The sequence below is a fragment of the Taurulus bubalis genome, assembly GCF_910589615.1.
Source record: "Taurulus bubalis genome assembly, chromosome: 4".
NCBI lineage: Eukaryota > Metazoa > Chordata > Actinopteri > Perciformes > Cottidae > Taurulus > Taurulus bubalis.
The window spans coordinates 1690741-1834919 of record NC_136592.1 but is presented as its reverse complement, the minus strand read 5'-3'; the positions used below and the strand labels follow the sequence as shown (position 1 = coordinate 1834919).

Here is a 144179-nt window from a genome sequence, read left to right as displayed (position 1 = left end):
GTGAATTATCTATATTAATCTGATGAGGATCAGATGGTACAAGAGGAAGGGGCGAATCTCAGGTTTTATTTTATTATGTGGAACGGGACATCGGCACAGTCTTTGACCTCACGCTAGAACTCAAGTTAGACTTATGATTTTGTTTGTTCCATTCAACAGAAAATAAAATTGAAAATCGGAAATGGAATCAACGTCTCCAGAGTTATTATTTGGAACATTTTAACGTGCGAGTCAAGAAACGGAGTCCCGTAACATGGCTCAGAATAAGACAAGAACAGGCCACACACACACACACAAACACACACACAGCGAATATATATTAATATCTATCTAATATTTACATCTATTAAGATATATTTTGGAGATGAAAAGTGAATCAACTTCATGTTTAGTAACAATAGGCCTGTGCATTCCAGAGAGAAGCACCATGAAGGATGATGTAACTGGGTTTACCGTGCTGAGGGCCTGGGCCGGGTCGTACTTTGGTCCCAGTACAAATACTCTCTGTCCTTTCTTCGCCACTCCGCTGAAGACCCGTGCAAACGCAATGAAGGTCTGCTGCTCCTCTTCCTCCTCTGGCTTTGAGTCTTTCAGTGTCAGACTCTCCATCTGAGCTGACAGAGAGACAACACGGTAAAGGGACTGTACTTTTATAGCCTTCCAACCACTTAACACAACATTATTCACACACTGATGGGAGGAGCTACCATGAAGGTACCACCTGTCCATCAGGACTAACTAACATTCACACTGATGGGAGGAGCTACCATGAAGGTACCACCTGTCCATCAGGACTATCTGGTGGATTTACTGACAAATCCTCTCTAACGGAGGGTTACGGGCATGTTGACGATCCTAAAATCGACTGTCACTGTCAAAGACATTTTCAGCCTAAAACGCATTGAAACTTATTCCAGAAACAACTGGGAGGCTGGACTGTCCTCACTGGTCCATAACCAGGGCCGGCGATTGCTATAGGCAAACTAGGCGACTGCCTAGGGCGACAAATGGGTTGGGGGCGCCCTCACCACGCGACCGTGGGGAGAGGGGGGGGGCGCTGGCTCCCGCGAGCAGGGACGATTCAGCTGTGAGTTTTCTCATCAAGTACCAAGAGACAAGCATATTGAGAAACGGGCGCTGTAAACATCTTAAAGCTCATTGGCCAAGACACGTCACATCTAAGATGTTCTATTACGAAGATGACAACAACTCGGCCAAAAATCACGTCACATCAAAGATCTTCTATTGCAAAGATGGCTCACTCCAAAAAAAGTTTGCGCGATCTGAAAAATAAATGTATTGCGCGGCCACTTTGACTGGCCCGTGACATTTGCAAAAATGAAGCGGTCTAAACCATCTGGAGAACAGGGACGAAAAAAGGAAGAAGGAAAAGAAATAGATATAGAGGTAAGTCTTCTGATCTCAGCCATCAAGGTGTCAAACGAAATACATTTATTATTGTGCATCACCTAATATTGGACGTTTCATTGCTGTCACTCAGGCTAGCTATAGCTAGCTAGCAACTGTTACTTTGCTAATTTTCTACGTAGGCTATTACTTCACTGATAACCTACATGGATGTACATGTCAAAAGACCAGTATGCTAGATATGAACAGTACAGTTGCTGTCTACATTCATTATAATGGCATAAGTTCTGTTTAGTGAATTCACAACTAGCAGGTGCATACACTCACAGTAACCATTTTGGGGATAGTGGTGGTGTTCACCCTTCTGTACAGTTCCTCCCCAGGAATATACTAAAATGTTTTTTTTTATTATTAAATTGGCCAGATGCACTCCCTCCCTCTGAACTTTGTAAGTAGCCTACACAACTAGTACTAGTGTTGCTGTTTTTGTTATTGTTATTACTTTCATAATCACATCACATTAATTCTACTGATTGTAATCAGTAGAATTATTTAGCCTTGTAGCAGTGGTGGAAGTAATTGTCACAGTAATTGTCGACACTGCCGCCTGCAGACACCTCACCCTCCGCAATTCCTGATATCCAGAGAGAACCTATAGATCCTGCTGACTGGCCAGCCCTCTGTGATGCGGTAAGGACAGAGTCAGTTTGCAGAGGACCACACCAGACCAGTCCAGACTTTACATTTCCAAAAATGTCAAACCTTGTTAATCATAGGCTTTCCCTATACAGCTTGTATCATGTTTTGAGGTTTGTTCAATAAACATATTTGAAAAAAAAGAGTGTTTTGCACAGTTTATGGAGTTCATTTAATCCTAACTTTGAGTGTGTAATAAATTATTAAAAATGATAAAAAAGAAAATGTTCTGAAACTATTCTGGTGTTCGTTGACCATGCACCATTTATTGTTGAACTGCAATGTAGAATAGTAGAATTATAAGTGGGTGAAAAACTGCTATGCAAAGTAAAGCAGTTTAGTTAATATATGTCTCTCCAGTGATGTAAAGCACTGTGTGTGTCTGTGGGGGGGGGTGCAAAACTCAATCTCGCCTAGGGCAACCAAAGGGCTAGAGCCGGCCCTGTCCATGACCATCGAGAAGGAGCTGTTACTGGAACTGAAGCGCATCGATAAACTGAACAACCGCGTCATTGAACTATTTGACAAAGAGAGGCGATGGACTTTGTCTTTAAGTGAACAGCATCTGGTGAGTGAACTGCTTTTGTGTTGTTACATCTGCAGGAGTGTTGTGTTGATGTGTCTATGGTGCTGTTTTATTATATAGTTCACACACAGACTTTATTCCACGGCCATTCCAGCATTAAACCTTGCATTCCATTATATAAGCCTTTTAATCTAGAGCAGTGGTGTCCAAACTTTTTTCACTGAGGGCCACAAACAGAAAGATATATGAAAGTCGGGGCCACTCACTAGAGGGGAGGTATATTGCAAAAATTAATCAAATGAGGTAAATTATGCATTTAAAAAACAAATTAATTAATTATATATATATATATATAGGAAAATTGCATCCGAGGAAACCAAGCTCCGGTAGAAGTCGGGTAGTATTCCGGCATCTTTACCTTATTCCTGCAACTTTAGTGAGGCTCTTTATTGAGGCTCTGTAGTGAGGCGCTGTAGTGAGGCGCTGTAGTGAGGCGCTGTAGTGAGGCTCTGTAGTGAGGCTCTTTATTGAGGCTCTGTAGTGAGGCTCTGTAGTGAGGCGCTGTAGTGAGGCTCTGTAGTGAGGCGCTGTAGTGAGGCTCTGTAGTGAGGCGCTGTAGTGAGGCTCTTTCTGAAGCTCTTTAGTGAGGCTCTTTAGTGAAGCTCTTTCTGAAGCTCTTTCTGAAGCTCTTTCTGAGGCTCTTTAGTGAAGCTCTTTCTGAAGCTCTTTAGTGAGGCTCTTTCTGAAGCTCTTTCTGAGGCTCTTTAGTGAAGCTCTTTCTGAAGCTCTTTAGTGAGGCTCTTTCTGAAGCTCTTTATGAGGCTCTTTAGTGAGGCTCTTTATGAAGCTCTTTATGAGGCTCTTTAGTGAGGCTCTTTCTGAAGCTCTTTCTGAGGCTCTTTAGTGAGGCTCTTTCTGAAGCTCTTTCTGAGGCTCTTTAGTGAAGCTCAGTATGAAGCTCTTTCTGAGGCTCTTTAGTGAGGCTCTTTATGAAGCTCTTTATGAGGCTCTTTATGAGGCTCTTTAGTGAGACTCTTTAGTGAGACTCTTTAGTGAGACTCTTTAGTGAGGCTCTTTATGAGGCTCTCTCTGAGGCTCTTTAGTGAGGCTCTTTATGAAGCTCTGTAGTGAGGCTCTTTAGTGAAGCTCTTTCTGAGGCTCTTTAGTGAAGCTCTTTCTGAGGCTCTTTATGAAGCTCTTTCTGAGGCTCTTTAGTGAGGCTCTTTATGAAGCTCTTTAGTGAGGCCCTTTATGAAGCTCTTTCTGAGACTCTTTAGTGAGGCTCTTTATGAAGCTCTTTCTGAGGCTCTCTCTGAGGCTCTCTCTGAGGCTCTTTAGTGAGACTCTTTCTGAGACTCTTTCTGAGGCTCTTTCTGAGGCGAGGCTCTGTAGTGAGGCTCTTTAGTGAAGCTTTTTCTGAGGCTCTTTAGTGAAGCTCTTTATGAAGCTCTTTCTGAGGCTCTGTAGTGAAGCTCTTTATGAAGCTCTTTCTGAGGCTCTTTAGTGAGGCTCTTTATGAAGCTTTTTCTGAGGCTCTATAGTGAAGCTCTTTATGAAGCTCTTTATGAGGCTCTTTAGTGAGGCTCTTTATGAAGCTCTTTCTGAGGCTCTTTAGTGAGGCTCTTTATGAAGCTTTTTCTGAGGCTCTATAGTGAAGCTCTTTATGAAGCTCTTTATGAGGCTCTTTAGTGAGGCTCTTTATGAAGCTCTTTCTGAGGCTCTTTAGTGAGGCTCTTTATGAAGCTTTTTCTGAGGCTCTTTAGTGAAGCTCTTTATGAAGCTCTTTCTGAGGCTCTGTAGTGAAGCTCTTTATGAAGCTCTTTCTGAGGCTCTTTATGAAGCTTTTTCTGAGGCTCTATAGTGAAGCTCTTTATGAAGCTCTTTCTGAGGCTCTTTAGTGAGGCTCTTTATGAAGCTCTTTCTGAGGCTCTGTAGTGAGGCTCTTTATTAAGCTCTTTAGTGAAGCTCTGAGGCTCTTTAGTGAAGCTCTTTATGAGGCTCTTTATGAAGCTCTCTATGAGGCTCTGTAGTGAGGCTCTGTAGTGAGGCTCTTTATGAAGCTCTTTCTGAGGCTCTGTAGTGAGGCTCTTTATTAAGCTCTTTAGTGAAGCTCTGAGGCTCTTTAGTGAAGCTCTTTAGTGAGGCTCTTTATGAAGCTCTCTATGAGGCTCTTTCTGAGGCTCTGTAGTGAGGCTCTGTAGTGAGGCTCTCTCTGAAGCTCTTTATGAGGCTCTTTCGTGAGACTCTTTCGTGAGACTCTGTGTAGTTGTAATACTTAACGCTGGATTGTTGACTATTAGTCTCATGTTTAATCTTAAAACATATCTTGTGTGGTTGATAATACAAAATCGTATTTATATAACACACATCTAAACTAGTAATGTATTTCACAGGCAGACATAAAAAGAACAAAGGATGCAGCTACACATACATTTCTACATAAATATATATTTACAAACACATGAATGAATCCAAACGTGATCTGTAAACTACAAGTAGACAAAAGTTCAGAACTAACAGGAAGTCATTTTTTCTGTGACTTCCTGTGTATAGTTTGAAGGCAGCTGAAAACTGTCCGACTTGATCGCAGTTTATTGTGAATGCCTCCTGCTGCGGCCACTGCTCTCTGGATTCCAGCCGAGAAGCAGCTCCTACGAACGAGCCTAAAGTTTGATTAAAAGAATAAACATGTATATACTCTAGTTGACATGCATTCAGTAGCATCCAGCTAGTGCACACATTGTGTTGCCTTTTAGTGCAAATTTTTACAAAACGTTGAGTTGGCAACTAACTCTAGGCCCTTTGCGTCAACACGTTGGACAACGTGAGACTCTTAACGTGGGAGCGAGCCCCAACGAGCAGCGATATGAACATTTGCTTTCGCCACATGCAAATTGTGCCGCTATCTGGCTATCTGGGAACATCTGGCAGAATAGCAGACTGGCATCTTAGGATGATCTAAAAGAAAAATGTGAGTTGGCAACCTTCAATGCCCACATTGCCTCCGCAGTAAGGACTTTTTTGTTACTGCGCCATCGCTTATCGCCACCTGCTTGTTAGCTGAGTAATTCGCACTGCGAGAATGCCTGCTTATATATTTCTTTAAAAAGCATATTCATTAATTCAAACTCATTGTAAATGAACAACATGAACATATGAATGCAACACATTTCCATGACTTTTCCAAAAACCTTAAGGATTTTATTTTTTTCCATGACTTTTCCAGGCCTGGAAATGACCATTTTAAAATTCCATGACTTTCTCAGGTTTTTCATGACCGTACGAACCCTGACAGTGAAATATTAAATCATGTTAGCTGCATCAAGATCAATATATTTCCTCATTAGTCAAATAATTTCATGAGAATCATGGAATAATTCAGTGAAACATGTGACTGTGTTCCCGTTAGCTGGGTTTGACTAAGACGTCTCTACGTTCTGCCAACACCTCACTCTTTTGAGCATTTCATCCAGCCTTCCCCCACAACTCTGTGAAATGATGTAACAAATATATAAACTGTAAACTATTTGCAAAGTCAGTCAGGAACTTTTCTCCTCGTCTTTTGATAAAGTATTGTGCATTTGTAGAAACAAAAAGGTGGCTGAAAAGCGATGGAATGAGTCACGCTTACCTGCGTCAGGTGGAGGAGGCGGGCCTTCCTGCGGCGTCCGCTCTGAGTGGGCGGGGCCTGTGAGACCCGCTGCCCTGCTGTCAGCATGTCTCCGTCTGGCCAGATCCCTGCGCTGGGCCATCTCCTCATGGGTCAGCGGCCTGAACACAGTGGAAACATGACGGGTGAAGCTGGCGCCGCTCAGGAACCAGTGAGACGATGGAAGCCAAGTATCGATCTTTTATTTTATCAATTATAAACTTTTTGGTCCTAGAATATTAAAATAAATTGCTTTTACAGTCCACTAGATAGTGCTGTGGTGTTTTGTGGCAAGATCAGCAGAGGTCAGCAGAGGTCAGCGTGATGGTAGGAAGTTGGTTAAAACAAAAATTGAGCCACCGGAGAAACAATTAGAAATGCGGCGTCCACGTCTTTACCACCGTTTACCACCAGCCTATTAGAAGTGTTCAGGATATTTACTACCAGCCTATTAGAAGTGTTCAGGATGTTTACCACCTGCCCATTAGAAGTGTTGGTATCACATTCCTGGTCTGGGAGCCAGTTGCAAGCAAACCATGTTTGTGGGTGAACAGCTGCAAAGAGGACGGGGACACACACACACACACACACACACACACACACACACACACACACACACACACACACCTCTGTCTGTTCTGAGGTAAGGCCTTGGCGTCCACAGCAAACATCTTGGACACAAAGACAATGAGCGGATCCTCCTCTTCACTGGAGCACTGCAGGAACGCTGGAAGCAACAAAGAGGAGGATTCACACACCTTAGACTCATTGAAGCAACAAAAAGGAGGAGTCACACACCTCAGACTCATTGAAGCAACAAAGAGGAGGAGTCACACACCTCACTCATTGAAGCAATAAAGAGGAGTCACACACCTCAGAGTCATTGAAACAACAAAGAGGAGGAGTCACACGCATCTGTGTGTGTGTGCGTGCGTCTCTGTGCGTGCCTCTGTGTGTGCGTGCGTGTGTACACCTCTCTTCAGCTCCGTGTGTGTGTGTACCTCTCTTCAGCTCCCGTGTGTGTGTGTACCTCTCTTCAGCTCCCGTGTGTGTGTACCTCTCTTCAGCTCCCGTGTGTGTGTACCTCTCTTCAGCTCCCGTGTGTGTGTACCTCTCTTCAGCTCCCGTGTGTGTGTACCTCTCTTCAGCTCCCGTGTGTGTGTGTACCTCTCTTCAGCTCCCGTGTGTGTGCGCGTGTGTGTGTACCTCTCTTCAGCTCCTGTGTGCGTGTGTGTGTACCTCTCTTCAGCTCCTGTGTGCGTGTGTGTGTGTACCTCTCTTCAGCTCCCGTGTGTGTGCGCGTGTGTGTGTACCTCTCTTCAGCTCCCGTGCGCGTGTATCTCTCTCCAGCTCCTGTGTGTGTGTGTGTGTGTGTGTGTGTGTGTGTGTGTGTGTGTGTGTGTGTGTGTGTGTGTGTGTGTGCGCGTGTACCTCTCTTCAGCTCCCGTGCGCGTGTGCGTATGTGTGTACCTCTCTTCAGCTCCTGTGTGTGTACCTCTCTTCAGCTCCTGTGTGTGTACCTCTCTTCAGCTCCCATGCGCGTGTGCGTGTATCTCTCTTCAGCTCCTGTTTGTGTGTGCGTACCTTTCTTCAGCTCCTGTCTGTGTGTGTGTGCGCGAGTGTGTACCTCTCTTCAGCTCCTGTTTGTGTGTGCGTACCTTTCTTCAGCTCCTGTCTGTGTGTGTGCGCGAGTGTGTACCTCTCTTCAGCTCCTGCGTCTCTTCAGGCAGAGTCTCAAAGCGTCGCGCTCCAACGCTCATCAGCTTCTCCACCCTCTCTGCTGTGATGTCTAAGGGACTGGGCAGCTTCTCACACGCCATCACTGCAGCCGTGTTAAAGAACAGCACACGCACACGCATCCCAACACGCGACAGACCAACAACCAGCGACCACACAAAGGATACAGAGCACCGCCTGGGACACGGGCAGCCACTGGCTGCAGATGGCGGCGAGGAGGACTTTGGGGTCGGAGTGCCGCAGGTCCCGGGCCAGAACCTTCACGCCCAGCGCCGTCAGCACCTTCTCCACCTTCTGCTGGTCTCTAGGCGACAGAGCATTCACACCGAGCACATTGCAGCCGGTTAGCAGAACTATGGAGTCCAGAGGTTCTGGTCCCATGAATGAGGCCATTGTGGCTTATGCGCCATTTACAGCCGAGACAGCTTCAGACCGGCTCATCCGGGTTGGGTCCATGAGTTTGTGTTAGAAAAGTAGCAAAACATTTCCCTACATCTAAAACCAGAGAACATACCGGTATCAGTACGGTATGAATTTTTCATTTACCGTCAAACCAACATTTAATGTTCACAGCTTGAAGCTGGAGGAGCAGCGAACCGAGCTACTTACCTCTCATGTTAACTCACTTGACTCATGGTTTGAAAGAAATGACATCGCCAAAATGCATGCTGGGTAAATGACATCCCCAAAATGTATGCTGGGTAAAGCCCACCCACACAGGAAGACTCTTCTTGTGCAGGAAGAAGTCTCTTCCTGTGCGGCTGAGTGGGCGGGCTTTACCCATCATGCATTTTGGCGATGTAATTTCTTTCAAACCATGAGTCAACTTCTATCCGTGAGACGTAAGTAGCTCAGACCGCTGTACACTCATCTGTGACTGTAAAGTGACAATAGGATGCGCATGCCCCACTAGCATGAAGGGATATAAAATAACTACATTCTCCTGGGTCCTAAATCCCTCCAGTTTAGCTTCCTAACACAACCTATGTACCAAAGTACAGTACAAACAGCTGCTGGCAGTTGTTTGTACCAGTGGTGATGGCGGTCCTTTTCGGCCTCAATAAATTAATGTGTTTATTCGGGAAAAAATACTGTGAAACCGCCAAAATCTTACAAAATACCGTGATATGAATTTTTGGCCATACCGCCCAGCCCCAGTTCTTATCTCTCACTTCGTTCTCTTTGGGTTGTTCTCCTGAAGTCACTGCTCTAAATGATGGCGTCTCCTGTCCTGGAAACAGATGCTACTGCTGCTGCTGTATCCTTCATCAACCATTTCTTACATGCCATATATGAGCATCATCATCATCACCATAGTCTACCTTCTATTGGACGTTTTACCTCCATGCTCTCTGAGAGGAGATGGATTTCTCATCAGCAGGTTTAAATAAAACCTCCACATTTAAACATCCCATTACTACAGAGAAATCATTCAGTGAAGTAAGAACTACATTGATTTCCCAAAGCACTGAAGCGTTTCAGGGTCACCTACCTCCTCGTGACAACAGCGTCATAGAGACTCCAGATGTTGTCCAGCACGAGCTGCACAAACAGCTGCTTCTTTCCTTTGGCCTGCAGAGAGACAGAGTAGAGGACTCTTAGGAAGTTCCTGTTCCTCTTCATTACGCTGATGCTTTCATCAAAAGAGGCCAACATGTTGCTCTCTACATCGTAGACACAGCAACGGAGCAACAGCTCACTTTTACAGCCGAGCAACAGAGCATCCTGACTGCAACCATTACAGAGGGACTAAACCATGACATCATGGTGCCGTCTACTGAGCACCAGTGATGTTGTGACCAGAGGAGCCTGAAGAACTAAAAGTCAGTCTGGTTCACCTAAACTCCACATATGATAGTTAGTTTTGTTTATGTTTATTTGACTACAAACTGCATTCCGTTGACAGTCAATAAGCTCGTACTGAAGGTGCTCACTGCAGGTCCATGTGTCTGTTGTTCATCACTTCATCACCAACATCCTTTTGGCCTCTAAAGTGGGCTAACGTTAGCTAGCTTTAGCAGTCATAAGCTATTGGTTATACCAGACCAAGTATTTAACGGAGCCAGTGAATTATATCCACTTTGTGTTCATGAGAGGAAGATCAACAGTAATATAGTCTCACTTCAGTAACGACAGAAACACATGTAGTATATTTTATATCTTGATTTACAGCAGCGGCGCCCTTTTGTATTATTTGTGTTTTAATCAACAGAAAATGCATGAATTATTATACATTATTAAGAAACTAACAATCCCTCCATGATAATGTGAAGGGATCAGTGAAGACATGGAACCAGTCTCAGACATGGTGGACTTAAACTGACCAGGTCTAATAACCAAGATGTGCTCATCTCTGACTGGTGATGTGTTTATTATTTGTTGTGGTCGTCTATGTATTTTTATTTTATTTTGCAAATATTTGTTTCCCTTTTTGTGTTGTATCCTTAAAGTTCTGTCTTGTAAAGTTGTAAAATCAAAATAAATATATAAAAAGAAACTAACAATGAGCCCTAAACAAACATCAGTGCTGACTTTACCGTCAGAGGTTGTGATTGATCATCATAATCTCTACTCGGCAGTAAGAGTTGCATCATAATGTTAGATCCACAGGGAGGCCTGAACACAGGCCTACCTGAGCTCCCTTCATGATCCTCTTGGCCTTGGCGTTGAGGTAGAAGTCTCCCCACAGGGTTCTGCGCAGCACCTCGGCGTTGATGCCCATCTTCTGGCTGTAGATTTGGGCAAACTGCTGGATGCTAGAAACACAAAGTCCTGTCTTTATTGACACGTTCATGCAGGTTGACGGACAACAGAGAGCTTTCACATTGAAGCGATAGGTATCGATATGGTTCTGTGATCATGTTCAGGGTCATATAATGTGTTGACCGCGCCATCTAGTGGACACTTTATAATGTAGGGAGTTGTCTTAAGATGGTGCGAGAACACAATGAAATATGTTGATTAAGAAGTGGAAAGATGCACAAAGGATTCAACAAGTCAGCAGAGAGCCTCAACCCTCTGACGGGGCCTCAGTGGACCTCAGTGGGACCTCAGTGGGACCTCAGTGGGACCTCAGTGGGACCTCAGTAGGACCTCAGTGGGACCTCAGTAGGACCTCAGTAGGACCTCAGTGGGACCTCAGTGGGACCTCAGTGGGACCTCAGTGGGCATACGTAAAGAGAGCATTGGAAATGTGAACGCACCGCTTGATCGCTTCAATTATCTGAAGAGCTTTAAATCAATCGATAACCTGAGTAAATACAAAACGTAGTTTTTAAATGATTTATTAAGGGAAAAGCTATTCCAACCTACCTGGCCCAATTGCCCTTCCCTTGATAAATCATGAATGGTGGCCAAAGTGATTAGAGTTAAATTTCCCTGATTACTGGCAGACCTGTGGAGTCCAGAACTCCTTCAAGAGAACCGGTCTGACAAAGTGAAGCAAGCTGAAGCGTCATCTTTAAAACACCCGGGTTATCTTTGTTTGATGATGGGAATAATTTAAGTGTGACAAATATAGAATAAAAAAATTAAGTTTAGAGAGGTTCAACTTGAAGAACTCGGACCGGCTGCACAAAAAAGGCGGAGCGCTAAAAAAAGCTTTGACGATGCGGCGATTACGCTGTCATGTGAACAAGCGAACATGTGAACACAGACCCGTCTGCATTTATTCAGACGTCTTAAAGCCTCACCTGCATGCTACACTGTCTTAAAGCCTCACCTGCATGCTACACTGTCTTAAAGCCTCACCTGCATGCTACACTGTCTTTAAGCCTCACCTGCATGCTACACTGTCTTTAAGCCTCACCTGCATGCTACACACTGTCTTAAAGCCTCACCTGCATGCTACACACTGTCTTAAAGCCTCACCTGCATGCTACACACTGTCTTTAAGCCTCACCTGCATGCTACACACTGTCTTTAAGCCTCACCTGCATGCTACACACTGTCTTAAAGCCTCACCTGCATGCTACACTGTCTTTAAGCCTCACCTGCATGCTACACACTGTCTTTAAGCCTCACCTGCATGCTACACACTGTCTTTAAGCCTCACCTGCATGCTACACACTGTCTTTAAGCCTCACCTGCATGCTACACACTGTCTTTAAGCCTCACCTGCATGCTACACACTGTCTTAAAGCCTCACCTGCATGCTACACTGTCTTTAAGCCTCACCTGCATGCTACACACTGTCTTTAAGCCTCACCTGCATGCTACACACTGTCTTAAAGCCTCACCTGCATGCTACACTGTCTTTAAGCCTCACCTGCATGCTACACACTGTCTTTAAGCCTCACCTGCATGCTACACACTGTCTTTAAGCCTCACCTGCATGCTACACACTGTCTTTAAGCCTCACCTGCATGCTACACACTGTCTTAAAGCCTCACCTGCATGCTACACTGTCTTAAAGCCTCACCTGCATGCTACACACTGTCTTTAAGCCTCACCTGCATGCTACACACTGTCTTTAAGCCTCACCTGCATGCTACACACTGTCTTTAAGCCTCACCTGCATGCTACACACTGTCTTCAAGCCTCACCTGCATGCTACACTGTCTTTAAGCCTCACCTGCATGCTACACACTGTCTTTAAGCCTCACCTGCATGCTACACACTGTCTTTAAGCCTCACCTGCATGCTACACACCATTTCTAAGCCTCACCTGCATGCTACACACTGTCTTTAAGCCTCACCTGCATGCTACACACCATTTCTAAGCCTCACCTGCATGCTACACACTGTCTTTAAGCCTCACCTGCATGCTACACACTGTCTTTAAGCCTCACCTGAAGCCCCATCCATCTGTGGCGCTGGCAAAGACCACGTTCCCCTGGTCAGGAGAGAAGTAGAGCAGTGAGTCATCAGCCTCCTCTAGCCTCCAGTCATAAACCTGATCTCCGCTCAACGTGTTGCTGTCTTTCTTCTTCTCCTCTTCCTCCTCCTCTTTCTCCGCTCGCTCCTCCAGCACTTTGGATGTGAACAAAGTGCCGGTCACTGCATTCACCTACAAAGAGCAACACGCACACTGAGGCTGCTTCACAGGAAATGCACCACAAATATACAACCACAAGACTCAAGAGAGCTCAACACAAACACGTGAACCATCTAGTGACCGCCTCACCTGTTCCAGGATCTTCTGCAGGTGTGTGTAAGCTTCCTGAGAAGTGAGTTTCAGCTCCACGATGAGTCGGTCTATCTTATTGATGACGAGCACCGGCCTGATGTTCTCCAGCCAGGCCTGACGCAGCACAGCCTGCGTCTGCACAACGAGTCACATGATCACGATCATCACCAGACAGTCAACAGTCATTTCAGTAATTATACAAAAACACTGTGACCATCATATAGACTATACATATAAATGATTAACAATGTTTGAAGGTTACTTCAGAAAGAAACTAGTTTTAAGTTTGCCTTCTTTCTGAGAGTAAACTAAGAAGATGGGTTGCGTCTCAGGACGCTGCTCATCCAGTGCCTCCAAAGAACTTCATGAGTATCCTACGCAGCCCTAAAATACCCACAATCCTGAGCGCACGGTGCATTTCCTTTAAACTTTCAGCCATTTCTCCCAGTACTCTGAGTAATCGGTTTCTGAACAAGTTGCCATTCCAGTTGCTGAACCTTCCCTCACATGAGGTCTAGAGGACTCGACTGAGTTCCTCTTTCAAACATCTTCCTTTCATCTTCTGGCTTGGCATCAGACTGATGATGACACCAGCAATAACCTTTAGTCCCACTAGAGCGAGGACCTTCACTGTTCATGTGAGCGTTATGCTCTATGTAGTCTCCTTCCAAATAGACTTCCCTGGTCTGAGCACTTAGAAGGAGAGCTTACCTGTGGACACACGCCCTCCACGGCGTCCACCACCACGATGGCCCCGTCACACAGCCGGACCGCCGTGGACACCTCAGAGGAGAAGTCCACGTGACCCGGGGAGTCGATCACATTCAGCAGGTACTCCTGGTCTCCTGAGGGGACAGAACCAACCACCAGGAACCAAGCGGTCATTACATGTTCTACCTCACTATGTCCATCAGGAACCAAGATGTCATTACATGTTCTACCTCACTATGTCCACCAGGAACCAAGCGGTCATTACATGTTCTACCTTACTATGTCCACCAGGAACCAAGATGTCATTACATGTTCTACCTTACTATGTCCACCAGGAACCAAGCTGTCATTACTAGGGTTGGGTACCGAGAACCGGTGCCATTATGGCACTGGTTCCAACATGTCCGGTACCTACTGGACCGAAAAGCAACTCAGATTTCAGTGCTTCCTTCCGGTGCCTGAGCCGATTTAAATACTTTTTTTTACACTACTCTGTAAAGTTGCACGGTATATAGATACTAAAAAGGTAGCGCGGTGCCCGCACGCTAAAAACGATTATTAAAATAGCGCGGATCAGAACACACTGCTGCTCTGCTCTCTGTCTGCCTGCATGCACAGCGGGGCTCGAGGGGGCGGGGCTTCCAGCGCTCACACACACACACAGAGATCGCTGGAGACACGAGCACGAGCTTTTGAACGTCCGTCCTCGGCTTGATGGAACAAATCTCTCCCGGTTGATATTAATGATGACGTGTAGTCCAGTAAAGCAGCAGTTTGTAGAATCCAACAGTTTGAGTTCTGTTGCACACGGTCCCATCAGGCCACCTGATGCTTGTGTCTGTTCTTTTATTTATTAATATTTATATATATATATATATATATATATATATATATATATATATATATATATATATATATATATATATATATATATATATTTTTTTTTTTATAGTTTGAAGTTAAAAGGTTTGAAGCTGTAGTTTGAAGTCAAGTGTTTTGTATGTACTTATTTATTTATATCTATAGTGTACTTTAAACAGTTCAACATATTGTTCAATTTGAAGAAAAAAAATTGCCTTGGCAATAAAAAAGTATCGGTTCAGGCACCGGTATCGTTTTAAAAGTATCGGTTTAGTACCGGTATCGGAAAAAACCCAAACGATACCCATCCCTAGTCATTACATGTTCTACCTCACTGTCCACCAGGAACCAAGCTGTCATTACATGTTCTACCTCTCTGTGTCCATCAGGAACCAAGCTATCATTACATGTTCTACCTCTCTGTGTCCATCAGGAACCAAGCTATCATTACATGTTCTACCTCTCTGTGTCCATCAGGAACCAAGCTATCATTACATGTTCTACCTCTCTGTGTCATCAGGAACCAAGCTGTCATTACATGTTCTACCTCTCTGTGTCCATCAGGAACCAAGCTGTCATTACATGTTCTACCTCTCTGTGTCATCAGGAACCAAGATGTCATTACATGTTCTACCTCACTGTGTCCATCAGGAACCAAGATGTCATTACATGTTCTACCTCTCTGTGTCCACCAGGAAAATCACACACACAACTCACCGTTGCTGAAGTGCAGAGAGATGGCACTGGACTTCATGGTGATTCCTCGGATCTGTTCGTCCTCCCTGCTGTCCAGATACCGCAGCTGCAGAGCAACACGGGTCAGAGCAACACGGGTCAGAGCAACACGGGTCAGAGCAACACGGGTCTGAGCAACACGGTTCAGAGCAACACGGGTCAGAGCAACACGGGTCAGAGCAACACGGGTCAGAGCAACACGGGTCAGAGCAACACGGGTCAGCAGTGCTTACCTTCCCCGCCAGGCGGCTGGAGATGATGCCGTTAGTCGCCACCAAGCAGTCGGCCAGAGTGGTTTTTCCTGCAGTCAGAAGTTCATGTGAGTCACACCGTACCTTCATTTAATCACTACTATAACCTTTCTACCTCACAGGTTAAGACTCACTGCTTCGCTTTTTTATTTCATTATGGGTGTATTGGAGTTATGCTTCCTATGGGAACATTCTGATTACACTATACATCTCTGAATTAAAGATTTGACTGAGATTAATTAACAAAACAAATCATTAGTATGAATCATAATTGGCGGCCCTAAAATGATATGAAACATACAGAGTAATGGACTCCTAGAGGGTCCTACGTGTGTGTGTGTGTGTGTGTGTGTGTGTGTGTGTGTGTGAGATACTTATATCACATAAGGCTGCTTCTGGATCTGCACATGAAGCATACGTGTTGTATGACGTGTTGTATGACAGGAGTGTGTTTACATGGATGTGTGTAACCTTCATGAGGCTGCACATGAAGCACGTGACAGACACCCGGATGCTGCTGCACGTCCACACACGTAGCAGCACCATAACATGGCCCGTCACATGGTCATGGCATGTTCTACAGCATGCTACATGCAATATGGGTCATCAGACTGTGACGTAGCTGGTGCACCACGTCATGTGCGCGTGCAGCTCACCGTGGTCCACGTGCGCCAGGATGCACAGGTTCCTGATGTTGGCGGGGTTCCTCTGCAGAGCGATGATCTTATCCAGGCTTGAGGGTCCCATGGCGACACCTGCCGTAAACTGCTGCGGTGTTGTTACCTTCACGTGCGACGTCCGGAGCGCGAGTACAATGAACACGACCTGAATGAATAAGACCCAAACGGCTTCTAGCTGAACCTAACTTGTAGCTGAAGCTAACCTACCTTCTACCGCCTCCACACAACCCCACGAGCGCGTGTCGCGCGGCTGTTTCGAGTAAAATGCGACATTACTTTGAGAATAAGCACATGTGAGGAAGACATGTGGGCATTCACAACTCACAACACGCTGTTTACCCGGAAGTTGATGGGCCACATTAACCACGCCCACTTAGTGTCATCGTGCTGCGTTCAGAGAACATGGTAAAAAATATTTTTATCTGGCGAACTCTTTTTTTGCTCTCAGTGGTTACAATTAGACACAATCATCAAGAGAACAACGTTTGAGTAGTATTCAACGCATGTTTGAGTGTAAATACTGCTAGTAAACAACAACAGCTCTTTTATTTCCTATTTGTTTATACATTTTACGTAAGGCAGTGAATGCAGCACTCAATGACGTAATGCTCAGTAGTTGCCGAGTTAACAGATGGAGGAACATATTTGAAAAGTTAAATTAAATATTACAACAGATATTTTAAAGTCTATGTGAAGTAGATGTTGGATTCTACTGCAACTGCATTGATTAGTTACATACTCAACATAATAGATAGGTGGAGTCAATGGAAGCCATGCTGTAAATAAAAAGTTACTCTTGATGGACAGGTTCAATTCAATTCAATTCAGTTTATTTTATATAGCCCAACATCACAAATACAAGTTTGCCTCGGAGGGCTTTACAATCTGTACACATGACATCCCTGTCCCGGGACCTCACATCGGATCAGGAAAAACTCCCCCAAAAAGATAGTAAAAACCCTTTCACAGGGAAAAAAAGGGGAAGAAACCTGAGGGAGAGCAACAGAGGAGGATACTCTCCCCGGATGGCCAGAATGATACATTCTGATGGGAGGAGCTACCATGAAGGTAGCTCCTCCCATCAATGTGAATGTTAGTTAGTCCTGATGGACAGGTGGTACCTTCATGGTAGCTCCTCCCATCAGTGTGTGAATGTTAGTTAGTCCTGATGCAGGTGGTACCTTCATGGTAGCTCCTCCCATCAGTATGAATGTTAGTTAGTTCTGATGGACAGGTGGTACCTTCATGGTAGCTCCTCCCATCAGTGTGAATGTTAGTTAGTCCTGATGCAGGTGGTACCTTCATGGTAGCTCCTCCCATCAGTGTGAATGTTAGTTTGTCCTGATGGACAGGTGGTACCTTCATGGTAGCTCCTCCCATCAGTATGAATGTTAGTTAGTCCTGATGGACAGGTAGTACCTTCATGGTAGCTCCTCCCATCAGTGTGAATGGGTGAATGATGCCATTAAGTGTTAAAGCGCTTTGAGTGATCTGAAGACTAGAACAGATCTCGACCATTTATCATTTTCGGTGTTGTTAAGCCAAGGTAAGAACAGTTTTTTAAGATTTGTTTTAGGTTTTCAACTTTAATCTCAAAGGATTCAAGTGATTTTCTTATTTTAGCGCATTCATGAATGATGTAACATATATGTTTAATGCTGTGTGTGTATATATATGTTTAGTGCTTTCTGGCACTGACCTCTATTCAACACATTTCTTTCTTTTTTGTGTATCAAGTTTTCCTCGATGCAAAAGCGGATTCCTTTGGGAGTTGTATTTGCTATTGTTGTGACTATCCTACAAACTGACCAATGCGATAACGTCCATCTTTAACGTGATTGGTGGTTGTCTGTGTAATGGCCCCAATAATAGAGGATGAGCCTCTGCCCCCAGACTCACTAATCCAATCACGACCAGCAGCTGGAGCCCATGGAGCCGCTCTGCGGGCTAAGAGAGGCGGGAGGCAGAACCAACACAGCTCCACATAAAGGGTTATGGAGGAGGATTCATATCGTTGTGTTGTGCTAACTGCGCTCCTACGCTCTATTATTTGCACAGCTCACAACCTGAGCACTGCACAAAGAGGGAGATTATTAGACAGTTTCAACAGACTTGTGGCAGCCCAAGTTGACAGCTTTATGCAGTTTTTTAGCTGACTGAACAGCATGCGTAGAACATTACATCCGCACATTTTTTTCAGGGACTATTGGATCCATACCAGTGCCATAACGGCCATTCAAACACCTACTGATAGACTACGTTGAGGTACATACTGATTGTTGCTGATAGATTCATTCAGCAGAACTATTGAAGCTACACCAGCTGAAAACGATGATGCTCAAACACAGACAAACAAAAATGGATTCGTTACCCTGGTGACCAAGATTATTCTGGTGAAAAGGCGATATGGGCCCACGCCCTATAGGAAGTCTCCAGGTACCTTTCCATGTGGCATGTTAGTCATTAGTTAGGAGTATCGTCAAAGGGCTCCATTGATTGAGCTTGACATTGAGTACCATTACACTGTTTGTTGTGTGAGTACACACACACCCTGAACCACACAAAGACTGCAACACGCTTAAAACCAGCATACCAACATGTGTATGTATCTATCTATATATCTATATATATGGATATATATATATTATTTGTGTTTGCCACAGAAACATTCTAGTTAATTGTTGAAGACCGTATTGCAGGAACGCTGAATATGTTTAGTTGTGCCTGAAGTTAACAGAAAGTAGATGACAGAAGCGACACAAGTTGTAGTTTCAGTTTATGTATAGGGGGCTGGATGAAGTTGAAGTGTCAGCAGTAATAGGAGTTGTATTGTCAGCTGAAGGTTAGTCTCACATAGCCAGCCCTCTCTCCACAGTGCTGTGTTTGCACCACAGAAAAGGCTGGCTCCACACATTATCATTCTGGGAGAGGGAAAAAAACACTATCACTTGTTTCTACTTCTTTAAACCAATCCCAATTGTCTTGGGTTGGCGTGAAGCACAGGATGCAGCAAGCCTTGCAAAATAAAGAGCACAGCTAGCAGAAGAGGAGGCGAATGCTGTGTGGAATAGGGGGCCACTGGCAGGCTTATACCCACAGTCCACTGGCAGGCTTATACCCATAGTCCACTGGCAGGCCTATACCCACAGTCCACTGGTCACTGGCAGGCTTATACCCACAGTCCACTGGTCACTGGCAGGCTTATACCCACAGTCCACTGGCAGGCCTATACCCATAGTCCACTGGCAGGCCTATACCCATAGTCCACTGGTCACTGGCAGGCTTATACCCACAGTCCACTGGCAGGCCTATACCCACAGTCCACTGGTCACTGGCAGGCTTATACCCACAGTCCACTGGCAGGCTTATACCCACAGTCCACTGGCAGGCCTATACCCACAGTCCACTAGCAGGCCTATACCCACAGTCCACTGGCAGGCCTATACCCACAGTCCACTGGTCACTGGCAGGCCTATACCCACAGTCCACTGGCCACTGGCAGGCCTATACCCACAGTCCACTGGCAGGCCCATACCCACAGTCCACTGGCCACTGGCAGGCCTATACCCACAGTCCACTGGCCACTGGCAGGCCTATACCCACAGTCCACTGGCAGGCCTATACCCACAGTCCACTGGCCACTGGCAGGCCTATACCCACAGTCCACTGGCCACTGGCAGGCCTATACCCACAGTCCACTGGCAGGCCTATACCCACAGTCCACTGGCCACTGGCAGGCCTATACCCACAGTCCACTGGCCACTGGCAGGCCTATACCCACAGTCCACTGGCAGGCCCATACCCACAGTCCACTGCTCACTAGCCACTGGCAGGCCTATACCCACAGTCCACTGGTCACTGGCAGGCCTATACCCACAGTCCACTGGCCACTGGCAGGCCTATACCCACAGTCCACTGGCAGGCCTATACCCACAGTCCACTGGCCACTGGCAGGCCTATACCCACAGTCCACTGGCAGGCCTATACCCACAGTCCACTGGCCACTGGCAGGCCTATACCCACAGTCCACTGGCAGGCCTATACCCACAGTCCACTGGCCACTGGCAGGCCTATACCCACAGTCCACTGGCAGGCCTATACCCACAGTCCACTGGCCACTGGCAGGCCTATACCCACAGTCCACTGGCAGGCCTATACCCACAGTCCACTGGCCACTGGCAGGCCTATACCCACAGTCCACTGGCCACTGGCAGGCCTATACCCACAGTCCACTGGCCACTGGCAGGCCTATACCCACAGTCCACTGGCAGGCCCATACCCACAGTCCACTGCTCACTAGCCACTGGCAGGCCTATACCCACAGTCCACTGGTCACTGGCAGGCCTATACCCACAGTCCACTGGCCACTGGCATGCCTATACCCACAGTCCACTGGCAGGCCTATACCCACAGTCCACTGGCCACTGGCAGGCCTATACCCACAGTCCACTGGCAGGCCTATACCCACAGTCCACTGGCCACTGGCAGGCCTATACCCACAGTCCACTGGCAGGCCTATACCCACAGTCCACTGGCCACTGGCAGGCCTATACCCACAGTCCACTGGCAGGCCTATACCCACAGTCCACTGGCCACTGGCAGGCCTATACCCACAGTCCACTGGCAGGCCTATACCCACAGTCCACTGGCCACTGGCAGGCCTATACCCACAGTCCACTGGCAGGCCTATACCCACAGTCCACTGGCCACTGGCAGGCCTATACCCACAGTCCACTGGCCACTGGCAGGCCTATACCCACAGTCCACTGGCCACTGGCAGGCCTATACCCACAGTCCACTGGCAGGCCCATACCCACAGTCCACTGCTCACTAGCCACTGGCAGGCCTATACCCACAGTCCACTGGTCACTGGCAGGCCTATACCCACAGTCCACTGGCCACTGGCATGCCTATACCCACAGTCCACTGGCAGGCCTATACCCACAGTCCACTGGCCACTGGCAGGCCTATACCCACAGTCCACTGGCAGGCCTATACCCACAGTCCACTGGCCACTGGCAGGCCTATACCCACAGTCCACTGGCCACTGGCAGGCCTATACCCACAGTCCACTGGCAGGCCTATACCCACAGTCCACTGGCCACTGGCAGGCCTATACCCACAGTCCACTGGCCACTGGCAGGCCTATACCCACAGTCCACTGGCAGGCCCATACCCACAGTCCACTGCTCACTAGCCACTGGCAGGCTTACACCCACAGTCCACTGGTCACTGGCAGGCTTATACCCACAGTTCACTGGCAGGCCCATACCCACAGTCCACTGCTCACTAGCCACTGGCAGGCTTATACCCACAGTCCACTGGTCACTGGCAGGCTTATACCCACAGTTCACTGGCAGGCTTATACCCACAGTTCACTGACCACTGGCAGGCTTATACCCACAGTTCACTGACCAATGGCAGGCCTATACCCACAGTCCACTGGTCACTGGCAGGCTTATACCAGTCTACACCCAGTGAGTCAGACTACACCTGAAGTGTAAACGCTAAAAGCAGTTCAAGGGTTACATGGTGAGTCAGTGCTTAAAGTTTAAAATGTCAAATGCAGTGTAAGAGCTGAAAGCAGTATCATTGTCAGTGTAAGACTAATCATTTGTCAAATGATGAGTCAGATGATGAGTTGAACTGCAGGACCTGTAGCGTAAGTTAATGTGTAAGTGCAGAAAAAGCCTAAATTTGATAGATATTTTCATTGGTTATGAATAAAACAATGTATATCATCGGCCAAGCTCATCAATTGGCATTTTGTGAAAGTCAACATCATTTCCTGGTTGCCTCCTCTGTCCTGTGAAGGTTTGTTTTATGGGAGTACCTGCTTTTGTACTTTATCTGCAACACAATACAAACAGTGATATTAGATCCCTTGAGGGAAGGAAGAAAAAAAAGTGTGTGTTGTGGCAATCCCCTGCTTACCTCTACTTCCTGGAGGGCAGAAAAAAACCTTCCCAGGTAATTGTGTCAGGGCTGGGTGTGACCCTAAAGAATGTCAAACAAAGAGAGAGGCGAGCTGGTAGTCGTATCGGGGCAATAGAGGATTTTACCCTCGGTGTTCCTTCTCCACAGCATCACAGCCGCCAGTCAACAACTACCTCACCTGCTCGTCTGCTAGCACGGACACTGGACAGGTGAGCCTGTGACCTTGGAGTGTGACTGCTGAGCCTCTTGCTAGTTTTAGCTTCAATGGGAGTGAAAGTTCCAGGTTTTCTCTCTGTGAGCTTTGTCATGGCTGAGTTGGGATGAAAAAAGTATTTTTTCTCAGACAGATCAACACACTGTTAAAGATGTTTGAGACCTGTTTTCTATCTCAGTTGGACCGTTTCAAGGACCTGTATTGCTGGCTCACTTTTGTAGGTCCAGCAGGTTTGTAAAGTGTGAATGAAAACTGTGTTTAATGTCACTTGAAGCACTAAACAAACAATAGCTAATGGACAAATTAACAATATTTTGTACTCTTTATAATCAACCCTGAAGCTATGAAAAGCAGATATTTTAGGGTTTTTAATGCTGATTCAGAGGTTTTAATCTTTTTTTATGGGTCATTTTCTTGTAAACTTCCACTAAGTGAGACATTTAACTTTTGTCCCTCATTTCAGAGGAACTTTTCCTACCTCTACTCCCTGTTAATGTTCTGAGTCCACCAGAGGAATAGACAACACGCAGGCTGAACATGTGTTCTGATGGGTTTCAGTAAAAGCTTTTGCTCCATTTGGATTTAACAGGAAGAGATGCAGAGCCCCTACGCAGTCTGTTGGGGTTGTGAAATTATAGGCTTGCAACTTAAATTGTAATGAATATATTGTAATTCCAGGAGACAAAAGAGATTTTAACAGAGCCAAATGAAAGTGAATGTATTGAGGGGCTAATGCTGGGCCTGACTCACACTCTCTGATAGAAATCCCAGAATCCAAAGTGTAACTAAACAAACCATCCAAACACTGTATCTATAATGACTGTCAGACTACGGCCTGCATATGGTAAGGGATCCTCCAGTGTGGGCTCTGATGACAACATGACGTAACATGACTCGACTCATGTTTGTCATGAAAACAAAACAGAACCACTGCAACTACAAGAGCCCGCCTTAACTGGAACATGAAGAGTTTACAAAGAGAAAGTCAAAAAGCGGGTCGTCCTTCCATCATAGGATCGTTGGTTCGAACCCCGGCTCTGCTAGTCCATGTCGATGTGTCCTTGGGCAACACACTTAACTCCAAATTGCTCTCGCTGTGCCTATAGTGTATGCATGTCAGATACTCCTGATGACAGGTGAACCTTTGCTCCTTCCATCAGTGTATGAATGGGTGAATGATGACAAGTAGTGTGAAAGCGCTTTGAGTGGTCTGAAGACTAGAAAAGCGCAGGACAAGTACAGGTCCATTGACCATTATTGAGCGGAGTGCCCACGCCGTGAGCAGACGTTTGAAATAACGGTTTCCAGGTTTGAGGATGACGTTGGGCACAAAACGGAGGACTTTCCTTTTCTTATTAATACTTATTTTGTTCTGCACAACTATTGTGAAGTCCATTGTGAAGAAACTGTAAAGGAACAAAAGCATAAACGCTCTCAAGTGCAACAGCACGAGTGCCAAGAGTAAGAAGACAGACCGAGAGGAAGTGAGTCAGAGGCGTGTTGACCATGTCCTAGTCCTGCCTTGAGGAATATAGCTACAGACAGCGCTGCATGTCTATTGTAGGCCGCAGCATAATCTAACCTCTTGTGTTTGTGTGACCTGGTGCTGGTAGGTTGGAGGGATGTTTGACACACTGTATGAGTGGTTCTGGTGGGACAGAATCTGGCTGCCTGTGAACCTGACCTGGGCTGACCTGGAGGACAGGGAGGACCGGGTCTATGCCAAAGCTTCACATCTCTATGTCGTTGTCCCCTACACCTTCGCCTTCCTCCTCATCAGATACCTGTTTGAAAGGTAAGATCTCCACTCTGAGCTTCTATTATGCCACACTGTACCGACAGCACACCCCTCTCTGTCAAAGGTTGCACAGTTTCAGTCTGAAGGATATCAAACCAACAGTAAACGCATCCTCAATGGAGCGTATCAAAGCCCGATACAGATACGGCTTCTTCCTCCGTGCCATGAGAGCTCAGCTGTTGTTCCTGGTCAACGAGCCAGTTGATGTTATGCAGGAAGTGTCACTGCCATTTCAGCTCAAATTGTTTTGGCAATACTCATTTGCTTGGAGGGAGGGTATTCAGTTAGATCTAATCTGCAGCATCAACAATAGATGCCCTTGTTCCTACACACTGGCAATAATGGTTATTATATGTATAAAGCACATTTCATGACAGAAAATAAAAGTGGAGACAGGAGGCAGGAGATAGGAGACAGGAGGCAGGAGGCAGGAGACAGGACGCAGGAGACAGGTGGTAGGAGGCAGGAGGCAGGAGACAGGAGGCAGGAGACAGGAGGTAGGAGGTAGGAGACAGGAGACAGGAGGTAGGAGACAGGAGATAGAAGGTTGGAGGCAGGAAACAGGAGGTAGAAGGTAGGAGACAGGAGACAGGTGGTAGGAGACAGGAGGCATGAGACAGGAGGTAGGAGGTAGGAGACAAGAGACAGGTGGTAGGAGGCAGGAGACAGGAGGCAGGAGACAGGAGGTAGAAGGTAGGAGACAGGAGGCAGGAGACAGGATGCAGGAGACAGGTGGTAGGAGACAGGAGGCAGGAGGCAGGAAACAGGAGGTAGAAGGTAGGAGACAGGAGGTAGGAGGTAGGAGACAGGAGATAGAAGGTAGGAGACAGGAGGTAGGAGACAGGAGACAGGTGGCAGGAGACAGAAGACAGGATACAGGAAACAGGAGGTAGGAGGCAGAAGACAGAAGGCAGGAGACAGGAGACAGGAGGTAAGAGGTAGGAGGCAGGAGGCAGGAGGCAGGAGGCAGGAGACAGGAGGCAGGAGGCAGGATGCAGGAGACAGGAGGCAGGAGGCAGGAGACAGGAGGTAGGAAACACGAGGCAGGATGCAGGAGACAGGAGACAGGAGACAGGAGGCAGGAGGTAAGAGGTAGGAGGCAGGAGGCAGGAGGCAGGAGACAGGAGGCAGGAGGCAGGATGCAGGAGACAGGAGGCAGGAGGCAGGAGACAGGAGGTAGGAGACAGGAGGCAGGATGCAGGAGACAGGAGGCAGGAGGTAGGAGGCAGGAGGCAGGAGGCAAGAGACAGGAGACAGGAGGCAGGATGCAGGAGACAGGAGACAGGAGTCTTTTTTGTCTGCTTTTAGATCAGTGATCATGAATGTCTCTCTACAGCTACTGAGTTTGCCGATAGAGAGATATCGCTGAACAAGCTCTTCTTTCTGGAGAAACTGGCCTTCTGGGAACGGCATTCCTGCTTTGGCGATTACTCACTCTCCACATAACTTGTCCTCATGGAAACGACTTTCTCTTATAATGTTAATTTCTCTTATACTTGGAAGAAGTCTTAAGAACATCTGTGAAGAAGTACCATAATACACAGTTTTAATTAGATCCTTTACTCTTGAGACAGGTAAGTAAGTACCTGTGAGACGAGAGGGAAGGACTGGCGTGTTTAGTCAAGGAATGGCGCTTGAGATAATAGTCCTTTTAAAATAGCTAAAAGAATGAACATTTCTATTAAACTCCATAAAAAATGCTGCAATCAAACTTGAAACTGTCTGTGTTCATCATCCACTTTCCTTTCCGTTTGGAAAGAGACATCTTTGTTATTCTCAGCCAAACAACTAACACACTTTCACCTTTGCCATTGTTTTGTGCCCAACTAAATACTTGTAGAATTTAGTTTTGACTTAAATTGTGTAGTGTTGTTTGAATTGATATAACGCAAAAATAATAATATTGAAATACAATTTTGCAGACTGGATAATATATATTTGGCATTATGTAGGGAGTGAATGGCCTGGGGGCCGGCAGTTTGAGACCCCAGGTTAAAAGTTACTGTGAGGAACTTTTACCTGGTTATGAAACAGTCTCAGTTTAATCCTGGTCCTCTATGTGACCATCAGTAAACGAAACCATCAGAGACAAGATTGTCCATTTTTATACTTCTTCTCAGTGCTTGTCATCGGTTTGGGTAAAATCTACATCTCACCAATAACGTTTCTTTGTTAGGTAAATGTAGCACTACAATGTTTTCCTCTGAAGTAGTTTGAGGTTAAGTTTCTTGCCCAAGGACACATGGACATGGACTAGCAGAGCCAGGGATCAAACCACCGATCAACCCTGTCATACCACTGAGCCACAGTTGCTCCCTTATTAGTATAGAGCTGAATTGCATATTTTTGAAGTGCTTTGTAAGTTATTTTGGGGTACAGTGATTCTGAACAGGACGTTGATTCTATAGCTGTTAGGGGCCCTTTTAGTTGGAGGCCCCAGGCAGTTTCCTACCTTACCTAATGGTAAAGTCGGCCCCAGGTGTTTCTTCTCGTGAATGAGAGCGTATTTCACCAGTGATTCTGACTGAGATAACTGTAACTTGGGTGTATATTTATGGTTTTGGGCACAGAGTTCAGTTTGCTGATGTAAACCTCGGGAGGCAGTTGGCTTTTCAATACACTGATAGATTGCCTGAAGCGTGGATGTATTAGCTGATGGTGTAATATAGACAGCAGGTAGAACAGGTGATGGAGATGGAGCTGCTCCCCTGGGTTCCTTCTGGATAAACAGCAGTACATTTTGCAGTTCATTAGAACCTTTCTTACTTCTTTGAATCCTTAACATTTAGTGAACAAACAAGCAAACAAACAAAAAGACTGAGCAACACTCCGGCCTCATGCAAAAGTCATCATGCCAGATTATTAATAAGAGTCATATAAATAACCATGGTGACTGTTACTGCATCTGTAGAACTGAACCTGTGTGTGCTGCTTGTGTTGCAGGTGGATAGCAGCACCACTCGCAGTCTGCGCTGGGATCAAGCAGCGAGTCCGTCTGAAGGCAGAGGACAACCCCGTCCTGGAACGTTACTACATGACTCAGAGTAGAAACCCTGCTCAGGTAAACTATCCCCACTCAGCTGAGAGCTCTACACTTTGCAAAAGAAAAAAACACATGCAAATCAAGACAATATCTTAACCAGTTTGGCAACGTGTACAGCATTTAGATACAGAAACATGCTGAAACAGAAACTGTGACCAGGGGATGCGCTGAATAATGTTAGCCTTCCAATCCAAATAGTCTCAAGAAACACACACACAGTTGATTGTAACGTTAGGTTACGTTAGCTGGCAATAGTTTGGGGCGGCTGTAGCTCATGGAGAGTGTTCGTCGTCCTGAATCCACAAGGTCGCCGGTTCCATCCCTGGTGTCCCCATAGTTTCATGTCTCAGAGTCCTTGAGCAAGACCCTGAACCGGTCGCTGCCCGGAGGCTTCACAGCAGCACACTGCTCCTTGATTCTAAGGATGGGTGAAATGCAGAGAATAATTTCCCCAAGGGGATTATTTTAATAATAAAGGGTAATTTCTTCTTCTTTTAGTTACTCCCTGGCTCCTGTTTTGTGGGATTTTAAATGATCCCTGATCCCTGATAGAAGGCCTTAATCACTTGCTGGTTAGTTTTCTGGCCACCGGAGTATTGAACGTTTTTAGAAGTCCTGGTGAAATGTGTTATTATAAGGGACTAATCACGAACGAACATAATGATGTTGCACATCAAATTAAACAGCAGAATCATCTGTGATACAATAATATATTATTAGCATTATGCTAGCGTGTTAGCATTAGCATAGGAAAGAGGGCGAAGAGGGTAAAGAGAGTAAAGAGGGTGAAGAGGGTGAAGAGGGTGAAGAGGGTAAAGAGAGTGAAGAGGGTAAAGAGGGTGAAGAGGGTGAAGAGGGTGAAGAGGGTAAAGAGAGTGAAGAGGGTGAAGAGGGTAAAGAGGGTGAAGAGGGTAAAGAGGGTAAAGAGAGTGAAGAGGGTGAAGAGGGTAATGAGGGTGAAGAGGGTGAAGAGAGTGAAGAGGGTGAAGAGGGTAAAGAGGGTGAAGAGGGTGAAGAGGGTAAAGAGGGTAAAGAGAGTGAAGAGGGTGAAGAGGGTAATGAGAGTGAAGAGGGTGAAGAGGGTGAAGAGGGTAAAGAGGGTGAAGAGGGTGAAGAGGGTGAAGAGGGTAAAGAGGGTGAAGAGGGTGAAGAGGGTAAAGAGAGTGAAGAGGGTGAAGAGGATTATGAGAGTGAAGAGGGTGAAGAGGGTGAAGAGGGTGAAGAGGGTAAAGAGGGTGAAGAGGGTGAAGAGGGTAAAGAGGGTGAAGAGGGTGAAGAGGGTGAAGAGGGTAAAGAGGGTGAAGAGAGTGAAGAGGGTGAAGAGGGTAATGAGAGTGAAGAGGGTGAAGAGGGTAAAGAGGGTGAAGAGGGTGAAGAGGGTAAAGAGGGTGAAGAGAGTGAAGAGGGTGAAGAGGGTAATGAGAGTGAAGAGGGTGAAGAGGGTGAAGAGAGTGAAGAGGGTGAAGAGGGTAAAGAGGGTGAAGAGAGTGAAGAGGGTAAAGAGTGTAAAGAGGGTGAAGAGGGTGAAGAGGGTAAAGAGGGTGAAGAGGGTAAAGAGAGTGAAGAGGGTGAAGAGGGTGAAGAGGGTAAAGAGGGTGAAGAGGGTAAAGAGGGTAAAGAGGGTGAAGAGGGTGAAGAGGGTAAAGAGGGTGAAGAGGGTAAAGAGGGTAAAGAGGGTGAAGAGGGTGAAGAGGGTAAAGAGGGTGAAGAGAGTGAAGAGGGTAAAGAGGGTGAAGAGGGTAAAGAGTGTAAAGAGGGTGAAGAGGGTAAAGAGGGTGAAGAGGGTGAAGAGGGTAAAGAGAGTGAAGAGGGTGAAGAGGGTGAAGAGGGTAAAGAGGGTGAAGAGGGTAAAGAGAGTGAAGAGGGTGAAGAGGGTAAAGAGAGTGAAGAGGGTGAAGAGGGTAAAGAGGGTGAAGAGGGTAAAGAGAGTGAAGAGGGTGAAGAGGGTAATGAGGGTGAAGAGGGTAAAGAGGGTAAAGAGGGTGAAGAGGGTGAAGAGGGTAAAGAGGGTAAAGAGAGTGAAGAGGGTGAAGAGGGTGATGAGGGTAAAGAGGGTAATGAGAGTGAAGAGGGTGAAGAGGGTGAAGAGGGTGAAGAGGGTGAAGAGGGTAAAGAGAGTGAAGAGGGTGAAGAGGGTAATGAGGGTAAAGAGGGTAATGAGAGTGAAGAGGGTGAAGAGGGTGAAGAGGGTGAAGAGGGTGAAGAGGGTAAAGAGAGTGAAGAGGGTGAAGAGGGTGAAGAGGGTAATGAGAGTGAAGAGAGTGAAGAGGGTGAAGAGAGTGAAGAGGGTACTTTATCTGCTTTCTCCATGATGAACCTCTAGGCAAATTTATTTCCTTAGATAGAGAAATGAAGGATTCAGATTCACTCACACATGCACGGTGTGTGTGTGTGTGTGTGTGTGTGTGTGTGTGTGTGTGTGTGTGTGTGTGTGTGTGTGTGTGTGTGTGTGTGTGTGTGTGTGTGGACTCCTTTCCAGGGAGACGTTGATGGGCTGTCTAAGAAAAGCAGTTTGTCAGTGAGACAAGTGTCACGCTGGTTCAGAAGAAGACGCAGTCAGGACCTTCCTGGAATACTGAAAAAATTCAGAGAGGCTAGGTCCCTACTTGAGTGTTTGATGATACAATAGCTATAATAATAATAATGCATTACCTCCAACAGCCACCATGTCTCTGCTTCTACAGCTGGAGGTTTGTCTTCTACCTGTCGGCTTTCATCGGAGGAACAGTAGCGCTGTACGATGTGAGTAGCATCTTACTTTGAAGTTTAAGTTATAGCAGCTTGTGGGTGGCCATCTTTGTCGTTCATAAAAGCTATACCCTTCTACATTTCAAATAAAATGCACAAATATAACATTTCCCTCCATGTGTTTGTAGAAAAAATGGTTTTATGACACTCGAGAAATATGGACGGGTTTTCCAAAGCAGGTTTGTATAGTCTACCTTTTAATCATCATATTACACAATCATCATCATACTAGCATCAGTATTATTTCATTTGACTTCATCATTTAGGCATTTATGTTTTAATGTTCTATACTTTGAAAAATAAGAGAACAAATGTAATGAGCCTCAGTTGCCCTGACTTGACTTGATGATAACTACGATCAGAGAAGATCTTTCAGCATAAATATGCACAAACACACCAAAACCTGAAAGTACGTTCATTCACTCTGCCCCGTGTCAGACAGACCACGGCTTGAGGGTTCTGTCCTGCAGCCGTCTTTTAAATGCTTGCTCATTGGTCTCTAAAACACCATTAACATACTAATTCATCTTATCAAAAATACAAAACATAGCTATCAAACCAATGGTCGTACAAGTACAAACCAGCCGTGGTTACGTCGTTGTTGCACTTCTTATCTCCTGAGAGATTTGCCCCAGTAGCAGGAGGCCCTGTGGGGGTCAACCAGAGGGTGAGCGGCTCAGGACCATCACAGTGGAAAGATTACTTATACCAAGACTAAACAACAGGTGTTCTATGGACACGGTGGGTATTAGGCTCCATGACATAAATAAGCTATGACATTAAATAAAGCATAACCAACACAGGGGTGCATCCACAACATTAAAGCAATACGAGATCTGCACAGTTTTTAGAGGCCGACATCTCCGTGTTCAGGCCGGCAATTCTGTCTCTGTGGGTTGTAGCTACAATGTAGCAGAACGTTCCAGAGAAACATGTGATGGTCAGAAAATGTAAAGAATAAAAACGTATGGCAGGTGGATGACTGAAATAATCACAGGAGTTATGGATGAGTGTCCGTCATTGGTTCAGAACCCGGATGGCGTGTGAAGGTGGTTGAGGTCTGTTAGCATCCTCTTTTCCCCAACCAGGACGCTGGCTAACGTCAATCATTGGCAATGCAGAATATAAGCAGACACTCAGCCTTGGATGATAGTTGAAGGTGGAATTGTGTGTGTGTGTGTGTGTGTGTGTGTGTGCATGTGTGTGTGTGTGTGTGTGTGTGTGTGTGTGTGTGTGTGTATGTATATATATATATATATATATATATATATATATATATATATATATATATACATAGATAGAGAGTGTGTGTGTTTATGTATATATATATATATATCTAAAGATATATATCTATAGATATCTATATATATATATATATATATATATATATATATATATATCTTTATCTATAGATATATATATACTTATATATATATAATATATATATATAAATATATATATATATAGATATATATATATCTATATATATATATATAGATATATATATATCTATATATATATACATACATACACACAGTATATAAATATACATTTTAAATGGAAGGAAGTCCTACTTCCCACCAGGTCATTGGAGTTCTGTGGTCACTTCCCAGACCAATAGACCAACAGCAGAGCTCCACCACTCAGAATCACAACCCATAACATCCAACACCAAAACCAAGCTCAGAAAAGTGCAAAGAAAACTATGGATCCCAAAAGTAAGAGATGCAAACCAAAAGATTTGTGCTTAATCTGTGATTTTAGATCCAAATCACATTTCCTAAATTTCCCATTGTAGCTCATTTGTCATATAATTCAATGGAAATTTGCGAAACTTCATATTTAGATACAGTGTGTCCTTTTCGATTAAACTATGATAAACACAGAAAGACACAATGTGTTTCTCAGGATGACTTATCAAGTCTTGGTTACCAATAGCATGTGTATGCTAGCAGTGGTCCTCTCAGTAAAGGCCATTTTACAGCCTCTCTACACTTTGAGTGTCTTTATTAAGATTCTATTTGTTTTCATGACTGGGAAGAATTTAAATCTGGCTTTACTGTTGAATGTAAAAGGCCCCTTCATTACCAATACTAGGGCGTAGTTCAGCGTAACACACTGTGATATATGATCCCATAGCTTAGATATCGGCCTGTACTAGCGGAAGGTTCTTCCTTCCAGCTGAAGGACGAAGAGCACCAACGTGTTGTCAGTGCCTGAGATCCATCTGTCATGTTCCATCTGTCATGTGTTCCTGACTCGGTGTCTCTGTCTGTAGTCCATGCTGCAGTCTCAGTACTGGTATTACATCTTGGAGATGAGCTTCTATGGTTCTCTTCTCTTGAGCGTTGCCTTTGATGTCAAGAGAAAGGTGAGTAGCAGTTGTGAGAAGAGAATGTTGTTTCTTTGTGGAATCTCCTGCACTCCTGGGGTCTCATTGAGATCGATAGATGTATACTTCACCTAGAAGCGTTAGCTAGATGTATACTTCATTGAGAAGCGTTAGCTAGATGTATACTTCATTTAGAAGCGTTATTGTGCTATGATTTGGGAGAGCTTTAGACCTTAGTGAGGCGATTTCAAAGAGATAGTCATCCTGAAAGTGATTTTTTTTTTTGGCGGACCTGAAACTTCTATTTTTGCTGCGTTTCAATCTTTATTTACTCTTAACCAGTACCATATATACTAATATTTACACATCTGAACTAAAGCTCACATGGTTTGCCTTTTATTATAACACCAACATTATTCAAATAGCCCTTGTGGTTGCAGAGATACACCCTTTTTAGTTTGGGTATGTTATTTCGAGCAGAATCCTAAAAAATGCCATGTGGCTTAAAATGAATGGTATACTACTATGTGCCATGCATTTACTGGGAAAACGCTTGGTCATTGGAGGACTGTTTAAGGAAGCTTTACTGAAAAGTCTTTCAGAACTGACTGATGGATAGTCATCTATTTTTGCTCTGGTTTGAGAAGCCCATTGAAAAAACATTGCTTTAGTAGTATGGTAAAGACTGTATTTGTTCTCCATGTTAATTTACTAATCTTTTTATATATTTTTCTTCCCATAGGACTTTAAGGAACAAATCATCCACCACTTGGCCACACTGGTCCTCTTATCATTTTCCTGGTGTGTCAACTACATTAGAATAGGAACACTGGTTATGATTGTCCACGATGCCTCTGATGTTTTACTGGAGGTCAGTCACAGCCACACACATTTTAACAGCCCTTTCTTCTGTTGATACTGAACGGCAGTGCAGGCAGGCAGCATGCTAGCTGGGATGCAGGCTGGAGGTTAGCCAGCCAAGTTGGGGCTGGAGGCCAACAGGCCAGGGTCAGGCTGGAGGGTAGCAGGCCAGGGTCAGGCTGGAAGGTAGCAGGCCAGGGTCAGGCTGGAGGGTAGCAGGCCAGGGTCAGGCTGGAAAGTAGCAGGCCAGGGTCAGGCTGGAGGGTAGCAGGCCAGGGTCAGGCTAGAAGGTAGCAGGCCAGGGTCAGGCTTAGGGTTAAAGATCTCTGCCCACCCAGGTAGCAACTTCTCTAGCAAAGGCTTTAAAGAGACTTGCTGGAGTGCCAGTGACAATGCTGCGTTGTTCTGCTCAATACTGGCAGTGGATTCAAATGAATGAGTTCCTCATATAATGAATCAAGTGAGGAAAGTCTGAAGTTATGTGTGAACAGGTGCAGAATGGCAATTACTAGCTTAATAGCTAACCCATGCTAAATGCCTTACCCATCCCCAACCCATACTCCAAATGCTTAATTTCTGCCTCTCTACATAAATAACTACTTCCTGCATCGGTACTGAACATTTGCATTGTTGTTGGCAGAATGCTCCAGTTTGAAAGGAATTCCAATGCATATCTGGCTAGTAAGGATTATACCATGATACAGTATGAACTGGACAGTAAATCAGTTCAAATTTGCTCTGTGTTTTGAAATATGGTTAATTAACACTACAACTCATTTTTCTTTCAGTCTGCAAAATTATTCAACTATGCCAAATGGGAGAAAACCTGCAAAAGTCTTTTTGTTCTGTTTGCCTTGGTGTTTATGGGAACACGACTGGTCATCTTCCCTTTCTGGTAAGCTCATACATAAGGTGTATGTGTGTCAATGTGGGAGAGAGATGCAGGAAAATGCTGCATGACTACGTTTTAAAGTATATTTGAGGGTTCTTTCCATAGATTCTGTTAGATTAGGACATTTAAACGTGATGATTTTTCTCCTTCTTTTAAACTAAGAAAACACACAGAAGACACCGTATTACAGTGTTCTGCACATCAGTTAAGAAAATATATAAGATTATTTAACCAGAAAAAAATTGTTGCAGTACAAAGAATTAAGAATCAAATGAGTACACGTTTCCTCTTTCATTCATCACCACTTTATTATGCAGTTAACACTTCTGCATAGATGGGCTAGATACTGTAGATGGGTTAGATAGATGGGCTGGATAGATGGGTTAGATAGATGGGCTAGATAAATGGGTTAGATAGATGGGCTAGATAAATGGGTTAGATAGATGGGCTAGATAAATGGGCTGGATAGATGGGCTGGATAGATGGGCTAGATAAATGGGCTGGATAGATGGGCTGGATAGATGGGTTACATAGATGGGCTAGATACTATAGATGGGTTAGATAGATGGGCTAGATACTATAGATGGGTTACATAGATGGGCTAGATACTATAGATGGGTTACATAGATGGGCTAGATAGATGGGTTACATAGATGGGCTAGATACTATAGATGGGTTACATAGATGGGCTAGATACTATAGATGGGTTAGATAGATGGGCTAGATACTGTAGATGGGTTAGATAGATGGGCTGGATAGATGGGTTAGATAGATGGGCTAGATAGATGGGCTGGATAGATGGGTTAGATAGATGGGCTAGATCACATATGTCAAACTCAAGGCCCGCTGAGTTGGCATACTGTGATATTGTGTACTTTTTCAGGTTTAAACTGCACCATATCATTAAATCAATTTGAGAAGTTGAAAATGTTCCTTGCATTGGATCTCAGCTTGTCATTAAGGGGTCAAGGTGGGTCCTGCAGCAAAACCAGTTCAGAACCACTGCCCCAGACCAGTTGAACCACTGCCCCAGACCAGTAGAACCACTGCCCCAGACCAGTTGAACCACTGCTCCAGACCAGTTCAGAACCACTGCCCCAGACCAGTTGAACCACTGCCCCAGACCAGTTGAACCACTGCCCCAGACCACATGCATGTTCTTATTTGCTCACAATTATTTGTTGGACCAGTTATGTCCTTCTCAACTGTGACAAAAAAGCTTTGAAGAAAGTTAATATAATAACGTGCGTTTGATCTTTGTCTTTGTTATTTTCTTCTGTTTTAAGTTTGATCTATTATAATTGTATATTTATTATAATTTAGCAATGTGGGTTTCTTAACCCTAAATTAAATGGACTTCTGTCATAGTAACAGAGAAATTTGCATCCATATATTTTTACATTTATATAAATGCATGTACAATATTTTTACACTTGAATAAACAATAATCTAATACAAAGACAGTTAACATGATGTTCGGGAGGAGTTAAATGTATACAGTGTTACAGTTACAACCGGCCCTTTGAGGACGACCATGATGCTGATGTGGCCCGGGGTGAAAATGAGTTTGACACCCCTGGGCTAGATAGATGGGCTGGATAGATGGGTTAGATAGATGGGCTGGATAGATGGGTTAGATGGATGGGCTGGATAGATGGGCTGGATAGATGGGTTAGATAGATGGGCTGGATAGATGGGCTGGATAGATGGGCTGGATAGATGGGTTAGATAGATGGGCTGGATAGATGGGTTAGATAGATGGGCTGGATAGATGGGTTAGATAGATGGGCTGGATAGATGGGCTGGATAGATGGGTTAGATGGATGGGCTGGATAGATGGGTTAGATAGATGGGCTGGATAGATGGGCTGGATAGATGGGTTAGATAGATGGGCTGGATAGATGGGCTGGATAGATGGGTTAGATAGATGGGTTAGATGGATGGGTTAGATAGATGGGCTGGATAGGTAGTTTTCATGGCAGTGTTTCCAAATACAACGTGGTCTAAGCATACACTTGGCTGTGAGTTTATAAAGTCCACTTTGAAGGTTTTACATATCACACAGAAGTGCATCTAGAAATGTGTTCGTGTTGGATGAGCCAGACCATGGAACAATCAGCACAATCAGCACAATCAGCACAATAAAACAATCAGCACAATAAAACAATCAGCACAATAAAACAGTCAGCACAATAAAACAATCAGCACAATAAAACAATCAGCACAATAAAACAATCAGCACAATAAAACAGTCAGCACAATAAAACAATCAGCACAATAAAACAATCAGCACAATAAAACAATCAGCACAATCAGAAAGGTGTGTGTGAGACCACAAAGAGAGGCCACTGTTGGTTCAAAACAAAAGTGGCGGCACCTAAAGAAGTTAGCGTAGATGCTACAATGGAACCACTAATGCTAGAACTGGAGCGTATTTCTGCTTTGAATGCCTTTAAAGGTCGAAAGGGAACATAATCCTTGAATAAGAAGGAATGTCTTATGGACATAGCTGTGTGGCCTGTATGCCTCTATCTAGCTTGTACCCATCTATCTAGCTCTCTTATTTTACTGTATGTGTCATACTATGTTAAATAGTTTGTTAAACTCTCTCTTGACCAAGGCTCTCTGGAAGAAGAGATCTTGTGCATTCCTAGCTAAATAAAACATTAAAATAAATACATAGAAATGTAATCTAATGAAGGGTACATGTGAGGTTATGGTTTTGCTGAAGGAGGTATTAGCATGAAACAATTGAAAAGCATCAGACTGTAGGTTTGATTTTGGGTTGTCTTATATCCATGACCCATCCCACCTCCCTCTGTTCACATAAAGGTTCTACAGCATTTCATTTATACCAATAATATGCACAATGTAATCTAATGATACAGGTCATGCCATAAAAGAGGTCAGGGAAAGTAAAGATGTTGGTGTTTGTGTGTTCCAGGCTGATCCACAGTACCTGGGTCTACCCCTTGCACCACTACCCGGCCTTCTTTGGCTACTACTTCTTCAACGTGATGCTGGTGGTTCTTCTCTGTCTGCACATATTCTGGGCCTACCTCATCCTCTGCATGATCAGGAAATTCATGTTTGGCACTGTAAGTCTGTTGTCTATCAATATGTCTAAATCTGTTTTGATGGGTATACAATATTTGCTTGGCAATACTATACCACAATTTCCATTATTATAAAGCCATCGAGAAATCACAAGACATTATTTATATTAGATTATGAACATAAAGCCTCCCATACCATCCTGGATGAATGTAAATATAAACCCAGCCGAACCCTCAGCATAAGACATTGTGTTGAACTAACATCCAGCTGGTCACACTGCTCCACTTTACCTCTGATGGACACATGTTCCTTATATAATACATAATGCTGCTGTTTTAATGTCACATGAATATAAACTCATTCTGTTTTGGTATTTTCTGAAATTACTCATGTTATCGTTTTTGAATTGAGGACAGATTATTTGGAGAGTATTCAGATTTGTTCACTTTTGGTTTGTGACAGTCGCCACCAAAGAATATAAAGTATGAGTAGTTAGTTTAAATGTCTGAAGCGATGCATGATTTCCTTTACTGGACCGTTAGCTTCATGGCCCTGACCTCCATGAGAAGGAGTGTGACATCATTAGCTCACCACAGCAGACCATTACTTCCATTTCAACCATGACCATTATAACCATGACCATTACAACCATGACCATTATAACCATGACCATTACAACCATGACCATTATAACCATGACCAATACAATCACGAACATTATAACCACGACCAATACAACCACGACCAATACAACCATGACCATTATAACCACGACCAATACAACCACGACCATTACAACCACGACCAATACAACCACGACCATTACAACCACAACCAATACAACCATGACCATTATAACCAACGACCAATACAACCATGACCATTATAACCAACGACCAATACAACCATGACCATTATAACCACGACCAATACAACCACGACCAATACAACCACGATCAATACAACCATGCCCATTACAACCACGACCATTATAACCACGACCAATACAACCACGACCATTATAACCACGACCAATACAACCACGATCAATACAACCATGCCCATTACAACCACGACCATTATAACCACGACCAATACAACCACGACCATTACAACCACGATCAATACAACCATGCCCATTACAACCACGACCATTATAACCACGACCAATACAACCACGACCATTACAACCATTACAACCATGACCATTCTAACCATGACCATTACAACCACGACCAATACAACCATGACCATTACAACCATTACAACCATGACCATTCTAACCATGACCATTACAACCACGACCAATACAACCATGACCATTACAACCATTACAACCACGACCATTACAACCACGACCAATACAACCACGACCATTACAACCACAACCAATACAACCATGACCATTATAACCAACGACCAATACAACCATGACCATTATAACCACGACCAATACAACCACGACCATTACAACCACGATCAATACAACCATGCCCATTACAACCACGACCATTATAACCACGACCAATACAACCACGACCATTATAACCACGACCAATACAACCACGACCATTATAACCACGACCAATACAACCACGATCAATACAACCATGCCCATTACAACCACGACCATTATAACCACGACCAATACAACCACGACCATTATAACCACGACCAATACAACCACGACCATTACAACCACGATCAATACAACCATGCCCATTACAACCACGACCATTATAACCACGGCCATTACAACCATGACCATTACAACCACAACCATTATAACCATGACCATTACAACCATGACCAATACAACCATCACCATTACAACCACGACCAATACAACCATGACCATTACAACCACGACCATTACAACCATGACCATTATAACCATGACCAATACATGTCCTTAACCTTAACCAAGGGGTATTTTGTTCCTAAGCTTAATTGAACTATAGTAGTGAATGATTACAGTCTAGAAGGAAGTCCCCATGAAGTCACCATCTTCCCAGCTTTCAACCATCAACGTGATGAGTACAAAGTTCATAACTGAAAGAAAGGATGGACAACGCTACCACAATGAATACCTGAGTGGTAATAAGAATACATATTCTTTAAATCAGATGAATAGTTTGAATATCTGTTACCTTTAAATGAGAATTACAATGGTTGTGTTTTATTTATGACCAGTAGTTACAGAAGCTTCCAGCTCATCGTGTGCCTGCACACAGTTTGTCTCTGCTTGCTGCTACCAGGAGCAATGTTGACCATATCATTACTGTAACACACTCAATTATTCAGAAGAACAGTTGCTATTAACAAATAATATTTTTCACTAATAGAGCAACAAAGTGCAAAAAGTAGTAAATAAAAAGATGCACTGTTTCAAATGAGAAGAACCCAAAGCTCCTGCTTGTCCTCTGCAGCACATGTTCCATGTTCTGTCAGCCTGTAAAGGCTGAGCGTCCACTCCCTCGCCTTCCATTTGGATCAACCATCCCCTCATATCTGCTTTCTTTCTCCACATGTACTGTGTTTCACAGCTGACCAGAGATGAAAGAAGTGACAATGAAGAGGAAGAGGAGGAAGAGGACGAAAATGAGGACCAGCATAAGCTTGGCAATGGATTGGCAGTTGGTGAGGAGGCGAAGGACAAGAACGGCGGCTTTGGACGCTTGTCTCCACCAGAGAACATCCGCCGGTCAAAGACTGTATACTAAGTAGAGACAGAGATGAGGGAACTTCTCCCTCTCGGACATCTCGTCCTTCAAACAACTCCAGTGTCACCCCATCCTCGTCAGTCTGTCAGAGCAACAGGTGTCGTTTATACAGCGAGATAATATGTATTGCTGTGGAACCAGAGATGAACAGTAACTTATTTCACTGTACTCTTGTTAACTAGCTTCCAGACTTTACAAGTGTAGTTGTTTAAAAATCATTTTTTTGTAATAAATGTACTTTTATTTCCCTCGTTATCTGTTGCTCACTTCATGCTCAAGAGAGAGCAGCAAACCAAACACAATCACCACATCTAGTAACTTTCCTATGGTTTGATAAGAGCTGGTTCAAGCTTCATCCATCCAGGCCTGCTGGCGTTTAGAGCCACCCTTTGTTAGCTTGCACTACTTCTGTATGGTCACGGGAATGGGACAGAGTAAACTCCTCCAGGAGATTACCTCCATGCACTACTGGAACTTGCACACTATGTGTTTAAAAGTGTATATTTAATACTGCACTGTCAAACAGTGGCCTTTCATGAAAAACACCCATCGTGCTACTGAGAGAGGTAAACACTGTGACACCTATCATCTCCATCACTTGTCCACACACACATTTGTACATATTATAATTATTCCCATAGATAATTAGACAAATATGGACTCAATGTGATTTGTTTTGTTTATGTTTAGATTCCAGTGCGGACCATGTCAGTGTATGTTGACGCCCAAAAGAAGCAACAGAACTTAACTGTCTGGTCTGAAGGAGCTCAGGTCTTGTTGGGGAACAGACCTGCAGGAGGACGTTGAGGTTGATGGTTTATCAACACAACCTCAGGCGTACTTGGGAAATATTAATTTTAACCCAATATTTCCCTAACCTTCGTAAAGCTTTTGGAAGGTAAAGACAAAGCATGTCGCCCTGCTGGTCTTTGTGTTGATTCTTGAGAACATGAATAATCTTTGTTGTTGTTTTGGAGGACTTGTTGAAGCTTCCTGTGATGAGCTGAACATAACAGACTGTACTAATATGGTTATAGAACAAACTGCATCAGTACTGTACAGTCGATATGCCTTTTCCAAATGTCCAAATTACTAAAAGATTTGAGGGAGTTTACTATTGCCGAACATCACTAATGCTGAACCAAAGAATTCCATAAAGTACTGCGTTTGATATTTCTCTCCACTTGACGGGAGAAAAAAGCACAGAAACTGTTTCTAGTCTATTTATATTATGGAAATACTGAGTGTGCTAATGGATGATTTGTAGTCAGCATTCGAGCCACGGCAAGTATTTCATTAAAACATGTTTTTAAAACAATTCTGAAGAGTGAGTATCATGAAGCAATATGGGTTATGTTCCTGAGTTATTCATCCTTTATGTTCATTTTAACCCACAACAAATGAAGTAGTGTGAGATCTAGCATGTATGAAGAATTATAGTCTTGTAGTCTTGAATACTGAACTGTGGAATTATTATGCTAGGGAAATTAAATTGTGAAAAACTGTATGTATTAAAATTGTTGTCTGAATAATTATTCTTATGATTATACTGAGAATGAGTCTTCTTGGTGCTTTTCATGAAGCAAGCTGCTGACCACAGGAACCCAGACACCTCAGTGTGTCAGCTCTCAGTCCACAGAGAAACAGAAGTGAAATGTGATTGGATGAGCTCTGTTAACCAGATCATTACACAGCAGCTGAAGGCAAGAGAGGAACACAGAAGCTGTGCAATGAGAAAATAAGCTAATAGGGAAAAAATATTATAATACATGTAGTGCATTTGTGAAAAACAATTAAACTATAAAATAGTTATATTTTATAAAAATTGAAATGTAAACGTTGTGATTCTGTTTAGGCCAGAAAACAGAATCACAGGCCCTGACCTTGTTTTGCATTAAATCATACATGTGGATCCCGTCATGCTTGCTGGTGGCAATGGTGCCACCAGTGAAGTCGCCTCCAGACCAAACCCTCAACAACTGGGACCATTTTGTTCACAAACTGAGAAACAACTCATGAGGAAATCCACAAATGGTTGGTTGTGTCTTGTGGCTTTGGCAGCTGTTGGTATTTGAAAAGTTGTCATGAAAAGTCAAGAAAACATATTTATAACTAAAAAACTGAAACTAATCACTTTCTTAATAAATTAATTAAAAGATGAATTCATATAAAACATTACGTTGTACAGATGCTTCACAGGAAGTTTTATCATGATTATAAAAAACTTAAACATGTTCTCACAACAGTGGATTTGTTGAGGATGTAATTGATGTTATACTGAGTGTTGGTTTTGTGCTGTGAGGAAGAGGAAGAGAGCAGTCCTCACTCGGTTTAAAGGTAAACCAGATACCATCATAGTGGGACATGCAGGTTGGTTTTTCCATAACAATTTCATTTATTACGTGACATAAAGAGGTTGTATTTGACGGTAGTAACAGCACAAGATACAAATGGTTAAATTGCCACAAACTGATTATTTACTCCGTTCCATATCAGCCCCATGAAATACATAGTGGCAGTTCATAAACCAAACATCCTGTATGTGCAACTGGAAATCATACAGTACAGGAATAATTAAGGATATTTGCTTTACATTGGCAAACAAAAGGTTAATTTCATCACTAAAATGCAATGCTATTAAATAATCCTACAACATCACTGAGAATAACAGTCATAAGATTCACTTCAACGCCTTGGAAAAGACAGAGATGCATCTGAGCACCATGAATATGAAAAGGGTCGACAGTCATATCTTTGAACAGCAGCTGTTTGAACATTCAATGTTTAATCATTTATAGATATGTATAACCTGGCACGGATACATCGCTTTATTCTTTAATGACACAAGAAGCACAACACTGTTACACTAAAGCTTTGGTTCTCTGTCATGTGTTCAGGTATCAGCATGTATCTGATTCTGTACACATGCATTGCAATTGTACAATTTGACTTTGAACTCAATAATAAACAATATATCAATGACGAATCAATGATCCATGTTGCATTTAACAAAACTGCTAAACTGCAGGTGTAAAGAAAATGAGTTCACAACATATTTCTCATTCATAATAATAAACGGCATGTGGTTTGACACGTGTACAAACGAGTACAATCATCTTTAATTTGCACAATAACCACTTGCACTACGATTGGTTATTAAAAATGATAAAAATTGTCACTCTTCACAACTTCTAAACGGTTCCATCATTTGAGCCATCACATGCAAAAGCATCCATTGAATTATCAAAATGTTTATAATTTATATCCCATAAATATGACATTGGCACAAATACATGTACACATCCCGTTGTCCTACAGTATTGAGTTGTTCACCTTTTCAGACATAAAATAGAGTTTAATGTCTCATGAAACAGTTTTTGAAATTGCACATACAGTTTAGATTTAAGATGGTTTAAAAACCGAGAGAAAGTGATCTAAGAAAACTAATACTTAAGTATAATAATATGACTTATATTTGAAGGCATTTACTGGTTATTTCTGCAACAATCAGCACAGAGTAAAGATCCAGGGCCGAGGGGAACACTCAGGCTCACTCATGCTGACGCCTCAAGGTCAAAGACGTTCCATCATTATGTAAACGTCTCATTTAAAGCCCGACTGGTTGCTCTATTCTTTTGGTGAACAGCAGACGTCTTCATCAAATCTAGAAGCGTATAGTTCTATTTCAAATGTACATTTGCCTGCATTTTCCTTTTTAAATACAAAAGGTCCTTCAATTAAATACATTATTTCCTTACACATGTTTGTACTATCTATGGATATTAAAACATTCACACAAAGGAACGTTCTGTGCAGGAAGGGTGGGAGCATTTGGTCATTGGCTCAGTATCTTCTTGGCGTAAAAGTCTCTGCAGGTCTCACAGCAGCGCTGGTACCACCTCATGTCCCGGCACAGGTTCCTATCCCGCACCACGCGGCAGTACACGGCCCACTGGTCGCCCGAGCACTTGTAGGTCAGAGCGGCTGGGAGGAGACGGAGGAAAGAGTCAATGTGCTGCATGGACGGTTTAAAATCACCAAAATACACCAAGTAGCAATACTTGCAGTTTGCAAATAGTTCTATTTCAAATGTATATTTGTGACCGAGAGGGTGAGAACAAACAACACCCAACGAAGCACCAGCCATATTGTTCCATTGTTGGTTTTAGCCAGACTTCCATCTTCTCTCTGGAAAAGTAAAGTCGTAGTACGTCATTTTAAAGATAGATGTCAGCGTAGCTACTTGCATAGGCATTACATTCTGCAACGTTATGATTTAACTCAGTTATTATTAACTGTTTATTATTATTTTTTCACTGATAGTGAATACCTTTATATTTGAATACCTTTACATTTCTACGAAATGGTATTTTGATTCATCTTAAATATCCATTTGAGTTTATTCATGCAACATCTTGCAAAACGCTGGTAGCGGCTTCATTCAGACGCTGTTGTGGGACGACGGATAATATTATTTATATTTATATATAATATTATAGACACCATGGAGTTTGATGTTCCCATGTGGAGTTCACAAAACAAGTATAAAGCAGAACTAGTGGTTATTTCCATGGTGGATGAAGGAAACGGTAACTGTTTTACGGAGATAAGCCAGACGCAGTTTTCCCCCTCACCTGCAGGAAGCGGTGAATGACTTGTGTCTTTGGTCAGAGGTCTCAGGTGTGAACTGCGCTCTGCATAAGGCGACGTAACCGTTCATCCTCACTGTGGAACACATGTCTCACCTAGCCTGGGGGAGGTGATGGTGTTCACATTGACGTTGTCTTTGCAGGGTCCGTGGTGACAGGGTCGGTAGGTGGGTGGTCGAAGCGGCGCCGAGCAGTCCGTACCGTGCCGACCAGTCAGCCTGTGCATGCACTGGACCACTCGCGACTGCAGGCCCTTCCCACAGGAAGACGAGCACTGAAACAAGTCAAGGGTCACACTGTGACTGCAGAAAGGGTCCATTGTAGTCAACACAGATAGTTTCCATTTCAAATGTGCTTATACCGGCAATAACGTACGTCATTTTTATATTTCTCAATTATTTTATCAAATATATACAGAGCCCTCCAGAATTATTGGCACCCTTAGTAAATATGACCAAAAAAGGCTGTGAAAAAAATGCTTTGCTGTTTATCCTCTTGGTCTTTCACAATATTGACAAACTACAATCAGACATCTACAAACTACCACCAGACATCTCCAAACTACCACCAGACATCAACAAACTACCACCAGACATCGCCCAAACTACCATCAGATATCGCCCAAACTACCATCAGATATCGCCCAAACTACCATCAGATATCTCCAAACTACCATCAGACATCTCCCAACTACCACCAGACATCTCCCAACTACCATCAGATATCTCTCAAACTACCATCAGATAGCTCTCAAACTACCACCAGATATCTCTCAAACTACCACCAGACATCTACAAACTACCACCAGACATCTACAAACTACCATCAGATATCTCTCAAACTACCATCATACATCTCCCAACTACCACCAGACATCTCCCAACTACCATCAGATATCTCTCAAACTACCATCAGATATCTCTCAAACTACCACCAGATATCTCTCAAACTACCACCAGACATCTACAAACTACCACCAGACATCTACAAACTACCATCAGATATCTCTCAAACTACCATCATACATCTCCAAACTACCATCATACATCTTCCAAACTGCCGTCAGACATCTTCCAAACTGCCATCAGATATCTTCCAAACAACCATCAGACATCTCCCAACTACCATCAGATAGCTCTAAAACTACCATCAGATAGCTCTAAAACTACCATCAGATATCTCTCAAACTACCATCAGATATCTCTCAAACTACCACCAGACATCTCCAAACTACCACCAGACATCTCCAAACTACCACCAGACATATCCAAACTACCACTAGACATCTACAAACTACCATCAGATATCTCTCAAACTACCATCAGACATCTTCCAAACTGCCGTCAGACATCTTCCAAACTGCCATCAGATATCTCTTAAACTACCATCAGATATCTCTCAAACTACCATCAGATATCTCTCAAACTACCACCAGACATCTCCAAACTACCACCAGACATATCCAAACTACCACTAGACATCTACAAACTACCATCAGATATCTCTCAAACTACCATCAGACATCTTCCAAACTGCCGTCAGACATCTTCCAAACTGCCATCAGATATCTCTTAAACTGCCATCAGATATCTTCCAAACAACCATCAGATATCTCTCAAACTACCATCATACATCTCCAAACTACCATCAGACATCTTCCAAACTACCGTCAGACATCTTCCAAACTGCCGTCAGACATCTTCCAAACTGCCATCAGATATCTCTCAAACTACCACCAGACATCTCTCAAACTACCACCAGACATCTCCAAACTACCACCAGACATCTCCAAACTACCACCAGACATCAACAAACTACCACCAGACATCAACAAACTACCACCAGACATCAACAAACTACCACCAGACATCAACAAATTACCACCAGACATCAACAAACTACCACCAGACATCTCTAAACTACCACCAGGCATCTCCAAACTACCATCAAATATCTCCCAAACTACCATCAAATATCTCCCAAACTACCATCAAATATCTCCCAAACAACCATCAAATATCTCCCAAACAACCATCAAATATCTCCCAAACTACCACCAGATATCTCCAAACTACCATCAGATATCTCCAAACTACCATCAGATATCTCTCAAACTACCACCAGACATCTCCAAACGACCATCAGATATCTACAAACTACCATCAAATATCTCCCAAACTACCGCCAGACACATCCAAACTACCACCAGACATCTACAAACTACCACCAGACATCTACAAACTACCACCAGACATCTACAAACTACCATCAGATATCTCTCAAACTACCATCAGACATCTCTCAAACTACCATCAGATATCTCCAAACTACCACCAGGCATCTCTCAAACTACCATCAGATATCTCTCAAACAACCATCAAATATCTCCCAAACAACCATCAAATATCTCCCAAACAACCATCATATATCTCCCAAACAACCATCAAATATCTCCCAAACAACCATCAAATATATCCCAAACTACCACCAGATATCTCCAAACTACCATCAGATATCTCTCAAACTACCATCAGATATCTCTCAAACTACCACCAGACATCTCCAAACTACCACCAGACATCTACAAACTACCATCAGATATCTCTCAAACTACCATCATACATCTCCAAACTACCATCATACATCTTCCAAACTGCCGTCAGACATCTTCCAAACTGCCATCAGATATCTTCCAAACAACCATCAGACATCTCCCAACTACCATCAGATAGCTCTAAAACTACCATCAGATAGCTCTCAAACTACCATCAGATAGCTCTCAAACTACCATCAGATAGCTCTCAAACTACCATCAGATAGCTCTCAAACTACCATCAGACATCTCCAAACTACCACCAGACATCTCCAAACTACCACCAGACATATCCAAACTACCATCAGACATCTACAAACTACCATCAGATATCTGTCAAACTACCATCAGACATCTTCCAAACTGCCGTCAGACATCTTCCAAACTGCCATCAGATATCTCTTAAACTGCCATCAGATATCTTCCAAACAACCATCAGATATCTCTCAAACTACCATCATACATCTCCAAACTACCATCAGACATCTTCCAAACTGCCATCAGATATCTCTTAAACTGCCATCAGACATCTCTTAAACTGCCATCAGACATCTCTCAAACTACCACCAGACATCTCCAAACTACCACCAGACATCTCCAAACTACCACCAGACATCAACAAACTACCACCAGACATCTCCAAACTACCACCAGACATCAACAAACTACCACCAGACATCAACAAACTACCACCAGACATCAACAAATTACCACCAGACATCAACAAACTACCACCAGACATCTCTAAACTACCACCAGGCATCTCCAAACTACCATCAAATATCTCCCAAACTACCATCAAATATCTCCCAAACTACCATCAAATATCTCCCAAACAACCATCAAATATCTCTCAAACTACCACCAGACATCTCCAAACTACCACCAGACATCTACAAACTACCATCAGATATCTCTCAAACTACCATCATACATCTCCAAACTACCATCATACATCTTCCAAACTGCCGTCAGACATCTTCCAAACTGCCATCAGATATCTTCCAAACAACCATCAGACATCTCCCAACTACCATCAGATAGCTCTAAAACTACCATCAGATAGCTCTAAAACTACCATCAGATATCTCTCAAACTACCATCAGATATCTCTCAAACTACCACCAGACATCTCCAAACTACCACCAGACATCTCCAAACTACCACCAGACATATCCAAACTACCACTAGACATCTACAAACTACCATCAGATATCTCTCAAACTACCATCAGACATCTTCCAAACTGCCGTCAGACATCTTCCAAACTGCCATCAGATATCTCTTAAACTGCCATCAGATATCTTCCAAACAACCATCAGATATCTCTCAAACTACCATCATACATCTCCAAACTACCATCAGACATCTTCCAAACTACCGTCAGACATCTTCCAAACTGCCGTCAGACATCTTCCAAACTGCCATCAGATATCTCTCAAACTACCACCAGACATCTCTCAAACTACCACCAGACATCTCCAAACTACCACCAGACATCTCCAAACTACCACCAGACATCTCCAAACTACCACCAGACATCTCCAAACTACCACCAGACATCAACAAACTACCACCAGACATCAACAAATTACCACCAGACATCAACAAACTACCACCAGACATCTCTAAACTACCACCAGGCATCTCCAAACTACCACCAGGCATCTCCAAACTACCATCAAAAATCTCCCAAACTACCATCAAATATCTCCCAAACTACCATCAAATATCTCCCAAACAACCATCAAATATCTCCCAAACTACCACCAGATATCTCCAAACTACCATCAGATATCTCCAAACTACCATCAGAAATCTCTCAAACTACCACCAGACATCTCCAAACGACCATCAGATATCTACAAACTACCATCAAATATCTCCCAAACTACCGCCAGACACATCCAAACTACCACCAGACATCTACAAACTACCACCAGACATCTACAAACTACCACCAGACATCTACAAACTACCATCAGATATCTCTCAAACTACCATCAGACATCTCTCAAACTACCATCAGACATCTCTCAAACTACCATCAGATATCTCCAAACTACCACCAGGCATCTCTCAAACTACCATCAGATATCTCTCAAACAACCATCAAATATCTCCCAAACAACCATCAAATATCTCCCAAACAACCATCATATATCTCCCAAACAACCATCAAATATCTCCCAAACAACCATCAAATATATCCCAAACTACCACCAGATATCTCCAAACTACCATCAGATATCTCTCAAACTACCATCAGATATCTCTCAAACTACCACCAGACATCTCCAAACTACCACCAGACATCTACAAACTACCATCAGATATCTCTCAAACTACCATCATACATCTCCAAACTACCATCATACATCTTCCAAACTGCCGTCAGACATCTTCCAAACTGCCATCAGATATCTTCCAAACAACCATCAGACATCTCCCAACTACCATCAGATAGCTCTAAAACTACCATCAGATAGCTCTCAAACTACCATCAGATAGCTCTCAAACTACCATCAGATAGCTCTCAAACTACCATCAGACATCTCCAAACTACCACCAGACATCTCCAAACTACCACCAGACATATCCAAACTACCATCAGACATCTACAAACTACCATCAGATATCTGTCAAACTACCATCAGACATCTTCCAAACTGCCGTCAGACATCTTCCAAACTGCCATCAGATATCTCTTAAACTGCCATCAGATATCTTCCAAACAACCATCAGATATCTCTCAAACTACCATCATACATCTCCAAACTACCATCAGACATCTTCCAAACTGCCATCAGATATCTCTTAAACTGCCATCAGACATCTCTCAAACTACCACCAGACATCTCCAAACTACCACCAGACATCTCCAAACTACCACCAGACATCAACAAACTACCACCAGACATCAACAAACTACCACCAGACATCAACAAATTACCACCAGACATCAACAAACTACCACCAGACATCTCTAAACTACCACCAGGCATATCCAAACTACCATCAAATATCTCCCAAACTACCATCAAATATCTCCCAAACAACCATCAAATATCTCCCAAACTACCACCAGATATCTCCAAACTACCATCAGATATCTCTCAAACTACCACCAGACATCTCCAAACGACCATCAGATATCTACAAACTACCATCAAATATCTCCCAAACTACCGCCAGACACATCCAAACTACCACCAGACATCTACAAACTACCACCAGACATCTACAAACTACCATCAGATATCTCTCAAACTACCATCAGATATCTCTCAAACTACCATCAGATATCTCTCAAACTACCACCAGACATCTCCAAACTACCACCAGACATCTACAAACTACCATCAGATATCTCTCAAACTACCATCATACATCTCCAAACTACCATCATACATCTTCCAAACTGCCGTCAGACATCTTCCAAACTGCCATCAGATATCTTCCAAACAACCATCAGACATCTCCCAACTACCATCAGATAGCTCTAAAACTACCATCAGATAGCTCTCAAACTACCATCAGATAGCTCTCAAACTACCATCAGATAGCTCTCAAACTACCATCAGACATCTCCAAACTACCACCAGACATCTCCAAACTACCACCAGACAAATCCAAACTACCATCAGACATCTACAAACTACCATCAGATATCTGTCAAACTACCATCAGACATCTTCCAAACTGCCGTCAGACATCTTCCAAACTGCCATCAGATATCTCTTAAACTGCCATCAGATATCTTCCAAACAACCATCAGATATCTCTCAAACTACCATCATACAACTCCAAACTACCATCAGACATCTTCCAAACTGCCATCAGATATCTCTTAAACTGCCATCAGACATCTCTTAAACTGCCATCAGACATCTCTCAAACTACCACCAGACATCTCCAAACTACCACCAGACATCTCCAAACTACCACCAGACATCTCCAAACTACCACCAGACATCAACAAACTACCACCAGACATCAACAAATTACCACCAGACATCAACAAACTACCACCAGACATCTCTAAACTACCACCAGGCATCTCCAAACTACCATCAAATATCTCCCAAACTACCATCAAATATCTCCCAAACAACCATCAAATATCTCCCAAACTACCACCAGATATCTCCAAACTACCATCAGATATCTCTCAAACTACCACCAGACATCTCCAAACGACCATCAGATATCTACAAACTACCATCAAATATCTCCCAAACTACCGCCAGACACATCCAAACTACCACCAGACATCTACAAACTACCACCAGACATCTACAAACTACCATCAGATATCTCTCAAACGACCATCAGATATCTCTCAAACTACCATCAGATATCTCTCAAACTACCATCAGACATCTCTCAAACTACCATCAGATATCTCCAAACTACCACCAGGCATCTCTCAAACTACCATCAGATATCTCTTAAACAACCATCAAATATCTCCCAAACAACCATCAAATATCTCCCAAACAACCATCATATATCTCCCAAACAACCATCAAATATCTCCCAAACAACCATCAAATATATCCCAAACTACCACCAGATATCTCCAAACTACCATCAGATATCTACAAACTACCATCAAATATCTCCCAAACTACCACCAGACATCTCCAAACTATCATCAGATATCTCCAAACTACCATCAGATATTTCTCAAACTACCATCAGACATCTCTCAAACTACCATCAGACATCTCTCAAACTACCACTAGACATCTCCAAACTACCACCAGACATATCCAAACTACCACCAGACATCTACAAACTACCATCAGATATCTCTCAAACTACCATCAGATATCTCTCAAACTACCATCAGACATCTTCCAAACTGCCATCAGATATCTCTTAAACTGCCATCAGATATCTTCCAAACAACCATCAGACATCTCTCAAACTACCATCAGATATCTCCCAAACTACCATCAGATATCTCCAAACTACCATCAGACATCTCCAAACTACCATCAGAGATCTCCAAACTACCATCAGGGATCTCCAAACTACCATCAGAGATCTCACAAACTACCACCAGACATCTCCAAACTACCACCAGACATCTCCAAACTACCACCAGACATCTCCAAACTACCACCAGGCATCTCCAAACTACCACCAGACATCAACAAACTACCACCAGACATATCTAAACTACGATCAGACATCTCTCAAACTACCATCAGATATCTCCAAACTACTACCAGGCATCTCCAAACTACCATCAGATATCTCTCAAACTACCATCAAATATCTCTCAAACTACCATCATACATCTCCAAACTACCATCAGACATCTTCCAAACTGCCATTAGACATCTTCCAAACTGCCATCAGATATCTCTTAAACTGCCATCAGATATCTTCCAAACAACCATCAGACATCTCCCAAACTACCATCAGATATCTCCCAAACTACCACCAGACATCTCCAAACTACCATCAGATATCTCCAAACTACCACCAGATATCTCCAAACTACCACCAGACATCTCCAAACTACCATCAAATATCTCTCAACTACCATCAAATATCTCTCAACTACCACCAGACATCTACAAACTACCATCAGATATCTACAAACTACCATCAGATATCTCTCAAACTACCACCAGACATCTCCAACCTACCATCAGATATCTCTCAAACTACCACCATACATCTACAAACTACCACCAGACATCTACAAATTACCATCAAATATCTCCCAAACTACCATCAAATATCTCCCAAACTACCATCAAATATCTCCCAAACTACCAAAAGACATCTCCAAACTACCATCAGACATCTCCAAACTACCACCAGACATCTTCCAAACTACCACCAGACATCTTCCAAACTACCATCAGATATCTCCCAAACTACCATCATACATCTCCAAACTACCATCATACATCTCCAAACTACCATCAGACATCTTTCAAACTGCCATCAGATATCTCCCAAACTGCCATCAAAGATCTCCCAAACTACCATCAAAGATCTCCAAAACCACCAGACATCTCCAAACTACCATCAGATATCTCCAAACTACTACCAGACATCTTCCAAACTACCATCAGATATCTCTCAAACTACCATCAGATATCTCTCAAACTACCATCATACATCTCCAAACTACCACCAGACATCTCCAAACTACCACCAGACATCTCCAAACTACCACCAGACATCTACAAACTACCATCAAATATCTCCCAAACTACCATCAAATATCTCCCAAACTACCATCAGACATCTTCCAAACTACCACCAGACATCTCCAAACTACCATCAGACATCTCCAAACTACCATCATATCTCTCCCAAACTACCACCAGACATCTCCAAACTACCATCAGACATCTCCAAACTACCATCAGACATCTTCCAAACTACCATCAGACATCTCCCAAACTACCATCAGATGCCACCAAATCACCACAAGTTGTTTGGGAGGGTTGCCAGAAAAATGCCTCTGCTCTCAATCAACAACAAACTAAAGCTCCTCCAGTTTGCAAACGTTACTGGGATTTTCAATGAGACCGGGTTCTATGGTCAGATGAGACCAAACCAGAGTTTTTTGGCAACAAACATCAAAGGTGGGTTTGGTGTAGACAGAAAGAGAGCCACCAAGAGAAGTACCTCATACATTGAAGCATGGTGGCGGGTCTTTGATGTTGTGGGGCTGTTTTTCTTCCAAAGGCCCCTGGACATCTTGTGATGGTGTCATGGTGTCATGGACTCCATCACATACCAGCAGATATTAAATGAAGACCAAACCGCCTCTGCCAGGAAGCTTAAAATGGGCCAAAGTTGGGCCTTCCAGCAGGACAATGATCCCAACACCTCAACATCTACACAGAAACGGTCCACTAACCACAGAATAAAGGTTTTGCCGTAGCCATCACAGTCCCAAGGCTTGAACCCCAGAACACCTGTGGGAGGAGCTGAAGAGGAGAGTCCACAGGCGTCCACCTCGAATATGAAGGATCTGGAGAGACTCTGCATGGAGGAATGGTCTCAGATCCAGAACCATGAGTTCACCACCTCCTCCTCAAGCATAGGAGAAGACTCAGCTGTTATCTTGGCAAAGGGAGGCTGCACAAAATATTAAATAAAGGGGTGCCAATAATTGTGGCACACATGCTTCGTAGAAAAATATGCATTCATTGTAAAAAAAAAAAGATCTTTCAGAAATGTTACTTCAATGAAAAGGTAAGATTTTTGTCAATATTTTGAGTGAAAGACCAAGAGGATAAACAGCAAAGCGTTTTTTTCACAGCCTGTTTTGCTCATATTTTCTAAGGGTGCCAATAATATGCTGCTATAGGCCTAGACTGCTGGGGGACATCTTAGGATACACTGAGCTCCTCCTCTCCTTTTCCTCTTTCGCTCCTCCTCTCCTCTTCACCTCTTCTTTCTCTCCTTCTGGATAAATGGTTGTCTCTTCAATGCACATTACTAACTCTACTTTCTTTTTTCATGGATTCGTGGCTCCCTGGAACCAGGGGGGAGGATCGTGCTGTCTGGAGCCGGTCCTGCCTCCTGTCTCCTGCCTCCTACCTCCTAGCTTCTGCCATGGCCCTGCTGATGCCCCTCCTCTCTATCTCCTTCTGCTTAATGGATTGTGGCTATCTGGATCATGGACCATGCCTACTACTCATTATATGAATCATTTCTGTCATATTCATTGAATGTGTTGTAACTCTGTTACGTTATTCATTCTGGCCACATGACATCTATTGCTTCTGTCCATCCGGGGAGAGGGATCCTCCTCTGTTGCTCTCCCTCAGGTTTCTTCCCCTTCTTTTCCGTGTGAAAGGGTTTTTACTATCTTTATTGGGGGAGTTTTTCCTGATCCGATGTGAGCTCCCGGGACAGGATGTTATGTGTACAGATTGTAAAGCCCTCCGAGGCAAACCTGTATTTGTGATGTTGGGCTATATAAAATTAACTGAATTGAATTGAATAATTCTGGAGGGCACTGTAACCCCTCAAAGCAGGATAGAAACAGTAAAAGGTTAATGTGGTCTACAGTACATGCAGCACTCTGGGACATTTGAGCAGCGTCTCTCTCTCTACTATATATTGTACCACATTCTATAGTCCAGAAACATAGAACTTGGAATAGATTATACATTTAAAATAAGGAGGACCGTACAACTACCACTAAAAACCAAGAAACCATTAACAAGAAGGAAGGGTCATGATGTCACTGAACTCACATTGGTGCCAAGGTAGTCTTCTATGGATTTCATTGTACAACATCTTTGTTATCAATGACAATAACCAAACTGTTAATGATATTTATTAATATTCAGGAGGTTTAACACGAGCCAGCTCTCATTATAGCTTCTCTTATAGTCAGGAGGTGGCGCTAATTGCCAAAATTGATATACCCCTATAAATTTGGCTCTTTATTCTGGTATTTGCAAAATTAGGAAGGTTCCACGATGATGTAAGGACCCTTCCTTCTTTTATATCTTCCTTGTTACAGACTGTAAAGCCCAATGAGGCGAACTTGTATTTGTGATGTTGTAAACTGAATTTAATTGAATATGGGAAATATTCATCTATGTTTTTGAGTTGTCTAACCTTAAATACATCTCAACCAACTATTAACAATGGCATTTGGAGATAGTCCTACCTTGGACCAGTCTCCAGTCCTCCACTCGTAACATTTGGAATGGTCCTCACAGGACTCCTCCTGAGCGGGCTGGGAAAGAGGGTCGCATACAGCCTGAGGGTTTGTACAGGACACCGTCCGCCTGTGAACACCTGAACCACAGTCTGATGAACACTGGAGGAAGTGATGAAACAACAACATGAAGAGAGGGAAACAGCAGCAGAAAAGAACAGGAAGATAACAAGACTGATGTAAATTCTGCCCCATACCTTGATACTGATTGACATTATTTAACAATTACGAGTTTTGACTTAACTGCAATAAACATGGATAATGTTGTCAAACTTATTGTTGGCCGAACATTACTGAGCATACTTATGTATTTATAATGCTTCGCTACTTTAAAGAGCTGAGATGAATAAACAACACTTGCTGCGTTTATTACAGCGAAGGAATATGTCACCTTGTGGAATCTGACAAGAAACAGTTCTGCATTCCCAAACAGTTTTTGAAGCCGTTTGAACATTTCCGTCACCAAATCTGGTGTACGTTGGGTACATTTTGTAGAAGAATTATGGTTGATTCCGAAATATTAGCGAGAGATGTAATATCTTATATCTTGAAAAATAAAGATGCAACCTTGTTTTTACTTTAATAGTCATAAACATAAAGAGCCACACAATATTTGCTCATTACTTTCACATCTTTCACACACTCAAAATGAAAAGGGGTTTCCTAAAATCATCATATTCACTCTTATAAATGATTGAAAATGAACGTGCTCTCACTGAGCATCTTGAAACCAAACACTACATCTTTCAAGTTATTATTGTTGCTCACTGAATTGCATCTTATGGTCTATTATGTTATTATGTATAATGAGTGTGAAAGGTCAAATGGAAAGTGAATGCCTCTAAAGTCTTTGATCTCATCCAATTGGAAAAAGTATTGCAACTAATCTACAGGTTCACTGTGGTATCTATAAAGAGAGACTTGGAATTATAATTTGGAACTTTGGAATAAGCGCGCCTTATTTGCTACCGTGGACAGGCTAACAAACCCTCCGGTGTCGGTAACGGCTACGCTCCAATCCACCTGGCATGCAATCAATTTGCCTCCTTTTTTGCTCATGTTCATAGGTCATTTATCTTCAGTAGACTTGACTACTGTAACGGTGTGTTCACAGGTCATTTATCTTCAGTAGACTGGACTACTGTAACGGTGTGTTCACAGGTCATTTATCTTCAGTAGACTGGACTACTGTAACGGTGTGTTCACAGGTCATTTATCTTCAGTAGACTGGACTACTGTAACGGTGTGTTCACAGGTCATTTATCTTCAGTAGACTGGACTACTGTAACGGTGTGTTCACAGGTCATTTATCTTCAGTAGACTGGACTACCCTCAGGTGGTCTGGGACTGGTCTACCTTATGAACCATCCGGCCCCTCTAGTGGTCTGGGACTGGTCTACCTTATGAACCATCCTGGCCCCTCTAGTGGTCTGGGACTGGTCTACCTTATGAACCATCCTGGCCCCTCTAGTGGTCTGGGACGGGTCTACTTTCTGTTCCAAGAGTCAGAACTAAACATGGAGAAGCAGCGTTCAGCTTTTCTGCTCCACACATCTGGAACAAGGTCCTGAAAGCTGCAGGTCTGCTGAGACTCTCAGCTCCTTTAAGTCCAGATTGAAGACTTTTCTGTTTGCTGTTGCCTTTAATTGATCCAGATTCAATTGCTGCATGTCACTACTGCATTTTATTTCTTAAACTGCACTGCAACTTTTCTACGGTAAACTGTTAATGGGAAACAAGGTGCCTACCTTGGACCACTCTGACGCCTCCCACACTGTGAGGCAGAGGCGGCCCTCACAGCCTTGCAGAACAGGAGGTTTTCCTTCTTGGCAATACAGGTCCCTTGTGTGCACGAGTGAGCCATTCTGCAGATGGTAAACACAGACCACCTCCCTGTGCTGAAGGCCTCCATCACATGAGACGGAGCAGGATCCCCACTCTGTCGTCAACCACCTGGGAAGAGCGCCAAGTGTTTACAGACCGCTCATAACTACAGTCTATTTGCCTTGGGTCAGAATCTTTTACTCCATTCTACACTTCTTATCCTGAAAATAATTATACATGGGACAACTAGAGATGTATACTGATAATGCCACGCGCGTGTAAATATGGATAGTGTCATCTAGGACGCAGATCTGGAGAGATGTTCACTCATGTACTCAGAACTTTACAACGCTCAAACATTTTATTACGATGTGTCAGGGATTCATATCGGCTCATACGAGGCAACACAAGTATGAGGAATGTGTGCTTTAAAAATGATAATAATAAGTAAAAGTGTGTGTCTCACCGGTACTGGCAGGGGTGAGAGTTGCAGAGTCGTACTTGGGGAAGTGGTCGGTTCTCAGGGTGGCAGTAGCTGTCGTTGACAACCTCCATGGTTTTATTGGCTATCCTCTTGCAGGAAACCACTGTCCTCGTCTCACCTGCGCACACATCCAGAGCCCACATCGTGAGGAACTGATCCATCTCAGAGTGGAAATCATTTATTACACATATTTGGGAATAAAAATGACTTTCAATCTGGATCTTAATTACCAGAGACAAAGGGCTTTCTATGCTATACATCTTCAAACAGAGATATACCATTTTTAATCTTCACGAAGCAGAAAGTTGAATGACAATGCTTCTTTTTTACTGAAAAATTATTTGTTCAAAAAGTGGAACAGATGTTATGATTTGTTTAAAATGATTTGGTGATTAATATTAATCACCAAACTATGTTTTAATAATTGAATATTTTACATATTGTATATAATATATATATATATTTTATATATTTATACAACTGATAATTTGTACAGAGTTCATGATTTGTTAAATGTTACAAAAGGTAGTGGTTAGATATGACAGTTAATGATTTCCTAAAATGTTTTTAGAAGTGATGATTTCTACAAAAATATAATTGCTGTGAAGTGCTTCATACAAAACTGTTAAATATATTTACAAAAATATCAGATGTGATATCTCTGACTTTCAAATGTTGAAACAAATGAACAGAAATAAATGTTGCATGTTTAAATATAACAGTGTTTCCTACCATCATTGTTGTGGAAATTATTGTTAATTATTGTGTTATTTATCTGTGCAACTTTGATATTCAGGAGTAGCGCTTCATATTATTTTGCACCCTTGAAGTAGACCCTGATCTGGGCTCTCAGGCTAGGAACCACACTTCAAACAGATGGATTGTCATTGCTGTAACCTGACATGTGTGTGTGTGTGTGTGTGTGTGTGTGTGTGTGTGTGTGTGTGTGTGTGTGTGTGTGTGTGTGTGTGTGTGTGTGTGCGCGCGTAACCTCCTCCACATGTCACAGTACAGTCCTGCCAGCTGCTGTGTGTCCAGATGTAGAGACGCTCGTCACTGTCCTGAGTGCTGTTCAGAGACACGGTGTACTCGTAGTGGATCCCATAACTCTGGTCATGGAAGAGCAGCACCTAGGGACACGACAGAGGGGTGAAGAAGAGGAAGCTGACAACCTTCACTCTGTTCATCTGCCTTTCATCTTTATTTGCAGAACTACATTTCAAAAGGTAAGCAGTAAGCAAACATGGACGTTTACAATAGATTATTCCAAGTAAACAGCATATCAACACAACTAGCATGTTTCCCAGGGCCCAGGTTGGTCTGTGCCGAGCTGCACTGATTGGTTCCCACTACGACCTCCCAGCAGGGCCACCACGCTGCTGTGGTCCTCTCAGGGTTTTCATTGCTTCTACCACTCTTTGTGATTTGTGTTCCTATTTCAGCTGAGGCTTTTCTCGTGGGACAGAAGGCTACGGTGTTTTACTGGAGCAGAGGCAAGGTGGGGAAGGACAAACAGGCCGGGTCGGCAACAGGAAACCAGTCAGAGGGTAGACGCTGGAAAGTCTGGAATAATGTGGAGAACGATCCGGCAGTGAGAGTGTGTGAAGCTGGGGCTTAAATACCAAAGGGAGTAGGAGCAGCAGAGTGGACAGGTGAGGTGGGTGTGGCTAACAGGTGAGAGGGATGGAACTGATGAGGTGGGTGTGGCTAACAGGTGCACTGAATGAGCTGATGAGGTGGGTGTGGCTAATAGGTGTACTGAATGAGCTGATGAGGTGGGTGTGGCTAACAGGCGCACTGAATGAGCTGATGAGGTGTGTGGCTAACAGGTGAGGTGGGTGTGGCTAACAGGTGAACTGAATGAGCTAATGAGGTGGGTGTGGCTAACATGTGAGGTGGGTGTGGCTAACAGGTGCACTGAATGAGCTGATGAGGTGGGTGTGGCTAACAGGTGAGGCAGGAGAGAAGGGAAGCTGAACTGTGGCACATAACCTGTTTTTACCATAAGAAACAGTACTGAGTCAAATACCTTGATTCAGCACAAGTTAATCCAATCATTAATCTCTAACAAGCCCTTGGCCAGTTCCCAAATGGAAATCTGCCATTGTCCCTCCAATTTTCAAGTGACCAACTTTCACCAATGTTTTAGGTTCGTAGTCTCCCAACAGGATCAAAGCAGGATCAAAGCAGATTATCTTCCATCTTCATAACAGCTCTGCATCTCTCCTCTCCATGCGATTTGGAGCCAAACACTCAGAGATGGCAAATGGCCTCTTTTGAAAATAAAATAAAATCCCTAATTGATTTGAGTCTTAACTACCTCAATAAGATAAGTGTCTACAGAAAATCAACGGATGGATGGTGCAGATAAATTGGTGGACTAACTGTACTAACCAGTCTCAATCAGAACCCATAAATAATCATTAATCAAAGTTCTTGGTCCACTCTTGTCTTTAAACCTTCACAAAAATACATACTATGTATGTTAAAGACCAACAATTGATTCACTTTATATAAAAGGAATAATTGCTTTGGATGCTTTTCAGTTCAGTTTATCAAGCCGAGTCATATTTAGAGACACCGAGCTCCTGTCCAACCCTAGATGGCACCAGTCTAGTTCAAGCTTAAGACAAACATTATTTACTGAGACGCCCAACCTTGATATATCCACTGTTGTTGTGGAAATGGCTCACAGCTGCCATGATCCCTTTGGCCCATAGGAAGGGTCCAACGTCTCCTACATGATCCCTTTGGCCCATAGGAAGGGTCCAACGTCTCCTACATGATCCCTTTGGCCCATAGGAAGGGTCCAACGTCTCCTACATGATCCCTTTGGCCCATAGGAAGGTCCTACATGGTCCGGAAGGGTGAGATCTGGTGGCAGAAGGAGGACCTATATGTGCCCTGTTTGTAAGCTGATTGCCTTACCTGCCATACTGAAGGAGGACTCTATACCACTCCCTGACGCTCCTGACAAGATTCAAATATGAATATCATATGTAAGGGGGCGACTGTTGTGAAGCGCAGGTCTGGAGACAGAGCGGTCTGAGAAGGAACAGAAAGTGTGAGGGGCCTGGCTTGAGTACCTTTAATAATGTGTTGTGTTAAAATGATAAACATTGTGTTAATCGTTGTCTGTTAAAGAGTCAACAGATATTTGCCTCCATTGTATTAAATGTGTGTATACATACATTTGAGATAAAACCAGGATAGATTGTGCCAGCCTCATCTGCCCTGCACCCATCTACAATCAATCACAGTAGAAGTGGACTCTCCTGGAGTACCATTGTGCCGCACATTCATAGTATTGTCAAAAGGACCCGATCAGCACACGCACTGACATTGTATCCAGGTTGTATTGTGATACAGCAGAGAAACCTGTGTTTACCATCAGGTGCAAGGGTGTCTTTGTGGGTCCCTTGGCAGACATCTTCTCCCACAGTCCCCTTCTAACATAGCGCACCATGGTTCCGGCCAGCTCAAACTCTCCTGGAAGCTCGATCTTCCAGTCGCTGTTGATGGATCTCTTGCTGGAGTCTTTCAGAGCTGTGAGGAGATATACGGTTGGATGTAACACTTTCCAAAAAAAACATCCATTCTGCCCATGTATGACCAATTCTTACTCAATGAATGTCACAGATTAATACCTGATGGTCCGGTATATGTGGACAGTACATTTTCAATTACATTTTAGAAACTTCAGTTCATAAAAACTTGTAGATTTCAGATTTCACCTCTATGTCTCTATGGAAGAAGAGCGGCCCGAGGCCTTCTAGCTTTGCAGATTGAAGTACACAGGGACGTTATCGTGATGTCATAGACTTCAACCAATCAGATCTTTAGTTTGACATGCTGGGCATATTCTTTGACATGCCAGGGCCTGTGAGGTGGCCTGGAAGTACGTCAGCATTAACATGCGCTGTGATTGGTCAATGGGCCAGCGTGACTTTAGTCAACAGAAAGCTAGCTAGCTGCTAGCAGAACTCAGTAGCAGCAAGAAGAGTTCAGGCTGAAACTTAAGAGAAGTTATGACATTTTTAGTGTTTTGCTTTGTTTATTTTTTTTAACACTCAATGGCTGAAAGAGGAGGAGAAACAGACTTGGTGGAGGATTTACTGACAACGTTTTTCTCACAGAGGGTTTTGGGCATGTTACTAGAACTGAAGCGCATCGCTTAACTTCACAACCGCGTCATTGAAGTGTTTGTTAACAAAGAGAGGCGATGGACTTTGTCTTTAAGTGAACAGCATCTGGTGAGTGAACTGCTTTGTGTGTTTACATCTGTAGTAGCGTTGTGTTAATGGGTCTATGGTGTTGTTTTATTATATAGTTAATATCGTTCCTTCTGATCATGGCTCGTTCTCTTGAGTGTGCAGTGTTTTAGTTCCGCAGTTTTGTGAGATTGTTTTGTCATGGTTTGTTATAACTAAATGTGACTGGTTCTTGTTGAAAATGGTTTCTGGTTTAGGGGAAATTCTAACCCACACATGTTTTGCCCTATACTGGACTCTATGTATAAAATGATTTTCAAATCATGAGCATGCATGCACCCACTGAAGATTCGCATAAGTGCAGCCGGCCAAACTGGATGCCGAACCCAACATGTGTGGACCCCACAGTATATGAGCCAGTCTTCTTTTATCTCGGAAATCTCATCGCTATGGCATCATGACGGGGCTGGGGTTTGTGACGGCTGCCCATCCAGTGGTAATGTGAGGTTCCTACACATGCAGCGCTTGCAGACGTAGTTTGCCAGCCTTTTCGCTGCTCTATTCTATCCCTCCCCTGTTGGAGAGAATGAAGCAGGAGCAGATTGTCGGTCATGATTCTAGACCCTGCTCGTCGCTCTGTGCCGTGGTATACAGAAAAGATTAAGTTGGCCTATTCCTGGTTCAGGGGGACGGAATGGAAAGGGCTGGACTCCCTTTATCAGTGATGCAGACCATCCTAAAAAGTAAGAGCAGGATCCACGATTACCTGTTGTTTGCTCTATTCTCAGCTAAGAAACTGTGAACTAACTGCCATATTAGTGCAATACAGTTGCTTTGGGGCTACTCTCAAACCAAATCCTCTGCTTGGTTCCAAAAAAATTGCCTTCTCTATTCATACAATTCTTTCAGGGTCTGGAAGTCATAGAAGCTGCTTATGCCAATTTTCATTTGGAAAATGAGTGCTCTTGATTGGAAGACAGAATTACTCCAAGAGTCCAGTAAAGGATTCCGCCTGTTCTTCCAGAACTAGATATTAAAACAATTATCTTACCTGCTTAAATAAAAAGTTGAAAGATTAGGGTTTTATCTTGGACTGTATAGAAAATGTGGACAGTCACAGTGATGTCACCTTTCATGAACTGAAAACACTGTGAAAGGGTTCAAATTGACGAGACAAAAACATGTAAAACTCCCTGGACGTACAACGCCGTAGTAGCAGTGGCGGGCTGTGCATTTTCTACCTGGGCCTTCTGTGCCGTTGAGTCCACATCAACAAGAACAAATTCACAAGAACCAGTCACATTTAGTTATAATAAAACATGACAAAACAATCCAACAAAACTGCAGCACTAAAACACTGCACACTCAAGAGAACGAGCCACGATCAGGAGGAATGATATTAACTATATAATAAAGACACCTAGACACATCAACACAACGCTACTGCAGATGTAAAAACACAACAAGCAGTTCACTCATTCTAGTAACATGCCCATAACCCTCCGTGAGAAAGGCGTTGTCAGTAAATCCTCCACCAAGTCTGTTTCTCCTCTTTCAGCCATTCAGTGTTAAAAAACTAAACAAAGCAAAACACTAAACATGTCATAACTTCTCTTGTTTCAACCTGAACTCTTCTGACTCCTGAGTTTTGCTAGCAGCTAGCTAGCTTTCTGTTGACTAAAGTCACGCTGGCCCACTGACCAATCACAGCGCATGTTAATGCTGACGTACTTCCAGTCCACCTCACAGGCCCTGGCATGTCAAACTAAAGATCTGATTGGTTGAAGTCTATGACAATCACGATAACGTCCACTCTCCATGTACTTTAATCTGCAAAAGCCAGCTAGAAGGCCTTGAGCCGCACTTCTTCCATAGAGACATAGAGGTGAAATCTGATTGGATAAGAGCTCTCCTTAAAACCAGCTGCACTAGAAGCAGCGCTGCAGGCTGGAAGCAGAGCAACAGAGGAAGACAGGAGCTGTGCAATGAGAAAATAAGATAATAGGGAAAAATAATTATAATACATGTAGTGTATTTGCCAAAAACAATTAAATTATAAAATAGCTATAACTTTGTGATTCTGTTTAGGCCAGCAGAGAAGGCTTACAGAAGGCCACCACTGGGTGGTAGCGACCTGTCAATCGCCTAAAGCAGGGATTCCCAAAGTGTGGTGTGCGCGAGCTGCCTCTAGGGGGTGCGCGAGAGGAAAAATGTAATGGTGGTCTAATGGTGTAATAATTAATATTAAACATAATAAAAATAAAAAAAATAAGTAGGATTTTTTAATTATAAAATGTCCCTTTGTAAGATTTAAATTTAAAATTAAAAACGTACAATTTAATAAATAAATGCACTTCAGGTCCGGCCGCCAGACTGTCTTTTACGTACACACTAGCTAGCCTAGCTTGTGCACCTAACGTCATTTCATTCATTCACTCTCAAAGTGAGAGACTCACGTCTCTCACTTTCTCCCTCTCCCTCTCTATCTCTCTTGCTGCGCTGCATGTGAACATCCTCATATGGACATATCTGTTTCTGAGCCTATGTGCCACTCTTTGTTCTTTACGTGGCTTACTGTGTTTAAGTAAATACATGTGAAATGCAATCTGCCTCTGAGCCTGTGCGTGTGTCCTCGCCATCCAGGGAGCTGTGCGACTGAGCTGTGCGTTTGAGCTGTGCGACTCCGCGGAAGGCGCTTAAAGTTGAGAATATTTCAACTTTTAAGCGCGCCGAAAAAACGCTAGAAAAACGCGTCGCGCGGCATTTAAAAAGCGCGCATGAAAGGCGCGCCGTACCAGAGGAAAACAATGGGTTTGCTAGCGACGCGTTTTTGAGAGTCGCGTCTGGTGTGAACGACCCTTTATTGCTCTTTAAAAGTGACGCTTGTGTAACTGACATTTATACAGCGGACTAAATCTTGTAACAAACGCCACGCGCGAGCAAACAGCTCTCGCATTGGTCCGATTTTATGCGGCTATAAATAGGCTCTGTTGCGTTTTTTTTTAAGGTGTGGGGGATTGGGGGTGCGTGAACCCGGTCGGGATGTAGAAGGGGGTGCGTGGCCTGAAAAGTTTGGGAACCGCTGGCCTCAAGCATAACATGTGTTATCATCTATTTTACTCTAAATGGAACCATTATTTACAAAAAATGATTGCATGCTGTATTGAAGAATACTTAAACTAGCAATTGAAACCATAAACTCATGTTTACAATGGTTACCTCAGCTAATAAAGCAAGTGAGAAGTACAGTCATTTTCTCATAGACTTCTATACAATCAGACTTCTTTTTGCAATCAGAGGAGTCACCCCCTGCTGGCTAGTAATCCTCATGGGAGTAAACTCATGGGAGAACCAGGACTGAGCGGGTCAGACTGTCAGACCCTGCTGCAGTAAAATGACCAATTATGTCAACAGGGGCCGCCAAAATCAATCAACACCAAGTTAAAGTAGCAGCATCTTAAAAACTGACATTTAAAAGGGTTACAAGTCGGGAAATATTCGGTAGTTATGATCAGGACTGATGTTGGTAAAAATAAATAAAGTGAACTTAAATTTATAAAATGTGATAGCAGTTGTAGGAAAGTGACAGTTTATTTTAATCTGACACTGCAACTAATAACAACGCTAGTAGTTATAATTAGGATGGATATTGGTTGCAAGATTAAACTCAGAGAATTGGAAAAAATAAGTAGAAGATTGCAGTGGTCATTTTCAATGACCTTAAAACACATCCATCATTACCTAGAAAGCTGTGTGAGGGTTTGTCCTCCACAACTTTGATCCTCCTGGCTCCCGCAGGAATAACCACAGCTTCGATGTAGCCTGATGGAGAGACAGAAACATGAGGGGAAAACCCATACATAGGAAAACAGAGTACAGGGCACACACAACACATTAGCTGGGAGCTATCAGTCTACAGTCTTATGTTTCACTTTTGAAAACAGATTCAGAGGAGGACATGGAGAACATAATGGGCTGATGACTTCTATGTCTAGAACAGATGTGCCCTATCCACTGCATATCGACCATACCATTTAGCTAAAACACGTATGACTTTTAAACTGCACATACAACTATTGCTTAGGTCTTGGATTACCTTTCGTCTGGACCGCAGTTTGTCAAATGTCTCAGAGGACACTGCCCTGGTTGGTCTACTTACTCAAGGAGATGAGCTGGCCTATAAACCAGAGGGTTACACTGAAGCCTCAGTGATCTCCTGAACCACTCAGGAGGTCTTTCAGGGAGAGACTTATGGTATGTTCACACAAAAGTGTAGCAAATTTTTTGCGCGAGTAGATTACATGCAAAGTCAATACACAGACGCCGTAATGACGAATGGGCGGACGCATTGACATTTTTCAACTCGGGCGCTAATTTGTTCCCCACTCTCCGCTATGTAGAATACATCTTATTTATAAATTGGCGATGCAGAGCATATAACCACGTCAATCCAGGATCTCAGGGGTTTTTATAAAATCCAAATAATTATAAAACGTAGAGTACTTGATGGTGCTGACATGCATCTGTTTCTTGCCTGTTAAGGTTGTGGATTTCTGAAAGCTCTGGGAAAGCAGCACATTGTGGAATTGTGTGGCTACACATAGTATTCCTCAACATGTTGCCTGCACTGGTCCTTCCCTTAATAAATACAACCTGCAGTAAATGCCACTCTGTGTACTGTGTATGGCATTATAAGTCCCTGTACACCAAGAAGTCAGTAGCAACCCTGAGATGGAGACTTCATTGATCAATACCAAATGTTGAGCTTTTTCCCATGGCGTCGACCAGCATCAATAACACATTAATGCCAGCACCACGGAACACGCTGTTAAGAAGCTGTGGTCATTTCACATATGTCTGTGAGTTCATCCTGATCCATCTCTAGTTCAGCTCTGGTTTGTACCGTTAGATGTGGATAAAAGATGGAAGTACTGTTAGCATTAGTAGTAGCAGCCAGTGTGTTCTGTTTAGCTTTGCTGTTGGGCATATCAAAAATAAATTGACAAAAGTAAGACAAGAACATTATGTAAGGAGTCAAATTATGTTTTGAGCATACAACATAAAAATGTGTGTTTGCAGAAATGTTTGAATTCATAAACACAAGTATATGCAAACCATGTGTAGAACCACTAATGATGACCATAGTAGTGAGAAAGTATGTGACTTTGGCGCATAAGGTATCCGTATCATAAGACAAAGGCTGAGTCAGGTACCAGAGAGATGAGCGTATTCAACCTGGCTTTGCTCTCCTTTTGTTCAACCTCTTTGAAGATTTATTTTTGTAGTTCAGTAAACTGCTTTGATAACTTTAAAGGGTTGTTCGGCCAAACAAAACTATTAGCCTGCTTCCAGATCAACTTCTGCAGCAGAAGCCTAGCGGCTTTAACGACTTACATATACTGCATGTGTAACCAGTGACAGATTGGAGTGCATGAAGTCCAATAATAAACCTAAATGACCAACCTACTTAACATAAAGCATATTAGTTAGATACTTATTAAACGTACCCATTCCCCTGGTGTGGTTGAAGTCTCCTCTCACTATCCTACAGGAGGAGCCGTCTCCGTTACATAAACCACAGCGGTCCTCTTTGGCCGAAGAGCCGATGGTGCCGTCACAGCCAATCTTCTGAACTCAGAAAGCAGACAATTAAACACTGATTAGTTGCTTTTGTAACGTTTACTGACTTGTGAGTGAGTGAGTGAGTATTTTGAAGGGTATCTTTTGTGTATTTGATCAATCGGTAATGTAATCAAATGAAGTGGATAATTGAGCTATTGCTATGAGTCTGCTAATAATCCTGCAATACATATCTAATCTGCATTTAAAGCAAGTAGTCCTGAGAGTTTGTCATATGAAAGCAGTGAAGTGTACTTGTGGTTGTAAAAAGTTAACTACTGTGTGCATAACATCAATATACTTCTGAGCGGTTATTCTCGTCCCTAGTCCACTAAACAGACTCTAATGCTGCGTTCACACTAGACGCAGCGGGAACGTCAAAGGGGGCGTGGCTTATCTCCGTTGCTTATCTCTGTGAAAAGAGTTGTCATTTCCTTCATCCACCATGGAAATAACCACTAGTTCTGCTTTATACTTGTTGTTCCCACGTATGTGGAGTTTACACATCAGCTCCATGGTGTCTGGTTCATGATATTATCCGTAGTCCCACAACAGCGTCTGAATGAAGCCGCTACCAGCGCTACTTCAGCGTCACGTGAATTTTTCGCCAGAGTTGGAAAATTTCAACTCGTGCCAATTGGCACCGCCTCAAACGTGTCTATCGTGCCGCCCGGCGAAAAAAAAACGCTTTTTCGCAACCTATCCCGTCTGTGCATTGACTCTGCATGTAATCTGGTCGCGTCACGTTGGCGCCACGTTTGGTGTGAACGCAGCATGAGAGCTGGTTCCTAGCTATGAAGACGGATCGGTGCGGCTGCAGCAGTAAAACAGGCTGAAGGTACAAGAGGGTCCTCGGACAGAGGACGTCAACATGGGGACAGAGTGTAAAGCCCTCTGAGGCAAATTTGGGATTTGGGCTCTACAACATAAATGTACTTGATTGAATTGAAAGCATCAGAGTTTTAAAGTCCCATTATTGTATTAAACAGGAGAACATTCACCAAAAGCTTTATGAGGTGCGTCAAACGGCTCCAGCGCCAAAGCTGTTCTTTCAGCAGCTGCTCTATGCAACAGGATGCTTATGGAGCCAGAATGAAACACAAGCTCTCACTGTTCAACAAGACCTCTACCGTGCGTTACTACACTATGCACCATGTCATGAACTGAACTCTTTGCAGTATGAACACTTCATTTGTCCGGCCTCATATGTGCAATAATGTGTATGTGTGCGGTTACTGATTGACTATTATTGTACTTGTTTTGTTTTCTACTAATGTCTCGTGTTGCACTATCCACTCTGCTGCTGTAGTCCTGGTAATGATTATGTGATCTTATCTGTATTCACATGTATGTGACCATGTCTTCTCCTCTTCTTTCTCTCCTTCTGGATAAATGATTGTTTCTTCAATGCACATTACTAACTCTACTTTCTTTTTCCATGGATTCATGGCTGCCTGGAACCGGTCCTGCCTGCTGCCATGGCCCTGCTGATGGAATCGGTCCTGCCTGCTGCCATGGCCCTGCTGATGGAACCGGTCCTGCCTGCTGCCATGGCCCTGCTGATGAAACCGGCCTGAACCGGTCCTGCCTGCTGCCATGGCCCTGCTGATGCCCCCCTCCCTCCTTCCTCTCTACCTCCTTCTGCTTCATGGATCGTGGCTATCTGGATCATGGACCATGCCTACTACTCATTATATGAATAATTTCTGTCATATTCATGTAATGTGCTGTAACTCTGTTACGTTATTCATTCTGGTCACATGACATCTATTGCTTCTGTCCATCCGGGGAGAGGGATCCTCCTCTGTTGCTCTCCCTCAGGTTTCTTCCCCTTTTTCCCTGTGAAAGGGTTTTTACTATCTTTATTGGGGGAGTTTTTCCTGATCCGATGTGAGCTCCCGGGACAGGATGTTATGTTACAGATTGTAAAGCCCTCTGAGGCAAACTTGTATTTGTGATGTTGGGCTATAAAAAATAAACTGAATTAAATTGAATGTGTGTGTACCTGACACCGTCCGTTGACACACAGGTCAGCCTCAAAAGGTCCACAGGGTGTCCCATCCATCACTCTGTCAGCCATCAGGACCGGGACCTCTCGACCCACTGGACTGCAAAATAACACACACGGCTTCTCTGCTCACGCACACACACACGCACACGCACACGCACACACACACACACACACACTATTAAAAAATGCATATTTTTGGGGGTTTTGATTGTGGTATCTTTCTTCGTAAGCATGAGAGAATAGTGTCCCCCAGGGGGGTCATGCTTTTGATGTGTTCCTAAAGTATGACGAGGTGTATGTATGTATGTATCTCACCATCATTAATAATAGCTATGTATGTATCTCACATCATTAATAATAATAGTTATGTATCTCACCATCATTAATAATAGTTATGTATCTCACCATCATTAATAATAGCTATGTATGTATCTCACATCATTAATAATAGTTATGTATCTCACCATCATTATTAATAATAGTTATGTATGTGAGATGCACAACTATTAATAGTATAGTTGTTTATCTCACCATCATTAATATTAATACATGTGTATCTCACCATCATTAATAACAGTTATGTATCTCACATCATTAATAGTAATAATTGTGCATCTCACCATCATTAATAACAGTTATGTATCTCACATCATTAATATTAATACTTGTGTATCTCACCATCATTAATAACAGTTATGTATCTCACATCATTAATAGTAATACTTGTGCATCTCACCATCATTAATAACAGTTATGTATCTCACCGTCATTAATAACAGTTATGTATCTCACATCATTAATATTAATACTTATGTATCTCACATCATTAATAGCAGTTATGTATCTCACCATCATTAATAACAGTTATGTATCTCACATCATTAATATTAATACTTGTGTATCTCCTCATCATTAATAACAGTTATGTATCTCACATCATTAATATTAATACTTGTGTATCTCATCATCATTAATAGCAGTTATGTATCTCACCATCATTAATAACAGTGATGTATCTCACATCATTAATATTAATATTTGTGTATCTCACCATCATTAATAAGTTATGTATCTCACATCATTAATATTAATACTTGTGTATCTCATCATCATTAATAACAGTTATGTATCTCACATCATTATTAATAACAGTTATGTATCTCACCATCATTAATAACAGCTATCTATCTCACATCATTAATATTAATACTTGTGTATCTCACCATCATTAATAACAGTTATGTATCTCACATCATCATTAATAACAGTTATGTATCTCACATCATTAATAATAGTTGTGTATGTATCTTACATCATTAATAATAGTTATGTATGTATCTCACATCATTAATAATAGTTATGTATCTCACATCATTAACAATAATAGTTATGTATCTCACATCATTATTAATAACAGTTATGTATCTAACCATCAATAATAACAGTTATGTATCTCACATCATTAATATTAATACTTGTGCATCTCACCATCATTAATAACAGTTATGTATCTCACCATCATTAATAACAGTTAAGTATCTCACATCATTAATATTAACACTTGTGTATCTCATCATCATTATTAAGCTATGTATCTCACATCATTATTAATAACAGTTATGTAACTCACCATCATTAACAACAGCTATCTATCTCACATCATTAATATTAATACTTGTGTATCTCACCATCATTAATAATAGTTATGTATCTCACATCATCATTAATAACAGTTATGTATCTCACATCATTAATAATAGTAGTTATGTATCTCACCATCATTAATAATAGTTATGTATGTATCTCACATCATTAATAATAGTTATGTATCTCACATCATTAATAATAGTTATGTATCTCACATCATTAACAATAATAGTTATGTATCTCACATAATTAATATGAATACTTGTGTATCTCATCATCACTATTAAGTTATGTATCTCACATCATTATTAATAACAGTTATGTAACTCACCATCATTAATAACAGTTATGCATCTCACATCATTAATATTAATACTTGTGCATCTCACCATCATTAATAACAGTTATGTATCTCACCATCATTAATAACAGTTAAGTATCTCACATCATTAATATTAACACTTATGTATCTCATATCATTAAAAACAGTTATGTATCTCACCATCATTAATAAGTTATGTATCTCACATTAATATTAATACTTGTGTATCTCATCATCATTATTAAGTTATGTATCTCATATCATTATTAATAACAGTTATGTAACTCACCATCATTAACAACAGCCATCTATTTCACATCATTAATATTAATACTTGTGTATCTCACCATCATTAATAATAGTTATGTATCTCACATCATCATTAATAACAGTTATGTATCTCACATCATTAATAATGGTTGTGTATGTATCTCACATCATTAATAATAGTTATGTATCTCACATCAGTAATAACAATAGTTATGTATCTCACATCATTTTTAATAACAGTTATGTATCTCACATCATTATTAATAATAGTTATGTATCTCACCATCATTAATAACAGTTATGTATCTCACATCATTAATATTAATACTTGTGCATCTCACCATCATTAATAACAGTTATGTATCTCACCATAATTAATAACAGTTATGTATCTCACATCATTAATATTAATACTTGTGTATCTCACCATCATTAATAACAGTTATGTATCTCACATTATTAATAACAGTTATGTATCTCACCATCATTAATAACAGTTATGTATCTCACATCATTAATATTAATACTTGTGTATCTCACCATCATTAATAACAGTTATATATCTCACATTATTAATAACAGTTATGTATCTCACCATCATTAATAACAGTTATGTATCTCACATCATTAATATTAATACTTGTGTATCTCACCATCATTAATAACAGTTATGTATCTCACATTATTAATAACAGTTATGTATCTCACCATAATTAATAACAGTTATGTATCTCACATCATTAATATTAATACTTGTGTATCTCACCATCATTAATAACAGTTATGTATCTCACATTATTAATAACAGTTATGTATCTCACATCATTAATATTAATACTTGTGTATCTCACCATCATTAATAACAGCGGTCAGCAGGCTGCCCTCCCTGTAGCTGGTGTGTCGGTTGTAGGACAAACACTGCAGGTCTCTGAAGCGGGTCGCCCCCTTGGGACAGGGAGGACGCTCACAGGCCTTGTGCTCCACATTGGCCCTCTGACAGTGACGCCCACCAGGACCAGGCCTGCGCGCGCGCAGACACACACACATACACACACACACACACACACACACACACACACACACGTAAACCCATATCCTACCGATCTTCACTATATTGACGATGTACGGTAACATATCTTAAGACAGAAGAAATGATGTGAGGCTTTTCACACCAGTCAACAAAACTAGAGAGAATAGAATGACCTCAACCAGCTGAACACTATCAGCTTGGACTGGTGACCATGAGGAGGAGGAGCCACAGCAGTGTTCCCCAGGCTGGTGACCGTGTGTGTGTGTGTGTGTGTGTGTGTGTATATATATATATATACATATATATATATATATATATGGTCACCAGTCTTGGAAGCGCAGACTGAGTTCTGTCATGAGACGTGATGACAGACACATATTTCCTCTTTTTAGCAGAAAAGTCGACCTCTGAAGAACTGCTCTGATGTCAGACAGCGTGAGGAAGAGCAGCGTTGACGTTGTGAAGTTGTGTCTCAGAGACGAAGCGTCACACAGAATGCTTTCATGTGTGTGTGAGGTTGTGCTACCTGCTCTTTGCCTTGCAGGCTCTTGCTTAGTGTGTTGAGATGATACGATCTAGTCTTTAGTGAGGTCTGTGTTATGAAGTCTTTAGTGAGGTCTGTGTTATGAAGTCTGTAGTGAGGTCTGTGTTATGAAGTCTTTAGTGAGGTCTGTGTTATGAAGTCTGTAGTGAGGTCTGTGTTATGAAGTCTGTAGTGAGGTCAGTGTTATGAAGTCTGTAGTGAGGTCTGTGTTATGAAGTCTGTAGTGAGGTCTGTGTTATGAAGTCTGTAGTGAGGTCTGTGTTATGAAGTCTGTAGTGAGGTCAGTGTTATGAAGTCTGTAGTGAGGTCAGTGTTATGAAGTCTGTAGTGAGGTCTGTGTTATGAAGTCTGTAGTGAGGTCTATAGTCTTTAGTGAGGTCTGTGTTTTGAAGTCTGTAGTGAGGTCTGTGTTATGAAGTCTGTAGTGAGGTCTATAGTCTTTAATGAGGTCTGTGTTATGAAGTCTTTAGTGAGGTCTGTGTTATGAAGTCTGTAGTGAGGTCTGTGTTATGAAGTCTGTAGTGAGGTCTATAGTCTTTAGTGAGGTCTGTGTTTTGAAGTCTGTAGTGAGGTCTGTGTTATGACGTCTGTAGTGAGGTCTGTGTTATGAAGTCTGTAGTGAGGTCTGTGTTATGAAGTCTGTAGTGAGGTCTATAGTCTTTAGTGAGGTCTGTGTTTTGAAGTCTGTAGTGAGGTCTGTGTTATGAAGTCTGTAGTGAGGTCTGTGTTATGAAGTCTGTAGTGAGGTCTATAGTCTTTAGTGAGGTCTGTGTTATGAAGTCTGTAGTGAGGTCTGTGTTATGAAGTCTGTAGTGAGGTCTGTGTTATGAAGTCTGTAGTGAGGTCTATAGTCTTTAGTGAGGTCTGTGTTATGAAGTCTGTAGTGAGGTCTGTGTTATGAAGTCTGTAGTGAGGTCTGTGTTATGAAGTCTGTAGTGAGGTCTATAGTCTTTAGTGAGGTCTGTGTTTTGAAGTCTGTAGTGAGGTCTGTGTTATGAAGTCTGTAGTGAGGTCTATAGTCTTTAATGAGGTCTGTGTTATGAAGTCTTTAGTGAGGTCTGCGTTATGAAGTCTTTAGCGAGGTCTATAATTTTTAGTGAGGTCTGTGTTATGAAGTCTTTAGTGAGGTCTATAGTCTTTAGTGAGGTGTGCGTTATGAAGTCTTTAGTGAGGTCTGTGTTATGAAGTCTTTAGTGAGGTCTATAGTCTTTAGTGAGGTCTGTGTTATGAAGTCTGTAGTGAGGTCTATTGTCTTTAGTGAGGTCTGTGTTATGAAGTCTTTAGTGAGGTCTGTGTTATGAAGTCTGTAGTGAGGTCTGTGTTATGAAGTCTGTAGTGAGGTCTGTGTTATGAAGTCTGTAGTGAGGTCTATAGTCTTTAGTGAGGTCTGTGTTATGAAGTCTTTAGTGAGGTCTGTGTTATGAAGTCTGTAGTGAGGTCTATAATCTTTAGTGAGGTCTGTGTTATGAAGTCTTTAGTGAGGTCTATAGTCTTTAGTGAGGTCTGTGTTATGAAGTATATAGTCTTTAGTGAGGTCTGTAGTCTGCAGTGAGGTATGTGCTATGAAGTCTGTAGTGAGATCTATAGTCTTTAGTGAGGTCTGTGTTATGAAGTCTTTAGTGAGGTCTGTAGTCTTTAGTGAGGTCTGTGTTATGAAGTATATAGTCTTTAGTGAGGTCTGTAGTCTTTAGTGAGGTCTGTGTTATGAAGACTTTAGTGAGGTCTATAGTCTTTAGTGAGGTCTGTGTTATGAAGTATATAGTCTTTAGTGAGGTTTATAGTCTGTAGTGAGGTCTGTGTTATGCAGTCTGAAGTGAGGTCTATAGTCTTTAGTGAGGTCTATAGTCTGTAGTGAGGTCTGTGTTATGAAGTCTGTAGTGAGGTCTATAGTATGTAGTGAGGTCTGTGTTATGCAGTCTGTAGTGAGGTCTATAGTCTGTAGTGAGGTCTGTGATATGCAGTCTGTAGTGAGGTCTGTGTTATGAAGTCTGTAGTGAGGTCTGTAGTCTGTAGTGAGGTCTGTGTTATGCAGTCTGTAGTGAGGTATATAGTCTGTAGTGAGGTCTATAGTCTGTAATGAGGTCTGTGTTATGCAGTCTGTAGTGAGGTCTATAGTCTGTAGTGAGGTCTGTGTTATGCAGTCTGTAGTGAGGTCTATAGTCTGTAGTGAGGTCTATAGTCTGTAGTGAGGTCTGTGTTATGCAGTCTGTAGTGAGGTCTATAGTCTGTAGTGAGGTCTATAGTCTGTAATGAGGTATGTGTTATGCAGTCTGTAGTGAGGTCTATAGTCTGTAGTGAGGTCTATAGTCTGTAGTGAGGTCTGTGTTATGCAGTCTGTAGTGAGGTCTATAGTCTGTAGTGAGGTCTATAGTCTGTAGTGAGGTCTATAGTCTGTAGTGAGGTCTGTGTTATGCAGTCTGTAGTGAGGTCTATAGTCTGTAGTGAGGTCTATAGTCTGTAGTGAGGTCTGTGTTATGCAGTCTGTAGTGAGGTCTATAGTCTGTAGTGAGGTCTGTGATATGCAGTCTGTAGTGAGGTCTGTGTTATGAAGTCTGTAGTGAGGTCTGTAGTCTGTAGTGAGGTCTGTGTTATGCAGTCTGTAGTGAGGTCTATAGTCTGTAGTGAGGTCTGTGTTATGCAGTCTGTAGTGAGGTCTGTCTCATTAAGTCTCCTCTGCGAAGGTTTCCTGTGTCGCTGTGAGTTCAGTGACCTCATAGCTGCTAGTGAGGCATTTTCTTGGCTTTCCAACGGTATACGATGTATTGAGCAGAAGCTTTGTTACAACAGAGACAACAGGGTTCCCCGGAAGAGGGACGTCTGGAATCCCCTCTAACACTGCTGCCCCGGCCCTGATGAACAGATAATGGAGGGATATGGAAGGCAATGTGCTAATCCGAACACACAACACAGACACACACATAGAGGCGACATACGGAGGGTTGTCACATTTCCTCTGTCTGAATTGGACTCCAGTACCGCAGGTCCTGCTGCACATGCTCCACTGGCTCCATGAACTCCAGTCCCCGTCCACATGCTGAGGGATGGGCGTCTTGCTCACGCACTCGCCTGCCCTACACCACTGACAGACACACACACAGTTATTGCCTGAGAAAGGTGAGGATGTGAGTATGTGTTCATGGGAGCAGTGTGTGAGACGCGAGTCCTACTTTATCTGTGCCGCACTCGGTTCCGTCCAGAGGAGGATCCAGTTTGGTCTTGCAGGCGGCATCTCCTTCCACTAAACACCACAGGCCTGTGCACATCAGGTGCTGACACACACACACGCATACGCACACACACACACACACACACGCACACACACACACACGCACACACACACACACACACACACACACACACACACACACACACACACACACACACACACACACACACACACCCCTTAGTATTGAGGGGTCTTGCTTCGTAATAATATGTTCTGATCTGGTTGCGTAATGTGTGTAGTTAATGCACTTTACAATCTCAAATTTGTACATTTGGGAATTTGGGCAATACAAAATGAATTCAATGGAATTATATTGTTCTTCTATTCTTAGTTAAGGTGATTTTTTTCCAGATAATGATTATTTCCTCAGCCCTCTCCTCTGAGCAAAGCAGACTGCGTTGATCAAATATTCAGCGCTATTTGATTTAGGGTTTGAGTTGGTTTATATATTTTAATAATGAAAGTATTCGAGTCACAAGCCGTTGCAAATATCACAAACTATTCAACACCTTAAGATCTCTGCTAGAACTTCGTGGATGCAGAACCAGCCTCAGAAGGCGAATGACATCATCATGACATCACATGTGACAGCTGTGGGGACACTGAACGGAGCGGACCAGAACCGCTCACAACGGCCGAAAGAGGTCAAAGGCCATCAACCAGGAGTTCCTCCCATATGGTTATGAACTTGATATCTTTAGTTGATTCTTCTTAACTTTCTGACATCTTTTCAGGATATTTCAGGATATTATTTGTGTCATATGTATTATAACCTTTGGTTTTTCCAGAGAAGCAAATATGCCTCGTCTTGTTTTTGGAGTAATTCCTCTCTCATACATTCTAAACCTGGTGCTCCTGTTGTCAGGCTGGGTCGGATATACAATCATATGTTCTGTCAACTTTAGGACAAATTAAGCGTTGTACCCTCATATCACTGCAAAAACTGGCATTGGTTCCAAAGAGTATCTGGCACTGCTCATCCACACTGTAGTGCATGCCTGGCAGCTTGGGGGGGAGGCGGATCTGGTACCGGGTTCTGGGGTCCGTGTGCAGGAGGCAGGCACTGGCTTTGGACCTGTTCACAGGACACACACACACACACACACACACACACACACACACACACACACGAAGATGCAGATGAGCAGTGATGGTGAGCCAAACAAAGAGTCCTTTCATGTGTGATATCTGATATTCCTGTCGTTTCCTACAGCTGATGAGGATTATTGGCCAGCAGCATTTATCTTACTGTTATCTTACATTAGGATACCGTCCAGGATCATTAGGCAAGGTAGGCAACCCCGAATGTCTATACCAGTGATGTCCGTCAGGGCCTGTAAGTCTTCTCTGCTGGCCTAAACACAATCACAAAGTTATAGCTATTTTATAATGTAATTGTTTTTCACAAATACACTACATGTATTATCATTATTTTTCCTTATTAGCTTATTTTCTCATTGACCAGCTCCTGTCTTGTCTGTTCCTCTGGTCTTGTCTGTTCCTCCTGTCTCGTCTGGCTGCGCTGGTGCACCTTAACGCTCTGCGTAACGCTCTTGTCCAATCACATTTCACCTCTGTTTCTCTCTATGGGTACATCCCAAGTCTCTAAATTGCATCCCCGTTTCCCTCACTTGCGTCCTTTCCTTGCGTCTTAGTCCCTCCCACTAGGGATGCATGGAGAGACGCAAGGAAACCATGCGAGGAAAGAGGACACAAGGAAACCTATTTAAATAGACACGAGACGTCCTTTCCTCTGAAGCGACGTCGGTTTATGATGACTGCTGCCGACTGACATCTGATCACAGATCACAGAATTGTTTTCTGCTCCGGACAGTTTTAGCGAACAATCTAATAAAAATCCACTTAAAATATTGATTAAAAATGATCGTATAATGTTTGCAGTTGATTTAATGATGTTAAACGAACAATAATAATAATACTAATAATAAAGACAGTCATCAGTGTCAGAGTGGAGATGTTTTCTCTGTAGTCTGTTACCTGTTAAACAAATTGCATTGAGTATTTATACACAGTGGTAGTATTTATACATATTGTGTGTATTTATACTGTGTTCTGTGTCCTGCTTATACGCGCAGGATCAATTTCTACCGGCAGAATGCTTCTTATTTATTAATTATTTACGTCTGTATGTTTTTTAATTCTGATTGTGACATCATTATAAAATCACCCACAATATGATGATGGTTTCTCTTCAATCTCTGGCAACAAAATATCCTTATGTATTTGTACACAGCGCTGTCCATAACAAGGAGGGAAGCAGAGACCAACACAGTTCATCATAAAAAGATGAAGCACTCTCGTGGAGCCGCATCTCACCTCAGGAAGTTCTCCAGGTCGGTGCGGCTGCAGGAGGACCAGGACAGGTCGCTGGGGTTTCTTCCCTTCACCCACTCCCCAGACATGATGTGGGAGTGGCCTGTGCAGGTGGCGTGGTCGTCATCATGGGTCATCCCCATGCTGGAGACACGACATGGACACACACCGTGTCAACGAGTAGTGGAGCCGCTGCTCAAACAAGTCAAGCCATCTTTTCAATCCATGACTTTCTCAAAATATGTTGGCCTATTTTGTGCATCCATGCATTTGTGCATTTGCAGAGTGTTTAGCTCTCAACTAGCAGAATGCATGGTAACAGTGTCACCTGTGTACACCCATTCATACCCTGATGGCAGGGCCACATACTCACCATGCATCTCTTTACACCCATTCATACCCTGATGGCAGGGCCACATATCACCATGCACCTCTAACACACCGGGACTGATGGGAGCAATATGGGGTCAAGTCTCTTGCCCAAGGACTCAGACATATCCAACCACAACCCACTGATTGAAGAACCACAACCCGCTGGTTGAAGAACCACAACCCGCTGGTTGGTTGAAGAACCACAACCCGCTGGTTGGTTCAAGAACCACAACCCGCTGGTTGATTGAAGAACCACAACCCGCTGGTTCAAGAACCACAACCCGCTGATTGGTTGAAGAACCACAACCCGCTGATTGGTTGAAGAACCACAACCCGCTGGTTGAAGAACCACAACCCGCTGATTGAAGAACCACAACCCGCTGATTGAAGAACCACAACCCGCTGGTTGGTTCAAGAACCACAACCCGCTGGTTGATTGAAGAACCACAACCCGCTGGTTCAAGAACCACAACCCGCTGATTGGTTGAAGAACCACAACCCGCTGATTGGTTGAAGAACCACAACCCGCTGATTGGTTGAAGAACCACAACCCGCTGATTGGTTGAAGAACCACAACCCGCTGGTTGAAGAACCACAACCCGCTGATTGAAGAACCACAACCCGCTGATTGAAGAACCACAACCCGCTGGTTGGTTCAAGAACCACAACCCTCTCTTCCACTGAGCCACAGCCTCATCAGCCTTGCTTTGTTCCCATTGCTTAAACCACCAATCAGCTTTCTGCCCTCAGTTCTTCCCCACATGTGACTTGCTGTCTAATTAATATCTTGTTTTGATTTACAGTCTTTTCCCTGTTGGTTGTCGGTGTCGGCTCTGTTTCCTAAATGTGTCCTTTGTGACTGTCTCATTTTGCTTATTTCTGGACTCGCTCACTGTAAGATCTACTGACTTTAATCCTCCTCCTACAGGTATTTTGTGTATTTCATCAGTTCCTTGTTAAAAAGTGAATGAAACGTAGCTAGCTAGCACACAGAAACTATTACCTTGTGATGCTAAGATCCAATACAATGTGATAGGTAGATCTCTACAGGGTCACTCAGACTATATCTGCATGTACTGGTGGAGTACAACGTGCCAGCAGGAGCAGAATGTGTTTCCACAGGTACAAGAAAAGCTGGGAGCGCTTTATAGTAACTACACACTATGTAGCATTAGTAAAGTCAACGCTTAAATTATTTATAAAGCATTGTTCGAACATGAACACTAGTTAGTAATGATGGTGATGTGAGGCGATGCCCGTCAGTGGCACGAGTATTGAGTATGTTTCATCGTTTGCTGGCATGACAAACAGCTAGCTAGCTGTCACTTGTTTGCTAGCTAGCCAGCTAGCCAGCTCGTCACTAACTAGAGGTCCTGAGACAGCACGCACCACCTCAGTCACCTGGCCGGCGTTCTTTCTGGCTCGTCATCAACGTGGGACACACGCTATACATATTATTGATTATGAGTATCTAGCTATCACCTGGACAGGTTACGTCAATGCTATTTAACGGGGGAATAAGACACATAATAGGTGTTTTCTGACTTTTCAGGTGGATTTAAACACAACACAGCAGTGTGGAACAACACGATCACAGCAGCAACAAGATGCACAACCCTGAATGGGACTCAGTGGTCCATGAAAACACACGATGACCCCACAGGGCAGGTAAAACTAAACAAACAAGGTTACAAACACACTATAACCCCACAGGGCAGGTAAAACTAAAACAAACGAGGTTACAAACACACTATAACCCCACAGGGCAGGTAAAACTAAAACAAACGAGGTTACAAACACACGATGACCCGTTTCTGCCCAGACAAAACTAAAAGGGCTAGTAAAAAGCTTAATGTTACGTGTAGGCCTCTGTCTTTGCTCCACCCAAATGGTGAAGTCCCAACAGCAGCGTAATGCTTCAAAAGCTTCTTGAGAATACTTCCTTGTAGTATGTGTGAGAATGTGCGTGCTTATGTAACTCAGGGGAAAGTAATGCTTGATAAGCGTATATCTTTCTTTGTCACAGGGACTGACTACTGCTGAACAGAAAGCAGTACAGACAATAGACTGCATACAGATATGAAACTACCTCCTACCACCTTCACAAAGACTCTGAATATGCTGATGATACACAGGAATGTCCTCTGAAAGGAGATTTGAATTTTGAGCAGTCTGAAATAAAAACATGATTTGATTCTTGAATGGTAACATAGCTGGTTTATTATCTTCTCGGTTATATACATACAAATATATATATATATATATATATATATATTGTATTATTCAACATAGCTTATATTGGAGGGTGGCTCTATTGCTCTGCTGTGTCCATCTGAGCTTAACAAGGAGAGTTGGAAACAACTGTTGTTGTGATGACCATGAAAGTAACTCAATGTATCTCCGTCTCCATGAGCACACAGAAACATGCTGATCATATGATGACACGTGCTTGTATACCATTCCCAGTGTAAAGTCTCCATGAATGTGCAGAGAGAAACGAGTCTGGATGAAAGGAAGATGAATTGGAGTAGTAGTACATTTGAAGTGGTACGCCCACGGCTGGATTATGAAAGCCTGAAGCCTCAGACTTCTGAAGGAAGGCGTCTCGGCTGCAGCCGGGAGCCTTACAGCCCCACTGCCTGGATGCTGTGTCTAAGGGCCTCCAAAGACATGTGCCCAGGGGCCTAATGGGAGCATGACCCTGGGCCCGCCGAGGCAGTGCTTGTTGTCACAGCAAACATCAGTCAGGGTCTACTGACGGTTTGTGGACAGAGAACACAGAGAACCGGTCCAGCAGTCAAAGCTCTCCAGACTGAACCAATCACAGCTTGTTATGTAACTTTGAACGAGGCCACTCCAAGGCGTCTTTCACTCCTCCATGCTCACATAGCCAAAGGTTTTCTGAGAGCTGGTGTAACTCAGGTTTCTTCCTGTTTTCCCTGTGAAAGGGTTTTTACTATCTTTATTTGGGGAATTGTCCCTGATCCGATGTGAGGTCCCGGGACAGGATGTCATGTTACAGACTGTAAAGCCCTCTGAGGATAACTTGTATTTGTGATGTTGGGCTATATAAAATAGACTGAATTGAATAGTTGAAAAGGTTCAGGTTGAATCCTGCGAAATGGGAAACTACGCCACCTGCTGTTGTAAATGTGGATGTGCACTGAATAGTAGACATGGTAATCCTCAGAGCAATAGGTATGAATGTCTGTTGACAACATACTGTTAACTAATTGGAAAAGTACATACAAGTTGAGCTGGCTTTATTTGTTTGGAAAGTAATTGTCTTGTTTTTATTAAGTTAACTATTTATTTTGTATGTGTTTTATTGCCAGTAAAGAATGTCTCCAGTAAAGCTAGCTAATACTAACCTGAAGCCGTCTTTCTAGACTGTTGCCCACAAGAGATGACCGTACTACGTTGTCCTTTATCATGAATGCAGATGTGGAGTAAAGCAGCTGTTACCACACGCCTGGCCAGCCAATTAGATTCATCCCAGAGGTTACACTGGGTCCATCTGAACGGCTGTACTAAACTCCATGCTGGACATGGGCTGGCAGATTATTCCTGTTGGTAAGGTGGGCTGACCTTTAAAGTGGGCTGACCATTAAAACCTTTTAAGCCCCGCATGGACCTATATAGGTCCTTTTTTAAAATTGTAATTAAACTGTGTAAAACATTACAATAATCATGAACAAATATATTGATGCGATACATTAAATTAAACAAGAGAATCTGGGCTACAATAATTAGTCAGCCATTTCAACACAACTCAAACACCAACTAAAATAATTATTAAAATAAAATAGTTATAATTTTATCACGAGTCAGCCCACTCTGCATGTTTCCGGAACTAGCAGCCCGTAGCTTGGTGCTATCAGAAAAAGACAAATAGCAAAAAGCAAGACAATTCCACACAGATTCCAAATATATTCACCATATTCTCCCTCTGCTGCAAAGCATCACTGAGATATGAACCAAAGAACACAGCAACATAAATCGCTGAGTCAGCACATTTTGAAACTTTTTTTTTTGTTGAAAAAATGCATTTCCCCCAGTAAATATGCGCAAATGTGCCGAAATGCAAATTTTGGAAACCTTGCCTGAATTCTCTCTGTACTTTACCCAATCTGACTTTGTTCTGCTTCACTTTTTCAAGTGAAAACATTGCAGAGAGACTGTTCACATATTGTGCTATGATGTGGGAGAGCCTCAGGGCTTCTTCTTCTTCTTCTTAGTGAAGCATCATTTCAAGGAGATAATCATCCTGAAAGTGTTTTTTTCTATAGGCGGACATGGAACTTCTATTTGTTCTGTGTTTCAATCTTTATTTACTCTTAGCCAGCAACATATATACTAATATTTACATCTATATTTACATCTGACCAAAAGCTCACAAGGGTTGCCTTTATTATAACACCAGAATTATTCAAATAGCCCTTGCAGAGATACACCCTTTTTAGTTTGGGTATGCTATTTCGAGCTAAATCCTAAAAAATGCCTTGGTGCTGAACGGGGCTTAAAAGGTTAAGGTGGGCTGACCTTGAAAGTGGGCTGACCTTGAAAGTGGGCTGACCTTGAAAGTGGGCTGGCCTTGAAGGTGGGCTGGCCTTTAAGGTGGGCTGGCACCATTCTTCTCTATGTGACAGGCCGCTCATCTTGGTTAGCTCGGTTTGTTATTGTTAATATTACCCGTTTAACCGATACTACGGTTAAACGGGTAATATTAACAGCCCTACTGCAATGAACTATGCTCTGTCTGTATCAGGAAAACACATTGTGGAATGTTCAAATGTCAGAAAATGAATGGATTAAAATAGCTTTTCATGAGTAATGTGTTTGCCTAAATCAACATGGGAGGAAGTGTACCTCCGGTCCCCTGCATTCCTCCATACTCTTCTGGACCATGAGCAGACTTTCACAGCACTCATTCAACAGCATCATGGACAGTAGATAAGCAGCATAATAACATGATAAACTGTCAAAATACACAATAAAACCTACTTGTGCCCCAACTCGTGAGCAATGGTGAACGCCAGATTGAGTCCATTGTCCTCTGCTAACACACACTTCCTCTTGGCACTGCAGACGCCGCCCAGGTAAGCAACACCTGGAACACAGGGACGTGGCAGTGAGGTGATGAACAGCTACACAAATATAACACACAGGACAACACTCACTACACACAGGACAACACACACAGGACAACACTCAGTACACACAGGACAACACTCACTACACACACAGGACAACACTCACTACACACAGGACAACACTCACTACACACACAGGACAACACTCACTACACAACACTCACTACACACAGGACAACACTCACTACACACAGGACAACACTCACTACACACACAGGACAACACTCACTACACAACACTCACTACACACAGGACAACACTCACTACACACACAGGACAACACTCACTACACAACACTCACTACACACAGGACAACACTCACTACACACAGGACAACACTCACTACACACAGGACAACACTCACTACACACAGGACAACACTTACTACACAACACTCACTACACACAGGACAACACTCACTACACACAGGACAACACTCACTACACACAGGACAACACTCACTACACACAGGACAACACTCACTACACACACAGGACAACACTCACTACACACAGGACAACACTCACTACACACACAGGACAACACTCACTACACACACAGGACAACACTCACTACACAACACTCACTACACACAGGACAACACTCACTACACACAGGACAACACTCACTACACACACAGGACAACACTCACTACACACAGGACAACACTCACTACACAACACTCACTACACACAGGACAACACTCACTACACACAGGACAACACTCACTACACAACACTCACTACACACAGGACAACACTCACTACACAGCCCTGGTCAAAGACATCAAAACAAGCGTCAATCAAGCTCGCTGCTGGTCCTCTAGTAGAACTGGTCACCCCTTGCAGTTCCTGGAGAAGTCGGTGAAATCCACCGCGCTGTGCGCCTACGGATAATAATATGGACTCAGACACGAGGGCGTCTGATGTTCCGACATTTTAGGGATTTCCACAACAAGTATAAAGCAGAACTAGTGGTTATTTCCATGGTGGATGTCGGAAATGAAAACTGTTTGCACGGAGATAAGCCCCGCCTTCTCTACAATAACACCGTGTCCTGCCGCCTCGATCAGCTCGCCCCTCTCACAACCAGAACTCTTTCACCCACAATGCCCCATGGTTCACACCTGAACTCTGCCTCAAGGTGTCCCCCAAGGTGCAGTACTCGGTCCTCTCCTCTTCATCCTCTACTTGCTCCCCTTGGCAACATCATACTCCTCTTTCACCACTACACACTGCTACACCACCCCAGTCCTCCAGAGCCTCTACTGGCTCCTCACACAGCAGATAATCCAGTTTAAAATTCTCCTCATCACCAACAAAGCGCTCCACAACCTCATATCTCTCTGAACTCCTGCACTGACACACTCCCACCAGCGCCAACTTCTTTACACCCCTCCAAATTTATTATTATTATTATATCTGAATCAGAATTCATCATCTGTATGTTCAGCAACTACCAAAAAATTGAGTGGTGCGTTTACTTTACTTGTGCAACAGAGTATTAAATATACACTGGCAGGAAAGGTTCATCCTAGACACATTTAGTCTAAACCAAAAGTAAACATCCATCCATCCATCCATTATCAGCCGCTTATCCGGGGTCGGGTCGCGGTGGCAGCAGGTTCAGCAGGCCGACCCAGGCTTCCCTCTCACCCGCAACACTTTCCAGCTCATTCTGGGGGATCCCGAGGCGTTCCAAGGCCAGCCGGGAGATATAATCCCTCCAGCGTGTCCTTGGTCTTCCCCGGGGTCTCCTACCAGTTGGACGTGCCTGGAAAACCTCTAATGGGAGGCGTCCAGGAGGCATCCTGACTAGATGCCCGAACCACCTCAGCTGACTCCTTTCGACACGAAGGAGCAGCGACTCGACTCCAAGCTCCCTCCTGATGTCCGAGCTCCTTACCCTATCTCTAAGGGTGAGCCCGGCCACCCTGCGGAGGAAGCTCATTTCGGCCGCTTGTATTCGAGATCTCGTTCTTTCGGTCACGACCCAGAGTTCGTGACCATAGGTGAGGGTTGGAACATAGACCGACCAGTAAATGGAGAGCTTCGCCTTCCGGCTCAGCTCCCTCTTCACCAGGACGGACCGGTACAGCGCCTGTTTTATTGCTGCAGCCGCACCGATCCGTCTGTCGATCTCCCGCTCCACCTTACCCTCACTCGTGAACAAGACCCCGAGATACTTGAACTCCTTCGCTTGGGGTAGGCGGTTTGTCCCCACCTGGAGGGAGCAATCCACCGGTTTCCGGCAGAGCACCATGGCCTCAGATTTGGAGACGCTAACTCTCATCCCTGCCGCTTCACACTCGGCTGCAAAACGCCCCAGTGAATGCTGGAGGTCACAATCCGAGGAGGCAAACAGGACCACATCATCCGCGAACAGCAGAGAGGCGATCCCGAGACTCCCGAACCGGATCCTCTCCGCCCCCTGGCTGCGCCTAGATATCCTGTCCATGAAAGTCACGAACAGGACCGGTGATAAAGGGCAGCCCTGGCGGAGGCCAACACCCACCGGGAACGTGTCTGACTTACTACCGAGGATACGAACACAGCTCCTACTGCAGGCGTACAAAGACCGGATAGCCCGTGCCAACGGGTCCGGCACCCCATACTCCCGCAGCACCCCCCACAAAAACCCCCGAGGGACCCGGTCGAAAGCCTTCTCCAAGTCCACAAAGCACATGTAGACTGGTTGGGCAAACTCCCAGGACCCCTCCAGTAGTCTTGCAAGGGAAAAGAGCTGGTCCACTGTTCCACGACCGGGACGGAATCCGCACTGCTCGTCTTGAATCTGAGGTTCGACAAGCGGTCGGAGCCTCCCTTCCAGCACCCTGGCATAAGCTTTTCCCGGGAGGCTGAGCAGTGTGATGCCACGATAGTTTGAGCACAAACTATTTGCACAAACTTCTTGTAGATGGGAACCACCACCCCGGTCTGCCAGTCCATGGGCACTGTTCCCGATCCCCATGCGACACTGAAAAGGCGTGTCAACCAAGACAGCCCAACAATGTCCAGCGCTTTCAGCATCTCAGGGCGTATCTCATCCACCCCTGGCGCCTTGCCACCAAGGAGCTTTTTGACTACCTTAGCGACCTCTGCCAGGGATATGGGAGAAACCACCCCAAAGTCTTCCGGCGCTGCCCCCTCTCCGGGGGACATGTTAGCCGGGTTTAGGAGTTCCTCAAAGTGCTCTTTCCACCGCCCGACGATGTCCCCAGTCCGGGTCAGCAGTTCCCCCCCCCCGCTGAGAACAGCCTGGGGTAGGCCCTGCTTTCCCTTCCTGAGCCGTCGGATGGTTTGCCAGAACTTCCTTGAGGCCAACCGAAAGTCCTTCTCCATGGCCTCCCCGAACTCCTCCCATGCCCGAGTTTTAGCATCCGCGACCATCGCAGCTGCAGCCCTTCTGGCCTGCCGGTACCCGTCAGCTGCTTCAGGAGACCCCTGGGCCAGCCAGGCCCGAAAGGCCTCCTTCTTCAGTTTGACGGCTTCCCTCACCCCCGGTGTCCACCACCGGGTTCTCGGGTTGCCGCCACGACAGGCACCGATGACCTTCTGGCCACAGCTCCGAGCAGCCGCGTCCACAATAGAGGCTTTGAACATGGTCCACTCGGGTTCCATGTCCCCAGCCTCCCTCGGGATTTGTGAGAAGTTCTTCCGGAGGTGGGAGTTGAAGACCTCCCGGACAGGGTCCTCCGCCAGACGTTCCCAGTTCACCCTCACTACACGTTTGGGCTTGCCAGGTCTTTCTAGCCGACTCCCCCGCCATCTGATCCAACTCACCACCAGGTGGTGATCAGTTGACAGCTCTGCTCCTCTCTTCACCCGAGTGTCCAAGACATACGGCCGCAGATCAGATGATACGACTACAAAGTCGATCATTGATCTCCGGCCTAAGGTGTTCTGGTACCAGGTACACTTATGAGCCACCTTATGCTCGAACATGGTGTTCGTTATGGACAAACTGTGGCTAGCACAGAAGTCCAACAACAAAACACCATTCGGGTTCAGATCGGGCAAGCCGTTCCTCCCAATCACGCCCCGTTGAAGTCTCCCAGGAGAACTATGGAGTCGGCAGGCGGCGCCCTTTCCAGGACCCCTCCCACCAACTCCAAGAAGGCCGGATACTCCGAACTGCTGTTCGGTGCATAAGCACAGACAACAGTCAGAGCCTTACTCCCTGCAACCCGTAGGCGCAGGGAGGCGACCCTCTCGTTCTCGGGGGAAAACTCCAACATAGCGGCGCTCAGCCGGGGGCTCGTGAGTATCCCCACTCCCGCCCGGCGCCTCTCACCCTGGGCAACTCCAGAAAAGGACAAAGTCCAACCCTTCTCCAGGAGCTTGGTTCCAGAGCCCATGCTGTGCGTGGAGGTGAGCCCAACTAAATCTAGCTGGTACCGCTCCACCTCCTGCACCAGCTCCGGCTCTTTCCCCGCTAGCGAGGTGACGTTCCACGTCCCTAGAGCTAGTCTATGCTGCCGGCGATCGGCTCGCCCAGGTCTCCTGCCTGGCCCGCCGCCCGGTCTGCATAGCACCCGACCCCGATAATTCTCCCCGCGGGTGGTGGGTCCACAGGGTGACTGCTGCTCCATGTTGTTTCTTCGGGCTGAGCCCGACCGGGCCCCATGGGCGAAAGCCCGGCCACCAGACGCTCGCCGACGAGCTCCCCTCCTGGGTCTGGCTCCGGGAGGGTGCCCCGGTTTCCCTTGTCCGGGCGAGGTAACTTTAGTCCGTGGGCTGCAATTCATCAGGGTTTTTTGAATCGCTCTTAGTCTGGGCTCTCCCCCGAGACCTGTTTGCCTTGGGAGACCCTACCAGGGGCTGACGCCCCGGACAACATAGCTCCCAGGATCACTGAGCCACTCAAACTCCTCCACCACGTTAAGGTGGCGATTCATTGGAGGAGCCAAAAGTAAACACCACATCAATATGGCCACAGCTCTGCGTTGGGCCAGAGGTATGTTGAACCAGATTACAGGAATCAGTAATATTTAAAAACTCAACTGCAGTTGAATTTTATCTATGTGTCGGTTAGAATCACCAAAGAGGATGATCTTATCATATTTTAATATAACTGTATAACTCTATAAAAAAAATCTGATTTTTTAAATTAACAGCAAGGCCTCCACCATAACCAGTAAACCGAATACTCATAATTCGGGTGGCATAATTCACTCATTCATCCAAACTCGTCATAAATTAATTTAAGATTAAAGTTTTGTTGGACAAAGACCTTATGAAAGCAAGCTTAGCGTTTATGGATCATAATGAATCGGTCTTAAATTTGCGTAAAATGTTGGGTACTTAAATGAGGGGAGACCCCCAAGACCCCCAAGTGCAGAGTGGAACAACGAGCACGGGGCGGGAGGAGGGCCCAGGTATGATCGGAGGAGGCCGTGATCTTTGGGCCCCCAGTGACAGCAGAGGGGACGGAGGAGGCCGGGGCTCCCAAGCCAGAAGAGGGAAACCATGCGGGTTGAGGATATCGTGTCCCAGTGGCGACGGCAGCGGCACAAGGAACAGCGATATCAGGCACTCGGGTACAGATTGCATCGGCTTGTGTTGGTCCGAAGATGATGGTATCCATCACCCATCGGCTCTATGGATCTGGTGCAGCCGGGAGATTCTCTCTTCCAACTCTGCAATCTTATCAGCCAGGCAAAGGCAGCTGACTCAGCCGGATGGAGAGCTCAGTAGAGCCATAGATGGACACGTAGACCCGCTGTGAGGCGGTTTAAATGAATTGCCTGGTAAAGTTCTGAGCAGCTAGCGAGTGCTAGCCTCCTAGCTTTTAGCTAGGTAATGTATCAATAGCAGTGGTGAACACAGTACCTCTGGCTTCATGAAACAGTTGTTTTACAAAATCATTGGCAATACTGCCAGAGGTTAGAAAGTCACAGAAGTTGCCGCTCTGCGAAAACCCATTTAGTCCAAAGAAGGATATTCCAACGTTTAATGCGCTGCAGCCTTGCGTCTCACACTGATGACGTCAGTCTTCAGAGTATCTGCCTTCACATCAGTCTTCCAGCACCATCACTACCAGAACTGACAATACTTGCACCTAATTTCCTTTTGAATATAACAGCAATCCCATTGCATCTATTCAAAGCAGAAGAGTAAGCAGCACACTTGTAGAACCTGTTATGTGAACATCATTCATCTTCCAATCTGTTACTAGGATCATAGCAATCGAGACATCCTTACGTTTGAGGAATTCTAAACATTTGGTGAATTTAACTAGCGAGTTTATGCTCCGGACATTCCACGACATTACATTAAAGGGTTTATTCATAGTCAAGTGTGTGAACCTATAGTCAGAAAAATAGCTACCTTTCAAATATGAAATAAAAACAATGATATAATGATCTTTACATGAACAGCAAGGCTTTGGCAACAAGCACACAGAAACTATGTAACACTGTTATCTACAAATTATGAGATAACATGCTGCAATAACAATAGTAAAGCAGAGCAATTCAATTAAAAGCTCTGGGTCACATCAGCCAGTTTAGTCCACTGTCCGGATTAGTTTGACTCTCGCGTCAGCAGATGCGTTGGGTAGATTGGAGGAGGACTCGCTCTGGGTGTGGAGACCGGTCAAATGTAGACATAAACCTCTCAGCATCCACTACATTTTCAAAGAAGTTTAGCGTCCTGTTATGCTTAACTTTCAGAATTGCTGGATATTTCATAAACGGGCGCAGTCCTCTCTGAAAGATTTGTTTCTTCACACCGTCGAAGGATCTTCTCAACCGAGCGGTTTCATGACTGTAGTCCAGGAAAATCCTCATTTGGATGTCTTTGTGTTGACGATGTTATCTCTGTCCTGATATCGAAGTAATCGTAAGATCAGCGTCCGGAGACGATTGGTCTTTTCCCTGGCTTATGTAAATGTGGTGAGCCTGTTGAATTTCCTTCCGCTCCCCAGTAGAGAGGGATCCACACTGGTGAATGACATTTTAACCTTCCGCAGATTCCTCTCGGCCAGCAAGTGAGATGTTACATCTCGGTGATCTGTCTTCCATCTCAGTGAGTTTCTGGTGAAGACTCAGGTCACTACCCACATCGTGTTTAGCCGCTCTCATGTGAGCTGTCGTAGCAGCCTCTCTCCCTCGTAGGGTTTCACCAACCTCGGCTTGATGAGTAATATCCTGGCTAAGTTTGGCAACTGCCGACTTTGAGGATTCAATCATTGCCTTTAGGGTTTGAATTTCACCAGAGAGCATATCCTCAACTGCCTCTCTCACCACCAACTTAACTCTCTGAGTCAACTGGACCGCTTGCTCTTGTGATGCCAACAAGATGCATGCATTGGATGGATCCTCCGGCTGTCCGTCTTGAGGGTCTTTTACAGTTGTGGGATCCTTCTGAGACCCCTTCTTCTGTCACACCCCTGTAACATGGTGTGTGACATCACATGGCTGTAACATGGTGTGTGACATCATATGGCTGTAAGATGGTGTGTGACACCACATGGCTGTAACATGGTGTGTGACATCACATGGCTGTAACATGGTGTGTGACACCACATGGCTGTAACATGGTGTGTGACATCATATGGCTGTAAGATGGTGTGTGACACCACATGGCTGTAAGATGGTGTGTGACACCACATGGCTATAAGATGGTGTGTCACACCACATGGCTATAAGATGGTGTGTGACACCACATGGCTGTAAGATGGTGTGTGACACCACATGGCTGTAAGATGGTGTGTGACACCACATGGCTGTAACATGGTGTGTCACACCACATGGCTGTAAGATGGTGTGTCACACGGCCTTGTTTGATGCCGTTACTGTACAGACGGTAACCAGATGAACGATCTTAGAATGAAGGTGAATCCATCCGTTTTCCGTAACCTCTGATCCTGCTCAGGGTGGAGCAGACCCCAGCTGATGTTAGGTGAAGGCATTGGTTGAAAACCTCACATCTTTTTGTCTCGTGTTTTCACAGTGAGTGAAGACAAAATAAATCAAGAATAAAGGCTTTGGCTATCTCATGGACAGCCTTTTCTCTCCATTAAAGTTTGTTTTAGGGTGCAAAGGTTCAAGGTTATTTTGTACAGATTGTAATGCCCTCTGAAACTAATCTGTGATTCGTGATACTGGGCTCTACGGATTAATTCAATTTTAATAAATGGTTATTTCCTTTCTTTGAAAAACAACGTTTTGCTACTTGAAGACATATGAACTAAAAAAAATGAAACAATCAGTAGTTTGAAAGAATGAAAAATAGGAATTCTTATTAATTTACAACTGACATGTGGATGATATTAAATGATATGATGATACATTGTATTTGTATAGCGCTGTAAACTCAAGGCACTTTACATGGTGAAAACAGAAATGAAAATGACAGTGCTGAGGCCAGATGACAGTGCACCATGTTACATGACTGGAGAAGACTTGCTGAACACTTTCATTTGGACAGTTACGACAGACAAAAGGATTTGTGGTGACAGCTCTTTCCTTTTTGAATGCTTTGCTTCATCTAACCATAGATATTAACCTCTTAACATTCCTGTAAAATTTTATGAAAAACGCCTATCCAGGTATACCCAAAGTAAATTGGAAGCAGTACTTGAACTATTTGGAGTAAATGCATGGTCTTGGTGTCTTTTGAAAGGTAACAATCTGAAGCTTTTTTCCCTTAATAGTCAGAATCACTTTAAGTGCTGCTGACACTGAGTTAAATGAGTTTGAACACACTAAAGTATAAGGTTTTTATTTCCGCCTGAACATTTATTTGTAAATAGATGCATGTAGATATGCATGTAGATAAATGGGACTTATGGACTGGAAAACACAATGGGATCATAGCTTGAAGCCTTTTCTCGTCTAAGTAAAAAGCAGATAACAATATCACAGAAAATTAATATTTTACACATGTTTTTCTAATGAAATGTCTAGGCGTTTTTTCATTTTGAGACTGAAAATATTCATGATATATACACTATATACCTATTAAAAAGGCTTATAGTCTTGCAAACTTATAGAGGCACTATTCATATGTACAACCAATATTTCTGACACAGAGAAAATTAAGTATAAATGCATTTTTATGCTAATTCAATGACAGACTGAGGATCTATGAGCAGAAGTCTGTTCTGGTGAAGCTGAAGAGTGTTGGGATCATCTCCACCCCCTCTTTTTTAGTCCCGTTGTTTAGGGAATTTCATTGGCTGTACGAAACACCTGTCATCTGAGCTGTACGACGTGACAGGCTTGAGCCACGTAAAAAAATAGAGGCTGAGCCTGAACTTCAACGTAGCTTCTGGTTGGGTAATGTAGCCTGTCAGTCAGGACATGAAGCTTCTATTGGTTCAAGTGGGGTATCATTGGAAACGTTAGATTTCGGCGGTCATTTTGCTGCCGAGTTTGTAGCTGTGCTCTCATGCAAACGTAATTTTTTTCCGTTTTTCGTTCATATCTTCCAGCTGATATGAAATGATGCAACTGATGATGCAATATTGGTGGATATTTATGGATGTAATCATGTGTTTTGGACTAAATCTTTTATGGGATTTATTTTTATTGGACCTTTACGACGTAACAACGCCGTTTTTGTTGGAATGTTATGGATTTATGGATCAATATGAGGCGTCATCGGTGAGTTGCCTGGATTTTGCTATCGTTTGTTTGTGTGTTGTTGTCTGACAAAAGTCTTGTTTGTAGCTGCTGTGGTGGTCTGGTCTTGAAACGGGTTACACAGCTGGAATCACAAGAATCATAGGTTTCCAGAAACATATGGCACTCGTACTGAACTATAAATAGGGGGTACAGTGTACACTAGAATGTACAGGAAAAGACGCCCGCGGGGGGGCAGAACGTTAACAGGTTTTAAGCCAGACTGTTCCAAAGTCAGTTTTCCATGTCAGTGGCTCAATGCTAAGGAATAAAACACTCAACAATAAAAAATTAGATTAGATCAATATTTGGCCTGTACGTCCAGAAGTTGTAGAACAACAATTGTGTTTGAAGTAACAGAAGGACTCTGTAAGTATTCTTCAAATGAAATGGTTTGAACAAGATGTTGTCCAACCACGTGTAACGTCAAAAGCATTTATATTTTACTTTTACTCTACTGCTGCATCCCACCAATCTCTCCATGCACTGTGTGTGTTTAGCATGTCTCTATAGTGTCAAAGTGATGAATCATACATCACTCATAATTTCTTCACAAGAACAGTTAAACAATGTAATGTTATGTTATATGGACTTTCTTTCTAGTCTTCTGACTACTCAAGGTGCTCGAGTACACTACATGCCAACATTCACCCGTTTACACACACGTCCATACGCCAATGACAGAGGGACACTTTTCCACCAGGATCTCATCTACAGTCATAGTTTTTAAGAGTTTGAGCGGGATGTTTAAACTTCCTGCAAAACGCACAGGAAAAGCTTACTGACGCGTTACGCTTCATGTTGGAGTATGGAAACCAACAACCAGCCGTTCTGTATTTCTGAAAATAAACATAAACCAGTGTGCTCCTGCTTTTGATGAACAGATGAATCAGGTCCAGAAGTATTTGCAGGATTTTAAATAAAATCCACCACCACTGGATATTCTTACCTGGGCAAACCACGCCCTGATGGCCGTGGAGGAGTAATCGCCGCTCTTTATCGCCAACAGATAAAGACCAGCCTGACTACCATCCAAACTCCATCTTTATTTGAACACCTGACATTCAAGCTTTCTGGTCCTAAAAACTGGATCTGCTAATCCTCCACTAACCGACCGGCCACTCTCCCACTTCTCAGATCTTAATAAATGCATATCTGGCATGAATACTCCAATATGCGACCTGGACCCCATCCCTTCCACTTTAGTCATGGCCTGTCTCCCGTCCCTCCGCCCGCTCCTCCTCTCGGTCATCAACTCCTCCCCGTCTACTGGCTCCTCCTCTCGGTCATCAACTCCTCCCTGTCTACTGGCTCCTCCTCCCTGTCATCAACTCCTCCCTCTCTACTGGCTCCTCCTCTCTGTCATCAACTCCTCCCTCTCTACTGGCTGCTCCTCTCTGTCATTAACTCCTCCCTCTCTACTGGCTCGTCCTCTGTCATTAACTCCTCCCTCTCTACTGGCTCCTCCTCTCTGTCATTAACTCCTCCCTCTCTACTGGCTCCTCCTCTCTGTCATTAACTCCTCCCTCTACTGGCTCGTCCTCTGTCATTAACTCCTCCCTCTCTACTGGCTCCTCCTCTCTGTCATTAACTCCTCCCTCTCTACTGGCTCCTCCTCTCTGTCATTAACTCCTCCCTCTCTACTGGCTCCGTCCACCTCACTTGTCACACCGATCCTCAAAAAACCTGGCCCGGATCGTGACATCCTCAACAACTATCGACACTTCTTCAATCTCCCTTTTTTGTCTAAAATTCTTGAATGCACCGTTGCCAACCAACTCAAAACCCACCTGGACTCCAACCGACTGTATGAACCATTTCAATCCGGACTCAGATCTCACCACAGCACAGAAACTGCCCGAATCAACGTCAGCAACGACCTCCTCCTCCTCTCTGATGACCACGCCCTCAACATGCTCATCCTAGGCCTTTGACACATCAACCACTCCATCCTCCTCTCCCGTCTTGACTCCTCCTTCCACCTCACTGGCTCAGCCCTCTCCTGGTTCAAGTCATACCTCTCTGTCCACCAACAGTTCATCATCATCAATAAATCCAAGTCTGACAGCCCCGGTCCCTCAAGGTGTTCCCCAAGGTTCAGTACTCGGCCCCCTCCTCTTCCTCCTCTCCTTGCTCCCCCTTGGTAACACCATACACCATCACAGTCTCCATAGCCACTGCTACGCCGATGACACACAGCTCTCCATCACACCCACTACCCACTCCACCCTCACCTGCCTCACAGATATAAAGACCTGGATGCAAGCCAACTTCCTCAAACTCAACAGCGACAAATCTGAAATGCTTATCACCTTCATCATCTCCATCCTCATCATCGGCCCTAAATCACTCAACAAATCCACCACAACTACTCCCTCTGCATCGATGACCTCTCTTCCTGCCTCAACACATCTGTCACCTTGGTGTCATGTTTGATCCAACGCTCTCCTTTGAACGCCACGTCAAGCACATCACAAACAAATAATCACCTGTCTATGCCCCTCCCTCTCCCCTTCAGCCACAGAAACACTCATCCTCCAGTGTCTCAACTCGGCGGCTAAATTGACCAAGCTTAGTATCATAAAATAATATATACATCATACCATTCATATACTGATGCCAAACAGTTGTACATGTCCCTGTCCTCTGATGATCTCAGCCTGTTTGCTATCTACAACTGTGTTAATGATATCAATTGCTGTATGTTGGTCCTAAATCCAGAAACAGGAAACGTATTTACTCAATTCTCCAACCTAATCTATGAATGACTTAATGGTTTGGCTCCTCAGTACTTTCTGACTGTAACCTAATCCCTCAGGCCACCAGGAAGAGGTCTTCTAGCTGTACCAGAGCTAGATGCATTCAGGTGCACCGTCCTGCTGTCTGGGACGAGCCGCCTGCAGACTTGATGCCCACATTCAAGCAGCCTTAGAACCTTCCTATTCTCATGGTCTTTGCTGTGTGTGTGTATGTATTTGACTGACTATATGTTAGGCTTATTGATGTATCTTATTGATGTGTTAGGTAGAACTTATTGATGTGGTAGGTAGAACTGAACCTTTTGTTTAGACAGCATGTAAGTCTTCCAGGAAGCTGTATCTTACATCATAGCAGCTTAAATCACACCTCTGTCTGGTGCTTTATGTGCTTCAGGGAGCTGTCTTCAAATACATATTCCAGATGTTCAATACAATTTTTGGCACACTAACCAAGTTAGTGATGTATTTCTAAGTATAAGTCCAAATTGGGAAACTTGAATAGAATGTTTTGATCCATTGAATCCCTCCAAAACCAGATCTCTTCAAAGACATGTTGGCACAGAACAGATGGCACATGTTGATACACGTCCCATCTGTTCAGGTTAATGTCTGCCCTTTGTGTGTGGAGCCGATTCCAGCTGACATTGGGCGAAGGTAGGGTTCACCTGGACAGGCCGCAGACTCATAGAGACAACCACTCAATGTAGTCACCAATTAACCTAAGGGGCATGTCTTTGGACTGTGGGAGGAAGTCGGAGAACCCGGAGAGAACCCTCGCTGCCATGGGAGAACATGCACACACAGAAGGGCCCCCAGCCAAACCAGGCCCTGCTGTGAGGCAACGCTTTCATAACTTCAGAGCGTTATAAAGTTCAAAAGTCAAAATGTATTGAAAAACATATACGTAATCATTTCCAAAATTCACAACGTGTTTTTTCTTGTATTTCTTAATATTCTGCTTCATTCCATATTGGTTGGCGTTTAGCCTTTAAAAAAAAATTTTTTACTGGGGTCAAAGATGTTTTCCAGCATCACACCTGGACTTGAAAAACACAGCATCCATAATACCCAGGACATGTAGCAGTCAAACTTCATATTTTACTGTCAAATTATCATATTGAGTGACTACTTTATTGCCTTGTCAAGGGAGAAGTCAAATATAAAACGCATCATAATGAAACCAAGGTTGAATATCTCGTAAACAATCACATTTGGCTGCAAAATATTTACTCAAATGTAGAATTTTTAAGACCTTTGGTTTCTAAAGCATTTAAAAATGAATTGACGTTTGTGACATCCTCAGACATGTTGATAGTGCCCTTATTATTCAACCATGTGACATTATGTCTTAAAAGCCCTGAGCGGCTGCACAGCGCCTTCTCACAAAGTTCAGAGGACCACGAGCACGACCACGACAATGACAATGACCACGACCACGACAATGACAATGACCACGACCACGTGCAGAGCCTTCGCATGAGTGAGTGAGTGAGTGAGTGAGTGAGTGAGTGACAAAGCGGTACTCACCCACAGTATCACAAGGTTCATCTTTATGAACGCAGAAGTCTGTCCTGAAAGAGAAACAAGAGCAAGTTAGCAACATGTATGAACTGATGCCACAGTCATTGTATTGATATGAGGAATGTATTCATGTGTAATACACCCACACGAGACAGATGTCTGCTTGACAGCATGTTGTCAAAGTGAATTGTTAAGATGGTTGTAACGTACGTAACTTGTAACTACAGCCTAAATGAGTGAAGCATAGCAATGTCTGGTGCTGGTCCCCAGAGGAAGCCTTGAGCACTGCGAGCTGTTCTGGTTGTCAGATGCTGGCCAGACTCACTCATTTATACTTATTATTATTATTCGTTTTTTCCATAATTGGAATTATATTTAGTATTTTCAGTGGGATTTTCTGTCCATGAAGTAAATCGAGTGAAGATGAGTGTGTTCTGAGTTGACTGCACCATGATGTTGCTCCTTGGCTCTTTAGGCTCTGGTGTATGACGTAAGAGATGCTGACCACATGTCCACACATCAGTCCATGCTGCATAACGAGTATTTAAGGTGCACTTCTTACTTCACCAATACAAAGTCAAACCTGTATCTGTGCTCACAGCAGAGGTTCTGAAATATAATTATGAATTGCATTCATTCAAATGACTTTAAATTCCACAATTGTCGAAACCCCATTGGTCACCACGATAACAACACAAACAAAACAATAATCCCATGTACTCCAGCGTACAACATTTTATGACCATTAGTAGATAATACATTCTTTTTCGTATTCTTTTTTGTCAAATTTCAAATTAATCTTTGATGATCCACTTCAGGTTTCTCGACAAAATTAATTCTGAATATGCAATTCTAATTGGCTGCCGGTTCCATTGGTTCCTAACAATTGACAGCAGTAGTTCCAGGTATGTCCATCTACCGTTCTGAATGAATGCTCTGGCTGTAGCGCCACTCCTCCGCTGGGTCGTCCTCTGAACACCACAGGGAGGCGACTGCAGCACGAAGAAGTAACTTCCACTCTGAACGTACATCTTCACTGCTGTCACAGGAGATCATCTCACATCACTCTCTGCTCCAGGCTGTGGCCCGCAGTACCAGCGCCTCTCCTCTGGGGACAATGACATGGCTGACAGCTAGCTAGCTTCCTTGTTAAGGACACTGTCAAAGGATATGAACTTGTTGTCAACCTCAATGTAATTGACTCAGAGTCTTGCTAGCATAGCATTAGACTTCTGGCCTGTATTGAGCCAAGCGACTGCTCCCAAGTCGTCTCTAAGGTCCTATTCCTAGAGCAGTGAATCACGATTCCATTGCATGAACACTTTATGGGATGGTAACGATTGTTCCAGTATTAGACTGGGTTACCAGGGAAACAGAGGAAGGGCTTGTGAAAATGAAGGATTTTGGTTGCAAAGTAGAAACATGTTGAGGGATACAGTCAGTGTTTCACACCATGGGGTCATGGAACCAAACAGACCACCTCCAGAACAAAAGGCCACAGTATTCATGACAAGATAGCATCCGACAGCAGCGCTCATTAAACTAAGGAGTCCTTCCACCCACTCCTCGCTGGGCAGGAGTCATTACCTACAGCAGGTAATAACAGATAATCCCAAATTAGGAATGTGTCATGTTGTGCCAGATGCAGACATCCACACCAATACGTTCAGTTTAAAACTAAAACCATCTCCGTCCACAATGTTTCAGCATGGTCTACAAAATGATTTCCATCCATAACAGCGAGCCTGAAAACGAATATCACATGAATATTCACATGTACTGACATGCGAAGGCCGGCGTGAACAAGAAGTAGTTTAGATGCTTAGTTACAGAAAATAAGACGAGCATTATAGTAGATTTAGTGGATGAAAGGTATTGCTTGAAACTTGAGATCTTCCTCTATAAACTCAAGATCTATAGTTCAGGATTAGATTTGGCATGTAGTGTTAGAAGTAATTTGAATAAATGAATGTGTTATATAATGAAGACGTAATCATGGGCTGACATTTACTTCATTATTACCATTCATGAGCGGTCATTGGATGAGGAAGAGCTGCTCCATACCTGGTGACCAGCACAGCCGTGTCCACTGGGGGGACGTCCCCTCGTCCACCAGGGACATGGTTGGTGCCGAGGTAGCGCCGCCTCCCAAACTCTTGATACTGCCAATGACAAAAGCTCTCCAGAGACCTTTCTCCATGATGGCTCACCTTGAGCCGTTCCTGAAGAAAGACACCGAGCAGACTCACTGTTGCTTTAAATCTCCATCACGGAGTCAGAGGAGGCCGACACACTCTGAGATGTGCACTACATTTAACAAACATTTTATAAACATTTCTTTAAGAAAACCATTGCACTCAGACAGTTGTTTTTCTATTGAAGTAATGCAGGAACTGTCACCGAGTCTTTCATGCATGACTCTATGCAGCCGACCCGTTCACTTTGCTCTCCACTAAACCCGTGGCTTCATGAAAACAAGGTTTTTCTAACAAGAGAAGCAGTGGTGAATTTGTAATGACGCCACTGTAGTGCAATGTGTTCACTTAGTTTATGATCGTAATAAGCAAAGGAAAGGAAAGAGCGGTCTGTTTGGCGTGGCAGAAAACAAGAGTCCTTTTCCCTGACCGGCAATGTTTTAATACAGTATTCTATTTTTTGCTTTTTGACTTTTTAATATTTTACTGAATGTTCTTAATTGTTTGTAAATTTTGTTTTCTTCTGCATTTTGTTTTAAAGCTTTTATGTGAAGCCCTTTGAATGGCCTTGATGTTGAAAAGTGCTAAATAAACTTCATGTGCTGGCATTATGCTCATTTTACATGTGTGAGGAACTCATTTGAAGTTAATCTGATAACCATACAAAGTCTACCGTCAGTAACTTCCTTTTACCAGTAGGTGGCGCTGTGGCCATCATAACAAGTTGGCCCTCCAGGCCTGGAGTCTCAAACATGTGAAACTAGGAAGATGTGACCATGGAGCTGAGTTACATCAGTTCATTTGTTCATGGCGAAGGATCGGCGTTCACCGAGCCGCCGCGTCCGTCTGAACTCTTCTCAAACCTTTTTAGGAACTCATAAACCTTCACATGCTTGGTGACCTAAGTATTAATACAAAGTTATGTTTACCACAGTTATGTTTTTAGGGTCTAGAGAGTTGAAGAGGAATCAAAAAGGGTTCAAAGTCTTACTGGGCGGCTGTGAAGCAACACCAGCTTGGTGACGCGGATGTTGATCCTGACTCCCAGACTCTGATGGTGGAACATGTTGTAGACCTGCAAGAGGAGGAGCAACACACACACACTGCAGGCTTCACCAACCAGGAAGAGGAGGAGCAACACACACACACACTGCAGGCTTCACCAACCAGGAAGAGGAGGAGCAACACACACACACACACACTGCAGTCTTCACCAACCAGGAAGAGGAGGAGCCTTACATATTTGACTGTGACACAATTTTTCTATTTATTTCTAATTTTCTAAATGACCCAGTCAATATGTGGTTGAAGTGTAGACTTTCAGCTTTACTTCAATAGATAGAACAAAACTATCACATTAATGGTTTAGGAATGACATCCAGTTGTACACAGTCCTCCACAAGCCCAGAGGCTCACAGGTAAATGTACAACTGTCAGGTGAGGCCTGTTCCCTGTGTCATGACATATTAAGCAGATTAAGTGCTGAGTTTGCACCTGGTAGCTGCTCCAGAGAACTCTCAGCATGAGGACCAAAGAGCTCAATGCAAGTGAAGGAGGCATAAAAAGACTCAGACTCCACAAACCTATCAGCAGATAGCAGAAACATCAGGATCGACCAAATCAACAGTTTGGTACATTTCTACAAATAAGGAATGTACTGGCAAGCTCACCAACACCAAAGGCCCGGAAGACCACGGAAGACATGTGAAGTAGACGAAGCAGAATTATTTCCTTGGTGAAGAATAGCCTTCATAACATGAACACTGAGGTCCAGAAGAACCTTCATAACATGAACACTGAGGTCCAGAAGAACCTTCATAACATGAACACTGAGGTCCAGAAGAACCTTCATAACATGAACCCTGAGGTCTAGAAGAACCTTTATAACATGAACACTGAGGTCCAGAAGAACCCTTCATAACATGAACACTGAGGTCCAGAAGAACCTTCATAACATGAATACTGAGGTCTAGAAGAACCTTCATAACATGAACACTGAGGTCCAGAGTACTCTGGAGAAGAGAGGCGTGTCTTTGTCAAAGTCTTCAGTCAAGAGAGGCATTCATGAGTCTGAATACAGAAGGTTTGCAACAAGGTGCAAACCACTGAAGAACAGGAAGGCCAGACTAGACTGGACCAGAACACATCTGAATGAGCCGGTTCTTCTAAATAATAAATGTAATGTCTGAAGTATACTCTCTTTGTCTCTAGAAAGAAAAAACATCAACACACCAGGTGTGTCCAAACTTTTGAGTGGTACTGTACATACAAGTTTAGGTCTACATGTTCATTTCCTGTTTGAAGAATGAGCCTGATTTATTCCTCGCATTATTACCATGTTCATGACTGTGAGCAAGAAGCGCTGTGCCGCCTCCGCCCCGTGGTACTGCACCATGTCGGAGTCTGCCACCACCACCGTCTCCACAGAGTATGCTTCCTGCAGGCCGATGAGGCTTCTCTTCACGCGACCCTCCTTCCCCATTCTTGACATCATCTCCTTTTTCTTTTCTACCAAAAACAGGGAGAGAACAAGACAAGAAGTCCAAGGTTAGAAACACGACGGCAGAGGTTAAAGTAGCACAGGGACTCACGGTTCTGTGACTGAAGAGCTTTTTCAGTTGTTTCATGGAGCGGTGTACTGAGCTGGGCAGGGGGACCAGACGGCTTTTGTTTTGAAGGTCCTTTTAGTTCTTCAGAGGCTCCTCTTGTCACCAACATCACTGATGCTCAGTAGACGGGTACCAATGATGTCATGGTCTTAATCCCTCCTGTCCTGATCCGTGCACATCCCATGTCCCTTTGTAATGTTTGCAGTCAGGATGCTTTATTGCTCGGCTGTAAAAGTGAACAGGAACTTCTTAAAACCTTTTGAAAACCAAACCCATTTTTAGGCCTCTGCTTGAAACTACTAGGGCTATTTGAATAATGCTGGTGTTTTAATAAAAAAGGTACACATGTGAGATTTAGTTCAGATGGGTAAATATCAGTCTATATGTTACTGGTTAAGAGTAAATGAAGATGACAGACAGCAAAAATGAAAAGGTTTCAGTTCTGCGTAGAATAAAAGCAATTTCACTTGTATATTACTTATGGTAATACATCCAAATACAGGAGTTTGGGGCTTTTATTCATAAAATAAGCTATGATTTACAGTTTGATGTAACAATCGCTTAGTCTGCCCCCCTTAGGGGGGATTGGTTTTGAGTTGGGTGTCCTTTATGAGCTTCCTTCACCAGGATGGAGGACCAGGTCAGGTTGCTGCTGCTGTTGATCCCAGGAGATTACATGAGCTCAGTGGTGAGGGACCAGGCTGCTGGACATGTCTGATGTGCTGGAGAAGCAGCTTCTCAAAGGACTTCCTCTGGTCTGGCTTCTGCTGGCACATGTTGTTAGTATAAGACGGGGATGTGTACTCATAGGTACTCTCCACAGGGGTCTCCTCACATCCTCTGAGGACACTAACAGTGGCCGGTCCTCTGGAGGTGGGGAGACTGACAGCTGACTCTTTGTTGAGGAGATCAAAGCTCATCTGGAGACGTGGCCTCCCACCTGATGGGGGCACTCTTACGTCTGTAGCCTGTGACGTTCTGGGTATCCTGCCACATGTCTGGAGGGTTGGTGGTGAGGTCTCAGGCCCAATCCCAATCTCCCCCTAAACCCTCAACCCTCAGGGACTTACTGACGGCAGCTTCTAAGTGGCTGAGTGTGAGAGGCTGTGAGGGCTTGGACTGTTGTGAATATGAATGGGACAGCACTTTGCTGCAACATATCACGTGACTACATAAAACAATATTATGTACAATTGTGTATTTATTGTATACTTTTTATTCACTGATTTGAACGTCTTCCTCACGAGATGAGAAGTCCTTTTTAATGATTTACTATTTACTCGTTTTTGTAAAAACGAAATGTTTGATGAATGTAAAAAAAAAATATTATATATATATATATATATATATATATATATATATATATATATATATATATATATATATATATATATATATATATATATATACACACACACACAGTCCGTCCGTCAGCTGCAATAGTGTGAGTGACGTGGCTCCAACATTCTAGTCGCACCGTCAAGTCCACGTTCTCTGTTGACCTCTGCCCTCTTCTTCTTCCCCGAACAGCGGCGACTAGTGGTCATAACTAATAACTGTAATGAAGTATACATCATACAATTTCACTCTTACGTTAGCTTGATTAGTGATGTTATGATGAAGCCAGGACTCTGTCAACGTCTCTGATCTCCCGTTGCTGGATCAGTCTGAGTTTTCTTTCATCTATTTATATTTTCCAGGGAGCAGGCTGGGTAGTGCAAGAACCTGAGGGCCGTGCTCTTGGGCTCTCGTCCCCATTTCCCGTGGTCCATCACAGCGCTTCTGATGGCGTTTCGTTTCAGTGGCCAGAGGATTTTGTACTTTCTTTTCCCATGTTGATAAGTGTATTTTGATCAAGAATGTAGCAACGTCTGTGGGAGCTACCGGCCGCTACATCTGCATGCTCTGCCAGAGCAAAACAAATGAATACAAAAGGGCATCTGAAAATGGTTTTGCAACAATACAGTATTCACTGTATTAATACTAATATAGACAGGTATCATCACTGTATTAATACAAATATAGACAGTTATCATCACTGTATTAATACCAAAACAGTTATCACTGTATTACTACTAATATAGACAGTTATCATCACTGTATTACTACTAATAAAGACAGTTATCATCACTGTATTAATACTAATAAAGACACAGTAATCATCACTGTACTAATACTAATAAAGACAGTTATCAACACTGTATTAATACTAATAAAGACAGTAATCATCACTGTATTAATACTAATAAAGACAGTTATCACTTTATTAATGCCAATAAAGACAGTTATCATCACTGTATTAATACTAATCAAGAAAGTTATCACTTTATTAATACTAATAAAGACAGTTATCATCACTGTATTAATACTAATTAATGCTGCTCGCAGCTGTGACTGGGCCCTCGCTTCAAGCACGTCGGAACATGCTTGACACGTGACTGGGCCTTCGCTTCAAACATGTCGGAACGTTCGCCTGCCAGGCGGATGTTCGAGGCCGGGAGAGCCGGCGGCCCGCCGGCGGCCCCGACGTGCTTGAAGCGAGGGCCCAGTCACAGCTGCGAGCAGCTTTAATTAATATATATATATATATATACACACACATACATACACACATATATACACATAATACATATATATACACATATGTGTATATATAGACTGAGATAGAGATATATAGACATCTATATATATATACACATATATATATATATACACACACACATACATACACACATATATACACATAATACATACATACACATATGTGTATGTATATACACACATATATGTGTATGTGTATATACATACATTATATATGTGTATATACATACATTATATACATGTATGTATATACACATATATATATATATATATATATATATATATATACACACACATATATATATATATATACACACATATATATATATATATATATATATATATATATATGTATATTATATATATGTATATAGATGTTATATGTATATATATATTTTTATTTGTAAATGTATATACAGATACAAATACGTATCAAAAGTGATGAAAAGCTTGATGTTTCATGGAACGCCGTGGAAGTGGTGTGGTGACTGTTTCATATGGTTCTTGATCATACAAGCCTCGAAGGGCTTTACAATCTGTACACATAACATCCCTGTCCAGGGACCTCATCACATCGGATCAGGAAAAACTCCCCTAAATAAAGATGGTAAAAACCCTTTCACAGTGAACAAAGGGAAGAAACCTGAGGGAGAGCAACAGAGGAGGATCCCTCTTCTCAGATGGACAGAAGCAATAGATGTCATGTGACCAGAATGAATAACTTAACGGAGTTCCAGCACGTTACATGAATATGACAGAAAGTATTAATATCATGAGTAGTAGGCATGGTCCACGATCCATGAAGCAGAAAGAGGTAGAGAGGACGGGCATCAGCAGGGCCGCCATTGTAGGAGGCAGGACTGGCTCTAGGCACAGCCACAATCCATAGAAACTTGAGGCGAGGAAGCACAGAGGCTCCCGAAGAAGAAGAAAAAGGAAAAAAAGCAAGCTGTTGTAACTCAACTGTACTGTACGGTTTAGAGCATGGTCCCAAGAGAGTTATTTTGAAGTGTATATGTGGTACATACGCCTATCAAATATTGTACATCTATGTTGAACGTACTGCAAGCGCTGCTTTGTTGAATTTAGTTGAATTTACCCTTAAGAAGTTAATGAGTCCTTTTCTTTTGAACACAATGAGATACAAACAAGCTTTTGATATATTTTCATGAAATTGAACCATTAATGATCCACAGAGAATTTTGTACAAATTGAACCCAGCGTTTAGGAAGATTTGGGAATAAAATAGTTTTTCACAAAATTAAAAATAGTTGAAATTCTAAGTCGGCGGAGTTTAATACGACCACGTACTTTTTTGTAGAGGAGACACAACCGGACATGTGTGCCAAATTGCAGGTCAATTAGTGATAAGGTTCAAAAACTGTGGGCTTTCACAACTCACAGGTTGTCAAAAAAAAACAGGGGGCACTATCTGACTTCCTGTACGGTTTAGAGCATGGTCCCAAGAGAGTTATTTCTAAGTTTACATGTGTTACATATTCCTAGCAAGTTTCATACATGTTGGTGAACCGTAGCGCTGGGGCTGCTTAATTGAATATTTGTAGGTTGCGCTATCGAGCCAAAGTGCCATTTTGAGTCATTCAAATCACATCTGGTAACTACATCTTTGCCTTTAATTGTGTGTGCCAAGTTTAGTTACGTGTCGAGCATGCCTAGTCCCTCAAAAGTGACTTTGTTATTGACCGCGAAGGATGGGTCGCCATGGCAACAGCGTTTCACGAAACATCAAAATCTTTGGGCGCTGGTGTCATGAAAATCGTATGTTTGTATAGAAGTAATTTGATGTCGATCTGACTGGCCTACAAAGTGAAGCAAGCAAAAGTATCGAAATATTTACTTCCTGTTGCCATTAGGTGGCGCTATGACTCTAACAAAAAATTAGACTGCACATGTCTTCAGGCCTGGAGGCTGATCAAACATGTGAAACCTGGAAGGGATCTTATAATGTGGAGTCGAGTTACATCGGTTTATTCGGTCATGGCGAAGGATCAAACTTCTGCGATGGACCGACGCTACGCCGTTCAACGGATCCTTACAATCTTCAAGGTGATGCATTATCAATGTCTTAAGTCTCTTCCGACGCATTTTGAGAGGGATCTGAATAATCTGTGAGGAGCATGGTGTACAAGTAGAAAACATGTAACTTCCTGTTGCCTTTAGGTGGCGCTATGACTAGGATTAAAAATGATCATATGGATGTCTTCAGGGTCAAGAGGTCATGGCATATGAGAACTATGGAGTACATTCCATCATGTACGGCCGAGTTAAAACAACTTCCATTTTCATGGAAAATGGTGTCTCTTTGCCGCTGCTCTGCACTCACATAGTTCGATATTTTGAAAATCCTGAAATAACTTTTCCCTGCAAAGGTCTCAACATCATATTGCCCGAATGTGAAATCAGTCGTGTGTAATCTCTAGGAGGAGTTCGTCAGAATACAACGCCTGAAAACAAGGAAAATGCCAAAATTGAGCTGTTCACTGCAGCGCCCTCTAGTGTTTGAATATTATGAAACAATTTGGGTACGTTAAGGGACACGATGTTGACATATGCTAAACAGTTTGTGAAGATAGGCCAAGTAATTTGGAAGTTATGTGTATTGACATTTTGAGCCACGCCCCTAAGAGGTTAATTGGTTAATAACTTCTGAACGCAATGAGATATCAACAAAGTGGGAGATATCCTTTGATCACATTGAGCCAATGATGATCCACACAAAATTTCGAAAGAAATGGGCCAAGCGTTTAGGAGGAATGGGCCAAAATGTGTTTTTTACAAAATTCAAAATGGCGGAAAATCTAATTAGGCGCATTTTAATTTCACGGATGAGTTTTTTGTAGAGCAGTCCCACCCGGACATGTGTGCAAAATTTCAAGTCAATCGGCCATAGTTGGCAAAAAGCGTGGGCTTTCAGCCTAAAGGGGGCGCTATAGAGACATTTTCTCAGACTTTTGGTCGACACCCAAATTATATTAAAATTTTCGCCGAGTCGGATGTGCAAATTTTGAAGAATGTAGGTTTATCCCAAGCACCTCTTTTCCCTGCTCATAGGTCGGGAATAAGAATAATAATAATACTTAGCATTTCAATAGGTTCTCGACTCTCGAGTGCTCGGGCCCTAATAAAGACAGTTATCATCACTGTATTAATGCTAATAAAGACAGTTATCTTCACTGTATTAATGCTAATAAAGACAGTTATCACTGTATTAATACTAATAAAGACAGGTATCATCACTGTATTAATACTAATAAAAACAGGCATCATCACTGTATTAATACAAATAAAGAAAGTCATCACTGTATTAATACTAATAAAGAAAGTCATCACTGTATTAACACTAATAAAGACAGTTAGCACTGTATTAATACTAATACAGACAGTTATCACTGTATTAATGCTAAAAAAGACAGTTATCATCACTGTATTAATGCTAATAAAGAAAGTTATCATCACTGTATTAATGCTAATAAAGACAGGTATCATCACTGTATTAATGCTAATAAAGAAAGTTATCATCACTGTATTAATGCTAATAAAGACAGGTATCATCACTGTATTAATACTAATAAAGACAGTTATCACTGTATTAATACTAATAAAGAAAGTTATCACTGTATCAATACTAATACAGACAGTTATCATCACTGTATAAATGCTAATACAGACAGTTATTACTGTATTAATGCTAATAAAGACAGGTATAATCACTTTATTAATACGAATAAAGAAAGTTATCACTGTATTAATACTAATAAAGACAGTTATCACTGTATTAATGCTAATACAGACAATTATTACTGTATTAATGCTAATAAAGAAAATTATCATCACTGCATTAATGCTAATAAAGACAGTTATCATCACTGTATTAATGCTAATAAAGACAGTTATCATCACTGTATTAATACTAATAAAAACAGTTATCATCACTGTATTAATACTAATAAAAACAGTTATCATCACTGTATAAATGCTAATACAGACAGTTATTACTGTATTAATGCTAATAAAGACAGGTATAATCACTTTATTAATACGAATAAAGACAGTCATCACTGTATTCATACTAATAATGAAAGTCATCACTGTATTAATACTAATAAAAACAGTTATTATCACTGTATTAATGCTAATAAAGAAAAGTATCATCACTGCATTAATGCTAATAAAGAAAATTATCATCACTGTATTAATGCTAATAAAGACAGTTATCATCACTGTATTAATGCTCATAAAGAAAGTTATCACTGTATTAATGCTAATAAAGACAGTTATCATCACTGTATTAATGCTAATAAAGACAGTTATCATCACTGTATTAATACTCATAAAGAAAGTTATCATCACTGTATTAATGCTAATACAGACAGTTATCACTGTATTAATGCTAATACAGACAGTTATCACTGTATTAATACTAATAAAGACAGGCATCATCACTGTATTAATAATAATAAAGACAGGTATCACTGTATTAATACTAATATTGACAGTTGTCACTGTATTAATACTAATAAAGAAAGTTATCATCACTGTATTAATGCTGATACAGACAGTTATCACTGTATTAATGCTAATAAAGACAGTTATCACTGTATTAATGCTAATAAAGACAGTTATCATCACTGTATTAATGCTAATAAAGAAAGTCAGCACTGTATTAATACTAATAAAGACAGTTATCATCACTGTATTAATGCTAATAAAGACAGTTATCACTGCATTAATATTAATAAAGACAGTCATCACTGTATTTATACTAATAAAGACAGTTATCACTGTATTAATGCTAATAAAGAAAGTTATCATCACTGTATTAATGCTAATACAGACAGTTATCACTGTATTAATGCTAATAAAGACAGGCATCATCACTGTATTAATACTAATAAAGACAGGCATCATCACTGTATTAATAATAATAAAGACAGGCATCACTGTATTAATACTAATATTGACAGTTGTCACTGTATTAATACTAATAAAGAAAGTTATCATCACTGTATTAATGCTGATACAGACAGTTATCACTGTATTAATACTAATAAAGACAGTTATCATCACTGTATTAATGCTAATAAAGAAAGTCATCACTGTATTAATACTAATAAAGACAGTTATCATCACTGTATTAATGCTAATAAAGACAGTTATCACTGCATTAATATTAATAAAGACAGTCATCACTGTATTAATACTAATAAAGACAGTTATCACTGTATTAATGCTAATAAAGACAGTAATCATAACTGTATTAATGCTAATAAAGAAAGTCATCATAACTGTATTAATGCTAATAAAGACAGTTATCATCACTGTATTAATGCTAATAAAGACAGTTATCACTGCATTAATATTAATAAAGACAGTCATCACTGTATTAATACTAATAAAGACAGTTATCACTGTATTAATGCTAATAAATACAGTAATCATAACTGTATTAATGCTAATAAAGAAAGTCATCATAACTGTATTAATGCTAATAAAGAAAGTCATCATAACTGTATTAATGCCAAGACAGAGCAGAATAAGAGCTTTGGGATGGCCGTCAATATGGGGACGCAGCACAACTGCTGCCATGTGGTGCATTCAGTGTGCTTGAGGCAGACAGCTGTGGTTTTGCTGCTTCTTTTTCAATCCCAATTAGTTTAGTTTATTTACTGGATCCCCATTAGCTAACGCATTAGCGGCCGCTAAACTTCCTGGAGTCCACAGAAAGGACAAAATACATACAAAAACAAGCAAAACATAACGTGAAACAAATAAAGACAGTTATCATCACTGTATTAATACTAATAAAGACATTTATCATCACTATATTTATACTAATAAAGAAAGTTATCATCACTGTATTAATACTAATAAATAGTTATCATCACTGTATTAATGCTAATAAAGACAGTTATCATCACTGTATTAATACTAATAAAGACAGTTATCATCACTGTATTATTACTAATACAGACAGTTATCACTCTATTAATACTAATAAAGAAAGTCATCATCACTGTATTAATACTAATAAAGACAGTTATCACTGTAGTAATACTAATAAAGACAGTTATCATCACTGTTTTAATGCTAATACAGACAGTTATCATCACTGTATCAATGCTAATAAAGACAGTTATCACTGTATTAATGCTAATAAAGACAGTTATCATCACTGTATTAATGCTAATAAAGACAGTTATCACTGTATTAATACTAATAAAGACAGTTATCATCACTATTAATGCTAATAAAGACAGTTATCATCACTGTATTAATGCTAATAAAGACAGTTATCACTGTATTAATGCTAATAAAGACAGTTATCACTGTATTAATACTAATAAAGAAAGTTATCACTGTATCAATACTAATAAAGACAATTATCATCACTGTATTAATGCTAATAAAGACAGTTATCATAACTGTATTAATGCTAATAAAGAAAGTTATCATCACTGTATTAATACTAATAAAGACAGTTATCATCACTGTATTATTACTAATACAGACAGTTATCATCACTGTATTAATACTAATAAAGACAGTTATCATCACTGTATTATTACTAATACAGACAGTTATCATCACTGTATTAATACTAATAAATAGTTATCATCACTGTATTAATGCTAATAAAGACAGGTATCACTGTATTAATACTAATAAAGAAAGTCATCATCACTGTATTAATACTAATAAAGACAGTTATCATCACTGTATTAATGCTAATAAAGACAGTTATCACTGTATTAATGCTAATAAAGACAGTCATCATCACTGTATTAATGCTAATAAAGACAGTTATCACTGTATTAATGCTAATAAAGACAGTTATCATCACTGTATTAATGCTAAAAAGACAGTTATCATCACTGTATTAATGCTAATAAAGACAGTTATCACTGTATTAATACTAATAAAGAAAGTTATCACTGTATTAACACTAATAAAGAAAGTTATCACTGTATCAATACTAATAAAGACAGTTATCATCACTGTATTAATGCTAATAAAGACAGTTATCATAACTGTATTAATGCTAATAAAGAAAGTTATCATCACTGTATTAATACTAATAAAGAAAGTTATCATCACTGTATTAATGCCAAGAGAGCAGAATAAGAGCTTTGGGATGGCCGTCAATATGGGGACGCAGCACAACTGCAAAAAAAAATGTCTGATGGAGAAATCTGATTTACTTGAAAGTAATTGCAATTTTCTTTATTCTGTTATTTATAAAAGCACAGATGGAGTCACAAAATGAAGTTATTTACAGAAAAAGCTTTAAGTGTTTGTGTCGGTGTCGTCGCCGCCCCCCACCCCTGAAGCTGTAAACCTATGGGAAACACTGTAATGTCTTAGGTGACAGAATGATGAGAGGACAGAAAGATGAGAGGACAGAAAGATGAGGACAGAATGATGAGGGGACAGAAAGATGAGGGGACAGAATGATGAGAGGACAGAATGATGAGAGGACAGAAAGATGAGGGGACAGAATGATGAGAGGACATAATGATGAGAGGACAGAATGATGAGAGGACAGAATGATGAGAGGACATAATGATGAGGACAGAATGATGAGAGGACAGAATGATGAGGACAGAAAGATGAGGACAGAATGATGAGAGGACAGAATGATGAGGACAGAATGATGAGAGGACAGAATGATGAGGACAGAAAGATGAGGACAGAAAGATGAGAGGACAGAAAGATGAGGGGACAGAATGATGAGAGGACAGAATGATGAGGACAGAATGATGAGAGGACAGAATGATGAGGACAGAAAGATGAGGGGACAGAATGATGAGAGGACAGAATGATGAGGACAGAATGATGAGGACAGAATGATGAGGACAGAATGATGAGAGGACAGAATGATGAGAGGACAGAATGATGAGAGGACAGAATGATGAGAGGACAGAATGATGAGGACAGAAAGATGAGAGGACAGAATGATGAGGACAGAATGATGAGGACAGAATGATGAGAGGACAGAATGATGAGAGGACAGAATGATGAGGACAGAATGATGAGGACAGAATGATGAGAGGACAGAAAGATGAGAGGACAGAATGATGAGGACAGAATGATGAGAGGACAGAAAGATGAGAGGACAGAATGATGAGAGGACAGAATGATGAGAGGACAGAATGATGAGGACAAATAAACAAATACACTAAATATATATTATATTATATTGAAACAATTTCATTACAAGTTTTCCGAAATGTGTTTTTGAATATGCAAATACGTATTATATTATTCAATATAAAGACTTTTAGAGAGGGAATTAAGCCTGGAAGGGAACTACTGGACTAAGTCACAGCTCAGCAGGTCCAGGGTTCACGAGGTGTAGACCCTGATCCACGAGGAGAAGGTGACTGCTCACTAATGCTCACTCTGGTAGCTCCTCCCATCAGTGATGGGTGAATGGGTGAATGACAGTGTATACTAAAATTTGTGAACGTGTCCAGGAATATGCAAATGTTAATTAAGAATGTGTGCGTGTACACTGGTGGTCTTTTGGACTCTTCAGTTCATGTTGTTTGCCCTCTGGTGTTCAGCAGAGAGTGCAGACGGCTCTGCTCGTGCTCAGAGCTCTCGCCCGTCTGCAGAGGCTCAGTGATTCCTTTCACACACTCTAATGTGTGGAAAGTCTTCGTTGGGACTTTGTTGATCCGATATTCACAGCATGTGGTGCCCACAATGCACAGCAGGTGGAACCCACAATGCACAGCAGGTGGAACCCTTAGTTTGGGTCTTCTCACGGATCTTGAGGAGTTGTAGCATTTACTCACCTACAAATAAGCTGAACACACACACTGAACTCCTACGTTTACAACTGTCCCGCCAATTTAGAAAGAGCAACTAAATCCACAAGGGGATTCCTCTTATTCACGCACAGCAAGAGGACTGATTGAAAGTGTACGAGTTATTAAAAGAAGCAACATTATTAACATTCCGATATTGGACCCCACACTAGACTATACATCACGATTCATTGGGAGACACTGAGCAGTTCTAGTCAGACATTCAACAGCCCCATACAGCCAGAAGGAAATGATCCTTTGATCCATGACCAGTCTTCTACCACTGGGACGTTTCAGCTGTGATATCGGCCGTCAAAACAGGCTCCTTCAAACAAATAGTCCACTATTTGGGATCCCCCTAGTATCAGCAAACCTTTCAGTCAATGTAACCATATTCAAATACTCTGTGCCATCCAGTCCCACCGGCCGTGTCCTCACCTCGTACAGCTCTGCAGTCGGCCTCTGGAGCAGAGCTAGTCTGGGCACAGCGTCGGCGTCGCAGCAGTCGATGTTTTAGTCCCGAGAACGACTGGGAGGGAACATGTTCCCCCACTGGCTGAATGAATAGACGGTCCTCCCCGATCTGGATGAGGCCGGTCTGTGCACGAAACAGAGACATGTACAACATGAACGTGGGACTATTCTTATAAGGAGACTGGTTTACAGTAAAGAAACGTACAATTTGAATAGCTAAGCATCTGGTGAATAGAGTGTTTAATGGTATCAGAACCAGCTGTTACATAGTAAAGAGCCCCAGCGCCCCCAAAACTGGGGGCTGAACTCGTCAACGGGAGGTCTTCTTCTCTCCAAGTCCTCGTACTCCCATGAATCGATAGCAAAGCCTTACAGGAGCATACACGTCCATTTTACAGGTTTATAACACAATTCAAACATAAATATGAACATAAACCATAAATATGACTTGAGGACTCGAAAGTGACTTGAGAGAGCTCCCCAAGTTATGGAAATATCAATGTTCATATCCCTAGCTTGATGCCACACATGATTAGTGCACCTACAGAATCCACCGTCAGACAAAGCCTCAGCAAGATATCAACCACATTGCAGCCAAAAAACTGAAATATGACTTATGGATAAACGATACTTGCTTGGTCTGTATTGTACTTACTTAAGCAATAAGGTACAAGAGGCAGTACTGTATCGTCAATAATGTACTGTTCAAGGGTTTTGTTAGGCCCGACGTGCAGCGATTTACTGACCAGGCCGGTTGGAAGCAGGGTGGAGGAAGACACGATGTAAAGAAGTGCTCTCGCTGCTTCTGTCCGTCTTTTCTCCGTCATTTTTCTCCTCCATGATGTTTAGAGAACTTGCCTCGCGTCGGGAAATTACCGACGTAATTATCTCTCACTGGAAATGATCACGATTTTGTGATCCAACCCTTTTCATTCCTCATCTTAGTTTTCGGTTTCATGCCCTCGCTCCCCGCTAACTAGTCTCTCTCAGAGCATTATCTGCTCTGCTCTCCTGGTGGTGATTAACAACGTTTGACTGTACAGCAGGAACAGGGACCACAAAGACATTATTCACCGCTGACATTCTCATCAAGTCATTCCGCCCAAAATATCAAAGTTCACACAAATGTTTGGTAACTGTCAAGCTTGAAATGACAACTAACGGTCGCGCAATTTAAATCTAGCTGTTATTTTAGGTGCACTGATATGGAACGCTCTAAATGTAAACAGGCTGTACAGTACTTTATGGCTGAATAAAGTACACCCCGTGACTCACTCTCAACCAATCAGAATGCTTGATTTGATCTAACCGTATTATAATTATGGATAAACGATACTTGCTTGGTATGTTTTGGTGCATCTGCTTGAGCAGAGCCCCTCTGTTGTGGAACCAGAGGCGTTCAAGGTCCAGGAAAAAAGTTAGGGCACGTTGTGGGCGACTGTGGCTCAGTGGTGAGCAGGGTCGTCCTTCAATCAGATGATCGGCGGTTCGATCCCTGGCTACGCCAGCCCTTGTTGATGTGTCCTTGAGCAAGACACTTAACCCTAAATTGCTCCCGTAGCTGCGCCTGCGGTGTATGAATGGTTGACAATCTGATGTGGCACCTTGCATGGTGCTCCTATCATCAGTGGGTGAATGGGTGAATGATGTCATGTAGTGTCAAAGCGCTTTGAGTGGTCGGAAGACTAGAAAAGCGCTATACAAGTATGGGTCCATTTACCATTGTCTCTCAGCGGACCTAAACCTACAGTTCACGAAATGTGCACTAAATTAATTACTAAAAATATGTGACTTCACTTCAAAGTCAAACTTTGCAGCGATGATGTGCATAATTGAGAGAAAATACATCCTGGGAGTTTTTTTTCTTTCGTTCCATCATCAATCAATACACCAGTAACACACATACTGCTATATGAACCTCTTGCACCACATTTTGTAATGTTACAGCCTTATTCCAAAATGGATTAAATTAATTGTTTTCCTCAACATTCTACACTCAACACCCATAATGACAAAGTGAAAAAAGTTTTGGGGAAATTTTTGCAAATCTATTAAAAATAAAGAACGAAAATATAACATGTTCATAAGTATTCACAGCCTTTGCTTAATACTTGGTATTGAGCAACCTTTGGCAGCGAAGGCTCTTCTCCCCGATCGCTCAGTTTGGCCGGGCGGACAACTCTAGGAAGAGTCCTGGTGGTTCCAAACTTCTTCCATGTACGGATGATGGAGGCCACTGTGTCTCGGAGGTCTACAGACTATTCCTTGGACTTCATGGCTTTGTGCTCTGACATGCACTGTCAACTCTGGGACCTGATATAGACAGGTGTGTGCCTTTCTAAATCATGTCCAATCAACTGGATTTAGCACAAGTGGACTCCAATCAAGTTGTAGAAACATCTCCAGGATGAACAGCGGAAACAGGATGCACCTGAGCTCAATTTTTGAGTGTCATGGCAAAGGCTGTGAATACTTATGTAGGCCTACATGTTATATTTTCGTTCTTTATTTTTAATAGATTTGCAAAAATTTCCCCAAAAACTTTTTTTACTTTGTCATTATGGAGTGTTGTGTGAAGAATGTTGAGAAAAAAAATAATTTAATCCATTTTGGAATAAGGCTGTAACATAACAAAATGTGGTAAAAGTTAAGCGCTGTGAATACTTTCCGGATGCACTGTAACTGGTATCACAAGTGTTTTCTGTATATTATACCTTTTGAAATTATTCAAATAGCCCTTGTGGTTGAGGAGATAATTTGTTTTTAGTATGGGTATGCAAACCATTCGCAATTTTTGAGAAAAATGACTGGGGCTTAACTGGGGCTAAATAATGTCCATAACTTTTTTCTTTTTTACAATCCCTAATGAACTAAACAGTTATTCTGCACACAACCAGTACATAACAACTTTTCCATCTCAATTCCCAAAACATATAGTATATAATAAGTATTTAATTTGACAAAAGGTGGAAGATTGGGAGCATTTGATTGCCTATCAGCGGCTCTCATCGTGGCGCAGGCGGTAATAGTGCTAACGGCGCTAACCTTACAAACTCCTGAGAAAGTGCTGACAGAGCTAACACTGTTCACCTAAGGAAAAGTCACGTTTCCATGGCGACGTTGTCTGTTGGAACAAAATAGTACCTCCGCTTGAGAGCAGTGCAGAGCTATGAGCTAACATGCTAAAGGCACGCGGTGAACAAAGCAAGGAGAAGCTGCTCGGGTTACATTACTCTACATCTTTCCATCCAGCGGCTTTATGCTGACGTAATGATGTTCAGAATGTTAAATACAGCTCCATGTAATGGTCCTCTGCCCAGCTACCTACAGAGACCAGCAGAAGGTGCAGGGCTACGTTCATGGACCGATATATGATAGACAATGTGCCAGTAGTTGAGTGCCTTAAGAAACGACAGACATATTAGAGCAGAGGACAAGCGAATATTATCATATAAATGAATTGTAGCTAGTATAATAACATTAACAAAAGTTTCTCACAGTACTGAATTTAACGTGAGAGATGAAATCCAACTCTTCCAGCCAGGGAAGGTAGGGGAGATAAACCAGCTAAGATCTTTCAACCACAGTCTACGGTAGTGCTGTACCTCTCTCCAACTAACGCTGTTGACTAGTGTCATGTGACCGTGTTTGTGACGCTGTAGAAAGGCTTTAATCCATCCTCCGGACCACATGCTACCAGCGCGTGAGCTCTGAGGCTCAGCCGTGAGCGGAATGTCTGCAAGCGTTGGAACGGCCTGAGCTGCTGCTCTCTTTCATGGCATACCACAGCGCTCTAGTCAGAGCAGTCAGAGCTGCTCTGTATAGTCCTGCTGCTCTCTTTCATGGCGTACCACAGCGCTCTAGTCAGAGCAGTCAGAGCTGCTCTGCATAGTCCTGCTGCTCTCTTTCATGGCGTACCACAGCGCTCTAGTCAGAGCAGCCAGAGCTGCTCTGCATAGTCCTGCTGCTCTGCCATTGCTGCTGTGCAGACCTCACAAACATGCACTAGGAGTGCAGACTGGTTGTTAGCGCTTGACTCTACTTCAACATCACAGATGATCGAACTTGATTGATAGAATTTTTTCGTTCTGCTTTTGCTGGTGCCTTGATTTAAAAAAAAAAAAACAGAGCTTTTCTGGACCGCTTTGAGGAAGCATCCAGGGTTTAAACATTGGCAGCACATTTTATTTAAGCCCAAAGTACATTTTCCACATGAAATGCCTTTAATAACCTCTAGATCTTGCTGCATGGTTCCATTCAAAATCAACAAGACCTGACTATCAAATATAGCAATTATGTTGTGCACGGTAGAGCAGGAATAGCATGTCTGACACTCCAACAACAAACTTGTCTTAAAGAGGTTATTCAATGACCTTTTAAATTCCACTCAATCCCCATATGCAAGCAACTGTTTTAATGTATTAATTAGATGGGGACAGAGCCGGTATCGGTATAAAAGACTGCAGACGGTATCCATGGTCCTAAGGCAGGTTAACGCAAATAGAAAGCTTTAAAGTGACAATATACAGATAGAAAATCATAATACACAAGTAGAAAAGACTGAATACAATGTGCAACATGTCAAGTTAAAGCTGTTGTTTGAGATGGGTCTTTAAAGTGGAATATGTAATCCTATCCCTTATTGTAAGAGGTGAGCCATTCCAATATTGACGTCCCTCTGCTGACGGGTTCATGTGGTCCGATGAGACCCCTCTAGTGGTGGTCCTGGGGCCAAGGCCCTGGTCAGCTCTGTTTAATCAATTCATTTAAATGAGGTGGTGCAAACATACTTGAAATGTAAATAATGGATTATATTGTGAGATGCCAGTGTGTCCACTAGGTTTACAGCTTCAGGGGGGAGTCTCACGGAGAGGCAAGCTGCAGCGTAGCCTGTTAAAACGGCGTAACGTAAACATTTACCCAAAACTACATGCATTTCGCCATGTATTTATTAATTACTTAGTTTTATGTCGGTGTACTTTTGTAATTTGTGAAGTTATTGAAATCAAAGAATTTATCTTTCTAATATAATGGTAGGGGAAACATTGGATGCCAATAATACCTTTTTTTTAACACCAATGCCTTCTGTAACTTGGCTTATTGCATACAGTATATGAAGGCAGACAACTCTTTATAAATACATGTCACAAGTGTCATTACTTTATCACCGTAAAGGCTAGAACATTTATCAAAAGGTTATTGAAATCCCCAAAAGACATTTGGAAATTTTCCAATCACCAAAGTTGTAACGTTGCACAATATTCACAGTACCAAGGTTTTGATTTGGGTCATGGTTCGGTACATTTCTGCTATAATAGGGAAAACAAATGAATAACTTTTTTTTGTTCATTTATTTTGAAAATAGTTAACGTTCCACATTTCTCCTTGGGCCTTGATTCTTACTTTAAAGTAAAATGAAGAACTATAACTGGTCAAAGAAATGAGGACATGACATTTGACCTTGTTTGGACTGCGGTGAGATCTGATTTATTGAGAACTGAGGCTTGCCTCAATAGGATTAAAAACATCTTAATAGCTCTGGAAGATCCCTCCATCCCTCTTATTCAATTCAATTCAGTTTATTTTATATAGCCCAACATCACAAATACAAGTTTGTCTCTGAGGGCTTTACAATCTGTAACATTACATCCCTGTCCCGGGAGCTCAGATGGAAAAACCTCGGGAAAAACTCAGGAAAAACTCCCCCGATAAAGATAGTAAAAACCCTTTCACAGGAAAAAAAGGGGAAGAAACCTGAGGGAGAGCAACAGAGGAGGATCCCTCTCCCCGGATGGACAGAAGCAATAGATGTTATGTCTCTTATCCGGGGTCGGGTCGCGGTGGCAGCAGGTCCAGCAGGCCGACCCAGGCTTCCCTCTCACCCGCAACACTTTCCAGCTCATTCTGGGACCCCGAGGCGTTCCAAGGCCAGCCGGGAGATATAATCCCTCCAGCGTGTCCTGGGTCTTCCCCGGGGTCTCCTACCAGTTGGACGTGCCTGGAAAACCTCTAATGGGAGGCGTCCAGGAGGCATCCTGACTAGATGCTGAACCACCTCAGCTGACTCCTTTAGACACGAAGGAGCAGCGGCTCGACTCCAAGCTCCTCCTGATGTCTGATCTCCTTACTCTATCTCTAAGGCTGAGCTCTGGGAGATGGAACTCTTAAATGTGACACATATGTTGCTGGACATTGTAATTTGTCTAATTGAACATACACATTGTAGATTGTAGAGTTTCTCAATGGATTTACATCATCTATAAGGGCAATCTCTGATCAGATACCTGTCAGCAGGACAGCATCTTTTTTTTGTACCCTGCTGAACCAGAGTTGGTTCCAATATTGTCAACAGTCAAAGAATGTGCTATTCCGTTTGTCTGGCGATGGCTCTTAACATCTGCGTCAGGCTGAGGGAAAGGTTGCCTGTCCGTTGTGGTACATGAGGGAGCGTCAGTGCCTCTATCCATCCTGTTCCCTCCACCGCAGTCACAGCTGCTGGATGCACTAATACAACCAAATGTATCCACTGCCAACCCATCGCTCTGCTGATACAAATATGAGAACAATTTAAGAGTAACCGTCCAGTAGAAGAGCGTGTTGTTTCCACTGATTGATGTTGGTTAACATTATAGAAAGAACCCTACCGAGAACTAACAGATGGTTCTTCTGTTGGTTATTGTGTCATTTGACTTGTTGCCAGAAGACAATGATAGAGACGCGAGTGAGAAGAGGAGAATACCGGTGTTGTCACAGTGTCTTGTGTTGGAGTACAGAGAGCGTAGCTTATTGTTATTGAAAAACATGATGTCATGACTGAATATTTTGCTGATTTTGACAATGTGGCTGTGGCGCAAGATTTCTGAAACCAGACTTCTCTAAGCGAGACAGCAAAGTACCTTTTCACACACACACACACACACACACACACACACACACACGTGGACAGGGTATCACAGGGCTCTACGAGCCTGCAGCACTACGAGCCTGCAGCTGAGGGCAAATGGCTGATTAGAGCTGTGGTGGACAAGAGGCTGGGGAAGCCGGCCAGACGCCCCCGAGACACACACGACCCCGAGGGCCAGCCAGCCAGACGACCCGCCAGACGACCCCCAGGGCCAGCCAGCCAGACGACCCCGAGGGCCAGACGACCCGAGACAGACACGACCCCGAGGGCCAGCCAGCCAGACGACCCGCCAGATGACCCCCAGGGCCAGCCAGCCAGACGACCCCGAGGGCCAGCCAGACGCCCCGCCAGACGACCTGAGACAGACACGACCCCGAGGGCCAGCCAGACGACCCCGAGGGCCAGCCAGACGACCCCAAGGCCAGCCAGACGACCCGAGACAGACACGACCCCGAGGGCCAGCCAGACGACCCCGAGGGCCAGCCAGCCAGACGACCCCGAGGGCCAGCCAGACGCCCCGCCAGACGACCTGAGACAGACACGACCCCGAGGGCCAGCCAGACGACCCCGAGGGCCAGCCAGCCAGACGACCCCGAGGGCCAGCCAGACGCCCCGCCAGACGACCTGAGACAGACACGACCCCGAGGGCCAGCCAGACGACCCGAGGGCCAGCCAGACGACCCCAAGGCCAGCCAGACGACCTGAGACAGACACGACCCCGAGGGCCAGCCAGACGACCCCAAGGCCAGCCAGACGACCCCAAGGCCAGCCAGACGACCCCAAGGCCAGCCAGACGACCCGAGACAGACACGACCCCGAGGGCCAGCCAGACGACCCCAAGGCCAGCCAGACGACCCGAGACAGACACGACCCCGAGGGCCAGCCAGACGACCCCAAGGCCAGCCAGACGACCCCAAGGCCAGCCAGACGACCCGAGACAGACACGACCCCGAGGGCCAGCCAGACGACCCCGAGGGCCGGCCAGCCAGACGACCCCGAGGGCCAGCCAGCCAGACGACCCCGAGGGCCAGCCAGACGCCCCGCCAGACGACCTGAGACAGACACGACCCCGAGGGCCAGCCAGACGACCCCGAGGGCCAGCCAGCCAGACGACCCCGAGGGCCAGCCAGACGCCCCGCCAGACGACCTGAGACAGACACGACCCCGAGGGCCAGCCAGACGACCCCGAGGGCCAGCCAGACGACCCCAAGGCCAGCCAGACGACCTGAGACAGACACGACCCCGAGGGCCAGCCAGACGACCCCAAGGCCAGCCAGACGACCCCAAGGCCAGCCAGACGACCCGAGACAGACACGACCCCGAGGGCCAGCCAGACGACCCCAAGGCCAGCTAGCAAAGTACAATCCACCGTTTGTTTTTCTAGCGTGTTTGCTAGTGTCTTGGTAGCTGACCTTTCTGTGCGATTGCTATTGTGATATGTTGATCACTACTGTTGAATAGTGTCGCTTCCTCACTTTGAGGAAGTAGGTTGAAGTTGTTGTTTTGCTTATGGTTAACAAATCCCTTTTGGTTTCTTCATCCGTTGCCTGAGAGTCTTCCTCCCGGGTTACTTCCTGTTCGTGCGGCTGACCTGCTCTGTGATGATAGAGATCCACTCGTATAAAAGCTCCACCTACTGTCCAATCAGAGCTTGGTTCATCAATCATTAGATAACATTAAACAACAATTACAAATGTAATTCATAATCCAGATGAAAAGTAACAGTTTGACCGACACATGCAGAAAGACCAGCTGGTAATATGCATCGCCAACTGTGTGAATGTGTAAAGGAACAGATTTATAATGATGTGATGAGAGATCTGACTATACATGCGTGCATCCTATTAAATTAATGTGTAGCAGATGGCAAACACAGCAATGTGTTAGTCTCATTCTTTCAGCTGGAGCTCAAGCACTAAGAAACAGACTTGGGATCACTTAAAAAATAAAAACTGTCTGAGTTCTCTCATCATATATTCTCTTGTGTTGGGGTCGGTCTCAGTCAGACTGGATGTATTGCCTCGCGTTACTTTGCTCTGGTTATATTATGAATCTATTCATTTAAACACATGAGGTTATGATAGCTGTCCTTCTTGCATTTGTCAGTATAAACTGTTACTTTCCATTTTGTGTTTACTTTCTTCTGTTCTAAAATACTTCACTCTGCTCACAGGAGACTTGGGATTGATCAAATGCTGTAAACCCTTTGTGAGGCCCTGTTAGCTCCAAAGGAGGGACACCACCTCCAAAACATGACGTGAGAGAGCTGGAAGACATCTGGGGCGCCGCATCTTCATGACAGCAGTGTGTGCTGTAAATACTGATCACACTCCTGAAGACCAAACACACAGATGGCAGACTGAGAATGCGATCTTCACACACACTTTGCATCAGAGCGTTGTCCAAACGCCACAGATAGCGTGGCCCTCCAAAGCGTGGCCCTCCATAGCTCAGAGGGGACCTCAGACGCTCTTTAGCCCAACCAGAAGGTCCGGCTCTGCTGCTGAACAGCCTACAGACTGGCCGTCTGGATGCAGCGTCGGAAATACACGAGGGCAAAAGGCAAAACTGCCCCTGAGAAATATAAGTTTGCCCCTGATATCACTAGGAGAGGGGCAAAAAATGCCCCCAAAATTTCCGCTAATAATTATGATAATTTAATGAACTCGTCAAAAACATCGCAGCCTATAAGACCCGGTCCAGTTGCCATAGAATGTTTTAGATTTTGGGCTTGACTGATGTTGCGTGTGCGGAGTTCGGCTTTCGGCAAAAAGCCAAGGTTTGGCAATTCGCGCATGCAGCAGAATTATTTTTGGTACAAGACACAAGCACGTTGCTCGTTTCTAGTGAACCCGGAGCAGTAGAGCTACTCTGTGCTCCAACAGTAGAGCTACTCCTGCATCTTCACCCTGGGAGCGTTTCAAAGACGCTCTGCTTTTCACGCCACACATTGTTCCACTCTGTGGTATATTGGATCGAGCACTCTGTGCTCGATTGGTTTGGTCTGTCACTATTATGTGTTCGGCAATGGTTGGTGTATGCAGTTGTTGGATTCGCCCGCCAGTAAAGGATTGGACTTGTACCGCATCCTCGTCTCTGTGCATTTGTATCTAATGGTGATTTAGATAACCCACGAGTAGTAGACTACAACAGTGTACTAACTACACAAGTAGCATGAAGCTACAACATGGTGTCAGAAGACGGAGTTACGGAATAATTCGAGGACGGTATTTTACAAGCTAGTGTAGTGTTTTTTAAGCTTAGTTTGTCACATGTGACTTGCACATCTATATAAAATGAGTTGTTTGTGTGTAAATTACAATGCATGAAATATGATAATTAATAAGGGATATTATTATGAGGGATTTGTAATTGTATGTATTTATTTCCGCCCCCAACGGCAGGGCCAGAAATATGTTTAGAAAAGTAATAAAACATTAAACCAACAGGAAGGACCCAGTCCCGCGAATGAGTTGAAAACAAACTGGTGCGCGAGCGCTCGGTCTCTTTCAACTCTGCTCAGCGGACTGTTTGGACCGGTGTCCTGAAGTGCGCCGTGGATTTTAAAAAAGGCCCGTGCGGTAGCATAAGCTGTCTATCATTTTTTATTAAATATACTTATACTATAACTTTTTGGATTCCAGACCTCATTTCCCACCACCTCCCAGGATCTGAACATATTTCTCACACTAGCTTAAAAAAAAAAAAAAAAAAGTGCTAGCACGTGCGAACATGGAGCAGTTCAAGCCGCCACCACCGCTGATACTTACCGGGAATATAGCTGAAAACTGGAGAAGATGGGAACAACGTTTCCAGCTGTATATGACCGCTTCAGGTGCGTTGGATAAAGATGAGACGGTTAAAATAGCCATTCTGCTCCACACTGTCGGCGAGGAGGCGCTGGAAGTGTACAACACACTCACCATCATCCCAGAGGGAGATGACCAAACGATGGAGGAAGTTCTCCAAGCCTTCACGGACTACTGCAGCCCTCGAAAGAACGTGGTTTTCGAACGCCATCAATTCTGGTCACACGCGATGTCAGCAGGAATATCGGTGGACAGATTCATCACAGAGCTACGCCAGAAGAGCAAAGACTGTGAGTTTGGCAGGAATGAAGACGACATGATTAGGGTTAAATTAGTGTTTAGCATAAACGATATTCGTCTGAAGGAGAGACTGTTGCGTGATAATGCGCTTACATTGCGCAGAGCCATGGACACATGCAGATCAGCAGAGCTTGTTAAGTCACAAATACAAGCGATGCAGACGTCACAGGTTGTCCAAGACACCTCAGTAGATGCTTTAAGGAAAGCAACAGGGCAAACGCGCAGGGGCAGCTGGAACAAGAGGAAAACAAATAGCAAGTGGCATGAAACAACAACTGTCTGCCATAAATGTGGAAACAAGCATGAGCCCCGTCAATGCCCAGCTTATGGTGCAGTGTGCCACAAATGTGGTAAGAACAACCATTTTTCTAAGGTATGTAAAGCTGGCACTGAGAAAAGCAGCAACTACAAGAAAAAGACAATAAATAATTTGGAGAGTGAAGTTGACTCCTTATACATAGGCATGATTGGAAAATACAAAAAGAAAGCAGCCCACCAAGCTAAAGGCACTGTATGGCATGAAACAGCCACAGTCAGAGGCGTAGCAATTCATTTCAAGTTGGACACAGGCGCCGATGCAAACGTGCTTCCCATGCACATGTACCGGCAGTTACCAGGTCCCATTCAGCTACGGCCCACAGCGACTGTCCTAATTGCATTTGGTGGAGCCCGCTTACCCACAGATGGTGTTGCATCTCTAGAATGCAGGACGGCCAAACATAAAGCTATGCTGGACTTTCATGTGTCAAGCCGAGCCGACAAGCCAATTCTGGGCGGATATGCATGTGAGAAGAGTTGAGGCACTCATAGCGAGATCCCCGCAACCAGCAAAAGCTCCAGCTACCAAAGAAGAGATGCTACAGAAGTATGCAGAGGTCTTCACAGGATTGGGCGAGTTCCCCGGTGTTCATCACATACATATCGATCCCAGCGTCACGCCTGTGATTCATGCTTGCCGAAATGTGCCCCTCTCCATCATGGACACACTGAGAGAGACACTCAAAGACATACGGAACAGAAAAGTGATAACCCCTGTCAATGAACCGACAGAATGGGTGAACAGTCTTGTTGCCACAAAGAAAAAGAACGGCGCGCTGAGGTAAATGGTAGGTATGCCACTTCTCAGTCGAAAAAGAGGGATGTGGTATATTGGATTGGTTTGGTCTGTCACTATTATGTGTTCAGCAATGGTTGGTGTATGCAGTTGTTGGATTCACCCGCCAGTAAAGGATTGGACTTGTACCGCATCCTCGTCTCTGTGCATTTGTATCTAACGGTGATTCAGATAACCCACGAGTAGTAGACTATAACAGTGTACTAACTACACAAGTAGCATAAAGCTACAACACACTCTCTGACCGCTGGTGTGAGTGCTCAGCGCTCACCTGTGTGTGTGTGTGTGTGTGTGTGTGTGTGTGTGTGTCTGAGTGTCAGTGCGTTACTCCGCCGTGTGCGATACGGAGAGCAGTGAAGAGTTGTAAACGTGACCACAGAGACAGGAATGCCATGCCGCCGTGTAGATAAGACCAATAACATGAAGCTGTTTAGTTTGTTTAATAACAGAACAAGGTTCTTTGGGAAAGGGAACCTTAAATTACTTCCGTTGTGATTAGGGCTGAACGATTAATCGTATTTGCGATAATATCGCGATATGATAAAACAAGATTTTCTAACCGCAACGTGAGCGATTACAACGTCATCATGTGACGAGAGCGAAAGAGCGGAGAACTCGGCTGCATCAACTTTTCATGTGGTTCGTTAACCTGTTGCGCAATGGCCTCTGGCTCCACGGGACAGTCAGAAACTGACACAGCTGAGACTTTAGTCTGGAAGAGGAACAGCACGTCGGTGGTGTGGAACCACCGACGTGCTGTTCTGGTTTCAAACAAGAAGATGCTGCGCAGCGTCCGGTGACGTGCAGAGCACGCCGCTCCTGCTGCTACTTCACGGGGGAACACTACAAACTTGTTCCAGCACTTAACAAAACACCACAAATCAGCGTATGACAGATGTGTGGCCAAGATGCAGAGCACCAGTGCGCCAGACAAGCCAAATACCTCAAGACGGGGATCACTGACCGAAATGTTTGAAAGCGTCAATCCATATGAACGTAATTCACAACGACACGGGGAAATCACTCGGGCAATAACCGAGTTCATAGCCAAAGATGTGATGCCTCTCAGCCCGGTGACCAAGCCTGGGTCCATGGCATTGATCAAAACGCTTATAAACGGTACAGGATACCCCCGTACACATTTCAGTCAGACTGCCATACCGGAGCTGTACAGAAAGTGCAAAGAGAAAGTCGCCACGGAGCTTAAAACGGTGAACTGTTTTCACTACTGATCTGTGGTCAAGCCGCACAGCTGAGCCTTACCACAGTCTGACAGTCCATTTTATTGACGGAGGTTTCAACCTCGGAGCTCGCTGCCTACAAACTACCTACTTCCCAGACAACCACAGGGGAAAATATTGCAGCCGGCCTGAGAGAGGGGCTTGCCAGCTGGGATCTCAACGAGGAGAAACACGTCTGCACCACGACAGACAAGGCGTCAGACATGGTGCTGGCTGCACGGCGCAGTGAAGGGACGAGGCTCCAGTGTTTTGGGCACAGATTACATCTTGCCATTGGTAAATGATCATTTCGCTGTGTGTGTGTGTGTATCTAATATACTATTATTTTTTTTAAATTGTATATTAAATCGCAATTGCAATATTGGGGGGAGGGGGGAATCGCAATTAGATTATTTTCCCAAATCGTTCAGCCCTAGTTGTGATCTGGCACCATAGAAAGGATGTAAGGGGGGCGGAGGGTGCCCCCCCCCTAATATAATGGTAGGGGAAACACTGTGAGTCTAAATAAGTATATTTATTATTTGCCCCCTAAAAAAATATGTAAATGTCCAACCCTGTCTGGATGGATCTGGTTTGACCTCTAAAAGTAGACTGTCCCCGTTATAGTCTCTCTCAGTGGCTTTAAGGAGAACGGTCTTATTCCACACATTACATGACGAGGCCAAGTAGACGTCTCACATCACCCCATCCTCAGGTCTCCTATAGACGTCTCACATCACCCCATCCTCAGGTCTCTGATAGACGTCTCACATCACCCCATCCTCAGGTCTCTTATAGACGTCTCACATCACCCCATCCTCAGGTCTCTTATGGTCTCACATCACCCCATCCTCAGGTCTCTGATAGATGTCTCACATCACCCCATCCTCAGGTCTCTTCACTGGATCCCCGTAGAGCAGAGCATCCACTTTAGATCCTCGCCCTCACATACAGAGCACTACACGGCCAGACTCCATATGTGGCTGAACTGCTTCACCCTTATTCTACAGCCCTTATTCTACAGCCCGCAGCCTCAGGTCCAGCCTCAGGTGCAGCCTCAGGTGCAGCCTCAGGTGCAGCCTCAGGTGCAGCCTCAGGTCCAGCCTCAGGTGCAGCCTCAGGTGCAGCCTCAGGTCCAGCCTCAGGTGCAGCCTCAGGTCCAGCCTCAGGTCCAGCCTCAGGTCCAGCCTCAGGTCCAGCCTCAGGTCCAGCCTCAGGTCCAGCCAGCTGAACCTCCTGTCCGTCCCTCAGACTCTCCTTAAGACCCGAGGTGACGAGCCTTTGAGGAAGTAGCTCCTAAGTTGTGGAGTGCTCTGCCTGCTCCTCTACGGTTTGCTGATTCAGTGATGTCTTTTAGAAAACCCAAGACAGACCTGTTTACGCTGGCGTTAGTTTACATACCTGATGACCTGCTTTTTATCTGTTTTTATTTATTTATTTTCATTATTTGTTTTATTGTGTTTTTTACTGATCTTTTCATGTGTATTTTACTGTGTCTCTTAACTGTTGACATGTTTTGGCTCCGTTATTGTCAATCTGGTTTTAACATGTTTTTTCTGACTCCTGTACAGCACTTTGTGACCTTTGTCTGTGAAAAGTGATTATATAATTATTATATTATATAAATACACTTTACTTACATTAACAAGTCATAACACTTTACTAAGTGTTACTTAGGAAATTAAAGTACAGTGTGTGTGTGTGTGTGTGTGTGTGTGTGTGTGTGTGTGTGTGTGTGTGTGTGTAGTGTTTATGAAGTGTGTGAAGTGTAGATAAACAGAAACGTGTATAGTGATTAATCTACAGAGGATCTGGCAAGAGGAGACTTATTGATGAGTGCTGTTGTTACCATGAAGCATCCAGGACCTCATGGAGGTCATGAACGCATCACCAGTGGAGGTCTGGACATGAACGCATCACCAGAGAAGGTCTGGACGTGAACGCATCACCAGAGGAGGTCTGGACATGAACGCATCACCAGAGGAGGTCTGGACATCAAAGCATCACCAGTGGAACTCACCAGGCCGCCGCACGTGCTCAGCGACGCCACGGAGCCCGCGTGGTTGAGGGCGGAGCCGGAGTAGAAGCAGCGCCGCTGATTGGACAAGCGGCTCACCGCGACGCGCTGGTCCCCACGCCGCTCTTCCACCACGAAGTCCCCCGAGACGAACGAGCTGTCCCTCGTCAGGTTCAGGTACAGGCTCCTTCCGAACGCCGGCAGTGACAGCAGGATGCGGTCCGGGCCGGAGCCGTCCAGGGAGCGCTGCCCGCGGCGCCGCAGGGGGCCGGAGGACAGGTGCGCCTCCCGACCCCACAGCAGCCGGGGAACCACTTCGTCCGTCTCCAACTCAGCCCGGGCTGTGGGGGAGGGAGACTTTCCATCAAACAGCAGAAAAAGCCTCCTGACTAGCTGCGAGCGGGCTGGCTGAGCTCGGGTCCCGGGCACCCCGGCAGCCCGTGCGCCTCCGTGCCGCGCGGAGGCGCACGGGCTGCCGGGGTGCCCGGGACCCGTGGCACCGCCACAGGCCAACAGCTCCAGGGAGCCGACGAGACCAACTGTGAGCTGGCCTGTGTCTGAGACAGGCGGAGCCTACACACACACACTACACGCATACATCGAAGTCACTACTCACCACTCAGTCCGATGCAAAGAAGAGAGAGGAGCGCGTGAGGAACGCGGCTGCTGAGCATGGTGACGCAGCAGGGAGAGCCTGAGGCGGCAGGAGACTGACCGGAGGAGGAGGAAGAGGAGGAGGAGGAGGAGGCTCCGAATGTTGGACAACTTTCCCTCATTCAGATTGGACTCCAGAGCAGGACACGCCTCCCAGCCAGAGCCCTTTAAAGAGCGGGTCACGGGACTCCGAGAGCTTCTATAACAGATGAACAAAGGTGTGTGTGTGTGTGTGTGTGTGTGTGTGTGTGTGTGTGTGTGTGTGTGTGTGTGTGTGTGTGTGTGTGTGTGTGTGTGTGTGTGTGTGTGTGTGTGTGTGTGTGTGTGCGTGTGTGCGTGTGTGTTGTCACCAGACAGGAAGTGCCACTCCACTTGGTGTGAATATATGTCATTCCCTCCAGCTGTGTGGAACATCTGCTTTAGGTTTGAGGGAATCAAAGCCTTCTGTCGTCACATTGCATTCCAGCACATTGCATTCTTCTTGAAGGTTCTGTTCCTGCAGGACCTGTACAGTAAACTGTTGTGCTGGCAGCAAAGCACACTGTTAACTGTACATGTCATTGCAATTACAAATTGCAATAAATTTCCAGTAAACCAGATAGTCTCCATCAGACAAAAACTAATAAAATGTGCAATCCCTTTGTTAGAACAATGCAAACACAGTTGTATCTGTTCAAAAATAACTAATATTTGAGCAAATAAATAGCTCATTGTGGCTGCAATTAACCTGTTTTGCACTGAATATATTTTCAAGATAATAACAATAAAGAAGCCTGTGAAAAACTAAACAAAACAAGTTCAAATATTTGGCAATAAAGAGTTTTACTGAGTCAAAACAACAATAATGTTCAACCTGTGCCAAACAAAAGAGAACGAGTGCAGATGTTGTATCAGTATTAGTGGCTGCAGTGAGCTGCTTTCCTCGACACATCTTTTCACTATGTGGTTCCAGATTTGATACGGCTCTCAATAAATGCTCAATGTTGAGCTGAGATCTGTTTTCTGTTTTGAGAGACGCAACAGCAGAGAAGACCTCACAGAGGCTTTTAGCAAAACGCCAAGAATCAGCGAGTCGCGCATGAGCAGCGTAACCTGTTAACAGCGTAACTTAAACACGATTTTTCACATCGCCACGACTACATTCTATGCTTCACAGAACACGTTAAATGTACTCTAACACCTAGAGCCAGTAATCACTGACTGAAATTTATTCTACACCTGATCTCACAGTCATGGTTTCCACACCCAGCATGCAACACTACTGATCGCGATGTGTATTCACACTCATGGTTTGGATGTTGCTTGCAGGTTTTCAGAGCTTTTTGCCGATTTTTGGATATTCTGCCTTGATTTAATCCAAAACACCGGCACTCCAGCAGAGTTGAAACGTACATTTAAGTTTAATTTTTGGGGTAACGTTATCACGTAACCTCTTGACATGTGTCAAGACTAAGAGGCTCAGACGCACAGACAGATGTATCCGCTCATTCTTCAAAATAAAACATTTTTCCGGCCTTGATTTATTATTATTTTTTTCATTCTTTCTGTGCGGCCCGGTACCAAGGGGACCTTACATCACTCACAGACAAAGTCGTTTTTGAGCTTGATTCAACAGCATAGCACCAACCAGTAACCCTTGAAAGGAGTTTACTGATATTGTTGTTATTACCATGTGATTATAATGCACCTGGGCCGGCAGAGTCAGTTTAGGTTCTGTTACTTAACTTATTGTTTTGTTATGCACCTTCAACACCCCTACACACACACACACACACACACACACACACACACACACACACACACACACACACACACACACACACACACACAATCACACGCCCAGCATGCAACACTACTGATACCACTGATGGTCACACCCCATCATATGTTCTGTTCTACAATACAGTTCATACTAATTCTACCCTCTGATTCCAGTTTCTTTATTGTGTCTTTCTTTGCTGACGTTTATTCCTTAAGGCTTTGTAGTTTGTAGTCTGTACGTATCATCTGATACTAGCGCAGAGTTAAGCATATTCATCTAGCAGACTATACCTACCTTGGAGTGTCACCAGTCCACCCCTGCACTCTGGAGCAACAGCAAGTTAACAACAGTATATAAATATGTTTTCTTTTTATGAACAGGTACCAGAAGAAACATTTGTATTTTATCAGGGAACAACATAAACATTTGTCATGTTCAGTAGTAAGGGTCCCTGTGAAGGACAAGCCACTCCTTCTTTTGTCATGTTCAGTAGTAGGGGTCCCTGTAAGGGACAAGCCACTCCTTCTTTTGTCATGTTCAGTAGTAAGGGTCCCTGTAAGGGACAAGCCACTCCTTCTTTTGTCATGTTCAGTAATAAGGGTCCCTGTGAGGGACAAGCCACTCCTTCTTTTGTCATGTTCAGTAGTAAGGGTCCCTGTGAGGGACAAGCCACTCCTTCTTTTGTCATGTTCAGTAGTAAGGGTCCCTGTGAGGGACAAGCCACTCCTTCTTTTGTCATGTTCAGTAGTAAGGGTCCCTGTGAGGGACAAGCCACTCCTTCTTTTGTCATGTTCAGTAGTAAGGGTCCCTGTGAGGGACAAGCCACTCCTTCTTTTGTCATGTTCAGTAGTGAGGGTCCCTGTGAAGGACAAGCCATTCCTTCTTTTGTCATGTTCAGTAGTAAGGGTCCCTGTGAGGGACAAGCCACTCCTTCTTTTGTCATGTTCAGTAGTAAGGGTCCCTGTGAGGGACAAGCCCCTCCTTCTTTTGTCATGTTCAGTAGTAAGGGTCCCTGTGAGGGACAAGCCCCTCCTTCTTTTGTCATGTTCAGTAGTAAGGGTCCCTGTGAGGGACAAGGAACGGCCAGGAATACCTCCGTCTCCGTCTATATCTCCAATGTGTGGACATTTCTTCTCACGTTTGTCAGACTTTTCCAGAAAAGATGACTCTTCATCTGGATGATTTTCTTAAATTGGAGCTAATCTAAACCCCCCACCCTCTCAGCTTTGTTAAACCTACCACACAAGGCTCTACCTCCATGTGAGTCGTCCCTGCATCAGCTTCACTTCTTTCAAAAGCTCCATTACTCACTGGTATGAGTCCCTGGACTGATGTGTTGAGCGGAGTCTCCACCTACTCTCCTCAGCTAAACTAAATTAACTTTCTTTTATGGAAAAAATGATGAAACAAAGTGAACTACTTTGAACAACAGCAGGAACTATTTCCTTCTCCTTTCTTTTAAACCAGGGAACAGCTGGAATAGATTGAATAACCATTGAGCAAACACATTCAGAGACTTGATTGAAAGACAAAGCTTCTCGTTAAAATAATTAATTGTGTCACATTTTTAGAAAGAAGGACTCATTTCCATTTCAAACAGGAACCCAGTGGCCTATTTAAGGACTGTATTCACTAAATGTATAACTCAATTTATAATGGCTTTATACAGGTCTGTTGTGTTTTGTTACTAATATATATATATATATATATATATATATATATATATATATATTAACCTGTAACCACTGTAGGGTTGCATGTTAACGGTTTATTAAGAATGATTAATTGCAGTTTGTCACTGGTTTCCACAACTTTGCTCATCGTCTCCTATGATGCCAGCGTGAAATGTAACCACACACGTTGACACACTATAAGATGTACACACACATCACAATTCAGACTTTCATCCTGACTTTTCATTTCATGTGGACTCAGTTGGACTTGTATCTTTCTCTGCAGGTCAGTTTGGTTCTGTGTAAAAGCTGCACCAATCCAATGTTCTCATAAACACCTGGTCAATTTACTGATTGAAACCTTAAAAGGGGCGTTCCTTGTGACAATCACCACCCAACTCTCCAGCTGTCCTCCTATCGACAGCACCTCTAAGTCCATTTTGAATCCTTGTTTTGTTGGCCCACATTTACTCTGTAATCTACCTCATTTCCACCAGTAGATGTTTTCCGAAACAAGCCTCTGATAGACCCAATGTATACACTACCTGCCAAATGCCAAAAGACAAAGCTCGCCACTGGCTGGTGAGCATCGTGGAGCGTTTAGCGTCTCAAGTCATATTTGTCTCAGGAGTTGGTTCAGACCCAACGCGGAGCTGAAAGGAAAGTGAATATTGGATTCTCATTCATCAGGTGACTCAAAACAAATGATAAAAGCAACTATCAAATATCCTTTCATGTGCATACAGATGAATGAGCTGCCATTTAAAATGAGCAAACTAGCATTATCCTTCAGTCACTGATAGCACAGCAACTTGTTCTAGATGCATTTTTAACCAGGACGTCCTGCAGGTTTAACATTAACTTCTCTCAGCTTTGAACAAAGCCTCAGAATAACATCATGTTGAGTTATGACTACATTCCTCATGTAGTAAACATTCCCCCAGAGAGGACAACATCAGTGCTTCTCTTTAGAATGTCTCATTTAGGAGACATAGATTTGTTTTATTTTTGGCCTTGTATCCTGATTATTGTTGGAATCTCGCCCTAAAGCCACATCTCTGTAATCTGACGCAGAGCAGAGGTGCTCTCCACTGAGCTCAGTTATTTAAATACACTCTACAGAGATGACACATTACAAATGACTTCAAACTAAAGTTGTGAATAATGTTTTCTGAAATTGAAGCAGATATGAAAATTGAGTATTACTTGAGGAAATGATGTCATGGTAAATACTCCAACCTGCTGATTATTACAGTAAAGTATATCCATAGCATTTATAGTTTATCTGACCAATGTGGAAAAGGGGACTGGGAAACTACATTTATCTTGTTTTTAAACTGTTCTTTAGATCTGGATCTGGAATACTGTATTCTATACCTTCCTCCCCCCTGCCATGGATCGTGGCTGACTGGAACCGGTCCTGCCAGCTGCCATGGCCCTCCTGATGGAACCGGCCTGGAACCGGTCCTGCCAGCTGCCATAGCCCTGCTGATGGAACCGGCCTGGAACTGGTCCTGCCAGCTGCCATGGCCCTGCTGATGGAACCGGCCTGGAACTGGTCCTGCCTGCTGCCATGGCCTTACTGATGCCCCTCCTCTCTACCTCCTTCTGCTTAATGGATCGTGGCTATCTGAATCATGGTCCATGCATACTACTCATTATATAAATTATTTCTGTCATATTCTTTGAATGTGCTGTAACTCTGTTACGTTATTTATTCTGGTCACATGACATCTATTGCTTCTGTCCATCCGGGGAGAGGGATCCTCCTCTGTTGCTCTCCCTCAGGTTTCTTCCACTTTTTTTCCCTGTAAAAGGGTTTTTACTATCTTCATTGGGGGAGTTTTTCCTGATCCGATGTGAGGTCCCGGGACAGGGATGTCATGTGTACAGATTGTAAAGCCCTCTGAGGCAAACTTGCATTTGGGCTATAAAAAATAAACTGAATTGAATTGAAATTGAATATACAGCGCTGTACAGTACAAATGACACTATAGTACTGAATCATGTACACAGTGTTAACACAATTAGTCACTTTTAGCATCTTAGCATCAAAATATCATATTGAATATCATCTTCCTCACACATATTCAAAAACAATGTATTCATTAATATTAGTGAGACACAGACACAATAATATTATATATGTATACATAGTATATGTATATAATATATATATATATTATATATATATATATTATATACATATATTATATATACATATATATGTATATATAATATTATTATTATTATTATATGTTATTAATATATATACAATATATTATATATACATATATATTATATATATATATATATATATTTGTTTTATTTAATTGTTTTATGTAGTAGTGCTATTTGTTGATAGTGCTAGACACCCTGATTCACACTCCACACCAGCTGGTGGCGCTAATTCACCAAACAGTTGTTTGCCAACTTCCAATGAACCTCAAAGAAGAAGAAGAAGAAGAAGAAGAAGAAGAAGAAGTAGCGCTAAACATGGCCGCTGTGCAGCGATGGGATTGGTGTGACTGGTTCACGTCGCTGTGGTAACGCGTGGCTATTACCGTCGCTGTGGTAACGCGTAACTGTTACCGTCGCTGTGGTAACGCTCCCGTGCTGCGTTCCCCGACATGGACAACATGTACCGCCGCGCCGCGGCAGAAGCGCCGCCGTCGCCTCGCGGCTACGACGGCGGCTACCTGGAGGCGCCGTACGCCGCGCATGACCCGGCTCAGCCGGACCGCACCGCTCCTCCCTGGACACCGACGCGGGGATACGACGGTCACCCGTACGCGTTCAGATGCGACTTCCCAGCTCCGTCCCCCGCAGCTCCGGGCTTCGGAGCCTTCGGGTTCGACCCCTCCGTGCCGCCGCCTCCCTTCTGCCCGCCCGGAGCCTTCCCTCCCGCTCCCATCAGCCCGTTCAGCAGAGGAGCCCCGGCCTTTGAACCGTTTACCCCTCAGTTCCGACCCGGGCCCCACACGGCTCGGTACGACTTGGACCCCAGTCAGAACCAACAGCGCGACTATGAGGACTTCTCCGAGAGAGGAGCTCTGCTCAGGGGTCCGGGGCCAGCGCCGCGACCCGAGGACCAAGCGGCGCTGCAGCGGCGGCAGGACCTGCAGTGGCTCGGGCGTTTCCTCCAAGGCAGAGACAAGACCCCCAAGACCACCACGACCCCACAGACCCCCACGACCCTAAATACCCCACAGACCCCCACGACCCCACAGACCACCACGACCCCACAGACGCAGCCGCCACGCAGCAGCGCCGCTCTGGACCCCAGGGCGGCTCTGTACCGGGCGGCCTCGCTCGTCTCTCGGCTGGCAGAGACCTGCGAGGCCCTGAGGACCAGCGTGGAGGACGAGGCCGGCTGGGCGGACTCGTACGTCACGGCGTTGCGGGTGAAGACGGAGCTCCAGGAGCAGCTCCAGAGCCTCGGGGACGGGGACCGGCTCGCCCGCTGGAAGGCTGAGGTGGCCCGCGTCGCCAGGAGGAGGGCTCGGCGCCTGAGAGCCAGAGAGGCGCTGCGGGAGGAGGAGGCGCTGCGGGAGGCCCAGCTGGCCGAGAAGGACGCGGCCATCAGCACCTGGAGGCTGCAGCAGGTGCAGCGCGTGGAGGAGAAGAAGAAGGTACCCTCCGTTGTGTTGTCAGCCTGGATGAGATTGTTATTGGGACACAGCGTCAGTGTGGCCTTAGCGTTGTATTATAAAGCCCAACATGGAGCCTTCAGCTCAGGTCTGATCCAAACAATGTAAGTCAGGTTATGAGCGTGGACAGGTGACGTCTGAGGATTTGTATTCACACATTCCATTAAAGCATTAATCCCCTTCTCTTAAATGCTCATGCTTGTGTGTATATGATATATATAATATATTCTTGACCCACAGGAGCAGGAGCTGAAGCTGGCGGCCGACACGGTGCTGTGCGAGGTGAGGAAGAAGCAGGCGGACGTGAAGAGGATGCAGGACATCCTGAGGTCTCTGGAGAAGCTGCGCCGGCTGAGGAAAGAGGCCGCAGCCAGGAAAGGTGAGCACCTGGAGCATGTAGCATGTAGCATGGCTGTAAGGAAGACACCTGTAGCATGTAGTAAGTGCTGTAAGACACATGTAGCATGTAGTTAGTGCTGTAAGACACATGTAGTGTCTGGCTGTAAGGAAGACACCTGTAGCATGTAGTTGGTGAGTTAAGGAGAGTCGGTCCATTCAGAAGTCAGCAACTGTGTGTGTGTGTGTGTGTGTGTGTGTGTCTCAGGTATCGACACGGAGCAGGAGTGTGACGAGGCGTTCAGCAGCAGACTGGAGCGCCTGAAGTTCGTGATGACGAAGAGGACGACAGTGTACTCGGCCGAGGAGAAGGCTCTGATGGTGATGCTGGAGGGAGAGCAGGAGGAGGAGAGGAGGAGGGAGCAGGAGACACGGAGCAGGAAGGAGAGGGAGCGCCACCTGCAGAGGAAACGCAGAGTCAGCGCCATGCTGTTCGGAGGTAACGGCGTCAGTCCTTCAGCAGCCGTGTGATCAACCACACGCGTGTTGCTCTGTCCTAACATCGTGACCTGCGTTGCTCCTCAGATGATCCTCCTGCCGGTTCGGTTCTGCAGTCCTTCAGAGAGTACCACACGCAGGCGGAGCGCTCGCTGCACGCCTTGCTGCAAATCAGGTTCCTCTTCACTTTCACATAATCATATCCATAAGACAGAGTTATGGTATGGCCACATTAATAAATACATGTGTAGGATGAGTGTCTCTTCTGGTTTATAAAGGTAACTATCAGACATTGAAGCATCATCGTGTTCTGTGGCGTTTGAGCTGCGTTGGCATGGAGACCGTACAGCATGAACGATACAGAGCGTGAACATGGATAAACACGCTGTAGTCACGCATGTTGTTGTCATGAGCTTCAGGACGACATGCTAACTAGTCAGGACTTTGGTGTGTCTTCTCTCAGGAGCGGCTGGGATACGTTTGTGGTTCCAGCGGATCATCCCGACGGTTCTCCGGTTCCTCAGGGGTGGATCCTGCCAGACGCCCCGTCAGACCCGGCCTGGGCCTCCGCGCTGCTCTCTGCTGACGCCGAGTGAGCTGCTTCCTGTGAACCACCACTTCCTGTGAACCACCACTTCCTGGGATCCGCTTCCTGGGAACCACCACTTGAACCTGAGCCCATCGCTGCAGCGGTCTGGGAGGAGCTGCAGGGCGTGTGCAGGGCGTGTGCAGGGCGTGTGCAGGGCGTGTGCAGGGCGTGTGCAGGGCGTGTGAACACTGCTCATGCGTGTGCAAAGGGCTTAGAACGCTCTGTTAACCTCATTAGGGGATGAGATGAAGAAGTGGTGACTTTCAGTCACGATGATCTCAGCCTGGAGACCGTGGTGAGGTCACAACGCTGCAGAAGGAAGCGTCAACAAACAAACAAACAAAGCCTTTAACTGCGTCTGTTCCTCTGAGGCCAGAAAACCTTCTGTCCACAACGTTTACAATACGGGTTTCACTGTGATGATAATAAACACCGTTATTCTCTTTCTGTTGTTCAGAGATTCTGGTAAAAACTCAAATGAATGGCTCTTGTTCTTTTTTCTTTGTGGAAAGTTGACTTTGTGTTTCTTCTCGTCAGCGACACACTGCTACTGACTGATGCATTCAAAACCCACCAGTTAATGTCTGGCTTTGTTGTATTGTCTTTTATAGTATTCAGTGTGAGCAAAGCAGTCTGGGTAACGCTCCGTCATGTAGAGAACCCTCCTTGACTGGAATGAGACCAGGAGGTCACAGGTCATGAATGTTCACAACGAATGGACAGGACAAAGTGGATTACCATAACATGCGGGTTATAAGGCGCACCCTTTTATGAGCCGCATCTACTCAATTTAAAGAAAAGGTCGTATTCAATCTTAAACAAGCCGCGGCAGTTTATAAGCTGCTGCTGCTGCTGCTGCTACTGCTGCTACTGGCCGGGCGTCGAGCCGGGGCTGGTCCCTCAACCTTCGGTGGTTGTCGAGGAGCTAGCTGTCGTGTTTTTAAATACACATGAGAGATGAGAACAAACTGCTGTTAACTGTAACTCCTTTATTCCTCGGCCGCCATGCTCTGACCTCCCGATGCAGTCACAGGTTGCGCTTCCCACCTGAATCCTCCCCTGGGTCCTAAGGCCCTACATGTACTATTGTTCTGAACATCCATTAAACATACGTGAACAAATACCACACTAGCTGCTGCAGCTAATGCTGACAATACTATTTATTTTTGTGCTGAATTTTCAGTGTTGTTTACTCAAACGGTGTTCGTTAGCTCGTCGTGCGCTAGCTTGCTAGCTCGTCGCTAGTTAGCTCGCGCGCTGTGGAGGTGGTGGGAGAGGCAGGGGTTCCCTCGCCTTCAGACCTGCTTTCCATCGCCTCCTCGGGTGAGTGTGGTGGCGTCGGTGGGTGAGAGGCACCGGGGGGCGGGGAGGACAGCAAGGAGTTTGGCTGCTGCTGAGAGGACCCTCTATTACAGTGAGATCACTCATGACGGGGATTTGGGAATATTTCACGTAAATTTGGTACCGTATGTCTCTGCAACTGCTGCTATATTTAGAATCGGAAAAATCCTTAAATAAACCGCACCGATATTTAAGCCACACGGGTCAAAGTTGAGGGGAAAAAAAGAAAAAAGTTTGGCTTATAACCCGAATTTTACGGGATATATCTATGAGTCCACTGTGTATTATCTGTCCTGCTTTCACAGTAAACATGAATAACCGCAGGACGCTGTGTTTGTCTCAGCCAGCCGTACGTCACCGTGTTCCTGATCCTGTAATCTGTCTGGACGGCAGGCCTGTGCTCTTTGGTGACGTCCTCTTGGATTACTGTTTAGTGTCAGTCTGAGCTACACACACACACACACACCTGAGAGGACGGCCCGTCTGACAGCAGCTCCAAGACAACAGGTGAGGTGACTTTTGCTTTACTAGAACATTTAAATATAGTACATGTACTATTACTTCATGTGCAGAGAAGATCACAAACCGCTACATACATACATACATACATACATACATACATACATCAGCTTGTACTTTCACTGCTGCACTACAATATAAACTACAATCTATTCATTGATTTAAGATGGAGACGTTAGATACAGCGCAGAAAATACATGTCTGCTATATATATATATATATATATATATATATATGTACTGTATATATTATATACATGTACTGTATATATTATATGTATGTTTATATTAAACATGTCAGTCTTTAACTGGTCTGCTGGAGCTCAGGTGTGTTCATGTCGTTATCGTGTAGCATTAGCATTAGCTTCTGTTTAGCACGATGAGCTCACAGCCTCTTCCTGGCTGTGGTAATCAGTCTGGACCGCCTGCAGAAGATATGTGAGGAGCTCTCAGGCCAGAGGGCCATGCAGCTGAACGCTTCCTCAGCATCACTGCTGGTCTGGTCCCTGCATCACATGCTGCTGGTCTGGTCCCTGCATCACATGCTGCTGGTCTGGTCCCTGCATCACATGCTGGTCTGGTCCCTGCATCACATGCTGCTGGTCTGGTCCCTGCATCACATGCTGCTGGTCTGGTCCCTGCATCACATGCTGCTGGTCTGGTCCCTGCATCACATGCTGCTGGTCTGGTCCCTGCATCACATGCTGGTCTGGTCCCTGCATCACATGCTGCTGGTCTGGTCCCTGCATCACATGCTGGTCTGGTCCCTGCATCACATGCTGGTCTGGTCCCTGCAACACATGCTGGTCTGGTCCCTGCATCACATGCTGCTGGTCTGGTCCCTGCAACACATGCTGGTCTGGTCCCTGCATCACATGCTGCTGGTCTGGTCCCTGCATCACATGCTGCTGGTCTGGTCCCTGCATCACATGCTGCTGGTCTGGTCCCTGCATCACATGCTGCTGGTCCCTGCACACCTTCATTGTGTTACACTCAACAGTTTAGGAAGGCGGAGGTGTGAGCAGACAGGTTTCCTGGGAACGGACATCTGATTTAGCCTTCAGCTTTTCTCAGATCTGACTGAACCGCTCAGTGGCAGAGTCACATGTTCCTCTGTCTGACAGCAACATGACGGCCCTGTGCAGCCCAATCATGCTTTAGGTAACTGAGAGACAAAGCTGAAATTTTCATAGAGAATACCCCCATACATTCATATTGTACTTACACAGGCTCATTCAATCTAAGGTTAGCTCTAATCAGAGTGTAATGACACTAGATTTAAATGGAGTAAACCCAGATTTAAAATGATAATAAAGTTTAATAACTATGGAGATACTTGCTGACCCAAATAAAAGCACATGCATGTTGGCCCAGTGAGTGGCTCTAGCTGGCCGCTCTGTGCTCCTGAACACAACATGACATTGTTTGCTAAAGAGTCAGCTCGTGAGCGTTACTCATGACTCTCATCGAAAGATGCTTCAGAGTCCTTAACTTCCTGAGAGGAACCCTCTTCTGCTCGGTCCATCTGAGGTGGTTTTAAAAGCTAACCCTCCTCAGGTGGAGGTTCACAGGTGACCCTGGATCACAGCTTCACTTGGAGCTTGAAGTTGAATGTTTTGGTACAACGCAATTACATTTAATCTGCGTTTAGTCAAAACTAAAGTTACGTTTAAAGAGATGACGTGGCTAAACGCTGGCTGAGATGAGAGTGGCTAAACGCTGGCTGAGATGAGAGTGGCTAAACGCTGGCTGAGATGAGAGTGGCTAAACGCTGGCTGAGATGAGAGTGGCTAAACGCTGGCTGAGATGAGAGTGGCTAAACGCTGGTGGAGAAGAGAGTGGCTAAACGCTGGCTGAGATGAGAGTGGCTAAACGCTGGCTGTGGCTAAACGTTGGCTGAGATGAGAGTGGCTAAACACTGGCTGAGATGAGAGTGGCTAAACACTGGCTGAGATGAGAGTGGCCAAATGCTGGCGGAGAAGAGAGTGGCTAAACGCTGTCTGAGATGAGAGTGGCTAAACGCTGGCGGAGAAGAGAGTGGCTAAACGCTGGCTGAGATGAGACTGGCTAAACGCTGGCGGAGAAGAGAGTGGCTAAACGCTGGCGGAGAAGAGAGTGGCTAAACGCTGGCAGAGAAGAGAGTGCAGAACGGTTGAGCGGAGCTGGAAAAACATCAAACTACAAGTTCATGTTATTCACATGAAGGAACTACTTTCATCTTTTC

General features: G+C 43.7%; 4 protein-coding genes across 4 annotated transcripts in view; 2 read left to right on the top strand and 2 right to left on the bottom strand.

Moving 5' to 3' along the window:
* efl1 (elongation factor like GTPase 1) overlaps positions 1 to 16409 on the bottom strand; it is a gene marked incomplete at its 5' end in the record, with an annotated part of 41736 nt that extends 25327 nt beyond the window's left edge. Inside the window, 13 exons of the mRNA XM_079216614.1 lie at positions 454 to 614; positions 6222 to 6361; positions 6867 to 6966; positions 7939 to 8061; positions 8144 to 8280; positions 9469 to 9548; positions 10609 to 10732; positions 12767 to 12984; positions 13102 to 13239; positions 13816 to 13949; positions 15394 to 15478; positions 15645 to 15712; positions 16319 to 16409. Coding sequence (XP_079072740.1) covers positions 454 to 614; positions 6222 to 6361; positions 6867 to 6966; positions 7939 to 8061; positions 8144 to 8280; positions 9469 to 9548; positions 10609 to 10732; positions 12767 to 12984; positions 13102 to 13239; positions 13816 to 13949; positions 15394 to 15478; positions 15645 to 15712; positions 16319 to 16409 — 1599 coding nt within the window. The remainder of the gene's footprint in view (positions 1 to 453; positions 615 to 6221; positions 6362 to 6866; positions 6967 to 7938; positions 8062 to 8143; positions 8281 to 9468; positions 9549 to 10608; positions 10733 to 12766; positions 12985 to 13101; positions 13240 to 13815; positions 13950 to 15393; positions 15479 to 15644; positions 15713 to 16318) is intronic.
* A 7706-nt stretch (positions 16410 to 24115) lies between these two features.
* Positions 24116 to 39947, top strand: cers3a (ceramide synthase 3a; the record flags this gene model as incomplete). The annotated part of the gene is made up of 10 exons (XM_079216496.1): positions 24116 to 24288; positions 27235 to 27352; positions 29814 to 29932; positions 30019 to 30076; positions 30211 to 30261; positions 32361 to 32453; positions 33157 to 33285; positions 34064 to 34170; positions 37112 to 37265; positions 39771 to 39947. 10 exons carry the CDS (start codon positions 24116 to 24118, stop codon positions 39945 to 39947), a joined length of 1179 nt encoding a protein of 392 aa, XP_079072622.1.
* Positions 39948 to 42355: 2408 nt separating this feature from the next.
* adamts17 (ADAM metallopeptidase with thrombospondin type 1 motif, 17) lies at positions 42356 to 131608 on the bottom strand (the record flags this gene model as incomplete). The annotated part of the gene is made up of 23 exons (XM_079217429.1): positions 42356 to 43931; positions 44693 to 44870; positions 55855 to 56007; positions 57654 to 57858; positions 58196 to 58331; positions 59205 to 59343; positions 61602 to 61759; positions 66166 to 66246; positions 67932 to 68052; positions 70049 to 70176; positions 73145 to 73314; positions 76801 to 76946; positions 77035 to 77136; positions 78018 to 78168; positions 79431 to 79571; positions 84804 to 84909; positions 98867 to 98910; positions 100925 to 101082; positions 102047 to 102130; positions 103391 to 103563; positions 115535 to 115694; positions 130938 to 131491; positions 131551 to 131608. 23 exons carry the CDS (start codon positions 131606 to 131608, stop codon positions 43783 to 43785), a joined length of 3495 nt encoding a protein of 1164 aa, XP_079073555.1. The 3' UTR covers positions 42356 to 43782.
* Positions 131609 to 137653: 6045 nt separating this feature from the next.
* pdcd7 (programmed cell death 7) lies at positions 137654 to 140460 on the top strand (the record flags this gene model as incomplete). The annotated part of the gene is made up of 5 exons (XM_079217428.1): positions 137654 to 138655; positions 138914 to 139052; positions 139278 to 139508; positions 139595 to 139682; positions 139971 to 140460. The coding sequence occupies 5 exons, from the start codon at positions 137654 to 137656 to the stop codon at positions 140101 to 140103; spliced, it is 1593 nt and encodes a 530-aa protein (XP_079073554.1). The 3' UTR covers positions 140104 to 140460.
* Between the last annotated feature and the right edge of the window lie 3719 nt (positions 140461 to 144179).